General features: G+C 31.9%; 4 protein-coding genes and 1 long non-coding RNA gene across 5 annotated transcripts; 1 reads left to right on the top strand and 4 right to left on the bottom strand.

Annotated features, from left to right (window-relative positions):
* Window positions 1-12,362: 12,362 nt before the first annotated feature.
* On the bottom strand, window positions 12,363-21,094 carry LOC132737788 (protein crumbs-like). Its single transcript, XM_060725134.1, has 8 exons — window positions 20,926-21,094; window positions 16,819-16,906; window positions 16,269-16,337; window positions 15,243-15,318; window positions 14,632-14,739; window positions 14,116-14,229; window positions 12,895-13,578; window positions 12,363-12,569 (listed from the first exon to the last, which is right to left on the bottom strand). Exons 2-8 carry the CDS (start codon window positions 16,843-16,845, stop codon window positions 12,562-12,564), a joined length of 1,086 nt encoding a protein of 361 aa, XP_060581117.1. The 5' UTR covers window positions 16,846-16,906; window positions 20,926-21,094; the 3' UTR covers window positions 12,363-12,561.
* Window positions 21,095-43,410: 22,316 nt separating this feature from the next.
* On the top strand, window positions 43,411-88,658 carry LOC132737790 (uncharacterized). The gene is made up of 33 exons (XM_060725137.1): window positions 43,411-43,660; window positions 56,091-56,157; window positions 57,292-57,321; window positions 58,492-58,614; window positions 59,182-59,384; window positions 60,230-60,397; window positions 61,348-62,000; window positions 63,229-63,410; window positions 64,007-64,183; window positions 65,374-65,529; window positions 66,046-66,167; window positions 66,976-67,152; window positions 68,166-68,324; window positions 69,325-69,474; window positions 70,126-70,225; window positions 70,646-70,743; window positions 71,017-71,151; window positions 71,815-72,054; window positions 72,464-72,908; window positions 73,795-73,886; window positions 75,102-75,335; window positions 75,560-75,730; window positions 76,106-76,263; window positions 76,727-77,048; window positions 77,837-78,063; window positions 78,760-78,922; window positions 79,281-79,398; window positions 81,840-81,902; window positions 83,244-83,494; window positions 84,138-84,312; window positions 84,736-84,897; window positions 85,320-86,408; window positions 87,148-88,658. The coding sequence occupies exons 2-33, from the start codon at window positions 56,097-56,099 to the stop codon at window positions 87,324-87,326; spliced, it is 6,783 nt and encodes a 2,260-aa protein (XP_060581120.1). The 5' UTR covers window positions 43,411-43,660; window positions 56,091-56,096; the 3' UTR covers window positions 87,327-88,658.
* A 1,451-nt stretch (window positions 88,659-90,109) lies between these two features.
* On the bottom strand, window positions 90,110-93,897 carry LOC132737784 (polycystin-2-like). The gene is made up of 4 exons (XM_060725132.1): window positions 93,706-93,897; window positions 93,125-93,299; window positions 92,696-92,857; window positions 90,110-92,216 (listed from the first exon to the last, which is right to left on the bottom strand). Exons 1-4 carry the CDS (start codon window positions 93,859-93,861, stop codon window positions 91,120-91,122), a joined length of 1,590 nt encoding a protein of 529 aa, XP_060581115.1. The 5' UTR covers window positions 93,862-93,897; the 3' UTR covers window positions 90,110-91,119.
* Window positions 93,898-94,864: 967 nt separating this feature from the next.
* LOC132737789 (uncharacterized) lies at window positions 94,865-121,105 on the bottom strand. The gene is made up of 22 exons (XM_060725135.1): window positions 120,944-121,105; window positions 119,240-119,389; window positions 118,131-118,758; window positions 114,451-114,618; window positions 113,490-113,654; window positions 112,369-112,490; window positions 111,165-111,314; window positions 110,470-110,628; window positions 109,496-109,648; window positions 107,194-107,293; window positions 106,622-106,719; window positions 106,322-106,456; window positions 105,368-105,604; window positions 104,403-104,847; window positions 103,872-103,963; window positions 102,905-103,138; window positions 100,604-100,774; window positions 99,674-99,834; window positions 99,089-99,410; window positions 97,998-98,275; window positions 97,462-97,624; window positions 94,865-95,053 (listed from the first exon to the last, which is right to left on the bottom strand). Exons 1-22 carry the CDS (start codon window positions 121,103-121,105, stop codon window positions 94,865-94,867), a joined length of 4,482 nt encoding a protein of 1,493 aa, XP_060581118.1.
* Window positions 121,106-122,443: 1,338 nt separating this feature from the next.
* On the bottom strand, window positions 122,444-142,571 carry LOC132737783 (uncharacterized). Its single transcript, XR_009626779.1, has 3 exons — window positions 142,398-142,571; window positions 141,862-141,924; window positions 122,444-122,475 (listed from the first exon to the last, which is right to left on the bottom strand). It is a non-coding gene; the product is annotated as an uncharacterized LOC132737783 (long non-coding RNA).
* Between the last annotated feature and the right edge of the window lie 1,608 nt (window positions 142,572-144,179).

Below are 144,179 nucleotides of genomic sequence, written 5' to 3'. Positions count from 1 at the left end.
GTAATTTTAATATTGATTATGAAGAACAAGGTGGTGGTGTTCGTGTGGTAGAAATAATTTTAGCTGTTTCAGCAGATTGTAAAAAATGAGGAAAAGATAATCTTATAACGCAACTGACTGTAACTTTATCATAGATTGAGGGATTTTGAAATTACTCAGCACAAATGTCTACTACATCAAGACAATGTGTCGCGTCCAAGAACCACGTCCTTACATCAAAGATCAAGGTTACACTAACATTTTGAAGTTTCACATTATCACATTAAGAATTAATAGGTACACTCAATCGTGCCCGGGCTGTACCTTTGTCATGCATCGACGGATTTTAAAATTACTTGGCAGAAATGTCTTCAACATCAACACAATGTATCACGCCTAGTAATAACGTTTCTACCTCAAAAGTCAAGGTCACATTACCATTTGAAGTTCACTTTATCACACTTAAAGTTTGGGGGTACACACAATCATGTCTGGGCTGTTATTTTGTCATGCACCGAAGGATTTTAAAATAACTAGGCATTAATGTCTACCACATTAAAACGATATGTTGCGACAAAGACCCATGTCCCTACCTTCAAGGTCAAGGTCACAGTAGTTGAAATAGTTTGTAGGTACTCATTCTCTAGAGAAGAGTTTGAAGATACACATTTACTAGTATGTCCGGACTGTAACTGTGTGATGCATGAAAGGCTTTTAAAATAACTTGGCACAAATGTCTACCACATCAAGACAAATGTGTTGCAGCTAAGGTTTCTGTTCGTCTGCTCGTGCGTCCCCACAACAATCATGTCAAGACTGTAACTTTGTCATGCATTGAGGGATTTTGAAATAATTTAGCGCAAATGTCTATCTTGTAACAACATCTTGTCGCGTACAGGAACCACGTCCCTTCAATGTCACACATTATATTCTGAAGGTTCATGCTATCACAAATAGAGATTACAGGTACAATCATACAATAAACAAAAATCAGCGATTAGTTACTTTCATTCTTTTTTTCTTTTTATAATACCTGCATGCTTATGAAACCTTTTCGAGGGCATTCATCACTTGGGTGACAGCTCTTGTTTTAATTACACTTTGTTGATGTAAAAAAGGCTCTGCAGTGATAAAACCTTTGTCTAAGCGTAATATTTAATCTTGGAAAATATTTGATTGATCGTTTTTACTATGTAAATCTTTAGTTGTGATTGTAAATAGCCATTTTAATTAGGTTCTTTTTCCATTTAAGTTTGTAATTATGCCTCTATCGTTACTATCGTTACTATTATGATAGAACTGTATGCTTTTTTTGTACTTATCAAAAATTTTGTAAGCAAAAACAGGAGGTTGGTGGTTATATTATTTTTAAAAATTTTTAAAAAAAAATTTTTTTAAAAATTTTTAAAAATTCTTTAAAAAGAAAAAAAATTTTCTTTTTTCTTTTAAAAGTACGCTTAACACTTTTGAAATATCTAATACGCTTTGATTTAATTTTTTTAAAAAAGTTATTGTTTAACTAAAATTTCAAGGTATTGTTTTTGTAAAAATTTTGGGGAACGTCAATAATTGCGCTTCGTGTTTACATATAGAATTTTCAAGATAGTGAACTATTCGCAGTCAGAGATGAAGGTGATTTTTATTTCGAAAATACTATCAAGTTGTTTGGTTTCTAAAAGCTATTGTTGTGTTTGTAATGAAATGAAATTGGTAAAAAGTCAGGTATTTCCTCAGACACTGCACCACTGATTGTGAATAGTACTACATCTTGAAAATTCTACACTGTCACCACATTTCCTACAGTGGATCTTAAAAATTAGGATGATGTACGGTATATCTTCTTGTATAAAGAATACAGTCATTAACAAAGTAAAATTGGGAAAAGACAAATGTGACAATGAACCGGCAAAATATTATTTTTCATGAACATGATACTTAAGAACATTATGATCCCCCCAGTTCTCCGTTGGTAATCTATACAGAAAAAAAACCACCGGTTAAACACGCCATTTTCCTTTGGATTAGCAGTTGGCCTGATGTTACTTTAGAGAAGAACGTCCCATCATATGAATGCAATTGTTAATCTTTAACGGAATCAGACAAGTGTTGTCATAAGCATAAGTTCAAACCAATGGTGCGTTTTTTTTCGAGAATTTTATGACATTATATATGGAAATAAGCAATTGCGGATTCAGTATGCGACCATGCCATGAGGGCCTCCCTCGGCCAATTATTTTGGGTAAGACCTTTGTGCATTATAATGCGGCAACGAAGACCTTCAAAGTAATGCAAATGGAACTGAATAAGTGTGTCCTTGGAAATTTGAAAACAGTAAATAAATGATTTTCGCGGATGCAAAATGAGACAGAAGTCTAATTTTCCCTAGGATAGAGCTGGATAACAAACAAATTAGTTCATTTACTAATTCGCAACGGAATCAGACGAATTGTCGTAATTGTTGATTTGCACAATAGGGAACAAAGTCAAAATTATGTGATATATTTGGCGCATTTACTGTATCACAAGTCGATATTGTATTATAAAGATCATATTTTATATTGTCATTTTTTTAAAAATGCATTATTTTATGATGTTTATCTCTTATAATATTTGCATGATATATATAAAAAAAATCTCAAACCATTGATTAAGGTTGTAAGGCAAAGTAACAACGTTCAATATGGTGTTTCCTTCTATCGGAGAACAACGGGCAAAACGTAAGGGCATATAATAGTAAACGTATTCATTTTCTATCTGATTAAATTGACATTTTTAACAAATAAAAGCATTCGTGAATGATGGATCTAGATAATGATTTCATATAATTGGGCGCTTTATATTTATTTAATTTGCTAAATAATAAGCATGCTTGAATTATCCAATACCAGGAGAATAATAGATCACCGTATGTGATTTTCCCATATTATAAACTAAGAAATTCTCAATTATGTGTTTTACTGATAAAAAGTCTATTTGTGTGTCAAATTAGTTTTCCTATACTAGAATTATTCAATTTACAGCTAATAATTGTTCAAGAGTATAGGCCCGTCCTTTTCTTAAACATTTATTTTAACACAGACCTTTGTACGCATCGATTCGAAGAATATCATTTTGTTACAGATGTTTATCTTTATGAAGCGATAGCTTTTAAATTAAATCATTATCATTTTCCGTTGTGCCTTATTAATTCAACAACATTTAAAAAGACGATGCTTTGTTAGTTTCATATACGTGTTTATTGGCTGCATACTTTGAGCGTTGATAATACAAAAGAATCAAATATTTACATTTGCTCTAATATTGGTAAATCTACTTTATTGTTCCGAATTCTTAAAGACACAAGCCTGTATTATGGTCAATCTTTGAAACGATGTAAGCGTAAAGGCCTTTAAAGTTTTTTTGTTTGTTGTTTGTTTGTTTGTTTCTTGTTTTTTTTGTTTTTTTTTAATCTTGATTCTTGTGTTACATTCGTAAAACTTGTATTTTTATTTCACAAAGCCAGTAGACCAGACTGGTCCATGAGGCAACATATTTACAATATATACAATTACAGAGGACACATGACATAAATTTCTAACTATTTCATACATAATAAACGTACTCATATACAAATAAGCATTGAATCAGACTATACTTTTAAAAGATATACTTATTTGCATAGTTACCATTGAAAAGGACTATACATTTTTAAAACTATACTGTTTACAAAAGAGGATAAACACACAGGGACTTGAAAACTACTGCAAAATGTATGTCTGTATATATCGTTATATATTGGGAGAAGACATACGATTACTTTTGATAAAAAGCTTCATTTCTGATTTTGAATGCTTTATATAGTCCTAAATTAAATATAACACGTTAATTTTGACATTTCAACAATTCTATGAATTTCAACATACTGGGTTTAATTACATAATATTGTGGTATTAATCTTTTTCTCACAACATTATATTTAGAGCAACATATTACAAAATGATATTCATCTTCAAGCTTATTACAGTGTCTACACAATCTATTACCTATATCAACTCTATGTCTTGACCATCTACCAGTTTCTATTTCAAGTCTACGAAAAGACAAACGTAATCTAGTAAGTGTATGTCGCACATGTTTAGTTTTTATAAAGTTAAGATAAGGATGGAAACTAAAATGCGAGCTTTTTGTGCCCCCACGTTAGTGGCGGGCATTTAGATTTACCCTTGTCCGTCTGTCCGTCCGTCCTTCCGTCCGTCCGTCCGTCCGTTCACTTTTGTGTCGCACGTAACTCAAAATGTATTTGACCTAGAGTCATGAAAGTTTACAGGAATGTTGATCAGCATGTGTAGTTGTGCACCTGGGTATTTTTGTGTGGATATTTTTAGTATTTTCAGAGTTATTGCCCTTGAATTAGTAAAATTTTGCAATTTTCAACTTGTGTCGCATGTAACTCAAAAAGTATTTGACCTAGAGTCATGAAACTTTACAGGAATGTTGATCAGCATGTGTAGTTGTGCACCTGGGTATTTTCGTCTGGATATTTTTAGTATTTTCAGAGTTATTGCCCTTGACTTAGTAAAATTTTGCAATTTTTAACTTGTGTCGCATGTAACTCAAAAAGTATTTGACCTTGAGTCATGAAACTTTACAGGAATGTTAATCAGCATGTGTAGTTGTGCACCTGGGTATTTTCGTGTGGGGTTTTTTCATAGTATTTTCAGAGTTATTGCCCTTGACTTAGTAAAATTTTGCAATTTTCAACTTGTGTCGCACGTAACTCAAAAAGTATTTGACCTAGAGTCATGAAACTTTACAGGAATGTTGATCAGCATGTGTAGTTGTGCACCTGGGTATTTTCGTGTGGATATTTTTAGTATTTTCAGAGTTATTGCCCTTGACTTAGAAAATTTTTGCAATTTTCAACTTGTGTCGCAAGTTTCTCAAAAAGGATTTGACATAGTCATTAAACCTTATGGGCAGGTTGCTCAGCATATTTTAGATTTGCACCTGGGGTTTCGCTTGTGGATTTATCCAGTATTTGTAGAGTTATTTCCCTTGACTTAGTAAAAAGATTGACAGAACAGTGGCGCGGTGGGGGCACCCGTGTCCTATGGACACATTTCTAGTTCTGTACAATAATGCTCTAGATGACTCTTCTAATCTTGAATTCCATTCTTCTACATTAACATCAGACAGGCGTTGTTTAAACAATTCTAAGAACACACATTGACATTTGCAACTCCTTGAAATAACCATACATGATAAAAACCATACTGACTTAATGAACGTTTCACCTGGTTTGCCCAATTAAAAGTATTTGGGTGTCTTTCTATTGTATTTAACATATCTTTATAAACTATTTTAACATATTTCCTATCGTTTAAATGTAGAATTGTAAACCAATTTTAACAATTGAAAGTAAACATCTTGTTCTGCATGATAGTCTACCTATTTCACCATAAACAAAATCATTTTGACAGTTCTTTTTTATTCCAAGGACCTTTTTACAAAATTGTGTGTGTACACGTTCAATACAGTTTGCAGATGCAAAACCCAAAATTTCACTGGTATATGATAAAATTGGATAAATTAACTTGTCAAATAGATCTAAAAAACATGCTTTGGCGATATATCAACAAATTTATACAAATACTTTTCTAGCCTATACGTTACTGTAAGGGCCTGACCAGCTAATAATGTTTGCGTTTCTGTAAATGCACTACAGTTGTAAAAACAACAACAAGTATGTGAAACGATTAACTATTTCCAATATTTTACCAGTATAGTTAAACTCTAAATGACCAGGCAAACGATCGTTTTTTCTAAAAACCATAACTTTTGTCTTTTCTGCGTTAACTACAAGTTTCCACCTTTGACAATATGCATATAAAACATCAGGCCCTTTCTGTAAATCACTTGGGCTGCTAGAAAAAATAACATTGTCATTTGCATAAAGCATAAGAAATAACTTTATATAACCAAAAATCAATACTGTTTATACATGTACCATTTATAATAAATTCATTTTCAATGTCATTAAAAAACATATAAAATAAAAAGGGGATAAGCATTCACCCAGTCGTACACCTAAGATACATGTAAATTCATTACTTATCTGATTATTAAGCTTTACATGAGATTTTATATCATTATACATAGATATGATTATATTAAGCAAACGTCCTCGTATTCCGTATTGTATTAATTTATACAACAAGTAATCACGTACTACATAGTCATACGCCTTCCTGTTATCTATAAAAGCACAATACAAATTGTAACCTGACTCTGATGTTTTATTTATTAATATGTGTAAAACAAAAATGTTGTCTACTGTAGACATATCTTTTCTAAAACTTGTAATTTGTGCGAAGTTAATAATCTACACAATCATTACAATAGATTATATAAAGTTTAACGTGGTTCCGACATGATTTACATTTGACGAGAACGTTTTTAAAAATACGGAAAGTGTTATTTTGCGAGATTCCGGCGAGCTTAATAACAATTTCTCCTTGACAATTTCCACGACATCTTTTGTACATCATATACAATGATTGTCAGATTATTTTATCACATGATTAAATTGTACCAAAAACAACCCGTTTACACCATTATTATTAAGAATGAAATAGCCATTTAACACCGAATGAAAATTCCAATATATTTATCCGCGTGTAGGCATAGATTTTGTGTTTATATATTTTACCGTAAACATAATACATTGTCACTTTTTGCATACATGTTTATCACGTGCACCTAGAAAAACAGAGAACATTACAATTTAAATCTTCCTTTGATTAAATGTCCGATATTATTGATAACTACAAAATGAACTCAAAACATTAGACTTTTGACACTCGTATTGATTGTTTGTCAATTATTCAGATCACATTCAAATTCTTTTTTTTTCTCTCAGATCATCATACATGATACAAACATAAACAATGAACTTTTGTAAAAAAGCAGTACGTACATGGCAAGTCATTTACAGAGAACAATCACAATATATAAAAAATACCATCTATTGTTTGTTTTTATTTTCTTCTTTCGTTCAGTATGAAAGTAGTTTATTTAGTGAAATGATTCTGCAGCATAATTAATATATTTATAATATTTTTTTCAATAAACAGCTGATATTTAAATTGTATTTGACCAGTGTTATTTATAGTCTGAAATTAATATAAAATCATGTCTATTTCATATAGCCATCTTTTTGACACCTGTCATACATTATATCGGGCAAACGACAGTCTTTGTTTTTATAAGATAAGCAGATTTAAACTGACTGTGAATTTTAATGATCGAAATTTGTGTCGATTTCCATTTGATTATGGTCATACACCGGATAAATTACCGAAATTGTCAGTTCTTCACATGTGCTTTAACGGGACATTGGTACTCAATTTGGCGTTCCAACACACAACACAGCTAAGTTCATATTATGAGATAGCATATCGTGTTGTCACCCCCCCCCCCCAAAAAAAGAAAAGAACTAGCCCCCTCCAAAAAAAGCAAAATCAACAACAAACAAACTGATAGTAATTGAAATTTTTCACCATTCCCTTTATTCATATTCCCAATAGATTTCAATTCTGTAATGAATTTTTAAGCTGTCAAGGAGGTATTATTTAATTACTGTTTTCAGGACTTTTACATTTATTATTCACGTTATGTACTCGCACTATATTATTACAGTGTCAATGCATGTTACTAGGAATCTAACAATCTAACAATATTTGTTATAAAAACCATTTAACGGGACTCAATATAATGTGAACATATACTGAATACAGTGTCAATTACTGTAATTACATGAAAAAGGAAGGCATTTTATGACAATGACCTTGAAAGTGTTTTATGTTTACAATGCAATTATTCCGATATCGATGCAATTTTTAAAAAGGCGTATTCATTTACAGCCCATTAAATTATTTATTACCAAAGAAAATTTGAAAGTTCTAAATATAACTTTCCTTTTATGAGAAAAAAATTGCCAAGACACGCTAAAGAACACTAAAAACAGTGCTGACATTTCAATATTTTGATGACTTGTATGTGCTGGAAATGAACGACTGACAAATAGTCAACGCGGTAAGGTAGGTATAGTCCTACGTTATCAGCGAAAATTGCGCGGAAATTATCTACCACGTCATAGAAAACAATACTTTTGACTTTTAAATCACATTTTTTTTATACAATGACCCACTTTTTATCGTGTTTATTGTTATCTACGTATCAAAGTCTATTGAAAGCCTATTGATGGCGGGAAACTTTTATTTTGATGAACAATCATTCGTTTTTTCTACAGATAAAGTATCAACATATTAATATTTATAAGTTAATTGGAGAACGTTGGGAAAATTGTATAAAAGTGTACTCGGTTTTTTTTTTTATTAAATTGACAATATCCACAAAAGCGTTTCCGAATTAGCTTAATTATTGATCTGTGATCTGGGTGCCTAATGACACTTTGTTTGAAAACGAGGAGAATTATTACTTCATGTAATACAAAAAAAATATATGTTTTGCACCGATGAAGGCATACAGCCGAAGCGTATGCAGTAATAATTACTGAATGTTTGTGTGGCATATCTGTTTATTTTACTTCATAACATAGCATTTTTGATACAATGAAATACAAATTCTGTATTCTGTATATTATTTGTATGTTAAATTGATTGTCCGATACAAGTACTTTGTATTTATCAATACTCGCCTATAAATCATATTTAACATTAATATTAAATATGTATCATTTGTCCGTATCGATCAAAACCGTATGCATAGGAAAACATTATTACTACAACATGTACTATTGAAACAATAGTATTTCCATCATTTTCACTTTATTATTGTCCGTTGATTATATACATGCACATTCGAGTCCGAAAGAAGTATCGAAACAAGGCATTGCGGCTCGTGGATAAGTTCGTTCTCATTTTCTGCCTAATTTTGAATAGTATCTTTGACAATATGTATTTCTTATAGTTACGTTTATTTTCGCCGCATAATCAAAAGCTAAAGATACAAAGAATTTTGAAAAAAAAAACAATATTTATTTACTTAAAAGCTGGTAATTCATTTTAGTATTCTAATCAAATGTGCGTGTTTATACTATATTGCACACCACACTGCTTAACAACAGGATTAAACAATTTCCATCTCGAAAATAGTAATTTGCGTAATGTAAAAGAGTGTAATCTATGTAATAATTACAGTATTTATATATATTTTCATATAGTTCAATTTTTGATACTATACAGTACACACGTATTGTGATTTTTTGCTCGATTGTGTGCACATTATACATGTAATAACCCCTGATGAAGGCATAATACGCCGAAAATACTTGGGTATTTATACTTTAGCACTGTATGAACGTTTATTTTCACCAAAATTATTGTTATTTTTTTTCCACGTTCTTGTATCCTTCTTGGGATCCAGTGTTTTTGAAAGGTACTTTGTAGCTGCAAATATTTTTCACAAACCTATATATATATATAGGATCTGATAGGAATTGACATTTGATATGAACGATTATGAACGCGTTCAGGAAATTATTCTTATGCGTTCTTCTGACGAGCTTGCCTAGTTTAATCACAATTCTTTTTGCTGGACGATGTTGTATTTTGTATCAAACGAGATAAAGCCGCATTATTTATCACATGACTGGATTTTGCAAATTATATCCGGTTAGAGATTTGTACCGGTTAGAGATTTGTAGAATACTTTACCTGTATATATGGATTTCAACCAACAATCACCGGAAATTTACGAACTGGCAAGGCCGCTTATACGTTTTTCCATAGTATTACATTATCAACTTTATCAACAGTTTTTCACACACACATGCATATGCACGCACTCGCAAAAGTACACGCAGAAGCACACTCACACGCGCACACACACCAACACACACACCAACACACACACACACACACACACACACACGCAGAGTAAAATATGATAATAATTCGTGTTGAATGTTACTTTGTAAATAAATTTAAAGGCATTTAAGACACTAAATTTCATACCACTGACATGTTACTTGACTCACGTATGGCGATTACATGCTAATATTTATTTTATCTTTCAAAGTCATAATATAGATGTATAATTAATATCAGTATGGTTCCATACATACAATTTATTTACGACCAAGTGGTTCACTCTATCTTTATTTATGTTTTATTGTATTTTGGTCTGCAGTTTAGACTCCACTTATTCTCCCAGACTCTAATAAAAGTGTGGACCAATTACATTTCCTATTTAATTTTTACAAGTATGCTGGTTGCTTCCTCCAAACAAGTTTTTTTCCAGTTATGTTACCTCCCTTAGCAGACGCCATTTTTATGAATAAGGTTATCGTGAAATATAGACTTACATGCAAAATTTGACTGGTTTACTGTATACATCTGTATTATGAATTTCCTTGTGAGTTCGAGTATGCTATACATTTTTTTAGTGATTTCCCTTTCACTTTGCTACATAAATTTTTATGTCGCGATGTTATATATTTCAAGTATTCAATTCTACAGCTTAGTATTGCACTGTTACCTAATTATTTAACTAATTATGTTTGTTTTTAATCAACTGTTCTAAGGCCTTTCGGAATAAGAAATGCAAATGTATGTGGTCCAGCCGATGTTAGGCGACATATACCTGGAAGAGGATGGCAAATATCCTACTAATTTACTGGACTACTTTTCTTACGGCCGAAAAATTGTATTTAAGTGCTTATCATACGGCCGATATAACTCCCGGTATACAGAGTGTCTGTTTATACTTTTCCGAATAAGATTATAGAACAAAATGTAAAAAACGGCTGATAAAGTTTTGGAAGCCAGAACTAAGACTGATTATGTCGATTTCGACAATTGTGGGAGAACTGATTATAACATATCGTTTATTTTATCATCGAGATATTTGGCAAATATGATGACATTATGTCTGTTGCGTCTTTTAGACATTTGATAAAATTAATCTTTTATCCAATAGAAATTATCATTTTTAATGATGCGAGTGAAACTGATAAGTTGTCCATTCTGCGCAAATACATAAATAAAGTGTTTTTGCATACAAACACAACACACACAAAGGGAGAGAAGAAGATGCTTTAATCAAGTAAATTAAATAATATACAAGTACAGTATTTAAAACAAAACCCAAAAATACAAGAAAACAAAGAAAACCCATAAATACATTCATAAGGTAACCTGACAAAAACATCAATTTTCATTTTTACGAATAATGAAAGTAAGAAACAGGAAAATAATATAATAAAATTGAATCAGACGAGGATTTGTTGTAAACAAAATTGAAATTCATCAAAGTTTAAATTGTTACTCATTATTTTTGTTCAATTTCTTGCATCAATTTCTTGAATTACCCCGGTACTACTTATATGAGAAAGAAATAACAATAAGGTTCTTAACAAACAAATAGTAAAGAACAAGATGTTAAAACTAAATGGCTGTACTCAAATTTATAGGAAAAACAATAAAAAGTGATAGTATGCGAGTTTTACATTTCGGGCGGTGTGTCATCAGATAAGAGTTTCCGACTCTTTTGAATATTTAGATGATTTCCAACAATTTCCAGATTTTGATTTCTAAAAACAACTACTACTGAAACATATATTTTTCTGTCTAAACAATTTATTTATATGGGTGTATATGGGTGTACAACACATTTACAGCACATTATAAGTATTCATTAAACAAATGTAAAGTTCTACCCAACCTGCTTTGGCTTTAATGTTATAAATGTATCAGCAAAATAGAGGCAAAAGCAAATGTGAAGGCATAAAAGTATTTCCCAGCTAAGTGCATTATGTTATTTGTGCCAAAGAAGTGGACAGCATAGTAAATGTATAGACATACAAGTTTTCCCAACTTAACGCGTTTTGTCATATGTACCAACAAAATGTTAAACATGTTTAGGTATGATAAATTGTTTCCCAAGTTCGTGCATTTTATTTTTGTGTCAGAAAAAAATGAGGGCAGAAATTTATAGTCGTAGTTGTACCATTATTTTATTTGAGCCGTGGGAAGGAATGGAATTTTCAATGAGAGTTTTTTTCATAGATGTATTTTGCTACTTTTTTGCAAAGCAAATGCATTGTAAATGCATATTTTTTTTTTAAAAAACTTTGTACATTAAATCATTTATGCCATCAAACTGTAGTGCATAATCAGCATTACCTTCAAAAAGAAAGTAATCAGTAATGTATAGGTATATTTTCAGTTACAAACTAAACATTATGTAAGTTATGTTAGTTAAGGAAGGTCTTAGAAAATTTATGTTTTAAAATCTAAACATTTTTTTAAATCATGTTATTTGTGGTGTCGACCAAGTGATGGTATAATCAGAAAAAAAGGATACCGTATATTTTTAGACACGAATGTACCCAACTTTGTACAACATGTTATCTATCTTACTAATTAGGGCATAACCCTCAAAAGGAAGGATATACGTATATGGACAAAATAAATATATATGAACATTGATAAGATTTGATAATCGGATGCAATTGTTCAAAGATTTTCTTCCGGTTGCCATCTTATATGTTTTCTTTTCATTATCAATAATTGAGCCCTTCTATATATCTGAAAAATAGAGGAGAAAATTTTAATGCCGATATGTTATATCCTAAAACGGCCTGGGTGACGTGTTCCTCATTCAAAAATGAAAATATTTTGAATATGATTGGCAGTAATGTAAAAAGTTATACATTTTTGTTTAATCATTATTTGTCACATTTTGTTATATCATTATTTGTCAAATTTTGTTATATCATTATTTGTCAAATTTTGTAATATCATTATTTTTCAGTCATTAAACATTATTAAAAAATCTACTTTACATACAGACTACAGAATTTTCATTTGAAAACTTTTACGTAAAGTAGTGTTAGTACATGAAACTACATACCAAAGCGAAAACCTAATGCAGCACCGAATATGTCATCCAAAGTGTTGTAGCCATTGATAGCATATCCACCACAGCCTCCCATGTGCATCTCAAACTGGTAGAAGTACTTACACGGAATATAATTCGGAGCTTGGTTAGCAGCATCTCCAATCCAGTATCTCATCAATTGTGTATAGCAGCAGCTCATGTAATAGCCTGTTGGATCGTTATTGTTAGGGTTAACAAAGAATGCCAGATAGCTATTAGGATTTCCATCACAATTTGAGAACGTGAAGTCGTGTCCGTTTGCTCGGTATCCCTGTGTAGTTTGGCTTGATGCGATAGACGTTGGTAAGAAGCCGAGATACAAATAAGGACCCATTGTTGCGCTGTTTAATGGTGTTGCATAATCAACATTTGTATTGTACTGGATACTAAGATTCAATGAAGAATAAGTATTGATCTGTTCCATTGTAGTATCATACTGATGTCCATTTGAACGCAAGTGTCTTACCAACACTTCAGTATAATACGACCGAAGGCGGTTCAGGTCAGCCTTCCCAGCATCTTCTTTTAATATAAATGTGAAGCCATAACTTGCGTGGAATTCGCAGTACACTTTGTATGGCTCGTCTTGGCTATTGTAGATTACATATTCCCCATTTACTCTGTCCTCGGGTTGCAAATCGTCACAACCGCTGAACGCTATAAAACAGAAAATGAATCACATGATTATTTTTCTTTTATACTAAATTCTGATTGAAATTTGTATTTAATTTCTTTAAAAAATTACTGAATAGATTTTTAAGGTTAAATTTAGACAAAAAAGCAAGGTTTTTGCCAAATGACATTTACAAAGATACATTAAAACTAGTTTTCCAGAAACCGACCAGAAAGCCTCTTATAATCTTCATGAAATTTTTTTTTAAACGACTTTGGCTGAAATTTGTAAGTTACGTAAAAATGAAAAAGGTAGTACGGTAAAGGAGTATTTCACTGAATGTTTAAAACTTCTGCCTGACATTTTTTATTAATTATTTAAAGATAAGTAAAAAAAAGATCCGATAGATAGGTGCTCAAAATCCATGTAAGGTTTCAACCGTAGATAAGTTATGGCCAACACATAAGATTAAATACATGATTTATGCATGGGTTGTTAATCCTCTGCAATTTGAATTGCATTTTAAAGTTAAGCTCAAAATGACAGAAAGTTTGGATTAAAGATTTGGATTAACGACGTACCTATTTCACAGTTCCCTCCACTAAACCCAGGCAAACATGTGCAATTGTAGTAATTGATCCCGTCATTACATGTACCTCCATACAAACATGGTGAACTAGCACAATCATCAATATCTTAATTAAAAATATACTGTGCTCAAATTTGATATTAGAAAATAAAAACAATTGCTAAAAAGTCTCTTTGCAAATGTAAAATAAAATAGTCATGCTTTGACACCAACTCTCTCAAAACTATACTTATTCCTAAAGTGTTACCATCTTCACTTATTTGACTCAATTGTATCATACTTCTAAGATGTTGGAAGCAATCATATATCAATATATCTATCCAGCTAGCTTACGCAACATCGGGTGTTCTACTCCTCTACAAAAATGCATGGAAGTGCACGAGAGGTCTTCCTCAACCAGTAAAGCTCAAATGTCACCATATGACATATACTTTGTCGATGTGTGGTAAAACCCAATGGATAATATCAATATATAAAGTACAAAGATTTTGGTAAAACGGATGTTTACTTGTTTCACAGTTGCAGCCAGTAAAACCCGATTCGGAACAGTTACATTGCGTCACCATGCCGTGAAGGCCCCCTTGAATGTAACATTGATTCAAGTCAGCACATGAACCTAAAACATGTAAAAAGATCCCATTTATAAAATTGTTGTAATAAAATTATTCATTGGTAGTAATGAAACTACCACCTAGAATGCAATCAATTTCAATATCAAGTTTATTTTTAAGACTGGTTGTGTATTTCTGAAATTCTTAATAGCTGTTTTAAAAGGGAGTCATAGAAAAATTGAGAACCGAACTATGTCATCTTTTCGATATAAATCACTTATGGAAAGTGACGGAAGTTTGCCGACGCTTATAGGTATACAATGATTGATTGTTTTCTAATGGCCATGATTTTCTAGAAAATAAAATGAATAAATAAAATAAACGAATAAATTACAAATAATGAATCAAAATAAAAAAGGAGAAACAGGCAAAACATTCGATAATTTACAATAATATTTTAAGAAACGCTAAATATACATGAAGATAAAAAGATACAAAGTAAATATCATTTTTGGAAAATTTTGAAGATATTACTGATTGTTTAAAATGTTCGACGTATTTAACTTACAAGGGTAACACTTTTTTTGGGCAGGTTGTTTTGCTTTTCCGAATCCCGGAGGCAAACATGCACTTCCGGCAGGACACTGCAATAAAAATTCTGAACTGCTATTACACATATTCCATTTTGTTGAATTGTTGAATCATATCCTATAATTTACATCTATAATATCTGTGCTATATCATTTGATTATCTGATTTTTCACAGTGATCTTTGAATGTTATAAGAACTACTAACAAAAAGATTTTCTACTCAATCGACCGAACATCCTTTGAACGTTTTAGGTTCCATAATATCGGCCGTATGAGCACATCTGCGGATGTTTCCACAACTAAAATTTCACCATTTTCAGTTTAAATGTTGAATTTTGCCTAAGCCGGTGCTATTTGGCGTAAACGTTAATCTGCACTTTCCAGTACCGTCCACGGGCTCAAATCAAGCCTGCAACATTTTCAATTGTGTCATTTTCGGCGTTCTTGAGGGATTCTGTTTTTCTCCATTTAAATAGTTGTCTGGATATCTATCACGAACAGTTTTCATCTTTAATGTAACCTTGACCCTTGAAATCTTATATTTAAGACATTTTTAAGCTATGCTTTGAATAGTTTTCTGGTTTCTAGGCGGATGATGTTTCTAGCCAGAAAAGTCAATGTTAACTGCATTTGAATTTAAACTTAGCTCACTTGAGTACAATGTAATCAATAGGGGCTTTTGCTAGTTGTACTGATAAAATGGTTAATTTCAAATATTTGGTCTTAAACTAGATCATTTGGTCAAATGAAGGAAAAACTTTGTTCATTCTCTTCATATCACATTTTATATTCTATGTATGGATGATATACTGGTAAAGTTTAAATATGGCTGTCGAAGAATTAGGTCACTGGGCAAATCAAAGACATTTTCCTTATCAAGCTAAAGGTCAGTGTTTGATCATAACTAGGCCTATGCAAAACAATGCAATCGGTATTATAATTGCTTTGTTTGAGTTATATATATTACTTTGCCTTTGCTATGAAAGAATAAAGGAACACTTACATCCAAATGTTCATCACAGTTCAGCGTGCCTTCTGTTGTTTTGATAAAGGTTGAAAGCAACACATACACCTGGCATGAACAAACAACATTGTTAATTAAAAATTCATTAAATATATGCTATACTCATTTTTGTGTAAAATATTTTTATCGTACATGTTGACTAAAATCTATGAAATTCTTACTTAATATGTCTTAATTGAATAAAAAATATACAATCTATTTTTGGGAAGCTACATTCCCTTTTACGGGTCAAGTAATAACCCTTCAAAATTATATTAAATATTGTTTTTAATTCAGATCAAATGATATAACCTAAAGTGAACTTTGTCTTCCTTTTTTGGTAGATAATACAAGTATGAGTGAAGTATATGCAATGAAATTTTTTCTTATGTATGGATGCTTGAGGAAAATTAAGACATTCAAGGTGATTAACTATTATTTTATTAAGTTGAATTAGGATAATGCAGAGGGGGTGAATTTAAAGGGGGATACTTAAAGAATATAAAATTGTTATCATCAGTGTAAAGTATTTATGTAACTAGCATCTTACCACAACATTGTATTTTAACATCGACATCCTCGACAGATTAAAATATCTAAAGAAAGCAGAATGGTGAATATACAATTGAATATTTCGTCTGAAAAGTAAAGAATGAACACAAAAAACATTAACAACAAACAAATGATGATTGTAGTCCAAAGTTTAGGTGTCTGCCTCTCAACCAAATTTCATTGGTGCAAGCCCTACTTGAGTCACGATCATATTATTGTGACACCTTTTTTCAGGATTTGGACTCGGTAAATGATGATTGTAAGTTGAAAGATCTTTTTTCGGAGACGAGTTTAAAAAAATTTCTTCACATCTTAATATTGAATATATCGCTTAATTTTATTTTTAACTCATATTTTTTTTTCAATATTGAGAAAGTGTTATCAAAGATATTATTTCCATTCTCGACAAAAGAGACTTGCGTGACCAAGTGGTTAAGGTCATTATCTTCGAGTCGCTCGTCTCTCTTATCGCTGTGAGATTCAACTCACCTAAAGTTTGTGAACTCTTGTTGAGAAAGCTATCCAACTTGTTTACTGAACATCACTTGTTTTATACAGGTGCTTAACTAAGTGCAGTCCTCAAGTTTTTTTTTATCATTTATTTCCAGTCCTATAAGATTTATCAATCAATCTGTGGGTAATAACCATTAGGTTTGAACACCATTTATCCTTGAACCGAGTGCGTTGTATGTTTGCGACAATCCGTTTGCAAGAAACCGATTATCAGACACAATTTCTGATATCGTTATTTTAATGCATCATTTAAATTTTAAATGTGATGTATTCCGTGCATTCGACTATATTGTTCGTAAAATAAAGCGTGTAAAAGAACGGAGTTTGTTGTCGGATCATCAAGATTGAATATTATTGATGAAATGTAACTTTATGTGATGATAAAAATTGCCAAGAAATTATTTAAGTACTCTCTATGATAATATTATATATCTTGCGAAGAAATTATTTAAGTGATCAGAATCAATCTTTTAGGAATTATTCTTCCTAGAACATTATAAAGATGTATATATAATCACCAAATGATAGAATGTGATGAAGTAGCTTCGGTTTAAATGATTCTGTCCGTCCAAATTAATTTTAAGTATTTAACAGCGTCGAAGCTTCGCTGAGGGACACTAAGACAGATAATGAAGATAATAATTAAACATTTGCGGATTAAATAGATAAAAAATTTAAAAAAGATACTTTATTGTTACATGTTAATAATGTTATATTTCCAGAAGGATAACTTCCTATTAAGACAGTAAAACAGACTTAAAGGGACCAGAAGGCTCAGTCCTACATCACTTAACAGGTTCGTGTAAATATGGGTTCAGACAATCCTGCGGAAAGCAATGCTGTCACAAAAAGTTGCTTATTTATATAATCATGTCGATGTGGTAAAATAATGGTGAAATATGATTTATAACTGACAAGCATGCTCAGATTTATTCAAATGAAACATTATTATTACACGGAAGTTCCATAATCACCGTTGAGTGAATACACAGATTGAACGGAGTTCTAAATCATCAATTTCATAAGCCTGAGCTAGTAACATGAACTGCATTGGTTAATACATGCTACCATCCATGACCAAAATCAAAACGGACCGGCATGGTTTTGTATGTCACTGAATGACATGAAAGGATCTGCTTTTATTTACTTCATTTTGTATTTGTTTATTAAAATTTAAAGTTTAAGAAGACATCGTTCTCGGAAAAATTTGTAAGATAACAACTTTTGAATCTCTTTTTTGAATCTTAGAATACGAAGAATAAACAAAAATTAGTGATAGCTTCTTGTTGTCATTTTTATTTCAAATTTTAGCACCGAATTTTTAAATTTTAATTGTGAAACAATTATATAGATACGAGGGGTGATCCAAAAATTCGTGGACACCGTGCATAAAACAAAAAGTAATGAAGCAAATTACAAAAAATTCTAGTATCTTATTAAGTGAGTATATGTCGGCAAATTCTCAAAATATTGTAAAGATTGTACAAGAATTAACGATTCTGCACCAGTTTATATACATAGACATGACAAAACGCAGCGCAGCTCATGACGTCACAAACGACATTATGCTATCATAGGAAGTAATCTACGTTACCGTTTTGCCTTATAACTTTTCAAAGTATTCCCCTTTAACCCGCACACATTTTCATGACCAAGTCTCTAAATGTATTCGCATACCATTCCTGGCTGAATGATGACAGTATGAATTGGGTCAGGCCCCTCTCAACTCGTCCAGATTGTCAAAACGTCTCCCTATCAACTCTTTCTTTAACCTGGGAAACAAGGCGAAGTCACACGGGGAAAGATCAGGCAAATATGGTAGATGACTGAGTACTTCTGCTCCAAGCTGGATTTGAATGGTCAGCTGTGTGTCCCGGGCACGGTGAGCAGGTGCATTGTCTCGCCAGGCGTCTTCCCAAGATTTACACAGAACTGTATAACTGTCCGAAGTTTTGCTGGATCCGTGACGTTCATTTTTGGTTAAGCTGTTTTTAGCACCTGTTCTTTAAAGCATGAGTGTAAAATAACCGCAACTTCGAAATGTCTTCTGATACTGACAGAATGACATCATACACATCAAAACAACGTTATTATAACGTTTCCCGCAATTTTCTTTGTTTGCACAGGTTTTACATGTGTTTAAACGAGATGAAAACGTTTACATCACAGAGAAAAAGTAAGCTGCGCCGCGATTTTGATACTTAATGTTTTGATGTTGTCATATATAGATAAAAAAATGCAATTGGTGTTTTAAAATTTGGTCAATTTATTAAAAAGGCATTGATTAATAATATCGAAAGAGTTCACCTCGGTAGGACGTCACTTTATGGAGATACACACATTGTCCACGAATTTATAGATCACCCCTCGTATAACACATCAGATGAACATCCTTAAATTATGAGATTCAAACGTAATACTTTGTATCTCATTTGAGTATGATATTTTAAAAAATAATGTTGTTTTAAAATGATATTGATTTGGTACTCTCTTATTTGGTTAAATCCGTAACAAGTAAAAGACATTCCTTCCAGAAAATATGTCAATACAAAGCAGTGACTTTATAATTAACAGAAGAAATGTCTGTTGTAGTATGCTCTATGGTCATTCTTAAAAGCTGTCTCGGAGTAAATTTATTGACTAGGGCACTGCAATGTTTTGGTTTTTAAAAAATGAGAAAATAGATTCCACCCGCCATTAAAAACCGTGACTAGTGACAAAAGGTATGTCAAATCTATTTAATTTTAAAAGGCCGTATTTAGTTTATACAAATTTATCTTTAGTTTGATTGTGTTTGAAGCTATATTGAATCACTCTCGAATCCGTTCATGGGAACAATCAGTACTAAGCAATGAATGTAAAGTTTTTTGCTCAAGGAAACAACGGCTTGGCCCTGACAGGGTTTGAACCAAAGCAGTCAGCAAACCTTAGATTATTAGTCCGACGCGTTAACCACTCGGCCACGCCGCCACTATTTTACACATTAAATTGATTTTTAATATCGATGGCCTCTCATACCAACGTTTATCACGGACGGTTATATGAATATTAGACCCAATGACTGAGGCCACGGAGAAAATTGGCCTTGACCGTCTGACAATGGAACCATCGACACCTAAAGTTCCAATCCGATTGTTTTCTTGTTGAATTAAGCGAGCTGGCAAACCTATCTGTGTACTTTTTTTTTTAATTATTTACATCGCATATGTAAATGTATATAAAATTTTAAAATTCCGTCTTCTGTTTTTTTTTATTCTTTATTTTCTTTTTTCGAATTAGAATGTAAAATGATATTACGGGTAAAATAGAAATCAGACGGGATTGTTATCCTTAAAATATACAAAGAAAGTTTTATCTGTGTGAAATTATCATTTGCTCGGTAAAGGCCTTAAAGCAGTTATTCGTTTGACACAGTTGTTTAAAATCTAAAGCTACTGTTACATATTGAAAACATTCTAAAAAAAAATAAAAAAAACGTTTCAGCACATTCAAAATACTTTTGAAATAAGAAAGTTTAGAAATTTTGTTGAGTCGGCGTCTAAGATGTGAAAACGTAAACGTTGATAAATAAATACATGAATAAGGTACTTACATTCTACAGGTTTCAGGTAAAATATCTTCTAGCTCCCTACCGTTTTATATATTTATTTCTTAATTCCAAGTAGTACGTCCTCCTCAATTCTTCTGTTTAACAATGTGTGGTGATATTAACTCACATTATTTATAGTTATACGACAAAGGCACACTATGTGTTTGACAAAGATTGGTCGAACTAACTGTCCGATAATAAAAATTTCAATGCATACTGAGACAATTATTTGTCAGACAACTGTAACAATAGTTTACAATATGTTCAAATATATTTTATCAGACGACATATGTTCTTGTTTTTCATTTATATAATTTCAAATTTACATCAAAACAACAACTGTTGCTACCAAGCACGTGGGTAACTTTGAGCACTAGCTCAAATGTTGATCTAGAATTATACCAGGTATTTTATGAAAAAGTATAGTATACTGCATGTGTCTGCAGCCGATGATTCATCATAATAAAGGTGATTTAATGACTGATAAGTGTTTTTATGAATTTTTTTACATCATGCTCACAGCTTCCTTCAAACATTTTTTGAAAAGAAAAGAAAACTTAATTCAATAAATGCTTCTTGTCTGTGCAGCAAAAATAAATGTTTTGCTTAAGAGCTCAAAATTGTTGTATATTTTCTTCCCGGAATGGCGCCTCGTAGTGGTGTCTCCTCTATGCTCTCAAATTTAAGGGAGTAACAATTGTATGCAGTTTTTGTGATCGTTTGTATTCATTTGATGTAGAACGATTTACATAAGACTTACGTTCTTTTATTTGCTTTTATCTGAGAAAATTTTGAATTGTAGTCAAACAAATTCTTTATACAATATATCACAATTTGTTATGGTATATTGTTATGGTAAAATGTTATGATAAATTTGTGGTATGAAATAAGCATTATTCTCAACATGTTTGTTCCTGATTTAAGACGACTGGATACACAAGGTTCAATCATTTCAAATAGTTTGTACTTGATTTAAGACCGCCGCTTTACAAATATTTAATCGGTGAATAAACAACAACAAATGGTATGTTTGTAAAATGACACAGAAAATGTACAAGGTAATATAAACATATATTTTATTAACATGATAACGAGTTTTCGTTCACCAAAGCATCTGTTACCAATCACGAGACTGGCATGTGAAAATAAATGTACTGATCAGTTATATGTCAATACATCATACGATTTTTGAAATATCCTTGAACTAAACAAACTTTCCTTATTGTTGATCTAGTATTGTACCAAAGTATTTTATAACTATAAGTACTACATTGCATTATTCTATAATTGTTTTATTTTTCAATTTAATTACTGTCGGTTTTTAATGGTTGACACGGGAATGCAGTTATACCTTTATGTGGTGTATTTTCTTCCAGCAACCGTTTTAAGTCCTGCTCAATTGACGCTTGGCTTGTTGAAACTGTTTATTGTTTATGAAAGTAATTTAACACCAAGTATATTGAGTACTTTAATGTTCACACAGGTTTGCAAGGACTTATATAGGTAGCAAAGACATGTCTTTTTAATGTGTCTATAGCTCAAATAAAGCACATCTTCTCATTTCTAAAGAATAAGTATCCCCCTTTAATGTTAAGTAAACTACCATTTATAGCCCTTACAACACATTGTTTATGTATTGATAAAGATAAAAATTTGATGTATTTAACAAGGATCTTTACTGTTTGTGTAAGTGCGTTTATCAGTCTTAGTAATATCCCTAACTTGTTATCTGGAATTTTGGGGTTGTAACGGATTTTTACATCTAATAGCCAGCTGTGTTTCGCCATCTTGATTTCGTGATTAACGCGCTCATTGTTATTCTGTATAGGTATTCACCTGACAATAAATCCGTTTGCAATTTCTAAAAGAATGCTTGACCAATGAAAATTGTACACTCTGACAGAAATATACTTTCAATAAGAGCACTTAAAATGATGTAAAAAGTGCATACTGAACGCCAAATAAAGGTGTGACTCAACATTAAGTCAAACCCATCTCTAAAACGTATCATGACTGTCGACTTCAATATACCAGATAGTGATCTGAACAATGAACAGGCCATCGCACATTGAAAACATATGGACCTATAAAGACTTATAGTTTATTGAAAACATGTTAAATAAATGTCTTGGCGTAGTGTATCATGCAGTTGAAATTAAAAGGAGGGCCGATTTAACGTAAAACATCATGCAATAGAAGCGGGCTAATTTTGCAAAAGATAGAAATCGGGAACTTTTTTCAACCAATGGAATGCCTCTAAAACTATGCTCAACTAGTGGACTCATCAAAACAACAAACCGGAAGCTTCTTTTGACGATTAAATAGAGTGACATTGCATATTTTAGCTTTGTTTAACATAACAAAACCGTAAAGTTTATTTGCTCTTGTTTACGAACACCCTTCTGATTAATCAAATGCACTAAAAACCAGTTCCAGCAGTTATGTCACGCCCTTACTCCCTTTCCTAAATCAGAATTCTTTAAGTTTGGTAAGCCCCCCCCCCCCCCTCAAATAACCTCCTCAACTTAACATAACTATTTACTGAAAAGTCGCTCTAAGAAAGAACTGTACCTTCAGATACCTCGATTCTCTGACACAGATATCTCTTAATATTGAAAAATCAACTACAATTTCCCGAGAAAGTCCCTAAGTTTAACGAAAAGAACGATCGACAAAGGCAAACCAAGTTATAAACCCAGCAAAAACAGGCCAATATTACTTTCTTGTATTGTGTCAAAAATTACTAAAATAAATCATAGCCTCAATCATGGTGTGCTATTTTCATTAATGATATACGATGATGTATTTAGCGTATTCAGATCTAAAAGAGAATGTTTTCAATGAAACTAGGTTTCACATCTAAACAATGGTCAACAAACTGATGTAAAAGTAATGGGCTTCAGGTCAACAATCATAAACTTATCTTTACAATCCTAACATACTGTTTTAACTGGGTTAGGTTATTTAAAATTGTTCAATTTTTCTTCAAATGTTTAATTCTTTCAAACGAGAAACACTAAAACTGGTTTTTCTTTTATACTATTACTGTTTATCTGAACAAAACAAGAAATTTAATAAAAATTTACTTTAGCAGACATTTTTCTAAGGTAATCCCTATATCCAATATATAATAAAATGTAGTAAAATAGAAAAGTGATCTATTTAATGAAACAAACACCTAAAACTGCACGGAACATGTCATCAAAGGTTTTGTAGCCTTTAAAAGTAAACCCATCACTTCAAAGCCTTGTGCATCTCTAACTGGTAGAAGTACTTACGTGGAAGATATTTTAAGCTTTTATACCCGCTCTTTGATTTAGCATAGCGACTTCGCTTCTGTCGTTATCGTAAGGATTGAAAAAGAAACCCAAGTATCTATTTGGATTTGCATCACAATTTGTGAAAGTGTAGCCGACCTCGTTATATCCCTGTTTAAATTTACGTCTAGCAATAGACACTGGTAAGAATCCAAGATATATGTAAGGACCAACTGATGCATCATAACCAATATTTGGTACTCATCGTTACATCGTATAGATTAGTACCTTTGTACTAGCGTTTTGTAATACAAAACCGGTTTTATGTACATTCATTGTTCGCTCGAATGATTCGAGCTGTATTTAATCGGGTTTTTTCATATTCGAAAATCAGTTTCTAGCGAGCAACTCTTAGGGACACACACATTCAAATTCAATGCCAAAACTATTTTGTGATAAGTACAATTTTAAAGGTGTACAAGTTTTGCCTTAAAAATGTATTGTTTAAATTTTAACGCAACCATAGTAAAGACATTTTACATCGCTTTGTATAAATGTTTAATGCTTTGCAACAATGAGGCCCAACATTCAGTGGTATTTGACAGTCACTTTCCTGTAATGGCAAATGGGCACAGGTTTCCAAAAATATTTTCCCTTAAATAACACTGAAATCAATTCAAAAACTTTAAAAGGATTTTTTTTCCTGGACAAGTCGACCACGATTTGCAAAACATTTATATGACAGAGATAAAATTTATTAACAAATTACGATATTTATTGCTTTATGCTATATTTGCACGTGTATTATGTCATCTTGTATAGTGTCCCTAAATACAAGCGTTCTCGCTTATTGCATTTGAGTGTTTAAGTAGCTATTTGTAGAAGTTTTGTAAGAAATAAGGTGGTACCATTTGAGTTGAACTGCACATTAAGTAGTACGAAAAAATGTGAAGAGATCTGCTTCATAACAGTATAATACTGATGACCATTTGATCACAAATGCCTTACTTATACTCAGGAATGAGTTTCCCTTAAAGCGTGCGAAATCGGGCTTTGCAGCATCTTCTTTGGATATGAATGAGTATGCATAGTTATAATGAAATTCGCAATACACTTTGTACATTGCTCTCCTGGGCTATTATAGTTCGAATATTCCCCACTTTTTCTTTCATCAAGTTTAAAATCTTTACATGAACAGGAAGCTTTCACAAGACATTAAAAATCACAATGAAATCACCATTTAAAACATCAATTTTTATATTATAAAGTTAATCATGCTATTCCAAACTCATTTTTAATGACTATTTCATCAAATATAAAGTCTTTCCAAACACCGATTATTTCAAAACTTAATTTTAAGGCTCCGCTTGATTTTTTCACACACGCGCGCATGCACGCGCACACACTCAAGAAAAACACGTTAAACGGACCTTTCTTACATAATAAAGATAAGAATTCTTGTACTAGTGAATACAATACTTGAAAACAATTTATTCTATTGACACCCGTATCAAATGTTCATGAATTGCTCCGAGCATTTGATATCATTTTGTTCAATCATCGTACAAATAACTGCAATAAAGTTGTTTTTTTTTGTTCATTAACGGGGAACGGGGGTCAGGGGTGTTGTTAGTTCTGTTGTCATGGTGGTGCTCCAACACAGCTAGGCTCATATTGTTCGGTAAATTATTATATTGTTATAAAAGACAATAAAGTGATAATGATTGATAATATTTTACCATACTCTTTACTCATATTACTAATTGATTTTTCAAAGCTATCAATGGAGATCTTATTTAATTACAAAAAGGGACCTTTATTGACTTTTACATTAATAATTAATGTAATTTCCTATTTGGTTATACACTCTCAAAGCATGTTCATCGGATTCAACAAAAGGATTTATTAAAAAAAAAAACAAAAACAAAAACAAAAAAAAAACAAAAAAAAAAACATAAAATTAAACTGACTGAAATGTATATAGAATGCATTGGGCGATTATCGGGTAACGATTCAAGAATTTAAACAAGGGTGCCAATTTGTCTTAAATGTCGACCGTCACAAATTTATAATCATGAAATAATAAACATATTACAATTCATGAACGATATCCGCATTTTTGGATTTTCTTAAACCCCCGCTCTATTCCAGAAAAAGCAGATTGTTCTGACATCTTAGTTTGACCTTTGACCTACAGACATGAATGGTGCGCATGACACTTAAATGACACAATTATTATTATTTTAAGTGCAGCGAACATTTGCAACAAGTATAATTAACACGAAGACGTGCATATACAGTGTTTAACATATGTAAAAGTACTGTCACATATTGACCTAGATATTTCAAGCGTTTTTCGAAAATTTACCAAATCTTCCTGTCATGTTTTCATATTTCTTACATGACCTTAAAGATTAGCCGCACGAATCAAAATTGTCGTGTTTAAGTCGTGTATTTTTTTTTTTTTTTTTTTTTGGGGGGGGGGGGGGTGACATTTAACTTTCACAATCGATGGAGAAGTGTTGTTCCAAACAAAATTTTCCATTCATCACTTAATTTCACATTGGTATTTGACACAGATAAAAAAAAATCTGTTTGAGAGTTTCTTTTATTTACAGATTAAAATAAGAATACAATGCATGCCATTTTTAGCCTGAAAACATTTAATGATTGACATTGCGTTTGTCAAAAAAGAACGTAAAAGAACAAAGATAAAAAAAACCATGAAATTTTGTACCAAAGTTTCAAAACTCACATTAACAAAAAAAAAAGGATATATTTACAAGCTTTCACAAAATTATAGGCTACCTATCAAGTTTCATCAGCCGATTTGTTTGCTGAATCATTGGCCTAATAAAGTTAGAATACAACTGATGTTTTTTAATTCAAAATATAAGTATCTTATATCCGTTCATTTGACGTACATGTACATATCTACAGAAATCACTATCGACTTCCCGATTTTAACAAAAACATAAATCCAAGCAGAGAACAAATCATACATGTACTAATACAAATGCATGCATGAACTTTGATAGAAATTAGTCATTATTGGTCTTCGAGTAAATGAGAACATCAAGTTATAAATTTCATAACCTCCAACCATTTTATCGATTGTTCAGGTCATTCATTATATTTCGCACTATTTTTCGTTTTTTTTTAATATAATCTTTATAATGAATTGATAGATTAATATAATTTTAATTTCTATAAAAAGCATTCATGACTTTGCTAAATTATGGATCTTATTACTACCCTTTCATGTTTTGGTCCTTAATTACTCATACTTATTTATCTAAATCATTACTATGTTTGAATAACCTGTATGTATTAATACGAATAGAATTATTAATCAATTTTTACGTACTTTTAGTTACATAAACTTAGTCTGTGTTTGTTTGATTTAAATGTATATTTGTGTGTTCATTTGGTTTTCTGATACAAGTACATTGTAATTATCCAGACGCGTTAAATAATTTTAAATTAGTATGAATATGAATACAATTTCACGATTGTATAAGTCAATTTCTTAATAAGAATTTGCTTTTATTATGAGGCGATAGTACTTATATTTAAATCCAATATCTTATGTTTTTTTTTCAATTGATTATACATGTATAATGATGATACAAAAGAAATGAGTATTTTATTTTTTTTCAAGTTCGATTGTGTAGGAAGCTATAAGCTTATGAACACACTTTCGAACCCGTTCCTTGAACCAACCAGTACCGAGAAATGAGTGCAAAGATTCTTGCTCAAGCTCGAAACAACAACTTTCCCCAGATGGGGTTTGAACCTGATCATTAAATTACCAGTCACATTAGATTACTAGTCCGATGCGTTAGCCACTCGACTATGCCGCCACATATTCATTTATAATGATTTTCATATTTATGCGGCTTCTGGCGAGCGTTATGCCATATTTCACAAAATGTCATATCAAATAATAATAGATGTAAGTTTGAATTATCGTATGATTGAATTAATTAAAAAATACTGTTTAATTTTTATTTATAAACTGACGTTTAACATAAGGAAAAAGTCACATTTTATAACACGTGTGTAAGGTTTAAGTTTTGTGTACCAATTTTCTCTGTATTCATGAATTCTCACACGCAGTCATCGAAAATACACGGACTTATAAGGACACTCACCAGTTTTTGCAAAAGGTATTACGAAACATCTGACCGAGCAAAGAACATTTGTTTTTCATTTGTATAAAAGGTTTTTGGTTTTTGTAAATAAACCGCCATAGGAGGTCTAATTTAATAGATTTTTCTTCAGGATCCTACTTTCATTTTACATTAATTATTCACGTAATTTACTCGAACTATTTGTTTTTACATTGTCAAATAGTGGTAATCGAAACTAAACAATATATTTTTTCAAACCTTATACAATACGTCTGAATGTAATGTGAATGAACAAACAAGTTTTAAACAGAATACAGTTGGTGATCATCGGTTACGTTTCTGGTATCACCAGAAGTTTGTTTAAAAGTTTATTTTAGAACAAAATCCATGTAACTATACAAATGCCAATTTGAGTTATAGCATAATTACAATGTAAATACTTACAGTACATACAGAGCCATGGCATTAAAATGGAAAAATACCATTCATCTTCACAAAATAAACACGCATTTTCAAGGGACGTGAGTAACAAGTATGTAGAAATAATATGTGTGAATATAGAAATGTCAGTATTCATTACAATGAGTTATGAGATTTAAAATTAAATACATTTGGGTGTTATACGTAACTGAGATCTAACATTCTATTTCTCTGTTCAGATAGTTCATTGCATTGAATAGACAGTGGTATTCATCTCCAATACTGCAAATGACAAAAGTAAAAAAAACTTGAAACTGTCAATACTATAAAAAATATTAATATTAAAATATTACAAAACATGATGACTAAATTGCCAATGCTCATATTTACAATTTTTTTAATGGCCATGGACCTCTGTGTAGTGTATATGACCTTGACTGTAGCCAAACGGACCTGAACTTTGTGCACATCCCTATGCTAAACAATACTTAAAAGTAATGAAAAATTATGTAATGCTGCATCTTTATTGAAATTTCACTATGGACAGTCATTTTCCTGTGATCTTTAAGTGTCCCATTGACTTTTGATTAACATTCCTGGCTTATTTGCATATAATTTTGTCTTCTATTGGTAACACATGCGTCAAGTAATACCTTTATCTATACACGCGTGTAGAAGACAAAACACACAACTTCAATAATTACTTTCTGTTGACCTCGGCCTGCTCACCTTGACCTTGCATATATATAACTGATAAGACTTATGATTTTCATATATGTGATATAACTCATTCATTTCAGAACAATAAAATTGTCTATATAGTAATGTTTTAATATTGGCCCTTGATCCTGGCCTGGAACTTTATACGCAACTCTCATGACTCTGGCTCATGATGGTGAACTCTTATACAATGTTACATAAAAATACCTTTATTTTTGTAGAGGTTTTGCTCCGGACAAACAGTTCTTTCTAATTTCAAAGTTTGACCAAGAGATTTACATCATATACGTGCCACTACGTTTCAGATTAGTTAACATTTGTTATAAGATCACTTATATACAACCATGTTTGTATAAGATAAGTCCCGAGTACCTGGGCATTTAATTAAATCTGATGGCCTTGACCTTTAGCTAAATAATACTGGCAAGACATGTAGCAAATTACGATTTTGAACTTTTGTACAAAATGAAATAAATTAAGATTCCACAGTGCATACTAGTATTCAAAATTTGATCTGAACAATCGTTGTATTATGATTTCTTACTGGAACCTTAACATTTAACCTACACACCTTGCTCGTCCTCGCGAAAAAACGGCTTACCATGGTTAACATTCATGTCAAATATAGTTGTTGAATCATAAAAAGGTGATATTACCTCCTTATTTACTGATATTTGTCTTGACTTGTCGTTATAACGAATTTCTGTACCTTTTGTTTCGCGCTATGACCCCTATTTTTGCGACTAACGCCTCTTATCGCGTAGCTTAATCATTTTACGCGATGTTACGCCTCTTTCAGCATCCTTATGCCTCATTAAGCGTTACCTTGCCCTATTTCAAGTTATTACGCTATCGCATTATGTTTGCTTTTATATTAATATTACAAAAACAGGTAACATTTAAATTCCGAACATTAAGAGAAAAAATCATCGCACTCTAAAAACTTAGGAAGCACTCTAGTATTTTCAGAGGCATTTATTAGATATATCAATTAAATAACAGGATCTCACATTGCAATCACAGCACTAAATAATTATTTTCCATCTTCCATAAAGAATTGTTTGAGCTTTGATATTTTAACTTCAAAATATTTTTTAAAATTTCCATGCGTTTCCCCTTTCAGTATTTTAATGCCTAATCAATATACATTGACAAAGTCTATGGACATCAAGCATTTATCACTTATATTTGCTGTAGACGATCTTTTTTTTTTTTTTTTTTTTTTTTTTTTTTTTTTTTGAAGCCCAAGAGGTAACTCCGTTTATTGTCCCCGTAATAGGTAAAATAGGGTCGGGGATCTATCCACTATTTTACCTTACAATTTATTATAATGTTACAAAAAACATATTACGGGCATATATATCATACATTATTTTATAATACATACAATACACAGAAGATAAATGTTCTCTTGGGATTCAGAGTATTTCATTTCCACCAAAAACGGATATAATATACACAGACTGTAATATATAAGTAGTTAATTCAAAAAAGGTTCTATCTATTTGCTATCATATCAACTAATGAGTACATAGATTTTTTAACTTTTGTATAACTAACTATTGAAGATGCTAGCTTTAAACTGCAGACAAGGCCTTGTAAAGATGGTATTATCTCCCTCCTCTTGCACAAGAATATATATCTTTTTAATTCTAGACAAAAAATATTAAATTGACATTGATCACCTTTTTGATACCCTAAAATAAATGTTTTACAATCAACCTTCCAATCAACATTATGACATTTTAGCAATTGTTGCACATCTGAGATAAAAGTTTTTATAACCGAACAATTCCAGAATAAATGAGATAATGTCTCTTTTTCTTCTTTGCAGAAAGTGCATTTATCAGATTGTGTCAATTTCATTTTAGACATTAAATAGTTTGTTCCTAGAATTCTATGGGTGATTCTAGTTTGAAGCCATTGAACGTAACTATCATTAGTTTCAGTGTGAACCCATTCAAACAGGTATTTCCACTCAGTATCATCAATGTTAAAATAAGCATTCCATTTTGATATACATGTAGGTATTTGACAATTATCAATGAATACATTATATATGGTAGAGGTTCCACTTCAACATAAAAATATATGTTTTATATAAAAGGGAATAGATGACAATAATACATTGGTATTAGAATATTCTTTTTTTAGAGACTTTGTGTACTTTCTAATAGCACTTTTCAAACCTTCATAAACTAAAAAATTCATATTTGTACCAATTTTTGTTTCTAAATTTTCTTTACTCACAAAATTTCCATTTTTTTTGCATAATATCTTTGATAAAAAACACTCCATTTTCATACATTGATTTAACATACACAGGCTTTATATCTATCAAAATATTATTATTGTAAAACAATGGACAGTTAACAAACTGGTCTATATCTGTTATTTTCACAATATCTATATAGTCAATAAACGCTAACAAAACATCTTTCCAAAAGTAATTGTACATTGATTTAGATTCAATTTCTACATAACACTTTCCACAGTTAAAAACTTTGTCATAATTAAAAATGTTACTAATCAATGTGAAACATTTTTTACCACTTCCAGTGAGAAGTCTTCTAAACCATGTTAATTTCAAACTTTTCATATATGCAAATACATCAATCATTTTTAAACCACCTTCCCTGTAGTTTTTTATTAAAACACTAGATTTAATTTTTGATGGGCCACCCCAAACAAATTCATTAAACATTTTGTTAATATCTTTGAGTATTTGTGTACTTGGGTTTGGAAGAGACATAAACAACTGTGTTAGAAGTGGTAATATAATTGACTTAACAACTGTAATTCTACCAATAGGAGTTAACTCCCTCCTATTCCAATACTTTATGCAATTTTCTATTTTCTTAAATTTTTCTGTGAAATTAATATCTACCATTTTTTCTAAATCTACATGAAAATTTATACCGAGCAATTTAAAAGCTCTGCCACCCCAGTTTAGTTTCCACTTTGTTTTAATAGATCTAGTACTATATTTGTTTAAGCCTATCCATATAACATGTGTTTTTTCAAAATTTACCTTAAGTCCAGAATATTTAGAAAATGTATAGAGGGTATCTAAGGTGTTATTCAAAGAAGCTTCTGAACCATCTAATAAAAGAGAAGTGTCATCAGCGAACTGAGATACTTTATATTCCACATCATTTATATTGATTCCTTTAATATCTTTAGAATTTCTTATCTTAATTGCTAGTATTTCAGCACACAAAATAAAGATATACGGACTTATGGGGTCTCCTTGACGACAGCCTCTCCCTATTTTGAAGAAGTCAGAGAGAAATCCATTTAACTGTACAGCTGTTTTTACATTTTTCATAAAAAGAGATATCCATTGTTTAAACATTGGACCAAAATTGAAGAAAGAGAGTGTGTTTTTTATGAAATTAAAAGACAAGGTATCAAAAGCTTTTTCAAAATCTATCATCAATAGCATTCCAGGAATCTTATGTTTTTCTGTGTAGTTCATGACATCATATAATAAACGTATGTTCTCACCAATAAATCTACCTTTTATAAAACCAGTTTGATCAGAAGAAATTAATGAGTCTAAAACTGTTTTTAATCTATTGGCTATTGATCCTGACGCTAATTTATAAACAACATTTAAAAGGGTAATTGGTCGCCAGTTTTTTAAAAATTGTCTAGGCTTGTTATCTTTTGGAATGCAAGTAATAATTCCTTGCTTCTGAGTCACTGACAATTCTTCATTTCTAAATCCATAATTTATTGCTCTCAAAACAAAATGACCAATTTTTGACCAGAAAACTTTATAAAAATCAGCTGTAAAACCGTCTGAGCCTGGACTTTTGTCATTTTTCATATTTTTTAAAGTGTTTGACAGTTCAGAGAAAGATAGGAGTCCTTCTAGACTATTTGATTGTTCTCTTGATAATTTGTATATATCATTTGTATTGTCAAGAATATCATTAATATTTTTCCTCCAATAACATCAGCATTACTATATAAATTTCTGTAAAAGTTTTCAGTCTCATTTAATATTGATTTTTGGTCATAGATAAAAGACCCATCTATATTTTGTAGGTATGGAATTATTTTACTAGCATAATTATATTTTTCTAAATTACAAAAAAATTTACTTGGTTTTTCCCCCTCATCTATCCATTGTGCTCTTGATCTTATCATATGACCCCTTATTTTCTCAGTTCTTATACTTTCCAGTTTTGAATGTAAATCAGATAAAGTTTTCTTATTTTCTTCATTTATATTTGTCTCTATGTCTTGAATTTTGGAGAGGAGACTGTTTTCCTTAGAATTTCTTTTTTTGGTTTTGTAACTAGAAAAAGAGATGGTTTTCCCTCTAATTTCCATTAACAGGGTTTCTTAAAAAAGTTGATCATCAATACTAAATTGTAAATCTTCATAATTGAGATTTTTCAAACAGTCAATATTATATACTGGCAACAAATATTGCAATATTACATCATCTATCTTATCATTAATACAATTTAAATATTCTAGGTCACATAATAAAGAATTATTAAATTTCCATAAACCTTTCCCATGTACAATATTTTGTAAATAAATTTTAAGAATTATAATAGAATGGTCAGATCTATAGCTTACATCTATATCACAACCTCTAACATGTGGTAATAAATCTTCAGTAATAAGGAAAAAATCCAATCTGGCTTGCTGAATTGGATTTGTGCGTCTCCATGTAAACTTATGGCAATTACCATTTAATTCTCGAAATGGATCAAAGAGACGTTTTTGATCAATGTAATTCAACAATACAGATCTAGAATTTTTGTTATTATTTATCGATTTATAGTTATCATAATCTAATTCTATCTTGTACTAGATTAAAATCACCACACCAAATAAATATATTATTATTTATATCATCTATTAAGCGAAAAATATTTTCATAAAACTTTGGCTGGTCTGTATTTGGACCGTAGACATTAATTAATGTAAATTGTTTTGAGTTTACTGATAAATCTAAAACAATATAATTTCCATTTCCATCAACAAAGGATTGATGAACTTTGAGGTCTAAATTTCGTTTAAATAAAATACCAACTCCTCGAGCATTTGATTTATAAAAGCTAAAAAAACATTCAGCATTCCACTGATTGTATAAATGTTTCTTCATATTTTCTGTAAAATGCAAATCTTGTAAACAAAATATATCTGCTTTGCGATCTTTTAAAAAGTTAAACACATCTGACCTCTTTTTCGTATCATTAAGGCCTCTACAGTTATAAGAAAATATCTTTATTTCACCCATTGTCAAAAACAACAATCACAGTTTTCCTTAAAAAATCATGTACATTAAAAAAAAGTTCATATATGAGATATTTTTCCATAACTACGTTATAACATTTAGAATATCCAGATATCAAAAACAGTTTAAGTGTGGTAATGAAATAAGTATGCGTAAACAGTGTGTTGCCAAGAATAAACAACACAGTGAAATTTATAATAAATAAACTAAAAAATACCATCAAATATAATTAAACAAAAATTAAAATAAATACAATATGGATTGAAATCATTACTTCTAAGTACAAATTAATTTGGTATATTGATAATATACTTAAAAATAACTGCATGCTTAATATACCAATATGTAGCAATGTATTATAACATTGTCACAGAATCAATGTATTTATTTTCTTTTTTCCAAGAACATGGTGTCCTCAAGCATTTATCTTAATTACATCAAGAAATGCTTTAATTTTTTACAAACAATTGATATTAACATATGTACTTGCAGGGTAAGACATATGGTACCCAAAAATTAAATACAAGTTCATTAAACCCACATATAGATAAAATTGAAACAAAAAGTCAACATATAAAAATGTCATGATATACACACACATATCATAAGATGTTAATGTGTCAGGTACAATAAAATACATTTTAATTCATAGTGGATGATAAATCAGTTTAAACTATATAATATTTGGACTATAATCTTAAAATAACGAAACAGCATCAGAAATCCTACTGACGTGCTTTATTAATGTTTTTATCTGATTTAATAAGTTCATTAGAACAGTCTCTTCTGCATAGGTAAATAAACATATTATAGGTATCTAAACGAGTATGCAATCACGAAATATTTAAAATTTAATAATTTCATTTTAAACGCATAAAAAAAGATATTTTGTCAATTCAACAGAGGCCTTTCTAATTTTGTAAATGAAATCATATTTTGTTTGCTGAATCAATTTGGATCCGACTAATTAATCGATTTCGTTTTCGTTATCTTTAATTGATGATATCTATTTTTACCACAGCCGTTCAAACAAATTATAACATTTCACAAAATTCAATTATCGAATTGAATAAAAAAGAACAGCAATCTGTTTGTATACAGTGAATGCAACCTCAGCCTATTATTAACTTCCGACACCGAGCTTCATTTTAAAGCACACGCATTCAGATTCATGCTAATTTCAATGAACATTTTGAAAATGTATTTGAATGTGTAATATTGCGAAGTAACCAAAAGGAAGCAATTAACACATTATCAATGGCACTAACAAACCACGTAAATTACAAAACAATGGTCAAAATATGCATATATAGCCTTAACTGCGTAAGTAACGCAGTAGAAACATAGTTGTAATTTCTAAATAATCAGTCATTAATCGCACATAATATTTACAATAGTACTTTGAATTTTAAAACTTTTTACTTTTCCTTACATCTTAGTACTTTTTCTCAAGTCTGATTTTATTGAAGTATTTTGATTCATCTGGGGGCATGTAGCTTGAAAGTGTTAAACTTAATTGTAACCAAAGATCTATGATGTAAAATGCCAGGTACGCTTACGCTAATATGCACATGCTTATAAATATGCATAGATTGCTATTTTTATTTATATTTATATTGCGATGTGTATAAACATTACAGAGCAGAAGGTATAAAAGTCCATGCATCTCAATTGATTGGAAAATAAAACAAAATGTCAAGTCGATTTTATATATAATTATAAATTTTCAATCTGCGTTTCATTTTCAGGCTTTTAAACAGGAGCACAGATTATTTAGATTTTATTCCGCCGTCATAAGACTACTTCCATTCGGTATGCGGCTGTCACCCATATTCAAGGATTTCAAAGTCGTGTTGTCTTTTAGGCATGACAGTTAAACCCTTTGTAGGCTAAGAAAAAAATCGTCGTCTGCTAAAAAAAAATTTTTTTTGTAATTCTATCCAATTTCCCCGAAAAATGTTGACTGTCATAAATAGTTCAAACAATTTTCGGCATCTGGTCGGGAACCGAGTTATTTACCATGGCTCTTTTGCGGTTACATGCAACAAACAAAATATTATTTTTCACATTAAAACACCCTTATTGATTTTACATAAAATCTAAAATACTACCGATATTTAAATATAACTTGGCATTGATCATCATTACCATGTCAGTACCAGTGACAAGGAATATTGAAATATTTTTATTGGCAGAAGCTATTGAATGGTAACAAAATATATCCAGTTGTTGTGTACCCACAGATAACCGTTCAAATTATCTGTTTCAGAGCCATAGCATTGCTAGTGACCTAGATCATAGCCCTGGATTCATAAATGTCAATGCGAATATCAATTCGCATGCGTAAACGTCCTTAAAATAACAGCGTTGAATTAACTATTCCACTTTTATCGAGACTTTAATTAACTTTTGTAAAAAAGAACTCAGGAAAATATCAAGACGACTGGGAAGTTTTAAAAAAGCAGTGACAACTTCCAAAGGTATTTATTTTACTTGTGTTTTGTTGTTTTCTTTCTTTATTATCAGAATTGATTTTACTTATATAATATTATGAATGTTATTTCTAAGTAACTGTTGATTTTTGATCTGTACACATAATTATGTACATTTATGGTTAATGTTATCATATATTTTTAAAATTATATAAAACGTTTTTCATTTGCTTTGAGGTCAAACATATTGGAGCTACATTGAAGGGATTAAACCAAGATTTAATAATAAATTAAAGTTTTGCTGAGTATTTTGGTTGCTCACGCTCACGGACACACAAAATAAACTTCTATGTAAGGACAAAGGTTTCTTCAAAAATAACAAATATTTATTTTACAAACTTACTTAAACGAAATTTTCGCTACAACGCTGTGAAACTGCTTGGAAATAATATAATCTGGTAATGTATTATTGAGAAATGCCAAAGTTTATAATAAAATCTTTAATATGCTGATTACTTGCATAAATTATTACATCTGAACAAATACGATTTTATAGCATTGTAACACCGCACTTTGGGGTTCGACCCAAAAGTGCATTACGCACTTTGGGGCCCAGTTTCAACACCAAAGTGTATTAAACAGGTACATATGCATTTTTTAACATCAGACAAACGTCCGCACTTTGGGGTCATAAAAATTAATTTTCATTATGTTTTTAAAAAAATATATTGTAGTCAAATCCAATGGTAAACCAAATTTAAGGTATTAAATAGACGCAAAACATGTGCCCTGAATTATAATAGAATCAAAAGAGATTTAAATGGTCTTGATCAGTAAGTGAAAAGTTTTCATCAAATAAACAATTTGTATCAATTATTAAGCTCAAAATATATTTTTCTCAATTTTTCCATTTATTTTAAAATAATATACACCTTTCATTAACTCCATTGTTTTTAGCTAATTGTATCATTTTCCCGTTTTTTTATTATTTTGATATTTTATTGAAATATGATAGACTTAGCATAAACAAAGGTATAAATTCTGGGAAAACTAAGTAAAACATTTCAGTAAAAAATGTGCCTGATAATATGTTGAAAGAGCCATTTATTTAGCTAAATGTGACATATAAGAAACTTGACTAGGTGAAGATGCGGCTTAAAGTAGAAGTCCGTACACACAGTACTAAAAAATATCATAGACTATTTAAGAAAATAGATAAAAACAGAATCCCTAAAGAAAGCCCAACACGGCAAAATTGAAAAGTTGCAGGCTCGGTTTGATTGAGCCTGTTCATGGACGGTACTGGAAAGTGCAAGTTACCGTCCACGCCCCCAAGCACCGGCTTAAGCAGACGCACATTAAGAGCGGAACTTTAGAATAATGTAAAATTCTCCCTGGGGGTATAGAGGGGATTGTGGGGTATCGATCCCCACGAGGGTTTAAACTAACGTTTTAAAGGCTCATTATGCTTTATTTGTTTTTCTTAAAAGTTTTTTATTGATGATGTTCTTCTATAACATCCAAACAATATACATTGGCCAATTACCTGAACCATCTTTTTCATCTGTTGCTTTTTGGCAAGGACGAGTACAGTTATAGTGAATTCGTATTTTATATGGAAGTCAAATACTACATTGTTTTGACTACTTTTATGACAAATTATTTCACATTTATCGCTACTTTATTCAGGTAACAAGCATCTTACATTTCTCTGATACCATTATTTTAACATTATGAAATTCATGTTAAAACTTTGCTCTTTCTAAAGAAGTATGTAAGATTTCCCATAAAACTGCCTGTGGTAAACGGTTGTCACGGAGCTTACAAAAAACTTTGTTGATAAGCTTAATTATGTATTAGTAAAAGTCACTATTTATAGTCCGATCGAAAAACTTGATATTTTACCAGAACATTGCAATAGAGTATACTAAGTATTACAGTATTTATAGTTCTTTGGAAAACAATATTATCTGCATTTCATCATCATCATATGTAATATGGGGCTCAATATGGCCCCAAAAGTTATCAAGTAAATGACTGACAGAACGGGATATTTTCGCAGCATCTTTTAATTTTAGGAATACATCTACAATTTATGTACCAGAGTACTTTGAGTAAACACAAGGTTTAAATATTTCAAGTGATAAAATTAATGAAACGTGCGTTGAACCCAAAAGTGCGGTGTTATATAGCATATTACGAAAAAAGGAAGAAACATGTGCCTAAATTTATAACAGTAATTTACTCGAACTATTTGTTTTTACATTGTCAAATAATGGTAATCGAATCTAAACAATATATTTTTTCAAACCTTATACAATACGTCTGAATGTAATGTGAATGAACAAACAAGTTTTAAACGGAATACAGTTGGTGATCATCGGTTACGTTTCTGGTATCACCTGAAGTTTGCTTAAAAGTTTATTTTAGAACAAAATCCATGTATACAAATTATAGCATAATTACAAAGTAAATACTTACAGTACATACAGAGGCATGGTATTAAAATGGAAAAATACCAATCATCTTCACAAAATAACACGCATTTTCAAGGGACGTGAGAAACAAGTATGTAGAAATAATATGTAATGTCAAATTTTGTGAATATAAAAATGTCAGTATTCATTACAATGAGTTATGAGATTTAAAATTAAATACATTTGGGTGTCTTACGTAACTGAGATCTAACATTCTATTTCTCAGTTCAAATAGTTCATTGCATTGAATAGACAGTGGTATTCATCTCCAATACTTGCGGAGATGTTACAAAGTGTTCACTTACGTAATTTCAAATGTATACCATTCCAAATTCCGGTTCCTACAGGTAATACGCTGTTTCTTGTTAGGAAAACACTTTGTCACAAATAACGCAAATGACAAAGGTAAAAAAACTTGAAACTGTCAATACTATAAAAAAATATTAATATTAAAATATTACAAAACATGATGACTAAATTGCCAATGCTCATATTTACAAAGTTTTAATGGCCATGGACCTCTGTGTAGTGTATATGACCTTGACTGTAGCCAAACGGACCTGAACTTTGTGCACATCCCTATGCTTAACAATACTTAAAAGTAATGAACAATTATGTAATGCTGCATCTTTATTGAATTTCACTATCCTGTGATCTTTAGTTTAAACATATTTTATTCATCAATTTTTACAAGCATGTAACATTTTTACATCACAATATATATGGATTGGAAATCAAGCATAACACTTATATTAATTCCTTTCCATGATGGAGTTACGTCTTTATTATTTCACTTTATATGATCAGTGCATGTTTTTAAGTTCAAAATTGATCTAAACTAATAATTTTTCGAAAGTTTTTACTTGGTTTTTTGTATATTCATTTTCCCTTTTAATAAAAAAAGAGAAGAAAATGAAAATAATAATAACAATAAAAAAAGTTGTGTCACACAGTTTGTCATAGAAATGTGATCTTTAAGTGTCCCATTGACTTTTGATTAACATTCCTGGCTTATTTGCACATAATTTTGTCTTCTGTTGGTAACACATGCGTCAAGTAATACCTTTATCTATACACGCGTGTAGAAGACAAAACACACAACTTCAATAATTACTTTCTGCTGACCTCGGCCTGCTCACCTTGACCTTGCATATATACAACTGATAAGACTAATGATTTTCATATATGTGATATAACTCATTCATTTCAGAACAATAAAATTGTCCATATAGTAATGTTTTAATATTGGCCCTTGATCCTGGCCTTGAACTTTATACGCAACTCTCATGACTCTGGCTCATGATGGTGCACATTTATACCATGTTACTTAAAAGTACCTTTATTTATGTAGAGGTTTTGCTCCGGACAAGCAGTTCTTTCTAATTTCAAAGTTTGACCAAGAGATTTACATCATGCACGTGCCACTACGTTTCAGATTAGTTAACATTTGTTATAAGATCACTTATATACAACCATGTTTGTATAAGATAAGTCCCGAGTACCTGGGCATTTAATTAAATCTGATGGCCTTGACCTTTAGCTAGATAATACTGGCAAGACATGTAGCAAATTACGATTGTGAACTTTTGTACAAAATGAAATAAATTAAGATTCCACAGTGCATACTAGTATTCAAAATTTGATCTGAACAATCGTTGTATTATGATTTCTTACTGAAACCTTAACATTTAACCTACACACCTTGCTCGTCCTCGCGATAAAACGGCTTACCATGGTTAACATTTATGTCAAATATAGTAGTTGAATCATAAAAAGGTGATATTACCTCCTTATTTACTGATATTTGTCTTGACTTGTCGTTATAACGAATTTCTGTGCCTTTTGTTTCGCGCTATGACCCCTATTTTTGCGACTAACGCCTCTGATCGAGTAGCTTAATCATTTTATGCGATGTTACGCCTCTTTCAGCATCCTTATGCCTCATTAAGCGTTACCTTGTCTATTTCAAGTTATTACGCTATCGCATTATGTTTGCTTTTATATTAATATTACAAAAACAGGTAACATTTAAAGTCCGAACATTAAGAGAAAAAATCATCGCACTCTAAAAAGTTAGGAAGCACTCTATTATTTTCAGAGGCATTATTTATAATTTAGATGTATCAATTAAATAACAGGATATCACATTGCAATCGCAGTACTAAATAATTATTTTCCATCTTCCATAAAGAATTGTTTGACCTTTGTTTATTTTAACTTCAAAATATTTTTCTTACAATTTCCATGCGTTTCCGCTTTCAGTATTTTAATGCCTAATCAATATACATTGACAAAGTCCATGGACATTAGCATTTATCACTTATATTTACTGTAGACGTGCTTTATTAATGTATTTATCTGATTAAATAAGTTCATTACACAGTCTTCTGCATAGAAAAACAATCATTTTATTGGTATCTCAACGAGTATGCAATCACGAAATATTTAAAATTTAATAATTTCATTTTAAGCGCACAAAAAAAGATATTTTGTCAATTCAACAGAGGCCTTACTAATTTTGTAAATGAAATCATATTTTGTTTGCTGAATCAATTTGGACTCGACTAATCAATCGATTTTTGTGTTCATTATCTTTAATTGATGATATCTATTTTTAACACAGTCGTTCAAACAAATTATAACATTTCACAAAATTCAATTATCGAATTGAATGAAAAAGAACAGCAATCTGTTTGAATACAGTGAATGCAACCTAAGCCTGTTATTGAATTCCGACGCCGAGCTTAATTTTAAAGCACACGCCTCCAGATTCATGCTAATTTTAATGAACATTTTTAAAATGTATTTGAATGTGCAATATTGTGAATTAACCAAAAGGAAGCAATTTACACATTATCAATGGCACTAACAAACCACGTAAATAACAAAAAATGTGGTCAAAATATGCATATATAGCCTTAACTGCGTAAGTTACGCAGTAGAAACATAGTTGTAAATACTAAATAATCAGTCATTAATAACACATTATATTTAAAATAGAACTTTGAATCTTAAAACTTTTTACTTTTCCTTACATCTTAGTACTTTTTCTCAAGTTTTATTTTATTGAAGTACTTTGACTTATCATGTAGCTTTAATGTGTTAAACTTAATTGTAACCAAAGATCTATGATGTAAAATGCCAGGTACGCTCACGCTAATTAATATGCATAGATTGCTATTTTTATTTGTATCTATATTCCGATGTGTATAAAATATTACAGAGCAGAAGGTATAACGGGCCATGCATCTCTATTTATTGGAAAACAAAACAAAATGTTAAGTCGATATTATATATAATTATAAATTTTCAGTCTGCGTTTCGTTTTCAGGCTTTTAAACAGGAGCACAGATTATTTAGATTTTATTCCGTAGTCATGAGACTAATTCCATTCGGTATGCGGCTGTCACCCATATCCAAGGATTTCAAAGTCGTGTTGTCTTTTAGTTAAACCCTCTGTTTGCTAAGGAAAAAAATCGTCATCTGCTAAAGAAAATTGTTTATGTTGTATTTTATCAAATTTCCCCGAAAAAAATTGAATGCCACAAATAGTTCAAACAGACAGTACTCGGCATCTGGTTGGGAACCAAGTTATTTACTAGGACTCTTTTGTGGTCAACTGCAACAAACAAAGGATTTTTTATTCACATTAAAACACCCTTATTGATTTTACATAAAATCTAAAATACTACCGATATTTAGATATACTTGTCATTGATCAACATTTCCATGTCAGTACCAGTGAAAAGGAATATTGAAATATTTTTATTGGCAGAAGCTATTTAATGGTAACAAAATATATCCAGTTGTTGTGTACTCACAGATAACCGTTTAAGTTACCTGTTTCAGAGCCATTACATTGCTAGTGACCTAGATCAAAGACCTGGATTCATAAACGCGCATGCGTAGACGTCCTTAAAACAACAGCATTGAATTAACTATTTCATTTTTATCGAGACTTTTATAACTTTTGTAAATAATCCTCGGAAAAAATCAAGACGACTGGGAAGTTTTAAAAAAGCAGTGACGACTTCCAAAGGTATTTATTTTTCTTGTGTGTTGTGTTTTTTCTATCTTTTTGTAATTTTAGAATAAATTTTACTGATATGTAATTTCTAAATAACTGTTGATGCATAAGGTTTTCACATATGTACATTGTTGGTCAATATGGCTTTATTTTTATGTATATTTATTTTTATTTTGGAAATTATATAAATCCGATGTAAATCTATGGTTTTTCATTTGCTGGTCCAATATTTTATAAGTTTTACTGAGTATGTTTGGTTGTTCACACTGAGTCTCACGGTAACACGATAATGTAAGAACAAGCATTTATTTAAAAAATAGAATCTATTTATTTTAAGAACTTGCATTTACGAAATTTGCGTGAAAAAAAATAAGATAGTGCTGGAAAATATGTAAATTCCTTTCCACACATAATGTACTTGCAATAAAAAATATGCACGTATTTGGTTAGAATAATACAGAGAAGGGAAATCAGATAAATAATTAAAATGAATAAATTTGTTAGAACATTATTATCTAGAGTAGTAGAATAAGAAAACTTCTGTTTCAAGATTGTTTCATAACTCCAAACAATTTCTATTACAAAGTAAAATATTGTTTTTAACTAGTATTCGATTTAAGTAAGTTTTTTTTTTCCAAATGATTTTGTTTAAAATGTTACGAAGAACAAAAATATTTAAATAAAGTTTTGAATTTAAATAAAGAATAGAGAATATATTCTGGGGAATATGGCGAAATGCTGAAGTATTAAATCAAATATTTGATATGCTGATTACTTGCATAAATTTTACATCTGAACAAATAAGATTTTATACATGTAGCATATTATGGAAAAAAATGTAGGAACTTTTGACTAAATTTTACAACATGTTAGATAGAGCTGGGTTCAAATATATCAGTTCATTGATAAACAAATGGATATCTTAATGGATTTGCGTCAGCCGTGCATATATTATGCAAAAACAATGTTCGTTTTATATGCACAATGAAACATCCATTTGCTAAACTTCAACGCAAACACAAACGTTAGAAAGTCGCTTCCGTGAATAAACGGGGTAAATTAAAGTAAACAGTTTTGTTTAATCATTATTTGATTTCTTAATGCTCAAATAAAAACAATATTAGTATAAATTTCAACACAGTTTAGTAGAACGTTAAAACTGATTCTGATTATGAACATCACTTCTGGGAATCATTACAAAATTGTATTGAAGCAACAACATGCATAATAACTTATATAATACGTGACAGTTAATCATAGCGCCACCTTATATTCGCAAACATTGTAAAGAGGAACTGACTATGTTCAATGTCAACGTCTTATCTATACTTATTATATCAATTTTAAGATTAATGCCACGACAAGAAACAGTTAAACTTAACAAGGTACTTTCCGAAAACGAATAGCATTTGCCACCAGTATAGTGCCAAGCATGCCTGCAGTTTCATGAGGTCGACCGGGTTCTATAATGTTGGTAGCACAGTACCATTTATTTTTGTACTCAAAAATCTTAGCTCCGAGTTCAAAGCTAAGACAATTCGTTACACAAACCCGTTTGCTGATAAACGCATTGTTTAGTGATAACACTTAACTAATTCTAGAGGAAATAGTATGAATCTTTATCTAAATATACGCATTATGGTCATTTTGGGTAAATATGTGCTTGTTATCAAAGCAGGTTTTTTTTCCATTCAATAACACACATGTTACAATAGCGAAATGATATCGTCTTCACACATTACCATGATAATTTCTTTCTTCCATCTTTAAAAAAAAATATTTCATTGCATGATGTAATACATTTTGACAAAACAGCTACAAAATTAAGAAATAAAAATAGATTAAAACAGAATAATTCCAACTTGTACACATACAGTACCTCCGTATTACATTCAATAATCCCTGCATTTTACAAAAACATGTGTCAAAGCGTGGTAAAAAAATGTGCACCTTGATGGGGAGACTCCAACCCTGGACCCTCGGAATACTGTTCCGCGGCTGTACCGAATGAGCTATTCGACCGCTTAACATCTCCCCCCAATGTAGTGAACGGTTCAGTGACATATGTATATACATGTATAGAAGCTTATACATGATATGAAAGTTAAGTAAATATAATCTAGTATCATTGAGAAAAAACAAACAATAAAAAAATCATCACGGAGCCACTAAGATGACATTTTCCAACTTTTTTTCCCCGGAACTTAATTCGTAATTACGAAATATTATTTCGTTTTTACGAAATATTGATTCGTTTTTACGAAATATTGATTCATTTTTACGAAATATTGATTAGTTTTTACGAAATATAAATTCGTAATTATAAATACGAAATAATATTATGTAAAAACGAGTTATGTAAAAACGAATTATATTTTTCTAGAATGTCAAAGAGTTTTGGTAATATTTTTAAAGAAGGTCTTGAAACTAAGTTCCTGACTAAATATAAGGCATGTCAATGCAATATAAATAGTGATTTTTTCTCCACTTAACACTATTGTATATAAATTTAAAAAATCGCCTGTTAATAGCGTTGCCGCCAAAATAATTGCCGTGATAATACACGCGCTAGGAAAATTTTGTTAAAATGGGGGTCCTGTGCTTCAAATCCAAACACGGACAGTTTTTTGTTTCTGTTTCGTTTTGTCGATATTGAGTTTTGAAATTAATATTTCGTAAAAACGAATTAATATTTCGTAAAAAAGAATAATTATTTCTCAAAAAACAAATTATTGTTTCGTAAAAACGAATTAATATTTCGTAATTACGAATTAATTTTTCGTAAAAACGAATTAAATGCAGGGGAAAAAGTGTCGAAAATGTCACCTTAGGGGCTCCGTATGTCCAAAGATAGTCTGTCTGAATACTTATATTTACTGATAAAACTTCACTTAATATATTTGTTAATAATATTAAATCACGTTTAAAATTCATTTAATAAAAGCAATTATTTATCTGCGTCTTAGTGTTTGGAGAATACAAACACAATAATACATTACATATGGTGGCAGGTAGCGTCCATTTTAAAGCCGCAAGAAATTTTACCGTAAGTTTATAAAATGTGGCGGGCAACTTTTAAGTCCGCGAGATTTTTTTATGCGAAATTGTTTAATATGTCGCAATTTATGGAATCTCTAAAGATTTTTTGTGACACTTCTGTCGAAAAAAAGTAACGAAGGAAACCGCGACATTTTATGTCTACATGGTATACTAAGCCACGCAAACATCTGCCTACTTTAGGTAGCCATTTTAATTTGCGTTATTTTGTTTTGATGCATACCTTGTTAAAAGTCGACTTTGATCTTTAAACCTCGACTTTTTATGCAATGTCTAACAAAAGTCGCTGCTGAAAATTACTAATACTCGCCGCAAAATTTTTTGAGACCGTTACATGTATTAAGGAACACACAATACGCAGACTATAACTTTCCCCTCGACTTTTGTAGAGTTCCTACAACAATTGTAAATAATGTAGTGGATTTCTTTCAGCTTTTTGACTTTTTATAGACATACGAGAATAAAATGCAGAGCCAAACCATGGACGCTACTGGCCAATGGAGTCCAAATGTTCATTGCTGTTTCCAACAAGTGTTATAAAATATCGAGGTTTATATGTTCTCCGCGATATTTGGTACGATTTCGACAAAAGATCTCGCGGGATTGTAAGTTGCCCGCGACATTTTATGATAAAACGATATAATTTCTTGCGGGTTTGAAATGGCTGCAACCGGTCACCATACGATACCATATTCCAAATATTATTATCCGGTAATAGTTGACGCACATTATAGTCTTTAACACCGTTGTTTGAATCCCGAATTAGTAAAAGTCTTGTTTCATTGGTCCAGTAATTTTTGTTACCATTAATTTTGTCTTCCAACATTCCTTTAAACGTATCGAATCTTTTATTATTTTCCGTTTTATAATATGTAGCCAACACGTTAAAATACTTATAACTTTTTTAACTATATAACGGATTCCATGATTATTTCATTAAATTACAATTACCGTTTATACTGTGTTACTAATGTAGATAACGTCTAAATATTCACAAGCAAAATAATGAATGGATAAATACATAAACAAATGATTAAATAAACACATTCAAAATAGTACTAAATAAAAATGAATATAACTACGCTATTGATGAAACATATGTTTAGTATCAACGCGCTTAAAAATCACCCGTATCAAACTTGTCTATTTCCTATTTTCGCAAGAAAGGTTCTAGGCTAAAAGAAGCAGGTTCTTGTACAATCTACAGACACGGTTCACATTGAATTGTTTAGGCTTACAAGACCTGGTACAGTGAATTCGTATAATTATCCACTGTGTTTCATCAAAGTATAAGATAGATGTTCTTCATCGATCAAAAACACCATTTGCTTTAGCGACAATAATCACTGAAATGAACAATATCATCGTCCCCCAGTAGTTTTATTACTTTATATGAATTATATTTTCAAGAAGTAGAGATAATTACATAGTGTTATACTTAGTGTCGTTTGAATACGCGTATTATTTGTTACCTATTTGCCGAAATCCTCTTCGCCAACTGCTTATTACTTTTTTATTATACTACGGAATTCTTTCATCCAGTTTTTTTTCAGTATTACTCTTAGTGACCATTTCAATTTAATGACACAGAAGCTTCTATTACTGGCCTACAAACTCCCTACCGCATTGAGCACTGTTATATTTACAAAGAGCAACATTTTTATAAAAAAAGCTACATACAACCGATAAAAGAATTTAAGTGAAAGAAGTGGTAAAAATTAATTTTCATTTTGATTGATTCGTGGTAATAAACAAAAGCTAAACCAACTATTATTTTATATTTATGGAAGCGAGCATGTTTTGTCTGAAATATATTTGATTAACCGTTTCAATTAATTTGATTGCTGGATGAAGTTTGAAGCTATGAGATCAAAAGAATTTCTACAATTGTAGCTAAATGGTCGCCTGTAATCATGTCAGATTTGACTAGATATCTTGTGTCGTCGTGTTTCTTTAAAACAGATAGAGTACCACGTTTTGGTATTGAATTTCTCTTTCGAAGAATTTCAGCTACGGTCAGTGGCACTGGATAAACCTCAGCTCTAAGAAAGAAACATTGCAAAATTACATCGTTAAAAATAAAAAGGACTACGCAAGAGATTTAGTCAAATCTCACATTCTATTTTCAATTGGCGGCACTATGCCTGGCCCTAACAGTGAACTTATATACATCTTCGTGGAAAGTAACAGTTATTTTAAAATGTCTTCTTTCAGACGTATGGAGCCATTTTTTAATTAAAAAAAAAAGCTCTGCATGGGATATAGTCGTTTAATATATAATATGGCCTATTTTCCGCCCTACATACCTATCGTCGCTAAATTGGTACACATCGACACACTAAAATATATTTTTAATTGTGTAACAACAATATACGTTATGAAGTTGTATTATTAACACTGTCAAAAAAGTTGAAAGACGCAGTTTGAATTGTTTGCAGAGAAAAACAGAATATACAAAAGTCAAACAAAGAACACGAACAAGAACTATTTTTTTTTTAAAAAAAAGAAAAAGAAAGAAAAAAAGTTAATTCAGTTAAATGGTTTTTATATTCAGAATAATAACAGAGTCAATAATGAAATGAATAATTAATTAATGGTAATGATTGATGATCTTAATGTTTTATAAGGCTACTTAAATACATTTTTTTCATTTTTCTAGCTGAATTATGGTTTGTCAATCTCGAAGTGAATATTTGGGAGTATGTCAGCTAGTTACAAGAGCCTCAATTAATAAGATTTGTCTACTGCTTTGATCAAACTATAATTTAATTGACTTCAAAGTGTCAATATAAAACAGTAATTTATACAACATCCTCAATTTATAAGTTTTGTAAATCTGGTGACAGGATGCACACTTTTTACATCGTGTACCGCTGAATTTCTTCAATGTTGCAATGTTCTGAAAATTATCAGAGTCCGACGGGAATGATTTTTGTTAATATTAAACATAGCCTTTCTCTATATTATTTTGTCGCTGAGAGTTTGAAAACACTTCCATGTTCAATGTACTGACATAACACCCATGTCTCTTAACAATGTGAAAAGTGAAAAGATTAGTCACGGTGACACTTTACTTTTAAAATCTCGCTCCTCGCACCCGCGGGGCGAGGTTTTATTTATTAAACTTCGCCCCGCGCCCTCGCTAATTAGCGTGTTTTCGCTGCGCGCCCCGCCATTTTAACTTGTAAATTTTCGAATTTTCGCTTGGCGGGGTCGCGGGGCGAAACACGAATGGCACAAATCAGCCACCATACTTTACCCTTCATGTGCCTTACCGTGTACATTAATTGATAAATGTTTAAATGAAATCATCGTCCATTTGTGATTTATATATATTAGTTCAAAAGGACCAATATGTTTCGGTTTGTCTATATTTTTCCAGGCAATTAGATATTGCCATTTAAGGCGGTAATTGATTGATTGTTTGAAAGACCTATATGATTGACCTAGTTCTCGCTTAGAATTTTACCAATGTCACGTCGTCCTAACAAGGCAGGACTACTAAATTCAGTTACAAATGTAGCACGTGCACATTTTGTTCCAAACTCGACTGGATAAATAAGTGACACAATGTGCCTGTCTATACGATTCAAAGGGATTTTCTTTTTTGGAAAATTAAGTGATTTCATTTGTCGGCAAATGATATTAAACACTAATAAATTGTAAATTTTTATAAGCTATTCGTAGATGTATTATAAAATGTTCATCATCTGCAGAAAGTAGCGCTGGGTGTGAATTTTTTTTATAGCAACATCAGCAACATATAATTTTGACTTCCATATAAATACTAAATCAATATAATCTAACTAATTAATTAATCGCAACTGAAGCAAAATATGACTGAGGTAATTATAATTTGCCAATAACAAATTACTGTACCTCTTTCCAAAACTTCAGAACTTTCTTCAACACATGTTGCGACCATAGAAACGTTTCTTTTTTGAAAAAGTGAAAACGATCTAAGAAAATTACGCATCGTATTGAGGTTCCTGGAATTCCCCTGTTATGAATATAGGTACGAGATGAGGAATTGGTCTGAATAGAATTTTTATACAAGGGTGCATATTTAAAGCAATTGTAGCTTTAAATATATTGCCTTTAATCCTGCTTTGAGTCATAAAATTGATTGAAACATATTTTTTAACATTACATTATCATAATATTAACAAGGTCGAACCACGAGTTCTTACAACATCAGCGTACGGTCCCTCCCTGAAAGGAAGTCAGAAAATTAAAAGTTGTGTTAAATAAAAGGTTTTTATGAGACCTTTTAGACGTTTAAACAAAAAAATCAAATCGTGCCCTGTTCTTTTAACCATATGATAAACATCCTGAGTAGAAGGTTTGCGTAATAACAAAATTAAAAAAATATTCAACAATAGCATGTGCGCATTCTTTTGTACACACTAACAATCAGAGTTTAGCTGCAGTCCGTTCGAAATAAAAGTAAAGAAATAGCCATACACACTGAATTGCGTTACATTTTTTTGAAGATATATTCTTAAATGGAAACAAAGATCATTATTAAAAATTTCATATTTCATTATAACATTTCTTTCGTGTTTTGAACAAGCTTATTATATTATTATGAATATGAAGTTATGCCTAGATCACAAATAAAATGTCTGCCGCCCGATTTAACCATTTTTAAAACATCGTCGACTTTGACGATTTCGCGATATTCTTTTAAAAATCAGTCAGTGGTCAATATGCCAGCAAAGAAGGCAGCTGATAGAGACAAGATGAAGACCAAGCAAATAATGCAAAGATTGAAGGTTGCCTTTTCCTTAATACTAATCCGCGTAGATGTTCTTGTTCGAATTGAATGGAAAAAAATTCAATGATACATTTTAGGCAACTACAAAAATCTCAAGCCGCAATTACAAAAAACTCGAGCCGCGCGAACGTCGTAAGAGAAAACGATGACCACCCGGTGCCTGTGCATGAATCGTCCAGGTATCCGGCGTTACTCGTTCGCCAACTCTGACGGTGTTTTGTATATAAAACAAGCATCGATCCGTAAAACATCGCCCGGATGCCGCCCGGCGACCGGGCGATCGCCGCCAGATGAATTTTTCAACTCAATGACCCCAAAAATTATCGTCCAGACGCTGTTAGCTTTTAAGTAGTACTTAAAACCCGACGGCGCTCACCGGATGAGCAAAATTTTCTGCTGCTGCCGTTCAATTGTCAAAAACACCCTCCCCCCCCCCTCCCCCAAAGAGGATATTGAATGAATGTAGATTTAATACGAAAGTTATTAATCAAGTTGGAAAAAAACATATTTTGCGAGCCTCTGGCAATACTCAATGAATTAAGTATTGAATCTACCCACTTCAATATTCTTTTTATTACATAACTATAATATGAATGGTGTGCAGTTAAAAAAAATATTGTATTTTATTAAATGGGTTTATTGCACTACTTCGCCGTGGTTTATGCGTATTATTAAATATAATTGAGACTACATGGGGATGCACGCGTCCATTTGTTTCCAGCTGCTCTTTCAGATCTGTTTGCCTAGACATAAAAGAGCGAAGCTGTCTGAATACATACGTGTGTTACTTGTCGCTCCATTTGGAATAACATAAATTGATTTTCAATGGTAGGTATAAACAAACGTCATCTAAATGATAGCTTTTCAAATAATAACCGGGGTGGCTTTCCGGTAGATACTCTTCAACATTACTTAGATCACAATGACAAGAGTAGACAAACCTATTAGGCGCACCTTGTCTCTTTCAATAAACTCACTTATTTACATATTCTTTATTTGATCACTGTGACCTAAAGTCATAAATATAATATTAAAGCGCTTAGACGCTACTTTGTTATGCGCAATGTAAATATCGTTACGTCCCTATTCATGGAGTTTGGAAAGCTTCTTATTCATGTGCTTTAACAAACACATGTTTTATAAATGAGCAAATTGATACTATAGTTAATGACAAACGACCAAATGACAATGGTTCTACGATTGATTAAAAAAGACCTTTTTGATTGAATAAGGTATTAATAATGTTGTATTCAAAAGTGAAAACAATAGACTAATCAATGCTATTAGCATTTTGCTAGGTTTATCAATATTTTTAAAAAGAATCAGAATGTTCAGCCTATTTACTTTTAAATTAGCAACCGACAATATTAACAGCAACTTTATTAAGGAAAACGACTCTTTATGGCATACTTACTTTCAGAGAGGTCAAAATCGCTACAACAACAACAACTAAAATAATAAATGAAACGATCTCTGTACGGAAAATCGCTAAACGATATTGCAAATAAAATTTTCTCATTTGCTTATGTATTATTATAGCGAACTGATTATTTAATCGAAGATTCATTGGAATCATTTTGTTTCAGTATAAACATGCTTTGGGTGAAGTAAAATTCTCAAAAGCTTTTAGTTGATTACAACTGTCCCTATCGAATGATATCTTTGATTTAACTATAGAATGTTAAATTACAAACAACGCTTTATTCATCACAATTATTCAATTCCATATGATGTAATTTTAACTAATATTTACAATCAAACCTTTTACAAACATTAAATGATTTGCTTTCTAAGTTAATATAGAAAGTCGAAACACTTTATTGACAACAGACTATTCAACTATTATAAAAGTATACCAATTATTTGCATACAATTGGGGCCTTCTAATTTTCGTTGTTGTCGTCCAGTGTTTTCCTCTATTGGACATTGTATGATCTAATATTATTTTTCTTTTACAGACAGTTGAATGCGTATGACATTCCTCTTTTACCGTCAAGGATAAATAATCGACAAAAATATTTGGAAATTATTTGAAAGCGATTTGTAAACGAAATTGACTGCATCCTTTTCAGAATATATTATATAATCACATTTCGCGTTTTCTTTGAAATAATTTGCATAAAAAAATAAAAAAGTTTACATTATGATGAACAATATTTACACAATACATTTGAGATTGGGCAGGAAAGCTATGAATCCTGTCCCAGTTTAAACAATTTACATATTATACAGTTCATGGCATTATCATGCACATAATTCATTTATTAGTTGAAAATATATAAGACATTTTCAAAAAGAGGTATTTTGCAATGAAACAAAATGGAGGTAAAAAAACATTGTTCTGTACAATGCACGATATATTCGGACTCGTGCACATATTGAGATATCATATTTCCCTCGTCTTGTGACTCGTAAAAACTTTGTAATAGTTATACATGTATAAAACAAGTAAGTTACGAGGATGAAACGAGAGACCAAGTCAGTGTTATGGCCCCATAAACAAACAACTTATTGTAACTGTTTTATCGCAAATTCACCACTTTTGTAACTGAAATCGGCTAACAAAATACTATGATTAATACTTTTCCCTCTCTCTCTTGTGCCATTTCCCTTTTGTTTCAAATGTAAAGCATAGAAAACATGAACCAATATCAGCTTATTAATTTATGTTTCTTTGCTACTTGGAATGTGTGTTTAGACACACTAGGATCTATATGATAGAATTTGTTCACGTATTGTTTTATTACACTTATTTCTTCGTTCACGTTGTCAATGTATTTTGCCTCACATTTCTTCTTGCCCATGTAGATATGTTTGTATTCTCTGCCTAATGAGGGTCTATTCCTCCATTAAAATTCAATACTAAATGCAGCTTTCCTCGACGAGTAGGCCCCACTTCTTGCCCGTGTCTGTATTTACCGGTTAGATATGACGGTGCCAATACCACTGGAATGTTTTGTGATTTGCATGGAGCAGCAAAAATAATGTTGGGGGCTAAAGTAGTTTTTCACATACCTATGATAACTTTTTATTATTTATTTTTAACGAGATAAAGTGTAGGTCGCTCTCATTCTACCATAAACTGTTTATGAAAGAATCAGTATGTATAGAAAAAAGAAACCACGAACACGAACAATTAAAAATCCGCGTTGTTCCACTCAGGGAAACAAATACTGATTTTTTCCTAAGCAACATTCCAAGTATGGGACTTACTAGAACAATCGGTTTCATTAACTTTCCTTCCCGTATTTTGTTGTCATGCATGGTGATCACAACGTATGTTTTTAAATTCTTAAAATTTGTGCTGTTCTATGTATCTGTCTGGTACAGTATTATTTAGAAAACGAGCTGTAAATATTTTCTATCTCTTGGCTTTTCTATGCCACCGTAGTTTTGTCATAAAAGCATACCTTACCGGAAATTATAGAAAAAAAGTTTTAAATACTTTAAATAGAATCCGATAATTGTTCAACGCAGTAGAGTATCTTTTATTTATTATTTAAATCGTTAAAGTGGTAGTTAAACTATTCAACGTATATTGATTTATTATATTGTTTTTTATGAATTATTGTTGAATAGTTAGTGTTTATTAAGTTAAGAACTTCAAAGGAAGCGACCAGTAGTGAGATACCTAGGGTTCTTTATTGTTGAAATTTCTGTTAAAAATCTAGCTTACATACTTAGTTTTAAACCTCATTTGACACCGCTGGAACACCTCTAGTCTATAGAAAGTTGTTTCCAATACAACACGTGGAGTAAAAGGAGATCATTTTATTTACGTCAATTACGTCAATCAATATATAATTAGCAACAGTAGGTTTGGCAACAGAGTGCGCATTATTCTGAATTTCTTCTATGTTGCAAACTTCTAAGAATGTCGTATGTGAATATTTTTATATATCAACCAAAGCACTTCTCTGTGAATTTCTCGCGGAAGATTTAAGGGGATTTCCATGTGAAAAAAGAGGATTGAACCTTTACCATTGCATGTGCCTAACTGTGTGTATTGATTGACATATGTTTAATAATGATAATATTGTAATGACAACCATAATCCATTTGTGATTAATATATTTTAGCTCAAAATGAACAAAATGTTTTGGTTGCTTATATCATCTGTTTGAGATTGTAAGAAAATGAACCCGCCACAAATTGTACGAAGAAACTGTTGACCCAGTTCTCACTTAGAATTTTACCAGTGTGACGTCGTCATGAGAAGGCGGAGCTTATGTATTCAATTCGTGCATGCGCACTTCATTCAAATCTCTCTTTATTATTAAGTGTTCGACATAATATATAAGTAGCAAAATTTGCGTGTCAGTGCGATTAAGAAGGGTATTTTTGTTTTTGAAAATTCGAAAGATTCCATTGGTCGAAAATGTTTTTTACCACTAATTGCCTTCTGTAAATTATTCATTTGAAAGGACTTGACTACAAATGGAAAACGTGCTGTTAATCAAGAAAACAATCAATTCATCCATGTGAACAACGTTCAATTGATAATGAATTACATTAACGTTGTCGTGGAATAAAAATTTTATATCTGCGTATATACAGATTTCAGCTCATCACAAAGTCATTTGTGTTTTCTTTCTTTCTAATTTCAAGGCTGCGATGTGGTGTAAGACGGAATCAACATTGTTTATTGCAGTTCTGGTCACTGTTGTCTACACATGTACGTAATTATAGTTATTAATAGTAAAATACTGTCTAGATATTGCTATTTTATAATTGTATTGTTATATTAGTCAAAATGATTCACAAAGACCAGTTTTATTGCACTTGCTGTAAACTTCTTTCAGCCTAAAAATGATCAGTAGATTTGTTTTGTTGTATCTTGATTAAAATTATACAAAGTACCTTATTCAAAAGAATGATTATAGTTACTGTCAATATCCCGTAAAACGGATGGCGCATGCGCGAAATCGTTGCTTGTGTATCTTAAATTATTATAATTGAATATTTCAAAGTGGAAATTTCTTGCTTTCGTCACGTATTATTGAAACATTTCTTCTGGTTTTCTTTATTTTCTTTTATCCCAAGTTATGCCGTTAATATATGGTATTATTTATAACAACGCAAATTCTAGCACAATAACTAAATATAATAATAAAAAACTAAATGTACTACATGTTCATTAAACAAATTAACTGTGTGCAATCGTATCTTACAGGTTATATATCAAAAATGTTTAAGAATACCTAAATCCTGAATATTATATGTAAGAATGATACTAAGGTATTCCTTATTTAATCAAAAAAGTATATCAGAACTATCTTGAGTGGGTTCAGCTATTAATTCGCGCATGCGCCACTCGATTTTATGCATTTTTTGTTAAATCTTTATTCTTATAAGTATTTATTTGATTCTTTGACTAGTTGCCGTACTAGAATAGCTAGCTCGAGAAAAACTGTCAACGGCGATGTGTTTCCGCTAAACGGTTACTCATACATGTATGCTAAATATTCCTGTCTGTGACAAGATGCTATGTACACTTTAAGTCAATAAAAAATTTTTTTGTCTTTTTCGATATCTTGTTAAAATTGATGCTACAGTCAATACACTATTTAAGATATACGTGTTAAAAAAAACCAATAACGACTAAATGTCGTTATTTTATATTATTATGAAAAGGTCGTTTAAAGGAATTAAGTGTCTTATGTATATTTTGGCATGATGATACGTTACATGAAACATTCTACTCATTTATCAAGTTTATAAAAAAATGCCGTTTTATTCATAGTCTTCATAATTATGTGTCTCATTCTCTACAAACTTTGTTTTATTTAGATTTATATTTAACTTCCAGCCAAGGGAATCCCCTTTGAGGTCCTAAATGGTAAGTTTCCTTTTGTCTTTATCATTGATCTGTAGACCTTGTTTAGCGTTGTTATCAAATTTCTAATAAAACCAAATATAGACTTTTTAAAGCTGCATCTCTCCAGATTCATAGTAATTTTCATAAAGAAAAATGAAAATATATTTAAAAGTAAAAGAAAGTTATCGACACATCGCATATGGCATTTAAAGTCAATATAAATTACAAAGAGAGGCAACACTAAGTAATCAAAGCGCAGAAGGCGCTGAATTTGTTTGGGTCTCAGAATGTCAGAAAGGTGAAGGTGTAAACCCCTCGACCACGGGGAGTTATAAGATAACACTCTGAAGAATACCATATTATTCTAAATTAGAGTTTGTAACCCTTATTAATTTTCATATATTTTGCTCACGGTAAATCTGTTGTTTAACACTGAAGTAAATAATCATGGACCTGAATATAAGCATGTATATCTATGAGAATAACGCAATATTAGAAATCTTCGACCAATCGGGAACTATTTTTTCGTTACGAAAATTAATGCGCCTGTCATTTGACAATCTTTACGCAGTGATCTCCCCTTAAATTTTCGGCGTTAATGTACATATGAAAGGAAGTAACCGCTTCGATGAGTTTGGATTACTTTCGGCATTTGCAAATAAGAACATCAGGGTCTCAAATTTCGCTACCATCATCTGTTTGGTCTGACGACCCAAACAAATAAAAATGGTCGTACTGCGTTAGTCTAGTAAATATAATGATAAATACTGCATCGCACATTACATGTAAAATGGAAATCAGATCTGCTACTTGAATCTTAAATCTGTTTACTTTTCCTAGAATATAAGTACATTTTATTAAGCTGTTTTTACATGTAATAGAAGGTAGAACATGGGAACACAATCTTAATAATTGTAAGATTTTCATGAGTAAGTTGAAAACAGAAAATTTAAGGTAACTATATAAAAAAATAAAATATAAAGCGAAATTGTTTTTTTTTTAATGTTTATGTTAAAATATAAACATGTAAAACATGCATATAATGTATTTAACATGCTGAAATAAAGCATGATTATGCTTATGACTTGTTTTATTTTAAAGATACAATATATCGTATATGAAGTATTTAACAAGTATCTAAATGTATCTAAATATATTGATTATGCTTATGCTGTCCATTATTTTGTTAAGGAGTTGGAACTTTCAACATTAAGCATTCGGTCAGTCAGACACAGGGTGGAGGATCTTTAGAATTCCTGTACGTACCTGGACAGTCGCTCTCCGTGGGTCCTGAAACTTCAATTATAACCGACAGTAAGGCTGGAGTTTTTATACCTTTTTATGAACTTTTATCTTTCTTGTACAATGCAAACAATGATATAATATTAAATAATATTAATAAATGTATAGACAATATTAGAAACAAAATGTCAGATGAGATGTTTACATTATACACAAAGTAGTATACACGGCAATACCCACTTTTTAATTTGTGGTTAAAAACGGAAGTATCTTTTTTCACAAGCGTTAAGACTACTTAGAAATTAGAGTCAGTGTATACAACGTTATCTAGGTAACTGGGCACTTTCATTTATATTAAATAACTTTAAATAATCTTTACAAATGCGTTGGAAGGTCTCAAACGGTAGCAACTTTTTGGCAATAATTGATTATGTTATTACTAAAAATTATAATTGATTTTTAAGCACTTCTATGAAATAACTTTTAAACCCGAATAATAACCTTCCAGTCAGCCGCAAACATTGATCGGAGTTAAGCTTGTTAAATGTTAATTGGCAGAGTGATCAGTAACTATGATTAATATATGATGGTTGGTACTACATGCCTTTGTCAAATTTATGTACTTCAATTTCATATCAGGATACCAATGTGGAGATTATGCTATGGATTTGTATGTAGCAGACCCGAGCAATCCTGCAAGACTCCATCTGAACATATCTCTACCTGGTGAAGTAACCACAGATGACGATCCAGAGTGTAGAATATATTGGGGAGATGGAGCTTTTGATAGTAAATTTAGAATCAAAGATAACCAGTCAGAAATCAGTCATCAATATAGCGCCGTAAGTAATGTCGTTACAATTTTGTCATTTGATATAATTATCAAAAATACATACTTCAACATTTTTAATGCGTAGTTTAAACTGTTCACATTAAGAGATACTTTTACATTCAGTTTTAGGAAAGGTAACGCGCAAAGGTACCACCTCAATCTATCCAACGTATTTGGATAATTATCACCAGACATGACTTGCCAATGTAACAGTTTCGTAGTGTATTTTTTTCATACAGTTTTCAAGTACTATTATCTCATATACACAGTCAAGTTATGCTCGGAACAATATCGAATAGATGAATTCCTTAAACATGATCAACAATTTAGAATCAATTTTCTAGATCTAGCTGAACACATAGTGGGAAAAAAACGTTTTACGTTTTTATAATTTTATCAGTACATCGGAACTCACGTCAAACATCATAGAAGTAACGCGCACTGTTAATCGCTTCTCTTTATCAAGAGCGTCCCCAATTGAGTTCTACTTTGGTTGGCGCACTAGACCCACACGCTTTAGAATGGGATCTCATATTCCCTCAAATCTTCAAATCTGGTGTATCACATTTAAACAAGTGTACGATTAAGTTTAGTGTCTATTTTTATCTTTGACTCTTTACAGGTTAGAGTTTTCCCTAGGTCGTAGCAGAACTTAATTAGTGCTCAATTTTTTCTACCATGACGTAATGTAATGACATTGTATCAGTGAACTTGAAAGGATGTTAACTTTTGCAACAGTCAAGTGCTTTTATTTCTTAAGGAAACGATGTAAATACGTCAGACTTTACTTGTGGTTTATTAAAAGCAAACTCTTTGCTCAGCTAGTCTAATTTTGTGTTTTATTTTCCATTTTAGTACGGAATATACAGTGTGTCGATGCGGTGTAAGGACGATATCAACAAGAAGGATAGAATAGACTGCCCAATTCAATATACCCAATGTTTCAAAGATGACAATTTCTTTGACGACGACAACAAAATGTTTGACAAGCCCCTATTCTTTCTTTCAACAGATCCAATTCTGGTAGCACTAGTCTAGTTACAGTTTTTTCAAAATCAGTCAGGGTTTTTCTTAAATTGTTTTTTACTCTACCTTGTAATATTTAATATCATTTATGGTTATTGTCGACATTGCTCTTAAAGAATCCCCACTCTGATGAATAATGTAGGCAAAACTTATCCAGTATGCCAGTTATCATAAGTTTCTTCCTCTTTTGGAGATTTGAATCAAGTACTTTAATTTCTAAAGATTAAGAACTGTTTAATTAGGCGAGAGTAGGGGTGATCGAAAAAGCACAATCAGTTAAATTGCATTATCCAACTTGGTTGAAGTTTAATATGTTACTTTGTACTTGCGGCGTTTTTGTATAACAATATATTAAACGTTTAAATTACTGGTAGCTTAATTAAAACTGACTTAAAGGTGGTAAGATCTCTGTATTGGGTCATAATTCTTTTGTACCATTAAGTTACACTTGCATTCATTAAGGTGACATGAATATGTTAAGGATAACGGAATTCAAAAGTAACGAATCGCTAACATCGAATAATACCAGGCAATTTCGTTACACTCCGACAGTTACGTATAGCATTTATTGTGAATTGTGAACCTGTTATTGATTCAATGCTTTTTGATTGGTTTTATATTTCATGAAGAAAAAAGAAGATGCAAACGTGTTAATTTCACTAAATGTAAAAAAACATTTACATATACATATATTTGAATTTTTTCATTTTATAATATAAAACAGATGTTTAGCATCTTACCTCGAACGCACTAAGAGTCCCAGTTTGGTGATTCTGGCATTTCCAATAAGTCGGGTCGCATACATGTTCATCAGTATCCTGAGCTCACTGTTATCCTTAACTCATCGTTATTTGTCTCCAGTTTTGTGATTACCTTTTCTGAATATGTGTCAATATTATTTTTTTCTTTAATAAAGTTGTTAATATAAGTATTATTTTTCTCTTCAGGTCGATAGTTACATGGAATTCGCGAATTCTACATGTACTGCACCAATCATAAACTGGCGGATCACCAATGTTAATGCAACCCTGCACTTTATTCCTTTTGTAAATTTTACTCAGACAAATTCGTCTATTTTAAGTTTGCCAAGGGGAACTCTGGCAAATGGAGATTATATCGTGACCTTGGAAGTTCAGTTCCCACTACTTAGCAAGTATGAGTGGACAGAAGATTTGTTTATCTTAAAAGTGGTTGATCCAGAACTTGTTGCGCATATTTCAGCCGGTGACTATCTAGAGTTTCCACATGGAAATGAGCTTCAAATATTTGCTGACAAATCATATGATCCTATGAATGAATCAAATGTGCTGCAACCTTTGGAGGCCTCCTGGTCGTTTGTTGTTTTCACTGTACTTCCTTTGGAAAATTTGAACTCGCTCATTATGTTTTTTCCTTCTATAACATTGCCGCCGCAAGCCATAGCACCTCATAAAATTCATGCGGTCCAGAATGGAACGGATTATATTTTGAAGGTCAACACGGCATTATTACCTGTCAATTCTTACTGTATGGCGGTATTTTCTCTATCACGCAGTACTAGAATGGCGTCAGCAATGCAAATTGTAAAGTTGGTTAGCAACGCATTACCCATGTCAATAGAGTATGTATAAATTATACGTTATAAGTATTATTATTATAAATATTATTATTTTGTTTTGTTAATCTCGAGTCTGAATACTATTGACAAGCAAATAGGGGCTGGCAGCCTTTTGGTTAAGACGTCTGATCTTAAGTTAATATTAATATATGTTTATCTTTTTTACAGCATATCAAACCCTCCAATTTCTTTCGACCAATTTAATTTCAAATGTATCTGTATTTTCTGACACAATTGTATTCTTAAAAGTATTATAAAGTATTAAATATCTTATCTGTGGCTAATGATTTATTTGTAGCTGAAAACTAGAACTTAATCAGCTAAACGCGTACGTACAATTGATAGTCTTGCATTTCTGTAAATGAAAACTTTAGTTCATAAAATATATAGGAAAGAATTGTGTGGGTGTGCGTGCGTGCATGCATGCACGCGTGCGTGCGCGCGTGTGTGTGTGCCTGTGCGCAAGCGGGATGTCTCGACCGGGTTTTTGCCAATTAAAAAGTTATCAGTTTACAATTAAACAACACTAACATTACTAGAACACAATGGCTGCAATTTAGAATATTACATAGAATATTTCTACTAAACGGTTACCTTTACAAACAAAAATGGAATGACTTTCCACATTGCTCATATTGTAATGTAGAAAATTAAAGCATTGAACATCTTTTTGGTCATGTGTTCATACATCCAGGCTTCTAAATGAATTCAAAATAGTATGTGAAAGAAAACAAGTACAGTCTGAAGTAAATGAAACAAAAACTATCATACTAGGTTAAAACAATATACCACTTTATCCAGTTACATTGCTATTAATTCAAAGTAGTTTTTTGAAATGGAACTTTAACATTACCAAGACTCAAATTATTTCTTTATCTTCTGTACAATTAAACACAAATATAGCATTTAAAAGAAACACATTATAGGATTTTGAAAAAGAATGGAAACTAATAAAACTATTTTCAGAACGCTTCAGAAGCTTATATATAAATATTGTCCTATTAACAATTAAAATTCCATCAATTGACATTGTTATAAAGTTCACCAAGTTTTTTTTCCCACATTAATACATGTATCTTATATTATTATACCATATATTATTATACATGAAATGAAATTGTAAGGTGTTGTTTGGGATGCCCGCGACCCTTCAGCATCATATGACGAGGACAATAAATAAGTCATCCTCAGAACCTATGTTAAGACATTTTATTCTTTAATTTATCTTCAGTTGTATATACAACTGTCATGTTGGACGAGAAAGACTATTCTACTACGATAAACTACAGCTAGATCTGAGCATTCAACCTGGAATCGATACAACGGGTTTTATATATTCCTGGTCCGTACTGGAATTGAACGCAACCAAGACGGGATTTGATATTCCTACTCGGGCTATTGCAACTACCACAGGTATTGGCCACTTCAAATATACATACATATACTAAATTACATATTCTTCCTCGGGCTTTGGATTCTTTCATGTGAGGAAGCTATCCAGCTCGCTTACGGAACGTCGGTTGATCTACTCAGGTGGCCGTTTGTGACTGAAATAATGCACGGGAGGTCACCTTAGGTCCCTCCACACCAGTAAAGCTGGAACGTCGACATATGACCTATACTGTGTCGGTGTGACGTACAACCCAATGAAACAAACAAACAAACATATTCTTCCTTATTCAACGTCAGAATGAGAAACAAAATAATAACAAATCAATGTCCTACGATGCATTCGAAAGTGGCATTTTAATTTTAATCGCACTTACATCATCTCCATATACAGGTGATATTTTAGTCAATAACTCCCTTAATAAAGGAAGAAAGGAGATCAATGAAGTAAATAATGGTATGTACCTTACAAAGAGTACTTTTGAAAAAGTATATATATATTTAAAATAAAAAAAAGTTTAAACAGATAGTGATTTAAACCAGGATTTAAGAGCATGCATAACATGTATAAAAAGAATATAAAATCCTGTTTCTATGGTTATATAATTAAAATATTTCAGGTTATGCCACACCATCGTTAGGTATTACGAAAGGTTCGCTGGTCCAAGGAAAGACGTACCAAATCTCCGTGACTGTTATCAGCCCGAGGCACACTGCATCTACAGCGCAGTTGGTGAAAACTGTGAACTACATTCCTTTCAATGGAACATGCGAACTTGCTTATGGCAGAACAAATTGTTTGTGACAATCTTTTAATGATATCTATTATTGTTATCATCCTCTTTAAGATATATCATGTACTAGTATCAACATATCAGATAAAATCCGCCTATATTCGTTGTTTTAATTTCGCGTACGTATTTATTATTTTAATTTTAATACGCATTTTATTAATAAGCATTTCAATAACTTTTGGTCATTTTCGCGCGAATTAGATTTATTAATATATCTTGACGCATGAAAATGCTGCGTTTCTGTTTGTTTTGTTTCTTTTCGCTAAAAGTATAGATATAAAGTGTTTACATATAATTATTACTTCAAAAGGTCCCAAGCCAATTTTTCTTTTTACAAATGTCTTCCTTTTATGGAACAGTGTAAAACTTGTGTAGTTAACTATTTTTCAATTTTGTTTAAGTATAAGGCACAAAAATAAAGATTGTTTTGAAATTCCAATCGTTTGACCACAGTTACTATAGACCGGTAATGCGAGAGACCTGTAGGTATTTTTCACAACTTCATGAATTCACGATTTCAACTTCAATCATAACCGCACAATTTTAGTTTTATGAATATACCATTTTAACTTCACGAATTCGTGTATTAAATATCCCCATTTCCACTTGATGATTCACAATTGTAGTTTTGTAACTTAACTTCATATTTGAACAAATACGAATTGGTTTTGGACTTCGGCAACGTGGAAACTAATTTTGAAGGAATGAATTGGAAACCAGTACTTGATATTTTTGTAAATTCAACATAAACAAACTTTAACTCACAATTTCAACTTCACGAATTTCATGATTTCATGGGTTGGTTCTTGTTGCTGGGTCATGTGGGGGTTGCTATCATTGTGCGCCGCCTTTCCTTGTTGATCTTGTTTTATCATATTTTAAACTTCACGTAATTGATTGCAAAATCGCGAAGTTGAAATCGTTAATTGATCAATTTGAAATAATGAATATTAAGTTTAAATTTTAATAATTAAATTTGATAAAATCGTAAAATAAAGAACTTAGAATGATTGCGAAAACATGAAAACGTTAATTCACGAGGAAGAAATATAAATTCATGAAGCTGCAATCGAGAAAATATTATGATAAAAAATGAATTCGTGAATTTAAAACGATGAATTTATGAAATTTTAAACACGCTATAAAAGTATTCCTCATTTTAGCATGACTTTAATTTATTCTCTTGTTTTCAGTTACCTCTGCTCGTGAGTGGGTAACATTTTCCTGTGAGTCATGGGTGAAAATTGATGCAATAACAGGAGTTACAGACTATAGCCCAATTTTATCGTTCACTGTGAAACAGATTACTGCCGGAGCCAAAGTAGTAGACGAGCCAATTCTACAAACACGTAAGAGCAAAATTTTATATTTGTGAAAATATTGAGATTTTTAAAAAGTGTTATGAAATCACTTCAATATTCGATAAGATTATATTAAGTATAGTAATCCGTAAAGATATAGACAATCGAACAAGCAAATATGAAAATCATTAAATGTGCGAAAATGTAAATATACGTTAAATAATAGGCGAACATACCTCATATTTTATGTCTCATATTTATGGATAATATTGTCGTCCTTTTTACCTGCAAAAACACAAAGATGCGACAACGGTGTTTTTCATCGTATTTTTAAGTTCGCATTCATGTTTGCATGTGTGTGCCGAAAAAAAGGCGCACATACAACATGGCGTTTATCCGCCGCGATAATAACATATCGAGAGACATTCAATGGATTCTGGTAGAGGGAGTCCTCGAGTTCGAGCTTCATGCATTGTTTCATATAAAGAAAATAATATTGCAAATATCCTGTCAAACACATTTTATATTTTTATATTTTACTTTATATTTTTCGTTTTTCACAAGGCTCCAAAAAGTCATTCATTATATTAAAAGTTGGAGATCCGAACAATAATTACCTGACAAAGATAATATTTCGTGTGACAGATGTATACAAAAACTACTACCAAGAAGTTCTTCTTGTAAACGTGAGTTATGTTATATTTCTGTTTTTATAATACTGCACATTTGTAACGTTGTATTTCATCGGATATTCATTTTTAATATTAACAATAAAAACACTGCTTGTGGAAACATAATTCTTTTTTAATCAAAAGATGCAGTATTATAAATTCATTGTAAAGACTTTTCACTGGATATAAAGGTATAAATGCCCATATTTATTATTAAGGTTTTGGTTTGGTTATAAAGGCCATTAGCCGTTTTTATTATTTTAAAGCCTAATTGCTCCGGTTAGATATGTAAATTACCGTTTCGCTTGTATCAAGGACAGATAACCTGTCAAATATGTTATTAACGAATCTATAATGCAACAAACATCCTAAGTCAGAAAAAGAAATTACTTCTCAAATTCACAGCAGGCGTGTATATAGTTTATATAAATGTCAAAATTATCCATTGAAAATCTACATTACACACGTGCACTTATTTAAATACTTTTAGATGTAATATTGTATTCTCTGAATTTACGTTAAAACTGTTACCTGTTGAATTTCATGTACATAATAGTAGTAGTATTGTCAAACGTCCACCTTTTATTACAATGTTTTCCATGTTTTAGCGTTGATCTGCTGGGTATCTTCACCGCCGCAAGCAGCCCTCATTACGTCTTGGAAGAAGCGATAGTTTTCGTTAAGTCTTGCTTAATATAATGTCACTTGCGTTCTTTTCAGTAGAGCTACAAAACATGAAAACGTTGCCTATTTACGTGAGATAAATAAGATATTGAAGATTACAAATATTTTGAAATTTTAATCTCGTATGATGAATATTTAGTCTTGGCCAGCGTTTGCAGTGAAATTTGTGGAACCAACTGAAGAAGGTGCTACACTTATAAGGAGTTACACAGAGACTGATTATCCATTCGACGAACAACAACTGTATGACATGGGTCAAAGTGACATGATGATTACACTTGTATCATCCGTTTGTAGTAACATTCACCTTATTGATGTAAGTAAAGTAACACTTTAGCTCCACTGTAATACAATCTGTTTATAATTGTATTTTTAAAACACAAAAATGAGCTTCAGCACCAAAATAAGTGATACAAACCATCTCCGAGTGTTCCATCCCCCTCCCGCTTATGCAAGTAAAATTACTATGAGATTCAAATTGGATAAGACTTTATTGATGAACCAAGGTCCCTGGTGATAATGCTTTCCACTTGGCATGTGAAATCACCTGCAGGTCAGTCATTCTGTTTGAGTGAAACTATTTCTGTACCCGTTACATTTTGACTAAAACTACTTGAAAGAGAAAAACGATACATGTCCTCCGGATTGGGTTATTTGGTGCTTATAAAACGTATATTAAATGCTTTTTAATTGACTTGGGTACAAAAGATTCAGTGGGGTGTCCTTTACAAAAGTTTCTAGTAGTTGGACCTTTATTTTTTTTCTTTTGTATGTGGAAAAAGTGCCACTTCATACAGTTTCGTTGATTGTTTTACTTGCATTAATTTGAATGGATATAGCTATAAATTTGTATGTATGACATTACTTTAGTGCAGACGTAGTAGAGAAATGTTATCTGATTAAGTTATATGTAAAAAAAATAGAAAGCATGTGTATCTTCAATAGCAAAAGCTATCAAAATGTATCATCATTTGTTATACAATACATACCTTCAAAGGCAAATGCAAAGCTTTAAACCGTCGTGCCACATTTCCGTATTGTGATTAAGACTGCTATGGTATCAATGTTGATATTAATCCAAAAGAAAAATGCTCTTGTCTGTGTAGGTTCGACATTACGTTTGTTTCACTTTCTATTGTGAATTGTCTACATCGCTGTTGAACTTTACACCACTACGATTTGACCATTGCTTATTGCGATAATTCGATCTCAGTCTTTTGACATATCAGAAGTAATACCAACAAATTAATACGACATGGTCAGAAAGGTTAAGCTAAGTTAAGGCTGTCTATCATATTGTCAATTACTTAAACCACATTACATTTGCAGTTAGGAGAATGGACACCCCCTGTTCCAAGAGTATTGAATTCCGATGGATTTGTGATGGATCTGAACGCAAACGGAAATAAAGATGTTGGAAATTTAGATGAAGTCATGGAAGACGCTGAAAACAATTTAAATGATCCAGCTACAGTTGCTATACAAGATGTAGGTTAACATTTCATAAGTATGATAGAAAGATTTAGATCTAGCATCCGTCTTAAATCGTTTGCATATATTAACTATCAGGTCTGTTGTGATTTTTAACAAATGCGTTATTGAAATTGAGCAACTTATGTAACAAAATGGTCATAGGGTATCCTTGCGTAAAATATGTGAACGAAGCTTCATATAATCACACTAGCAGGCGCCGTTGTTGCAGGTTTTGAATATGCGTGACTCATGTGTGACTAGTAATTTCATAATGATTATCAAAATATTTCTGTCAAATGACATTACACTCATACTTACAAAGCATAGCGAAAACGATTTTTTTTCAAAAACAAATAACTTAACGATTTTAGCAAACAGTTCCGCCATTTTCCAGTAATTGATAAGTCAAATGCTCATAAACAGTATCACAAACATAAACATTTTTCTTTTGTGTCAGTCGGGTCAATCATATACCAGTGTAACAACCGAATAGCCTGCAAGCCAATTAGACCGTTATCATTGAAAAGGTCTATTACAGATAAGCCCTGCCGGCTCGAGAGCTTTGTAAATACATCCTCTTGCGTCTTCAAATGTAAATGCATCAGTCCTCCGTTGTCTTTAAGTGAAATAAAAAGGATCTAAACAACACGTTAACAGTTTTTTTTCCTTAGTGCAACCATTTCACAATTATACCTGGTGAAGAAATAAAATAATTACAGCAGTTTCCTCCTATTAATCTAAGCAAAACATGTTACTATATAATGACGTCATAAACCACGTGAACCACAATATGAGCGGCAATGCACGAAAATGTTGTATATAAACATTTATTTTTATGAATAAGGGAATACACTTGTTCCAGATCATTTTATTGAATAAAAGACTGATGCGAATAAGTGATACCAGAAGAGCGGGGAACTTTTGGAGAACGTATGTTCATGATATTTACAGAATTAATGCATATAGAGTTTCAGAAAAGCGAAATAATAGAAATGTATGTCGTACGTATCCGCAGGTCATGTTGAGAATGGTTCAGTTCACGCGTAATATAGTTGAGACTGATTTGAGTGGGAGTCGAAGCGGCGATAAATGGCTAGCGTCGTTGGTGACAAATGCATTTACTAACCTTGTTGCACAGCCTCGGTATCTGAACTATAACAGTATGGTAAGAGGCTTTTCATACTTATTATCTTTTGAGTTAACCTTTATGCACTTCTAATTATTATTTTGTTCAACCTGTTCATATTTTGGTGGCTGTAATTATTGAAATAACTAAATGTTTGAATTTGTATACGTATTTTTAAAAGTGCCCTCCATGCAGTCATACGCAGTCATTATTTATGATGCCCCTCCATGTAATATTTAATCCTCAGTCATACGCAGTTATCATAGAACGTGCCTCTCCTTGCAATATTTAATCCTCAGTCATACGCAGTAATCATTGAACGTGCCTCTCCTTGCAATATTTTATCCTCAGTCATACACAGTTATCATTGAACGTGCCACTCCTTGAAATATTTTATCCTCAGTCATATGCGGTCACTCTTGAAGATGCCCGTCCATGCTGTATCGAGTTCTCAGTCATATGTGGTCATTTTTTCAAGTTAAAGAAAACAGCTGCCGCTCCATGAATTTTTATAAATGAACAATCATTAAGAGCCACTTGAAGTAAGCTAGACAGCTCCATTGCATTGTATAATTCAAAGTCAATGGCGAGATTCAAACAGTAAACAAGTGATTATAATGCAACGACCGTAATCCTCTGATTTCGGAAGCCGCAGAATTTACTCAAAGTGATACAAATGATCTATTTCAGATTAATATCATATACTTAGCAAAACTTGTTGGCTTTGATGCGCTTATACCTAAAGGTCCAGCAGGTGATAATCCAGCGCAGACAGAAACAACATCAGGAGGTAAACACTATAGATTTACCTCATTATCTTGATGTTATTTTAAATGGATTTGAATTATCTTGCTGATATAAATTATTACGAATGATTCCATATTTCCTAGGTAAAGTATTTTATCACAATTGAATTAGTGATTTAATTGAATAATGTAGGCAGGCAGTCAGTTGATAAGATTTATGTTGTTCCTTATCATATTGACGCTAATTAGATATTGAGATATTACTTAAAATGACGATGTATCACATTAAGTGACGAAATATCAAGTAAAGTGACAAAATATCACGTAGAGTGGTGTTATATTACGAGAAGTGACATTATATTACGGAAAGTAATAAAATATCAAGGAAAAGAGTCACAGAAAAACTCCGAATTTTCATGAGCTTAAGATGAAGGGAGGTAACCATTTTTTCCTATTTTTTTTAGAAATATACTACATGTTTCAAGAAATAGTGCAATCATCTGTACCTGATGATTTTGTAGAAATACGACCGGTTGGTAACCTTGCTTCCGGAATGAATAATGTGAGTTTTGAACTTTATTAATAAAACAATTTATACTATTTGATATGCAAATTGCTGACTGGATCATCAGGAGAAATAGCCTGAATGTAATAGATAAGATCCGAAGTGATAGCCGATATTCTCGCCTGTATCCCGTCAGTACGTGTAAACGAATTTATTATTTTCATAGGGTAGAAAACTTTAAGAAGTGCTTTTACTTTACATACAAAATGATAAAGACCATAATTATTTATTTATCTTTGAGTAATTGAAAACATTTCTTTTTATTCATAGATTGATGAGATGTTGTCAGCATTAGCCGAGAATATTAGTTTGTACGACTCTCAGTTATCACCAGTAGAACGGGGGTATTTGTACGTACGGATGCAAAAACATCTTAAATACAACACTAAGGATAAAAAGAAAACGGTAATAGCTTTCCATAGCATACGCATGAAAAGTGAATCACACCATGTATATCAAATGTAAATGCAAAAAAAAGTATCGTCAGGTGGTATCTTTACATAGCATACTGGGCATAATGAATACGGTGTTAGATCTTGACGCTATAATACCGAATCACATGATGTTGTTGTATTTCTTCTAAATATTTTTAGAAGACTTATAATAGTTAAAATGTATGTAATTAATAAAAGAACACAAATTACTACTCACGTAAGGACTTATATATACTTAGAATATGTACCATGAAATGACTGACTTTCATAAGTTTGCCGGATTTTCACAGCGAGTATAAAATTTCTTTTTTATTCACTCTGCTGATAAATAAGAGGCTTTTTTGAAAAGTTTTATGATTAATTCAAATGCCACATTCGTGTTTAACTTCTTATATTGCCAAGATTTGACAAGGCGAAGCAAGGTGAGGACCATGGATTCATCATCAAGTTTCTATGTCATTTCTATGCTATTTTGGTTAACAAATTCATTGATTTTAATACCGTTTCAGCAACTTGATATCTTGGATCGTCAAAATGTGTGCACGTATGTTCATATAATTCTAGATACTATACGTATTTTTGAAATGTTGCTTTACAATTTGTGCTTATAATGTATTAATGTGGATTTTTCTAGGCAAAGGAGGCTGCATGGATGACGTTACAACTGGCACAAGAAGTACAAAACCAGTGGAGGCTATGTAGACGTTGCAGTAACGCCGGTAACAAAAACACTAAACAGTTGCTGGCGAATGAAAAGTCAGACCACTTTGTTACCCAAATGACGACCACGGCCACGTCTCAATTCCGTATTGACGGTCTGAACGACTCGCTAACTAATGTAACACGTGACAACTTCGATACGATTTCTGTTTCAGTAAGTGACATTATTGTTTTTGTAAATATAATGTTTCACTACAATTTCTTGACCACAGAGATACATTATTCTGCAAACGTAAAGGGCTCGAATCTTAAAACAGACGTTGATTTTAAATACCATAGAGCCATTCAGCAAGTCTGTTATAACATTAATATCTGGAAATTCGACATTTGGTTTAGAACATATTGTTATGACTTGTATTCCGGTAACGAATGTAAATACACACTGCTTTTATAGACAGAATGTCAAAAATAAACTGCAGAATTTCTTTTTCTTTTTTTTCTTCAGGAAAAATTTAAATAAAAGATTTTAAAATTAATTTTGGTATTTGTATATATGTATCCAGCGATTAAGTAATACACTAAATAGAGTCAATACCAAAAGTTCCGTTACTTTTACATTTCAGGCATTTGAATTTCAAGAGAATGTTTATATGTATGACGAAGACGGAACGTCTAGCTATGTGACGTCAAAAGTCCTCCGACTCGACGTTAAATCGGTAGATACGCGTGTAACCCCTGGATACATGACGTTTCAACAAACGGTGATGACACCAATTCCAGAGTACGTTATTCCAGAGGTCCACGAAGAGGATGTGTCAGAGTTTATGTATCATAGATTGATTTATCAGAAGGCAACGGACGAATTGTGTATGATTGTTGAACCACAAGGAGTATACAGTTTTACCGAATACAGTGTGTATATAAAATATAGCTCAGTGCCATCAATAATTGAATATGATTTCATTGTTTCCGTAAGACAAGAATTCCATTGGCAGCTATGTATTCCACCAGATAAGATGAATAATCATACCGGACTAACATATATGGCCGTCCAGTTACCAGGAATTAGTAAGTTATTCAATAATATTTTATTTTATAGATGCTATTATAGATGGTATTTAGTTTGTTGCAGTGAATGTTAACGCATTTACGCCTTCTCTGGTAAGAGGAATTTTTATCCAAAATTCACGGACGTAGGATATTTTTTTCTATATATATATTTTTCAAATCTGATGGAAGTATCATATAATGCCATTTCAGTACACATTAACCTAAATTGACGGAATAACCGTGCCATGCTATTAACATAACCTTAAGGCCAATTATGCCTCAAGAATGCTATAATTTCTATTTTTCAAAGACTGTTTATTTTCGGTATCTTGTAAAAGTGTCCAAATATTACTCATGTGCCATATAGTTAAATTATATTATTGTGCTTCATTTGCTCTGTTTGCAAATGGTTTAGTTAAAGTGCGTAAGTATTTTGTATACAAGTCAAAATACTACTATGTTTACATTTTGCTGCCTTCATGAAACTTTACGTCATGTTCAGCGCTACTTTCGCCGGTTGTTAAACATTTAACATGCTCGAAATCAATGTTTAAATAATTAATTAACATGGTTGACGGTTCTAACGATTAAAAAGGATTTCTGAGGCATAATGTGCCTATAATTATTTGAAGTAGCATTAGTTGCGATTTTTCTAAACATTAACCTGAATTGACGTGTTGTAATTTCAGATGGTTCAGTAATTGGTACTTAGAGAAGAATTGCAATACATGTTGTTATGTAAACAATCATTTTTAAAACTTGCAATTATTTGAAAAGTATCGCAGGTTTTGTTTATCTTAAGTTGGCATCCGGTTCTGATGCTATTATAAGTCTAAGATATAAATAAAAAACAAGTAAAAAGGGGAAAACCGTAGAGATATATGAAAAATTAATGTAATTTCAGTGAAAACTATATCATACAACTTGACAGTTGTGACTGTGGGATGCCTAACTTGGGAAGAGAAAATATCAAAATGGCATACTGACAAGTGCCAGGTATGTATTTGACTTTTTTAGCTCTAGAATTGTACTAATAATGCGTATTAATATGTATCCTCAAATTTCCATTTGTTTCCACGCCAAAATAAAATGTTTATACTTTTCTTATTACAGGCATTTATTTAACATGATTAAGTATTTTGAAAGACCTATTGATCCTTTGTGTACAGGAACTCATAATTATGATATTATTTTCTATAGATTAATTTCTACAGGAGCACAAATTGATTTATACAGTATTTAAAGCATTGATTTATACATTACCTTGATTTATACAGTGATTTATGCTTTTTTTTAACCAGTCTAAGTAAAAAAAAACCAAAAAAAACATACAAACAAAAACACAAAAAAAGAGAAAAAAAAGAATCATTTTATACATCAAGTCGGTTTATTTGATCCTTTCTCATCGATTGTTTCCTGTCAGTTTATTATTTCTATTGTTTTGTCGTTTATACTTATCTTTTAAATAGTTTTACACTTACGTTGTTCAGTCATGATTGTTTGGGGTTAATATAGTATCAAATGTGGAGATCATGTGACCGATTCAAAATATGAGCCGCGTCACGACAAAACCAACATAGTGCGTTTGCGACCAGCATGGATCCAGACCAGCCTGCGCATCCGCGCAGTCTGATCAGGATCCATGCTGTTCGCTATCAGTTTCTCTACTTGTAATAGAGTTGGTAAGCGAACAGCATGGATCCTGATCAGACTGGGCGGTTGCGCAGGCTGGTCTGGAACCATGCTGGTCGCAAACGCACTATGTTGGTTTTGTCGTGACGCGGCTCATATTATGAATTTGTGTTATAAAATGCAATAATTTTTCTAAAAGTAAGATGTCTAGAATTATGATTTTTTGCTATAAAAAGGCATTAATCCTAGACGTAAGATATCTTATATTATGGTTATTTGCTATAAAAGGCATTAACTCTGGACGTAAGATGTCTAATAGCATGATTATTTGCTATAAAAGGCTTTATTCTTAGACATCAAAAATCTAATAGTAATGCTTTTTGCTATAAAAGCTTTAATCCTAGACGTAAGATATCTAATACTATAAATATTTGCTTGAAAAGGCATTTATTCTTGATATAAAATATTTGAAATTATGATAATTTGCTCTAAATGTCATTGAATTCTAGACGTATGATACCTTATTATGATGAATTATGATATATATAATTATGTTTCTTATCTATTTTTATTTTCAAGCTTGTATGGAAACCAGATGAAAGTGTTGTTTCGTGTTTCTGTCAAGAAATCACTGACCTGGTGTTCTCCAACTCATTTTTTGTGGCACCTAACTCTATCGACTTTAATACCGTGTTTTTGCGGTTTTCTCCCCTGAACCAAGCGGCCGTCTTAGGAACGTTTGGTTGTTTGTTTGTTTGCTATATTGTTGCTGTTATTTTCCTCTCCCGTTTGGACAGGCAGGATGCTTTAAAGGTACACCTTTCTTATCGAGCGTATTACAAGATAAGTTTTTGAAATTCCGGGTCATCGATACTCCTATACTAAAATGAAAATTGTGATGAAATCAGATTAAAACAATCACGCGTAATACAACTTTCAAATTGATTTTAAAAAAACCTTTTGGTTTAGAATTGGAGTAATTAAAAATCTTTTGTTTTGAAATAAGAAAACAATACAAAGGTTTATTTTACTTGTAGTGGGGACTTACACCATTAAGAGACAACATGATAGATGAAAGTTATTATTACATCATTAAAGTTTTTACCGGAATGAGGCGCGGAGCAGGAACTAAATCACGTATAGCATTTATCCTAACTGGGTCAGACGGAAGCACGAGACCACGTGAACTGTATGATGGCATCAGAGAGGTTTATACTTTTCTACGATGATCTTTTGTTGTAATTGTATTTGTTTATAATTAATATCAAGGAGGGCGTTCTCGTGTTACACGATTTTTTGCGTTGTTATTTATCCAGGTAAAGGGCTTCACAATTAAAGAATTACTAGTGCACATGAATCTGTTTTTGGAGTAAAAACCGAATCCGCTTACGCCACAATTCGACAGCTTCCGAAGTGTTGTCTTATCACTTGAGCTAAGATTTTTCACTGTTATGTCATTATTTTATTATATACCATTATGACGTCATATATCCGCAATCCGTAGATCATTGTTTTTTGTACTTTAGATATATTTAGAACGGCTTACAAGGCAAAGATATCATATTTTCTATGCAATTCTTCAGGAATTCAGTACTGGTAGTGTTATGTCCTTCTTCATGGCAACAAAACAGCCACTTGGTGATTTGTTACATCTTTATATTTGGCATGACAATAGTGGCGGATCACAGGCAGAATGGTACCTCAACCAAGTAGTTGTCTATGACATAGAGACATTAAAAGCGTAAGTTTTCTTTCTATTACTTAAATACATTGTATATGCTTGATTTTCTGTGAGAAAATACAAAATCATAATAAATATGTATTCCATCTATAATTATCCTAATAAATTCGTATTACATATTTTGGGTCTGCTATGTATTATGTAATATGTGTAAAACCCTATCTAATTTGATACGGCCTGGCGGGAAACCAAGGTTTGTTTAAGTTTTATTCACAGGCCCTAGTCTTTGTTTAAAATAAAATGATAACTTTTTTTTAAAGTGGACAGTTGCATGAATTTACAAGTGACTACAACAATGTTTTAGCGACATTTTAGTTATTTGCGTTCCATTAACGTTGAGATATTTATATATCAATTAAAATCACATTAATTTATTTCAAATTTCCCATTTTTGTCGCTTCAAACTTTTACAACTTTATGCATGCGTAGTGTTAATTAATTAATCTATTTACACATTTCACAGATATACCTTCGTAGCTGAAAGGTGGCTTTCAGTAGACACCCACATAGATGCATGTTTGCCATCAAGCCCTGTCGATCGTCCGATAAAATTTGAAACACGATTCTTCTTCCAACTCAGAGACAAATTTTCAGAGAACCACACTTGGATTTCAATAATTTATCGCCCACAGACAAGTACCTTTACTCGAGTACAGCGTGTGTCATGTGCATTAGCTTTCATATTTCTTACAATGCTTGCGAACGCCATGTACTTTAATCCGGCACCGAACTACATATCACCAGCCATTCTTGAAGTTGGACCATTTCGCTTCACAAAACAGCAGGTATGTAAGATCTTTAATCTGTTTCCTTTTCACTTTCGTTTTAGCGACATTCAGGTTTTTAAAAAATATAAAAAGACTTCCTCAGAGTCGTACATTGGTTCACTAGCTTCGTCACATGATAGAAGTTCTATGTGAGAGTCTGATCTGACAAGCGATTCAGGATCAGCAACATAAACGACTGTATCTTTTTGTTTCATGGAACTGTTAGAACTTTCAGGTAAGACCTAATAAATAATGATTGCGGTCAAACATATTACACTTAAAAATGCTTTATAAAAACACAACATGACGAAGGTAAACAGTACTTGTACTTTTTTTTACTTTTTGTCAGGGGGCGTCCGTGGCCGAGTGGTTAAGGTCGTTGACTTCAAACCACTTGCCCCTCACCGCTGTGGGTTCGAATCCCGACAGGGACTTTGGATTCTTTAATGTGAGGAAGCTATCCAGCTAGCTTACGGAGCGTCGGTGGTACTTCTCACGTACCTGTTCGTGTCTGAAATAATGCACGGAAGGGCACCTGAGGTCTTCCTCCACCAGTAAAGCTGGAACGTCGCGATATGACCTATACTGTGTCGATGTGACGTAAAACCCAAAACAAACAAAAAACTTTTTGTCAGTCTAATAAGCATTTTCTTTAAAATGCCAATTTGCTTTTAAATCATTAAAATACACATTAAACATGTTAAGTGCTGTATTTTTCAATTATATTAGTTTTTTCATGCACATATTGAATTTTATGTCTCGTGTATTGGCGCTGAGAAAAAATCAATTGATGTGTCTATTTGCAGATATTCATATCTATAATTTGTGCGCTTATAACCACGCCCCCAATTATGTTAATCGTATACATCTTCCAACACACGAAGAGAAGAAAGTGTAAAGAAAACGGCCTTAAAAATAAGAGTGGCAAATGTTGCCAGAAACAACGATCTGATACTTACGAAGACAAGCTTAGAGAAATACAGCTTACATCTGAGACACCGGAACTAAAGGGAGGAATGGTTTTCCCGTTTTGGTAGGGACACTTTACAAATTCCCTTTGTCTAACGATTATTTATTGCTGCTCTTTAAATTAACTATCACGAGTTTCTGATAGGGAAGAAGTTGGACTTTGCAAATAATATTCGATTCAAGTCCTAGGTAATTTACAGAATTGGCCTTGTAGCGGTTAAATTTTATTGACTTAATACACACTTATTGAACCTTTGTTAGGCCAAAAAAGGGTAAACAGTTAGTGGGACACAAATATTCTGGCAAAATAGTTTACGTTAAGAGGCCCTTCATGGTTTTTTGATGTATATGCAGTGTAACTACACTGGCCAAATTTCTACCTACAATTTATATCGTAAACGATGTAATATTATTAACAAGATCTGGAAACAAAGTGACCCCTCGGAAGCATTAATCACATCAAAATTACATGAAAATGGCAGACTCTGTTTAATTGAGTCAGTGCATGAGGGATAATGAAAAAGTGCAACACCCCTTTTGCCCCTAACACTGGCTTGAGCGGTACTCAATTCTCAACATTTAATAGTGCTGGCATCGATGATCCCGAAGGACCATAAAAATATAACAACACTGAAGTGAAATACGCGGGGCAACTTTTACAGCTGCCACACAGCACTTGACACCCGCCGTGTTAAAGTACAAAGATCTGGAAACGAAGTGATCCCTCGAAAATATTTATCAAGTCTTGCGTATTTTATAGGTTTGTTTTCATTGGATGGCTGTTAGTATTGGGTGCTGTCGCCGTGTCTGCGTTCTTCATTGTCTTGTACAGTATTGAATGGGGAAAACAAAAGTCGGAGGAGTGGCTAACGACATTTTTCATGTCTATCTTCGAATCAGTTTTGTTTGTCGACCCTATCCTGGTAAATATGATACATTAAGACAAAACTCCAAGTTTTGTTAATATCATAAGCTTGTGCAATCTTTTTTGTATCTACTAATATAAAATAAGTGTTGTTAGCATCAAGATCAGCATAGATCATTTGTCTTAAACGTGTCAGTTTTGTCGCCACGTTCACAATTTATCATAAGAAACGGATTTTAAAAGGATATTAACAGCGAGCCTACTGGTTTGATGTAACGCATGCTTCCGATGTTTCTTTGTTATAATGATAGATAAATATCTAATACTGTTAGAATAATGTTTTGGTGCATGCCTTTTATACACGTTTTGAACTAGTAATATATTTAACTACTAAAAGTGTGTCTATTCATTTGAAGGTTATTTGTATAGTGCTTGTACTAAGTTTGTTGCTACGAACAAATGACGTGGACAAGAATATTGATATGCAGCACATTGTTGAACGTTACAAGCAAATGAAAGGATTGTATGAGAATGGTATGTTTGTACCTAAATACGTTAAATTAAATATGTCTTTTTATGCCACCGCAGCATCTGCGATGCGGTGGCATATAGCGATTCACCTGTGTGTGTGTTTGTTTGTTTGTGTGTTATATAGATTATATAGTGAACTTAAAAAATCTTCTTGTGAAAAACCACTTGTCCAATTTCAACCAAACTTGGCAGGATTGATCCTTGGGTGAAGGACTTCCAAAGTTGTTCAAAGAATTTCATTCCATGCAGAAATCTGGTTGCCATGGCAACCAAAAGAAATTGTAAGAATAAATTTAAAAAATCTTCTTGTAAAGACCCAAAAAGCCTAGAGCTTAGATATTTTGCATAAGGCATTGTCTGGTAGACCTCTACTAAGATTGTTCAAATTATAGCTTTGGGGTCAAAATTGGCCCCGCCCTGGGGTCATTGTTTTTCACTATATGTACATATAGTAAAAACTTAAAATACCTTCTTGTAAAGACCCAAAAGGCCTAGAGCTTAGATATTTTGCATAAGGCATTGTCTGGTAGACCCTTACCAAGATTGTTCAAATTATAGCCTTGGGGTCAAAATTGGCCCCGCCCCGGGGGTCATTGATTTTCACTATACGTACATATAGTAAAAACTTTTAAAATACCTTCTTGTAAAGACTCAAAAGGCCTAGAGCTTAGATATTTTGCATAAGGCATTGTCTGGTAGACCTGTACCCAGATTGTTCAAATTATAGCCCTGGGGACAAAAACGGCCCCGCCCCGGGGGTCATTGGTTTTCCTTATATGTATAGAGTAAAAACTTATAGTAAAAACTTAAAAAAAAACTTTTTCTAGCAATTGACAAATGCTAGAGGTTAGATATTTTGCATGAACATTGTGAAGTGAATCTCTAGCAAGATTGTTCAAATTATAGCCCTGGGGTCAAAATTGGCCCCGCCCGGGGGTCATTGATTTTCACTATATGTACATATAGTAAAAACTTAAAATATCTTCTTGTAAAGACCCAAAAGGCCTAGAGCTTAGATATTTTGCATAAGGCATTGTCTGGTAGACCTCTACCCAGATTGTTCAAATTATAGCCCTGGGGTCAAAAACGGCCCCGCCCCGGGGGTCATTGGTTTTCCTTATATGTATAGAGTAAAAACTTATAGTAAAAACTTTAAAAAAAATTCTTCTAGCAATTGACAAATGCTAGAGGTTAGATATTTTGCATGAACATTGTGAAGAGAATCTCTAGCAAGATTGTTCAAATTATAGCCCTGGGGTCAAAATTGCCCCTGCCCTGGGGGTCATTGATTTTCAATATATACATATAGTAAAAAATAAAAAAATCTTATTGTCTGAAGGTACAAGGCTTAGAGCTTTAATATTAAATTTTGTTAAATGATATCATCTAAAGGTACTCTACCAAAGTTGTTCAAATTTTGCCTCTAGTGTCAAAATTGCCCTGCCCTGGGGGCCATAGGTTTTCCTTAAATGTATATAGTAAAAATGGGAAGAAAGCTACAGCTTAGATATTTGACTTAAAATGTTGTTTGGTGGACCTGTATCAAGATTGTTTTGAATGAAACCCTTGGCCTTGCCCCAAGGGGACAGTGACCTACTTTCTTGTCCTTTGATGTACAGCTATGAAATTTTGACCATGTGCACAGTTTTAGTTGTAAAATTGAACTTTGATATCAGGTGACCTAGATTTTGATGATGTGACCTACTTTCTTGTCCTTTGATGTACAGCTATGAAACCATGTGCACAGATTAAGATGTAAAGTGAACTTTGATATCAGCTGACCTAGATTTTGACAAAGTGTCTTTCTGTGTTGTCCTTTGATGTAGTCGTGAAATTTAAGCTGTGTGAAATATGACCTTCACCACCGAATTCACTAGACTCAAGTGCATTGGTATATTCCTACTCTGATCTTTTATTGGAATAACAATATATTTAACCACTAATCTGATAATAAGAATTAGATAGGTCAGGGATCTATGCATTATGACAATCTTCAATTGTAAAGAAACAAAAAAAATCTATTCCTACACCACTATTTAGTGTTGTATTAATGCGGTGGCATAGCATTTTTCTCAAATGCAATCTTGTTTCATGTTTAAATGAAGAATTCCATCAGATTTGCTTTGTTATATCAGCCACAATCTATTATATCTGAAAAAGTCTACAATATCAGATATCAACTTTCTAAATATGTATTTATGTGTGAACTGTTTTAACTATAAGAAATAATCTATTCATTTCTGATATGAATTGTTCTACGAGCATGGACTATACTACATAGTATCTGATATCAAGTGTTCTATGTGGCATGCACAGTTTTATCGGATGTAAACTATTTAGCCTTATCAGGAATAAACTTTGTTATCTGACACTGACAAAAAACAGTCACTTTACTTTCAATTTGTGTCAGGATTGAAGATATACTTACGTTTTTTTTTCTTTAGATGAGTTACGATTAACCATACAAGTCCTACAATCAGTGAAAACTGACTTTGAGCTACTAGAAAGTGAGTATCACTTAGAAGATTATTTAGCAGAGCTTAATACGGCTTTAGCATTTCATTTTTGTATACCGGTGTGACGTAATGTTTGTGCAACCTGTGATGGGAGACACCATATTTTTGTACTGCACATGTCAAGACATGTGGCTATTAAGGCCATGAATAATAAAGACTTTTAGACCGAAAAGAGTAAGCAAGCTGTGCCAAGAACATCACTAGATTGAAAAGAGTATAGGTATAACTAATGTACATGTAGAGAAGGCAACAAACAAAAAATAAATAAAAAATAAAAAATTTTTAGTACAATTTGTCAAAATCAGCTTAACAGTTCTTGTTTGAAACTGGTTTGAATCAATTTAAGAGGTTTTTAAAACGAAGTGTGCAGATTTGAAACATTTTTACAGCTGAAGGTAAAGTGCTCTTCTTTGACACATTATAACAGTCACCAGTAAGGGTCTAGATGCGAATATGACCTGTTTAAAACTTTTGACATTTCAGCCATACCAAAACTGTTGTAAATGTTAAAGATTGGTCAATCCTTTTTAAGAATCGACGCATCGTTTTTAACGTTTGCAAACATTTTTCTTGGTTTTCTATTATTATTATTTTACATCTTGAAGTTCGTCATTAAAGCAGCCAGTGTTGGTCCGTCAGTATTGGAATTTGCAGTTGTTTTAATAACACTAAAAATATTTTGTATTTAATTTTATGAAGCTTGCCAAATAGCATACATGTCACACTGCCTAATGTCTATATATAAAGTCATCAAACAACATGATTTAAATTGTATCTGTCTGAAAAAATGAAATTGTGGTTTTAACAGCTTTGTGCTTCTTGTTATATGCTTCATTGCGTTGAAAACATGTGCAAGAATGACCAAAAGTATTTCATTAAACATGTCCGTACGAGACATTGTATATACATGTATGTATTTTGTCTCAGACCATCTCATTTCATGTTATCATATTAATATATAAATGAGATGTTGGTGTAAATTGAAGCGCAAGAGTCAAATTTGACTATATTCATCTTGGCTAGCGAACGATCGAGTAACAAAACTTGGTGAAAAAGAACATAGTAAATGGACAGTTTTTATTTAATCTAAAACAAAGACAATACTTTATTATTAAACAAGCATTTTATCTTAGTTTAAAAAGATGTTAAACCTCACTTCTTTTTGGGCCAACCCTGTCATATACCTTTCATTACTTACTTAGTTGAAAATAATATAAATTTTGTCAGTGTTCAAGATCAGGTCTGTTCCATACATATAAGTATTCACTAACCTTTAATTATATTCATGCCTTAAAATTGAAAAAGAAAAGCAACCACTTCTTCAATTTCAAGGAGGATCATCAGCTGCTCGTTTTTACATCACCACTCTTCAGGGACGCCGTACACATTGCCTTGCTGCTGCGGAAAGTCGTCGGCGTAAAATTGTGATGACCTCATTTGCAAAGGACATTGTTCTGAATATGTTGCTGATCATTATCCTCTTTAGTATTGCCTACGCAAACAGAGACGGCAATTCGTACTTTCATCACAAGGAGATAGTCAATGCAATTGTAGAGCCTTGGAAATTGCCACAGTTCAACGACGTAAGTTGAAAACATATTTTTTGGTATAGTTACAAACACTTATTCTAATGACTGTCGTAGGTAACCATAATGCAATTGTAATAGTATTACGGCTTCCATACTGTTAAATCTAAGAAATGGAAGGGAAATCAGTGGACATTATTGTTTAGTTTGCTAAAACAAGAGAATAAATATGCAAGTGTATTATTTTGTATGATCGCATACTCTTGTTAATACATCTATTATTTTCGACAGTTTAATTGTTACTATTCTTGTTTCTTTCATTTTTAACAGTGGCAGATTTACAAGATTTTTTCAGCAGTTTTATTACTTTATTACTTTTGTGAAAGAAATCTTTTTCGAATCATAAGGACATGACACACCGAATTCGTTTGTGTTTGTTTGTAACTTTTATAATCCTACTTCACACTGTTTTATCTAGCTTTTTATCGCGTTTTTTCGTTGCACATTTCCCTCAAATATATGCAGCTTTTGCGTTATGACGACTTTTATTATATTTTTTTATTTAACCATATAGTTGATAAAGTGTATTTTATTGTCGGTCTTCAATTATTTCTCAAAGCCTTTTTCGTTCAAGACTTGATTATTATTGAAACAATTTTGCTAAGATATTTCCTAATTTAATTGCTAATATCATTTGCAGATCAAGAAAGCTGGCGATTTGTATAATTGGTTGAATATTTCTGTGATACCGAGTATATTCCCAGAATACGACATGAATGGTGCACCATTACATTGGACAGTTCGTCAATTTACAACTGGATATAACAATCTTAGACTAGGACCGCCGAGGCTTCGACAGTTAAGAACGAAGAAAAGTACGTTACTATCGTTAAATAGAAGATGGAAACGTTTTAAGATTTATTTGAAATATCAACCTCTTCGTTCGTTTTGTTGATATTATTAACATCATTTGTGCAGTGATTCTGTTAACTTTAGCTAACTATCCAGTAATTGCTCATTTCTATTAATATGCTAGTAAAGTAAACAGATAACTAAATAGGGAAATACAGGTCGCAGTTAATGTATCTTTGCTCTTTGCATTATTTTACTCGTTTATCGTTTCAGACGAAAAATAATTATTATTAATAACTTAGATACCTTAACCCCGTGCGATTTATAATACTTACAAAACAAAACAATCTCATGTGTTGTGCTTCATATATGCCATTTGATTTATTCTAAATTAAAATGCATTATTGCAATATTTGCTATGTCTAAGTTAAATTGTGTTTGTACAGAAACGTGTGTGATACCTTATATTGGACGAGCAAGTTGTTATGGGAAGTATAAGGTACTAGATGATGAGGAACGAGACTTTTGTATAGGTTGGTCAAATCCACCCTGCCCTGAGTTTCAGGCTGTTTTCAATTCATCTGCTGACGCTTGGAAGTACACATCAGGTAGATAAACACGGAGCACATTAGTTTTCAATGAAATTTACAAAATAACGATGTGTTTGAAACGTGCTTTTGCATTTCACATCTGAAAATTTCTGGTGATTTTAGGTATCATATGAAAACATTTTTATTTAATACAATGAATAATTATGTATTGATGACGATCTTACCAGTTTATATATCACCGTAAACACACATCCATACCCTCACCCTTGCCATAATAGGTTTCATATTACAAGTTTATAAATAACAATATAAGCTAGTCTGAAACATCATTTACAGGGAAAATCAACATTTTATAAAAATATTCGTTTGATATTTCATAATTCTTTGTTTAATTTCCGAAACTTGATTTATTTTCCAAATAGTGTTCGATCTGTTAACCTTTTTTCCAAAAGACACATTTTTATTACCATATTTTTCAGGCTTAGATATATGGGGTCTGCCTACACCTGGAATGCATTCAACTTACAGTGGAGGTGGCTACATTGCTACATTTGACGTTAGTCGAAACATTTCTATTGAAATGTTAAACGAATTATTCAGAAGCGTATGGATGGACAGGAAAACAAGGGCCGTTATATTTGAATTCACCCTGTATAATGCAGTAACAAATATGTTTATCTACAACATATTCCTAACTGAGTTTTTAGAAACTGGTGGAGTCATAACTACATACTCTATCTACCCAGTTCGCGTTTACACTCACCATGGTGCCATTGGTACATATACGTTATTGTGTGAGATCATTTTTGTCATATATCTTATTGCCATATTCGTTAAAATATCTGTGAGGGTATATCAGAAACGTTTGAAATTTTTCAAAGATTTTTGGCATGTTTATGAACTGGTCATGTTGCTGATTGGAATAGTGATTGTTGTATTTTTTGCCCTAAGATTAAGCTTTGCTTTCAGTACGATTAACAAATTTAACGAGGACAAAAAGTCGTTTGTTAATTTCGGCCATATCATTATGTGGGACCAGATGTTAGTAACAGCGCTGGCAATTCTTGTATTTATGTCGACACTGAGAATGTTGGAAGTGTTTGCAAGCTCAAAAAAGATCAATGCTGTGATACAAGTGTTTCATGATTGCGGTAAAGACCTATTTTGGTACAGTTTGGCCTTTATACACTTTTTTATTGCCTTTTGTATGTTAGGTCTAGTATTGTTTGGATCCAAACTCACTTCCTACAAGGATTTTTACAACACAATGGGAACTTTATTTGTTGCATTGATTGGAAAAAGCAAGTTTACAGAAATCGATGACACAGAGCCCATTTTGGCAAAGCTGTTTTTCTCGTTTTATATCATAACAGTGGGGTTCTTTGTTTTGTCAATCTTCCTGTCTATACTTGGCGCGAGTATAGATATTGCCATACATGATTCTCGAAAGGATCCCAGAGAAGATTTAGTGGAACATCTTATGACAACTTTTAAGTCACTATTCATCAGACCAACACGACAAACAACATTGCAGGAAGACCATCCGACACCCGCTCCGCCAGAACAAGGTAATTCATCATTGATGATAGAGTTTAAACTAAATATTTAGACGTAATGATTGATATGATATATCGTTAAGTACTAAAAGGCCAATAGTTTTCAATTTTCACTTCCGATAATCTATCAATAACTTCCTTTAAACATGTATTTGTTGTCCAACTTAATTATCAAGTTGTTTTTGTTTTTAATTTATTGTTTAATTACATAGAGAGAGCTATTGTACTCAACCAGGTATCTGCAAGTTGGTTTCCCCGAAACTACTAAAGGGAATGGATTGTAATCTCAAACATATTATTAAGAATATAATAGGAGAGCACTGTCCCTTGAATGGATTTTGTGAAAATTATAGCCTTTTTTGAAGGTTTAGTTTTACATTTTCAAGGCTCTTGATTTGCTTTCAAGCAGCTCACCTTTTTCAGATATACACACAGTATTTAACAAAATGATGCTTACAGATCTTCCATTTGGAATTGATAATAAATATTTATTTTCTAAAATTCAGCAAAATAGATTTGAATTATATTGTAATGTTGTGAACACGGATTCTTCATGATTGTTAAACGTTTTTCGTAGTTTTACGCAGTAATGTTTATTGTAACTGCACTTTCCTAGGTTTTCTGTAAATTTATATATCCAGACTGACATTACCGATTGTCATTATTGATAGACCTCTAGAAAGAAAAATACTTTTGGGACATTTGTTTATCAAAACTTGAAATTAATGAACAATTTCTTTTCCTGTTAAAGATGAGGAAAATATTGAAGACATTGCATCTCTACACACGGTAACACCAACCCTGGAAGATGATGACGTTATAAGTCAGATGTCAGAAGAGGATATAATATTACCACCTGTTATAAAGCGAAGTAAAACACAGTTCAAGCCTCGGTTCCAACCGAAAGTGAAACCTCCCTGGAGGCCGTGATGATCTTTGTACCTGGGTTGTTTTGACACTCTTTGATGATAGAGCTAGTTATTGCATCATATATTTCAAAGGAAGAAGTTACAAAATATATATTTATATGAGTGATAATGTTAAAAAATGTAATTTGTTATTATATTAATATTGATATTGATAATATATGAAGATTTTACTATTGAAGAAGTTAGTCAAGGTATATCTTCGCATAAAAGATAAAAGTGAAAGAGTTTATGCCAGAAACTTTTTAACTGAATTTGTATCAGCTTTGTTAACCGGTGAATATCCAAATTTGGCGAAAAACGTAATGGTAATTTTGCCATTTCTAAGCGTCTTAACATTTTCGAAAATGATTTTTGGCGAAGGGGTTTCAGGGTCCGATTGCATCATTTGCTTCTAAGTGAAACGAGACTTTAATAGCCATTCTTAAGTTGGAATGTGTACTGCTTACAAAACATGACTAACTTACATAAGTTTATCTCTCATTGTGTAAAATATCGCATGCGTAATGTGATGAATAACCTAAAGACTACTTTTTTTCTTGTTATGCTTAACTACACGTTAATGTTTTACTTAAACTACACTAGGATGTATGCCATTACAGTTTTATGTATTTACCTCAGATTAAAGCTTAGTTTGGGACAGGCTTCACTTCTTTAATGAGTGTGACATCTGTTAAACTTCAGTTTAAAATCAGATTTGAATTTAAACTAGAATCAATTTATAATTGGACAGTATGGTTAAAGCCAATTATCTTTTTGACATTGACGTTTTTCTCTTTCTATTTTGCAGTGTTTACTCTTGCATTGTTTTGTTTGTAATACTAACATTTTGAACTTTAACCATAATATCATTAATTTTATTTTTTTTGATAATTGCACTAATTAAGTTCACTATTTAACACCTTTGACTAAATTGATACTTTCAATTGCTAATTCATTGTAATACATTGTATTACCCATTTAAGTATAACTTTTATTTATTTCAAAAACAAATTCACATCTTAATTAAAGTGACATTATGCTCAATATATCGTTGTCAAACTGAGCTACATCCACTTATCATAATAAGTCGAAAAAGGTTTACTATTGCAATTGTCATGAAATGGAAATGTTTAAGATATAATATAACAACCGACTAAAATATCACTGTCCCATACTGTAAATCAATTGAACGTTTACAATACATCCCGGTGAATTGTTAAAGGACTTGCTGTAACCGAACTATAAAATAAAATGGAATTACAGCAAATACTAAAGTCATGGCGACATTGACCTGTACATTTATCATTTAAGGTCTCTTTTGATTTAACAATCAATATTTAAATGGAACTCATCGTATTCTTGTTTGCATTTTTGCTTTGATAACTCTATGTTTGGTGTACATAATGTACATTTATCATTTAAGGTCTCTTTTGATTTAACAATCAATATTTAAATTGAACTCATCTGTTGCTAAGTCGTATTCTTGTTTGCATTTTTTGCTTTGATAACTCTATGTTTGGTGTACATAATGCTTGACACATTAAGTAGGAACAAAATGAATCACGTCACTTTAGCGTTGTTCGATTTTCACGTAACTTTCAAATAATACGTGTTCTTACAATCGGCTGTTTATTTTATATGTTTTTCCTTTTCTTTTTCACTTTTTAGTATTAAGAATACAATTATTACATCGAATGTCGATTTACCTTAACTACATGTGTACGTGCATGAGCACGAAGTACAAATGTTAATTGGTTTGTTTATAGCTCATTTCACTTGCAAATAAACTAATACACTAATTTTGTACTATGTTGTTGTATTTTCCCTGACAACGTTAATAGCAAACAAAACTTGCATAACAGCTTCTGTGAAAATTACAAGCTTATCAAGGAAACTGATTTCGGTAGACACATTGATGATAACTTGGTTTATACAGAATTTCTTTTAAATTGGTTGCGTTGGAAGCTAAAAGCTTATAGACACACCCTTGAATGTGTTCCTGGGACTAAACTTACCATTACTTATTAATGAGTGTAATGTTTCTTGCTCAAGCAAAGAACTACTCGCCCTTAACGGGATTTGAACATACGCGGAAAGTGATCGTGAGGTTTAACCACTCGATTAATCGCCACTTAACGAGGTTACTTAACAAGTTGAGTAAACCAGTAAGACCATAGCGTTAAGATAAATACACATTTTATAAACTTGATACTTCTAACTATGCTTCAAACAAAAAATTTAAATGCAATTACCCAAAATGTATTATCGTAAATAGTCACTGTAGTCGTAAGGGCTTGAAAACATTGATCCATTTTGGCAGTATTTAAGTTAAAATGTTTAAAATTACCGACAAGGAATATTAGCAATACATAGAGCGATAAATGAAAAACGACCTTCATTTCTGTACATTTCAGGTTTAAAGTCGTAAAATGATGTTATGGTCATTCCAGTTTTACTGATTGAGCAATACCTCGGATTCATTTTCGCCCATTACTTAGGCATAAACGGGCTTCTGAGAAGAACACCGATCTTCCGTAAGATAGCTGGATTGCACATCTCATTGTAGGAACAGTATAACACATACAGAATTCGCATCCCTGCTTTCTGTTGTCATTTTAAATCGGTTTTTTTTCTCAATAATAAAAATACGTCTGGCATAATAATGTGCAATATCCGTATCTGTGTCGCAAAGTATAGAATGCAATACCATTTCCAAAAACTGGGTATAAAAACAAATATTATTAAGTGAAAAGTTGATGTAAACATTTATTTTAACAGCAATAACAGATCACTTTTAAATTATTCAACTTCAATTTAAACGTAAAAGTAATGAGAACACTCTCACAGCAAAATTATCAATGTAGTAGTTGTACAATAAAAAGAACAGAACAGAAATTTATCTAAGATTTAAGAATACGTACGGCTCATCATCATATCAAAATATTTATGAAACAAAATTAATTATAAAATCAAAATTAAAAAGTATATAAATTGGAACACAAGATTTAACATCGGCAAACATATTTTTACAATAAGACAAAGCAAAATGAAACCAACATTTATTTAAATTATCAGTTCTCAATCTATATTACTTTATAATTATACAATATATTTAAAAGATAATTTCCTGTACTCTAAGAGAATCAGTTCTAATAATTTAAATCTAATATAAGAAAAATGATAAAATCTTAGAATAAATTTTCTTCCGGTTTTGTGCAAATAGACATTCACCCTCTTTATCCTTTAAAATTTAAAAATTAAGCAAAACAGACGATTTGCTTAGTATTACATCGGCGACCAGATTCAATATTTAAATTGTGTGAATATAGTCTATATCCTGAAATAACATTTCTGTCTGTAGGATTTTCTTGATGTAAGTTATTCAAAAACATATTACGTACGTTTAATATGTCTATTTACGATGTAAGACTCAGAATGAAAATAATACATATTCTAAACCTTTAAATTTAATAATACCGTTTCTGAAGCAGAGTCTTTAAAATATGTGTACGGTCTGTATTACAAACGCATACCATGCAAGACAGCTTATATAAACGATAATAGACTTTCCATATAATAATGAGACGCGAACATTTTTTCAAAGGGACATTACGCTCGCAAAGCACATTTGATGGTATGGGCTATTTAAATGCTGATTTCAAAACTACGAAGGTACCTGAGTAAGTAAAATGTCTTGATATAAACTCGCTTCAAAGTCTTCATTGATTGCTTTAGAGTTTATTATGATTGTACATTTCATGTGCGAGCTTTGCTATGAAGAAGGCTTGGACAGTTAATCTTTGCTGCCCCATTCTTTATTCACTGCTTACCACTTTGTTATGTTTTTTAACTTTCGTGTGCGTTTTTTGCTTAGATGAGGGCTTGGCAATAAGTAACTTAAATCTCTTCATCATTATCTCAATGATATCTTCATTTTTGTCCCCGCGATCACCTTGCACAACAGTGTCAATGCTTGCCCCAAGAATAGCCAAGAATATAGTCAAAATGAAAAAGACAATGGTAAGAATGTAGAAAATGAAGAAAACTTTCGCCAAAATTGGCTGCGTTTCATTAATCTCAGTAAACTTACTCTTCCCGATCATGGCAATAAACAATGTGCCCATACACTGATACATGCTCTTGTACGACTCCAGCTGAGACCCAAATAATAGCATTCCAAGAAAACAAAATGCCATGAAAATGTACAAGAATGTCATCCCATACCAGAACAGATCTTTGCCGCAGTCTTTAAATACATACACAACAGCACTGACTTTCTTTGATGTTGCAAATACCTCTAACAACCTCAATGTTGCCATAAAAACTAAAATTGCCAGCAGTGATACAAGTATTTGATCCCACAGCACTATGTGACTAAAATCTACGAAAAGTCTTTTGTCCGCCTTAAACTTGTCGATTGTACTGTGTGTCATCAAAAGTCGGAATACATATATTACAATACTTGCTGTTCCAGTTATAAACATGGTTATCTCAAAGTTTTGCCAGAACAGATTGAAGTAGCCGCATCTTTGTTGATAAATCCTTACGCATATCTTGACCAGTAAAACGATCAAATAAATCACAAAAATTATTTCACATATGATGGTGAGTGTTCCAATGGCTCCTAAGTGGGTGTATACTCGTAATGGATATACAGAAAACGATGTGAACGCACCTCCTGTCTCAGGAAATTCTATTAGAAACACATGGTAAATAAATATATTTGTAGCACCGTTATACAAGGTGAATTCAAACATTACTGCTCTTGTCTGACGGTCAATCCATAAGTTTCTAAATAGTTCATCCACTATAGCTAATGAATTGCTACGACCAACATCTAGTGTTGCGATAAATCCTCCACCACCATAGGTTGTGTACAGTCCAGGTATAGGCAGTCCCCAAATATCAAATGCTGTAAAAGACACAAACATTACCACATAAGTTACCATATAGACAATGTACTATCGTTGATGTGACCTATATACACTCAATATTAGTCTAATCATTAGTGCTAAGCAGTCATTGCTCTATTCTATTTAATAATTGCAATAAAGTAAACTCAGCACAACTGGAAACTATTGTAGGCTCGGCTTAATTATCCATATGACGCCAGTTGTAAATAAAAACCATCATATACGCCCTCTGAAAGTATCCTTTTAGTTTATAGCTAAAGGCAAATGTATTGTTTGGAGTCATGAATGCATGTACTTTATTATTTATTTCAAAATAATTCGTATAATTTTTCGCTTCCTTTAAGATTTTAACAAAGTATACAGTAATTATGCATAGTTTTTTATGCCCCCACAAAGTGGGAGAATATAGCGTTGCACTTGTTTTTTTTAAAATAATTTGTCTTTGATAGCTAATATTTTGCCCATTACACCTGAATACCTGACTGAAAATTCCACGCATCTGTTGAAACGTTGTAAACATAATCCGCTTTCGGACAAGGCTGAGACTGCCATCCCAAACAATAGTTATCCTCATCCTCGCCTGTAATTGAGTACTTTCCATAGCACACAACCTTGCCGATGTATGGCAAATCGCAGGACCCTGGTGGACATACAATTTGATATGTGTGAATTATTGCACTATTGTTACATGTAACTATGTAATGAGATGATTATCTAACAACTTGTAAAAGTTTGAATAAAAGAAAACATACATATGATTGTATTCTGATGAACACAAAGTTAGCATTGTTTTAATTAAATCTTAAGGTTTTCTTGATGGTCGGTTACTTCAAAATACAATACTTACAATACTGAATCTACACTTTAAATTCAATCAAATTATTTACTTGAGAAACATTTTGCTTACCGTTTGTAGTTCGAACCTGGCGCAATCTAGGTGGTCCTAGACGAAGATCATTGAGTCCTGTAGTAAACTGTTTCTCCGTCCAGTGAAGCGGTTCGCCAATTATGTTGTATTCGGGAAAGAGGGAAGGAATTGCAGAAGACTTTAACCAGGTAAATACATCTCCTGGTCTTATTATCTTTCAAATGAATATTGAAAGTGTGAGTTATGTACATGGCACGTTTAACATATCTAAGTTTTTGCTTAGGTATGACTTTATATTGAATATTACAAAATATAAATGATAAAACAAGAGTCAATAAACTAAACGATGCATGACTACAGATGGTCTACAACATAATCTAATTAACACAAATGCAAAAGGACAAAAAGCTAAGATTTTGTCACAATTAATGAAAATATATAATAAAAAAATCATCATTAAATAAATATCTGCTACAAGTATGTGCCACTTAGGACAACATGATTTAAATATCAAATCAACGAATTTGAGACAAACATTACATCTTCCAAATCCATACTAAAAGAAAAACGAAAATTAATTTATCAATTAAAAGAAAAAATCAATAATAAAAATATCTTACTGATTTGAAATAAGGAAGTTTAAAAGGCTCCACTATTGTGTTAACAGTCCGTGTATAATGTTGAAATGACCGATTGTCTCTGTTGGCGAAACATATAATGGAAATAATCAACATGAAAAACAGGTTTGCAAGTGTGTCCTTTATTGTTCGCACCATCGCTTCGTGTTGCTTGTGCTGTTTTGCTGCCTCTTTAAGGTGAATCCTTGGGGGGCGGGGGGTTAACAGTTGGGGTTTGAAATCAAAGAGAAAAAAAACTTATTAAATTCGGGAGTTTGCTTGTGAAAATTTTTTGTACTTTGCTTTTATGTTAAAACAAAAAACTTTCGATATATGCGCTAAATGCTGATTGTCCTATGTTATGACATGTTGCAACAATATATTTTAAAGTTTGATTCTCAGTCTCAGACCAAAGACTTTTGACCTTCAATTACGCATTACTTTCATGCAATGGAAACGATTTACACGATATTCAACATACAATCATGCGGGAACATACTATTAAACACGGGTGTTTTAGTCATTACACAAATCTGCAAACTAACTTATAAACATTATAACAACTTTTTTGAGTAATCACAAAGCTGAAATCAACACATGGACACAAAAATAGCTAATAAGAAATAAAAATGCTGAAAAATAATATGTAATGTTATTTAAGAAAACTTACTCATATAGGAGTGTTGCTCATCTCGTAATGATTTCAAAACTTTGATACTAGAGGAGAAGGGATCTACAATTATATATTAAATTAATATATTAATCAAATTTCTTCGAGAAATGTAAGAGTCATCCTTTTAAAAGCAACACAAATAGTTAAATACCAGTATCACTGAACTATGGATATTTATTGAAAATTTCAGAAATAAATATGCACACAAAACCTGCCATTGGTTCTATGAATCAGTTTAAAAATATTACAATATCTCGGTACAGATTATTTGCTTTGGAAAACAATATGAAACAATTAATCAAAACGACAAAAATATGACAGTGTACGCTGCTGTGGTAGCAAAAAAATGCATATCTAAATTAAAATGTATATAATAAAGGGATAGCAATTGAATTCGTTTTAAACAAAAGCAAAAACTATCGATATGTATATTTAATCCAGTGACGTGAACTTTTTTTATATTTTTATTTATTAATCATGTTTAAGCCTTTAAATTGATAAAAATATCTTTGTGTTCTCAAACGACGTTAACATAGTTAGGATATATGTAAACTTGCCGTCTTCGTCCTTTTGTCCCATCCTGTCTTGATATATTTTGATCACTGTGTCAATATCAACATTTGAGTCAGGTTTGTTCTTGCGAATCAATAAAGCCAGTATAAAAGCTAAACAGATCACCTGTATAAATAAAACAGTACAGTTTGTGAAACATATATCTACATCAAATCTTTTCAGTGCACTCACAGAAACTGCATCATACTTTTATATGTCATGTTATAATTATTTTCTGGAACATTTGATTAAACGTTATTACTAAGCAACATTTTGTTGCTAATTCATACAGACAGAGATCATAGTAAGTGTTTTTGTTGTTTTTTTACAGTTTTTTTTTTTTGGGGGGGGGGCGGATTTTTTTATTTGTGTTTCAAATGTCTTCGTTGATACTCGCACACGATCGCAAAAGGAATCAACATGTATTTGCCCTCATTTGAAAATATTCATGACAAATCCGGAGAAGCACTACGTGTTTGTAAGATTTGGAAAATTGAAGGTTGAGTTTTAAAAAAGCCAAAATATTATAAATTTTTTAAAGTTTTGGTACAAAAATACATTTTATTTTCTAGTTTTTTTATCAAAATTTAAAGTTTTATATTTTATTTTAGGGTTAAGATGGGTGCAATTTTTAAATTTTTTTGGGTTTTTTAAAAAAAAAAAATTTTTAACGGGTTTTAAAAGAAAACTGACTGTTAAAATATGTTTTTGGGGAATATGCGTCACAGGTTTAGCTGTTACTTATTGACACACAGCTCGCTATATGCTATAATGTACTCTAAAACTTTAACTAGTGTAACATTTTCTTTGATACATTACTGACATAGTCTTTTGATAAAAAATTAAATCCGAATAAAGCTCATCACATAGAAAACAAGCATTTGATAGTATTGCGGGCAATACAGTAGTCCCCTACCGGTCCCTCAAAAAGTTCTTTAATTGTCATACACTCCTGTGTATTGCCATTTATAATGAATTTGAGGATGAAGTCTGTATTTGAAAATATCAACCACAAAACATAATAAAATAAGTTTGTCTATATCACAGTAATGTGTTAATTTCCATGCTTAGTAAGGAAATTATGTTTATACAACCTTGTCATATTATTACGATGTGGGATTTTAAAGTAAATCCTATAAGGAATGAAGAAGTTGGAGTGAAAATACCAGTTTCTCGAAAAAAATCTAAGTTAAAGGGGGACATAATTCTGGAAATAGTCTTGCTAGAGTATTTAACCTTCTCAAAAATGTCGAGTGATAATAAGAAACATATATATGAAGTTTGAAGTAGATACATTAGGAAATAAAGAAGTTATTTAAAAAAGACAACATTTTTTCCCCTAAAAAATCTAAGTTCAAGGGAGGTAATACTGATATTTTTTGTGCTAGAGTTATAAACCTTGTCACATATGATGTGGTTGATGACCAGAAACTTATATTTAAAGTTTGAAGTAAACACCTTAAGAAATAAAGAACATATAGTGAAAAAGCTGAAAAATTTAAATCAGAAATCTTGAAATTCAGGCTATTTGTTGCCATAGCAACCAGAATTTTCAACATAGGAAGAAAAGAAAAAGATGTGCATAATCTCCAGACTGCCATCTACCCATATTTCAAGTTTCATAAAAATATTTTCAGTACTTTTTGAGTTATCACTGGATCCAGTTTATGTGTTAAATTTGCCATATTTTCAGACTATTTGTTAATATTTAAAAAAAATCTAAGTTAAAGGGGGACATAATTCTGGAAATAGTCTTGCTAGAGTATTTAACCTTCTCAAAAATGTCGAGTGATAATAAGAAACATATATATGAAGTTTGAAGTAGATACATTAGGAAATAAAGAAGTTATTTAAAAAAGACAACATTTTTTCCCCTAAAAAATCTAAGTTCAAGGGAGGTAATACTGATATTTTTTGTGCTAGAGTTATAAACCTTGTCACATATGATGTGGTTGATGACCAGAAACTTATATTTAAAGTTTGAAGTAAACACCTTAAGAAATAAAGAACATATAGTGAAAAAGCTGAAAAATTTAAATCAGAAATCTTGAAATTCAGGCTATTTGTTGCCATAGCAACCAGAATTTTCAACATAGGAAGAAAAGAAAAAGATGTGCATAATCTCCAGACTGCCATCTACCCATATTTCAAGTTTCATAAAAATATTTTCAGTACTTTTTGAGTTATCACTGGATCCAGTTTATGTGTTAAATTTGCCATATTTTCAGACTATTTGTTGCCATAGCAACCAGAATTTTCAACATAGGAAGAAAAAAAAAGACGTGCATAATCTCCATACTGCCATCTATCCATATATCAAGTTTCATAAAAATATTTTCAGTACTTTTTGCTTTATCGCGGGATCCAGTTTTGTGGACGGACGGACTGACGGACTGACAGACTGACAGACAGACAGACAGACGGACAGACAGACGGACAGACAGACAGACGGACAGACGGACGGAGGGTAAACCTAAAGTCCCCTCCGGTTAAACCGGTAGGGGACTAACAAAACAAATCAAAGACATAGTTACCATTATTGGATCAACAAAAAGCATCGATTCTAAAAGAGACATGAAAAACGTTGTCAACCATTCCTCTGACTTCTGTTTTCCCCACTCCATGCTGTATAGTATAATGAAAAAGGCCGGCACCGCTGTTCCAGCTAACACCAAAAACCAGGCTACATATATGAACCTGTTGATTGTATAAGATTATATTAATTAAAGCTAATCATGATCGGATATGGGACGTATTCAAAGAGGTTCCATTACTGATGTATGTGGTATCCAATCCATAGAACATATAATACGTAAATCTCGAATACACAAACATGTTCGTATATTTGGCAAAACAATCGTGATTTTTGATTTCTAACCTGATAAAGAAACCACATGTTTAACTGATGGTATAAGATAAGCGACAGTCAAACACAATTCGCAAAGGAGATGGTCATTGCAAGTGTAGGTATTTGAGAAATAACCAGATTGTCTTTTAGACAGATTTTGATTGCCCCTTATTTAGTAAGCTGCACTAGTAACTCTAAAGATATTAAGGGAAAAATACTTACCACCACGGGAGATAAATTCCACCTCTGAAATCTGGAACATCAGAGGACAGCATCCTGAACTTTAGCATTTCCTCGTACTGTTTTTGTTCCTGGTATTTTTTGCTTCGGCAGCAAGCAGTCGAACAGCAACATCCGCATTTACAGCAACATGCGAATTTACAGCAACAACTACACGGTTTACTTGGAGTTGTCGGTCGGCATTTTGTTCGTTTGAATATGAATATCAGTAACATAATCACGGGTGTTGTCATTAGTGCACAAACAATAGAAATGAATATCTGAAATAAAAAATATTTTGATTAACTTTAACAATTTTATACTGACTTTTACATAACCGATTCCTTCCGAAATAATTGTGTAGGAGACAACTTTCGTATTGTAAATATTCTTAATTTTGAGAGACTCACGTGTCTGAATGACTCAATATCAAAATACTAACACTCATCATATTGAATGGATGTGCAACTGCTTGCATTTATTAATGATTGTCATCGCAAACATTTAAGGATTTAAGCAACAAAAATATTTAATATTCAAATTCATTTAAAGGTGTTTTCTTACAAAGAAAGTAACAAAATAAGCACAAAACCGATAGGAATTTCAATACAAACAACTATTTCAGAACATTCTTAAATGATAAAAATAGGTTTTTAAACTTCGAATAGATATCGAATAAGTGATAAATTAAATGTTGAACAAATAATATAACTTAAGTACACAATTTATACTTTTAATTTAGTGGGTGCTGTTTTTAGCGGGTTTTACAACTGTACATGATATAATTATCAAACAGTAAATGCATTTATTTCAGTGGTCAAATTCAAACTTTGTTGACATAGACTATGAATGTCATTCTATTTAACGAAAGGATAAATACTGTATTACCCGGAATGACAGGAACTTAAAGTACCCAACCCCCCCCCCCCCAAAAAAAAAAATGAACAAGTAATCAGACTGAAATAATATTGCCTGACGTATTTTGTAGTTATGATAATTTTGTTTATGTATAACATATAAAAAGCGTATTACTAAAATAACGATTTAATTATTCTCATTGTACGTCTGTGAATGGAATAAAAACTTCTCCAAACCTGTTGTGAAGTAAAACGCAGTGGTCCGACTTGAACCAAGGGCGGTGACTCATACTCTGGATTAGGGTTAAAATACATGGCATTCGCAATCATAGTCAGAAATATATAAACCAATGCACAAGATGCTCGTTGTACCCTGGTAAATGAACTGATCTGTGGACGGTAGAAAATAGACACCCACATATGGCTCTCGGAAAGACGGTCCCTTGTCTGAAAGAAAAACCTGGATTCAAACTGAACCGGACGCTCAGAGGGTATAGCAGTGACATGTGCGTCAACGGTGGTCTCAAGGGATAACCACCGTTCTATGACAAATGTGTACCTGAAATAAAACATAATTTACTCGTTAATAAACAATATGAATACAATAAAGCCTTTATCTATCATAAACAAGAAAAACCCTCTTTAAAGACCACCAATGGGACATTACCACAGTGATCTTTATTGCAAGGTGGTCTCTCACCTGCATACTATTGGAATAATTAAATTTATACAATGATGAGTAACCTTTTCTCTCACACTAACTTAACTTTACCATAAGATAATAAATAAACATAGACAGGTAAAAGGTAATTTTTTACATACGTTTTACGGGTGGCTACGTCATATACAACGACCTGATTTGGATACCAAGAACTATCATCCCCCTCACCGCTATTATCGTGCCAAATGGTAAGATGTAAGAGTTCGCCAAGACCTTTCTTGGTTGCCATCAGATACGACATGACGCTACCGGTGCCAAATTCCTATAAATATTGATGAATGGAATATCCTTATAATTAAAAAATCTTGACCACATGAATCTTGAATCTGACTTCAAAGGATTATGTCAGGCTAAAACCTAGCGAGGTTAGGAAGCTCCAAGTTTAAATCTTTCAAGAACAATTTTCGTGATCCAAATATAAGTCACCTTAATACAATATTCTTTTTAATAAACACCATCTCGTATTCACACTTAGTTTATGTACCCTACGTAACGCAAGAAACGTCATTTCGGATCAACAAGCTATAGGTACATAATGGCGTGTTTTTTTCTGTTTTGTTTAGCCAAATAGGGAAACATTCAGATAAGTAATCAGTGGACCGCTGACTCGATCCTCGGGAAAGATGAAACTGCTGATTAACAATGCTGATTTCGCCTTTTGGGTCTCGTGATCATTTGTCTCTCGCCGCTTATTCAGAAGAATAGGTCACTTGCGGAGAAATTGGTAATAAGTGGTCAGATATCCAAAATCAAGAGTGGGTTAGTTGGATCGACTGCCAAAATATTGCTTATATGTGTTAAATTCGGCGTGAAAACCAGAAAAGCAAAAGAGTACATACAGTTAATACAGCTTAATTATGAAAATTATCAATAAAAACATACAGAACTATATGATTTAATCGGGTCAATACTCAATAGTTATGATATAATATCTGAGTATAATAATCTTTAATTGACCACATAGTAAATTAAATTAAACTATTTGAAAGGACTTTAAGTTTATAGCGTTTTAGTTTTTCTTTAGTACATACCTTTCTAAAACCATCAAACAATTCCCTAGGCCCTGTGTCCGAATTTTCTCCGGTCAGGACAAATGCAATACGCGACGTTGTTCCCGCCCCTCGTCGCATTCCCGTGTACACCTTGATGATATAGTAGTCCCTATCGCTGATCATATTGTCTCTCAATGGTGTTATACCCCACTGACGAAATATTAGAGAAAATGTTTTAGTTTAGTTTAAACTTTTAACATATCTGTTTTAGCTTTAATAAGATAAAATATAAGGCTGACTTGAATCATACACTTACGTACTCCTGGGTACTAGCATTTTCTTGTCATATAAGGAAACATAGATGATACCGGGAGAAGGCTCCAAACAAGGAACGTGTTGGCTAATTTTGTAACAGGAACCAAACTGATTAACATAGTCAAAGTTTTTTTTAATTAATAAATTAGTTGATAAAGCAAACTGAATATGTGAAATATGTTGTTGTTTTAAATTTGATTTTTTTTATTTTAATTTTACACGTAAGCTGTGAGTGTATATTACAAGATTAAACAAGAGGGCCATGATGGCCCTGAGGTCGCTCACCTGTATAAAGGCACCCGGAGCGGGGCCAGTTTAAACCCCAGGGCTTTTATTTGAACAAACTTGGAAGACATCCATTAGAATATGTTTCACGATGTTAAGTATTTACTTCACACATATAATGAAAAACAAAAATCTACCCCCTCCTTCGGCCCCTCCTGGCAGGGCCAATTTTAACCAAAGGGCTTTTATTTGAACAAACTTGGTAGACACCCATAACAACATGTTTCATGCTAAACATCTAAGCTGTAGCTTATTGGGTTTTTTTAAAAGAAGATTTTTTTAAGTTTTAACTATACACATATAGTTAAAACCAATGACATCCCTTGGGCGGGGCCAATTTTGACCCCATGGCTTTTATTTGAACAAACTTTGTAGACAATTACTAGAAGATGTTTCATGCTTAATATCTAAACACTAGCTATTTGGTTTTTTTCAAAGAAGATTTTTGAGTTTTTGCTATACAAATATAAGGAAAATCAATAACACCCGGGGCGTGGCCAATTTTGACTCCAGGGCTTTTATTTGAACAAACTTTGTAGACACTCACTAGAAGATGTTTCATGCTTAATATCTTATCTCCAGCTATTTGGGTTTTTTCAAAGAAGATTTTTGAAGTTTTGGCTATTTACATATAAGGAAAATCAATGACCACCGGGGCGGGGCCAATTTTGACCCCAGGGCTTTTATTTTAACAAACTTTGTAGACACTCATTAGAAGATGTTTCATGCTTAATATCTAAACTCTAGCTATTTGGGTTTTTTCAAAGAAGATTTTTTAAGTTTTTACTATATGCATATAGCGAAAATCAATGACCCCCTTGGGCGGGGCCAATTTTGACCCCAAGGCTTTTATTTGAACAAACTTGGTAGACACTCATTAGAAGATGTTTCATGCCAAATATCTAAGCTCTAGCTCTTTGGGTTTTTTAAAAGAAGATATTTAAAGTTTTTTTCTTTCGGTTGCCATGGCAACCAGAGTTCTGCATGGAATTAAATTCTTTGAACAATTTTTAAAGGTGACCACCAAAGGAACATCCCTGTGAAGTTTGGATGAAATTGGCTTAGTGGTTTATGAGGAGATGTCATTTAAAGTAAAAGTTTACGGACGGACGCCGGACGAAAAGCGATCACAAAAGCTCACCCTGTCACTTTGTGACATGTGAGCTAAAAAGGGTTTGACAAAATGCACATTTGGAGTGATGACTTGATGACCGTTTACAATTACCATTTTTATAAGTTTTATAACAAAGACAGGTGTGGCTAGTTTAACAAAACCTTGTCGATTGCATTTACTTGGTTTGCCTTAAATACAAAAATATTTCATAATTTTATAATGTCTAAGACGGTCCACTTTCTAGACAAACGTTAAGGATATAGAACATTCAACATTAGCGTTTCACAAATGGCAAAATCTGGCAAATATGATTACAATATGATTAAAATTTTCTGACTTACAATGTATATTTGCATGCAATTACAACTTCAATCAATATCTAACTCTTGCAAGATGTTATATCAATAACAATATTAATGTCGTCATTTGATTACGTTTTTGTTACTTTGAACTAAAGAAAATATTTAAAATCATTAAAAACATATCACGTCGTTTATCGACATATGTAATACATTTTCATATATTAAATGTTTTATTCGCCAAAGTCGGTACAAAGCAAGCTGTGATTATTTGGCCAATGTATCACATATGGTTTCGTTTTCTTAAGTTAAATAGCCATTTCTTACCTTTAAACCGTCCCGTCGGTCTAACCTTATCAAGAACAGTATTACAATGATGTAAATAACGAATATTCCTCCCAGCGCACCTATCACTGCCGCCTGATTCAGTGGGGAAAACTTCAGGAAAACTGACGAAAAGTCAATAGAATTTGGCGCAACGAAGAAAGAATTTGCAAAAACCATGTCAGTGACGCCTCTGCATTTACATGATATTTTGTTATCCTGCGGTTGCCAGTCAAGCTATAAAAAGATAATGAAAATATACCTTATCGATAATTCTTGCGTAGAGACTGCGCATGCATGTATTCATTAATGGGAGAAAATAAGTCATGCAAAACGGAATAATTCTAGTGACCATGTGCTGTTTCTACACTTTGTTTTATATATGCGTGACTCGGGCGCAATGTAAAAACAGCTTAATACAATGACGGCCCGGTAGTTTTATTATCGAAATAAATCTTATAAATTATCACCGACGATTTTTTTTCAAAATGAAATTATCATCATGCAAATGCACAAATTCAAATTCAGCATTATTTTCGTACGAAAATTTTCCTTTTGACAGAACATTAAATTAAACTCAACGTAATGTAATAAAATAAATATAAATAAATGATAAAGGAAATATTATAAAGTACATCTACTGTTTTAATGGACGCAGTGGCGATAATTTTCACAGCAATTATGTTGGATATAATTTTTTGAAAAATATCTCGTTAGTGACTCTTACTGATCCAAAAGTAGATAATATCTGATGCTTTTGCAATCTGACTGAATCCAGATCTTATGTTTACATGTAGTATTATCTATGAGCTGATTTCTAATCAGATTGCTGAAATCGCTTCACGACGATATTCATAAATCAATAAGTTATAATTACAACTTAGCAAGCTATAATAAAATTACAACTTAGCAAGCTATATTAAAATTACAACTTAGCAAGCTACAATGTATAGTAATAAATGACACTTACTAAGCACCTGTCGGAATGCCATTTAGACGCTTTCTCTTCCCATGTAAGGCAGCCTACCGTGATTAGTGTAAAATTATATACGATTGATTTCTCTGAAAATAAAATCATAATTTTATAAATGGTTAAGCAGTTTAAAACATTTGATTTACAAGAAAAAAGTGAGAGATTATTACTGATGTTGAAAAGGGATTAACTTACTGAATTATACTAGAATATTAGAAATCGAATCTGAATATATGGAATTTTTAAAGAAAAAATATAGGGTGTTATAATATTTTACGAATACAGTTAATCTTACTTTATAGTCTGAAATATTAAATCAACTAGAACAAATAGATAATTTACGGAATTTTGCAAAACTTGCAATGTGACATTGAATTTTAAATGAAATACACTCTTGTTTTTGTTGTTGTTTTTTCTCTTTAAAAATCGCCCTCCTCCGGCAACGGCCATGTGTTATAATACAAATCGATGATGCAAACGCGTAGTATTTAACTCATTGACATTGATACAACCAAGAACAATACTTACTGCTATCTGGCAGGTGCACGGCAAGATATGTCATGCCAGAGTGCCCTTTCATATCTCCGGGAAGTATACAGCTCTGCCAGTTGTCAGTCTCGTAAATCAACCATTTCAAGTCATAGTTTATTATTGATGGCGATGCGTCGTATTTCAAATACATCAAATAACTAGTGAAGTTATATTCACCAAGAGGCATTACAATCATGCAGACATAGTCCGTAGCCTTTTGGTAGATAAACTGATGATACATGAATTCAGATGCATCTTCATCGTCAACTTCCGGTGTTATTGTTTTAACTTCCGGTGTAATCACGCTTTGTTCGAATGTCATGTTACTTGGAGTAATGCGTTTATTTGGTGTTTTAGCGTCTATACGTAAAATATTTGACGTCACGTAGCTCGATGTTCTGTCGTCATCGTACATGTAAACATTCTCAGGAAACTCGAACGCCTTTAAAAAGATCATCAATACATATATAAATCAGAAAACAAAGAGTGAAACTAAAGATACTTTCGGCGAATAATAAATACGTCAATAATTCTTCAGTATGTTGTCAATTTAAAGTGAAAAAGAGGTGAATTGAATTTTGAAAAGCTTAATCTGATGAAGTTTAATATCGCCATGTTTATATTTCCTCTTAACCACTGCAAATGAGGGGAATTGGTCCCTTTTATGAGAAAGCTATCTAACTAGATTGAAATGAAAAAATATTCCATCCAGGTTGTAAGGTTATTCCCCCGGAATTAATGCACACAGTTTTGCAGCAGCTTTCCTCTATTAATTAACTTTAAGCTTGTAGCTGGCCTTCGGAAAAAAAACACACTAAGTTCTTGTTTTCAATATGATTCCAAACATAAACAGAATGATCTTTTTTAAACTTGAAATATGCAAACATACCGTACATTCCCAAAACATTTTGTCTTTGTTTTATGAAAGATTTTAAAAAAAGGGGAAATAGTCATAAGCATACCGAAACCGAAACTGGTTCGTCAGGCGAGCTATCAGTGCCAATTGCGCTTTGCAAACCATCTAACCGGAAGTTAGAAGTTTCAGTTGAAATCGTCTCATTTTCAATAGATTTCGCATTGTCCTTTTTAACCAGTTGTTTTGTTTTGTTACTGTTTTCGTTACTGCACGTTTTACAAAGTTTCAGTTTTTCTTGTATGTTCTTTGCTAATGATACTGCCATTTTAGCCGCTTCTTTGGCCTGTTTAATAAATATTCATACGATAAAGAAATAAAAATGATAAAACTTTCTTAAATGTTAAATATCGATTTAATGTCAACTACAATTTTATATCACTTAATAGGATAAAATAATATATAAAAGGAATGATTTCGTGATCGTCTGTCTTAGATTTCCTATAAAGTTTTCAAAGACATTAATCCGACGATGGAGTAATCAAACTGATATCCCTTTAACCTCTGCCCCGCTTTATCAACAAAAAAAGAAGAAGATCTAATAAGCCTTTGTCAGCAGAAACAGGCCAGTCTGTACATCCTCGTGGTCTGACCAGGCTCGAAATGGTTTGTACCTCATTGTTTTCTTGTCTCTGTTTCAATTTCCAAACTAGACAAATCCGTTATACAAACAAATTTAGTATGTTAAATCGCACTCTTCAACGTTTTTGAAGGTTAAATATGTTATTTTAAGATAAACCGTTTCTACAATTGCCAAATCAAAAGAATAAAATTTAAGGTTGAAATGGAATTTGTCGTTGGTAAAATACATAAATAATATACCTCTCATCTTTCGGTCCGCTCTCTATATTTAAATAAGTGACGCATGTAAAGCGGACAATTCGTTTCCCCCGATCTTCTTTTTTTAGAAATAAACGTCACGTATTGCGTTATAAATAGCCCCTGAAAGCTTAATGCAACTTTGAGAGTTGAAACTGTTCTAAGATCTAGTGATTACACTTACTGCATTTTTCTTTTCGTCCGTTTGAAGCTGAAGTTTCCTTTGCATTCTCATGTACAGATATGCCCTATCAACGGGAGATAACTCGGTGTCCTCGAGGCTTATGTTTTGACCAATCACAGAAAGCATTTCTCCTATCTGTAAAAAACACACACAAAGATACTAGTAGAACAGTATAATGAAATTAGAGAAATTTATATATAAAAAATGAGTAATAAATTGAAACAGAGTGTTTACAAAACGCTTATATAACTAAATATTGTATGATACAAAATAACACAGAAAATTAAAGATGTATAATACCTGAACTCTACCGGATTTGAGGTCTCCTACATTTCGTATTTGGTTTAAATTATCAGGAACTGCAGACTGAACGACTGCTTGAAACATGTAATAAATCTCTGAAAACAAAACATAATGAAACTGCTTAAAGTTATAACGAAAAGTATATCAACAACACCATTAATGCATTTTTTAATCCTTTAATTTAATTTCTTATTTGTTTTGATAGTTATAAAAGTGCTATTCAATTCGTCGATACAGATATATATGTGTACATTAAGATATTATTCTGATGACAATGATGTTAGTGAACATGACCATAAAGATGTTGGTGACGTTGAAACGTTATTGTTGAACAACATTGCTGGTTATGATGCTGATGTTGTTGTTAATACTGATTAAGATTATGATGACGATCGATGATAATTATGATGTTAAAAACATTGATGATTATGATGATATTGAGGATAATGGTGATGATGTTGGTCATAGTGTTGTTGATGATGATGGTGATGATGATGATAAAGCAACATTTAATAAGGCCTGGTATGAATTACGTGTACATAAAGAAACTTTAAAAAAAACACGCTTACCACCAGACGTCGCTTCGATTTGTGCTGACTGGTCTTCTGTTGAGTTTTCAGGTTCAAGTGCGTCAACTCCTACCAAATCAGCTAAGAAGATGTGGTCCACCTGAAACAATTCTAGGTTTTGATATTGATTTAACTACTACTTCTTTATTTTGGTTGATTAATTGTTGATGATTGATTGATTAATTGCATGAACAAATGATTGATTGATCTATTTGTTAATTTATTTTCATTCGTTTACTTATTTCCATCATTCATTCATTCATTCATTCGTTCATTCATTTAAACATATATTTTTTCCGTGCTGTTTATAAGATAACCCGCCAGGTTTGAAACCAGTGACTGAAAAAAAATTTCAGAGCTTTAGTATTGCTGCAACATGCAAACCATGGAGAGCAGAGCAATGCCTTTACATACTTTAAAAATGACTTTACTGATAGATAATTCTTAATTAGCCCGACCCTTTGGAATTGAAAATACTTATCTTTGTTCAAACAGATATTTAAGGTGTTTCGACTTTTGAAGTTTGATCTTCAAGGTGACTGTTCATTTTTTTTTATTTCGTAAACAGATTAATCGGATATGCTTCCATTTTTCAAATCTTAATAATGTCAATTTAAAAGAATATATATCAAATGTTATACCTCTACGAAATGTACAGTAGCCATGTTTTAATATTCCTAAACGGTTATTGTTACTCTCAGAATATTTATCAATGTACGGATCAATATGAAAGCAAGAGCTACGCTAGGCGGAGCATTATATGCCCGAAAAAACTTTTTCTTTTAGTAAGGATGAAGCATTTGTAAGACATGGGAATTAAATACAGTATTACCTCCTTCAATAAGCAATCCTCCTTTATAGCTGAAAAACAGTCATGTATATATACAGTTGCTGATTTCAAATCACCACCGTCAAGTTGTTATCTTGTAAGTAAAAATGCTACAACGGATGGACGAAAAGACGTCAGGGGTATAAGCTGTTAATTCTTTAAGATTTTACAGCTGTAGGTTGATAAATGCTTGAGTTATTTTACTGTTTCCAGTTTAAAGGTGATAGTAACCTTGATCTTTGACCTTGTGACCCCAAAATCAATAGGGGTCTTATACCCAATATTAAGCTAATAGTGACTTTGACCTTTGACCTTGTGAACCCAAAATCAATAGAAGTCTCCTACTTAATATGAACAATTATCCCATGAAGTTTGAATACAGTGGGCCAGATGGAACTTAAATTATGCTCCTTAAACCATTTACAGTATTTAGCTAATAGTGACCTTGACCTTTGACCTTGTGACCCCAAAATCAATGGGGTCTTCCATCCAATATGAACAATCATCCTATGAAGTTTGAATACTGCGGGCAAAATGGAACTTAAGTTATGCTCCGGAAACCATTTTCAGTATTAAGCTTGGAGTTACCTTGACCTTTGACCTTGTGACCCCAAAATCAATAGGGTCTTTTAACTTATATGGGCAATCAGCCTATGAAGTTTGAATACTGTGGGCCAAATGGAATTTAAGTTATGCTCCGGAAACCATTTTCAGTTTTAGGGTAAAAGTGACCTTGACCTTTGACCTTGTGACCCCAAAATCAACAGGAGTCTTCTACTTAATATGAACAATCATCCTATGAAGTTTGAATACTGCGGGCCAAATGAAACTTTAGTTATGCTTCGGAAACCATTTTCAGTATTTAGCCAATAGTGACCTTGACATTTGACTTTATGACCCCAAAATCAATAATGGTCTTCTACCCAATACGCGCAATCATCCTATGAAGTTGAATACTGTGGGTCAAATGGAACTTAAGCTATGTTCCCGAAACCATTTTCAGTTTAACGGTAAAAGTGAACTTGACCTTTGACCTTGTGACCCCAAATCAACAGGTGTCTCCTTACCAATATGGACAATCATCCTATGAAGTTTGAATACTGTTGGCCAAATGGAACTTAAGTTATGCTCCGGAAACCAAATTGCTACCGGACGGACGGACGGACGTTCTTACCAGAGCTACATTATGGGTTTTTTGTGTGTTATTTCTTTTGTTCTTTCTAACCCCACAATGCAGAAAATAACCCTACAAGAGAAACGGAATGAATGACATCAAAGACATCTATTGTTATGAGAACAATAGACCAAACCCCATAATGTAGCTCTGGTTTGTACGGACAGAAGGACGCCAGGGGTATAACATAATATGCGCATATAAAAATATTGAACGATATTTTTCTGTGTTCTTGAAATCAAAAAAGAAGTATTTGTTGAGTTTTCTGAATATTCGTGAATTTGAATCAACAATCGCACCTTTGTTTCAAAGTTCACAAACTGTGGTTTAGCGGCAAGGTTTGTGAACGCATTGGTTATAAGTGAACTCAGCAGTTTGTCTCCCTTTCGTGTACCGTTGATCAGGTCATTCTGAACCACCCTTTTGATCAGCGAAGTCATGTTTTGTATGACCTAGAATATAAACCAGAAATGCACGTATAAAGCAGATACATGAAGTCTGATATCAAGTTCATGCATATAAACGTATATAAAGGTCAATGATGAATAAGATTCAACAGAATGAACTTCATGAAAAATAGTTTGACCAACTGAGCGCAAACAGCGATATTGACTGGTACTGTTTATTTCCTTAAGTAAATAGCTAAGTTATTCTGGAAAAGTATGAAGTCTGACCAAACCTCTTGTGCCGTTTTGTCCACAAAATAGCAACAATAAAAATGCATTATAGTGGTGCTCATTTTGTAAGCATTGTTAATTTAATAGTGTTATTGTTATTAACAGATGATGATGTAACTTACAGAACGAGTTTGGCAACTCTATTAGTGCTTTAAAAGGTTTAGTTGTCTTCTGTTATGGTCATGCAAAATTTCAAAGAAACCATGATTTTTAATATGTGTATATGTCTTTTTGGAAACAGGAGCAAACGTTCTCAAGAAATAAAATTATTGATAGTAAACTGTTCTTTTGCTTTATATATAATTTATAGCCTTGTGCCCACAGGAACATTCTCCCCTCTCTTAAACTGGACGAAATAGCGACAAATCGAACCACAAATACACGAAAAACTGTGAAAGTGCGTGTTAAATAAGTTTTTCGTGTACGAATTCGTGTTGCAATTTTCATGTAATTTGCTGATTTTAATGCTTCCGAGGGATCATTTTCCTTCCACAGATTTACGCCTTTTCAATACACGACATTTTTAAAAAAAAAAAACAGATGAAAAAAGTCCTTTGAATAACATACTCACACATGTCCATGATAAAAAAGCTTACTTCTTGGATGGCTAAAGTAGCAGGATCTGTGGTTTCATTGTTGGCTGCTGCTGAGACATCATCAAGTAGCCCAACATCTTTATTACCACTTGGACTTAGATCAAGAATTGCACCATCGGTGTTCAGCTTTCGAGGGACAGGAGGTTTCCACACCGGTAACTATTACATATAGGAATATTATTATATAAGAATATGTTTTATTTATGTATAGTGATTTTCCTTTTGCAAAACAATATTTTCTCAAATATGTTATTCTTAAAGTGATGAAGATCAGCTTTTCAAGGAGAAATATTTTATAAGAATTAGTCTTACGGTCTGATCCTTTGCGTGAATATACAAATGTTTTATTTGTATTGTATTTTTGACTGACAGTCTGTAATTGGTAAAATTCAACGATTTACACTCTTATAACTTAGCACAACACCATAATGACAATTAGTGATACGACACTTCACATAACGTCACGTCATCCTAATTCATGTTCCCTTGTATCTTTTATAAACGGTGAGAAGTAATTATTATGCTGAACTTGTTAATTTCAGAATATTACACCAAAGTAAAATTTAAAGATAAGAAATCATGTAAATTGCATTGCACTAGATATCATTGTATGAAAATATGTGAGTATTTAACAGACAGTAGTAATAAAGACATGTTTATGTTATTACCGTAATAAGGTGGAGATTACTACAAACAGCAGACACAAGGGCGACAATCATGTCACTCTTTCCCATATCTCGAAGTTGTTGCTCATCAAACGGATAATCTACGTGTGTATAGCTGCGAACAACGTTAGCGCCAGCTAACGTCGGTGTGACGTCATTAACATTGAACGCAGGATTCGACTGAAATATTTGCATATAAATGATTTGATACAACACTTTCACTTATTTCTGCGCTGTCAATGATCATTGAAAGCAAGTTTGAACACGTGTTTTGAAGGCAACAGCCAATTTTTAAGAGACATTTAGAGTGTGCTCTTCTTGGAAACAACTGAACTATTGATATTACCAGTAATCACAGTATATAAACGATCTGTACCCCAACCGGATCTTGTGAGAAGATCTCAACATCAGTTCCTTATAAACAGGCGGGATAACCCATAAAACTTTTAAAGACGGCTTGCATTTAATCAAACATTTGAATCATATTAAGAAATAGTTTATCTTTGCTTATATATGCATCCATATCCTGCTTCGTTAAATATATGCGCATAAAACGCTGTGCTCCTCGCTTCTTGTTTTGTTTTTGTCAACACACGCCGATTACACAAGCAAATTTATGCCTAATTTTTTTTCTTCACTATAAATCATATCTTAATTTTAACTTTATTGTTTTTACCTTATGTTACCTGACAGACTGGTATAGATATCTTTCAATATTGATAAAATTTAGTAAATAATAGAGGCGAACTTTCTGATAACCATACCAGTCTTGCTAAAACAATTTTTATGATCTGTACCCTACTTGTGTTTTCACTGAACCATAACTTGCGAGTCACTGTTGATGATTTTTATTGTTTTGTCCTATGTTCCAAATTTTATCGTGCAGAATATAAAGCTATTGTGCCACAAGAGCATGACATATCTCCAAGATCTTTACAAGCAACCAATACTGCACATGAATGGAGCTTCATCATGTTTTCACTGTCTATATGAAGTAGTTGGTGATACGAATTAGAAAGATAACAAATCTAACATGAAACTTTATGTTAGTTTCGAAATGACGACTGAACGCAAAAAAGTTGTTTTAAACAAGCTGTTTGACATATTTTAACATACATTCTAAGGTTTGACTTTTTCAGGGTTGCAGCATATGTGCCATTTAAGCTTTAGCAAAAAGTTATTGGACGCAAAAACAGCTCAATGCCAATCTGCCACCATACAATCTTAGACTTACTGTTACAGAGAGGAAAACTTCGTTGTAGTTATTGTACATGTCTGTCACATGGATGTATAACGAAGATATATATGACATATCGGCAGCTCCTACTTTTAGTATCACGTGAGATTTCTGAGACCCTGTAAATAAAAGTAGGTATGTTATTGTAATACTTCACGTTTTGTAACGTCGCTTTTCATTGGATAATCGGTGGTGAAGCTTGTTGGTAATTTACCCTCTGAATTACGGCAGTAAGTCAGAGCACAGTTAAGCCACCGCATCTTCCTGGGCTGGCTGTCAAGCACTTTACCAGTACTAGTTAATTATCGAGACGTTTATGAAATCAATAAACGCGGCTGCTGTCAATTTATAGAGTAATTTCTCCCCCCCCCCCTCAAAAATCTTTATAACTATTGATATATATGTATACACATAATAAAAATATATTCTTTCAAAAGATATTTATAAAACGGGTTGTCTGTAATAGATTGTCTGTAGTCGATGGTATATTTTCGTTTACTATTTGAGAAGACAAAAACATATCAAAATGAAAAACAAAACGCTTTTTATGTTCCATGCGCAAATTTGTCGCTAAACTTGTCACTGAATAGTATGTAAGGTTGCTTAAATTAGTATCAGATATGACCACAAGAATATGAAAACCACAACGCTGCAAATGTTTTAAATAATTTATATTACTGTGCCATTTTCATTATGCTTATTAAATGTTATTAAAATTGTGGCATACTTTCGGGTATTTTGGAATCGCTACTTGTATCTGTCAACCCTAAACCTGATGATTCTTTTAAGAAACTGCTCTGCTGTCAAAAGCGTTAAAAACCCCCAAAAAATCGAATTTCTAGCATTCAACAACTGGGGCACTTGGAACAGAAAGATGGGCACAAAATAATTGAGAAGTATACTCAAAAATGAAAATTGAAAATAGCATTTTGTGTGTAAATTTGAGTACCAATTTTGTGTCATTTCTGTTAAATTATATTTGAAATTTGAAATTTTGCTTACAAGTTAACTAAAACATAGAAAAGAATGTTTCTTTTACTCACATAAAGCTGATCAATTACAATAGGTTTGATGCTCTACAATAACATGTAAAATAAATGTATGATAATTTTATTTACTTGTTTGCAATATCGGTTCCTCCTCAACTAAAGCACCGATTGTTTGTTGTCGTACAGTATACGTCAAAATAGGATTGACGTCAGCCAATAGGTTTTTAACTTTTCTGTCGTCATTTCCTTTCCAGGAACTGCACGTAAACGTCAACCAATCTCGTGCTGACGTCACTAAAATATTGAAGGCAAACAATTAAACTATTTGCATATATTATAGGTTCAGTTTAGTTGATAATAGTATTCATTAATATACAACTGAATAACTATTGAATTGAAAGTCTTTGATCAGGTATGAAATCGCTGATGAAACGTTATGCAACGGCAAAATATATTGCGCATATAAAGTATGAGGAGATCTGTAATAAATAAGAAATCATAAGAGTATTTTATTCTATTTATACACTTAGCTTTCATGTATATCACTTCAATGGTTTAAAGAATACAATACGAAAAAGTTTCCTTCATGTATATCAATACGAAAGAGTTTCCATTAGAATAATGTAAATTGCCAAAATATTAAGGACGTCCATGGGCAAGTGGTTAAGTTCGATGACTTTTTGCTACTAGTCTCACAATGGTAAAGGTTAGAGCCTGCCAGGACTTGGATCCGTTCTTGTGAGGAAGCTATCCAGCTTGGTACTACTCGGGTGCCCGTCCATGAAATAATGAATAGGGGGCACCCATCAGTAAAGCTGGAAGGTCGCTATACGACATGTTCAGTGTTTGTGCGTCTAAATAAACAAATAAATAAATCAACTGGACCAGAATCGCAGGAGATGCAGAAGTACCTATTATCCGCTTACACCAAGTCATACTGAATATAACTCGATTTACTGGTCAATAACTTGCTTCTACTGTTTTCCTTGTTTATGGACGCATTAAAATATTTTGTTTATAGAATGTAATTTTAATAAATTAAATTATTAAGGGTATTGACCAACAATTTATTGATAAATTAAAAGCTTACCTAAGAGACTGCTCAGTACACATGTGCCTCCGTAAGGAATATGGTTGACTCTACGAACAAATGACGCTTTTGTCGCCACATACCCAGGGGCTGTAACTGTTACCGTTATCATATATACATTACCTTGAGCAAGAAAGTTACTTATACCCAGAGAGGATGACTTAAAACCTGTAAAAAATACATCAACGAAAGTAGAATACAACATCAAGTTAATTTGTGGTCCGGTGGTTAAGCCGATACAACAACCCTATCGCTCTGAACCAGAAATAAATGTGTGGCCTTTTCATTTATATGCTTCTGTGAGCCAGGAAGTTGCGTAGTGAGAGTGAAAACGACAAATTATGTAAGATCAAATTAAGTGAACTAACTAATTCATGTATATTCTTCTATGAATGTTGTCCATGATGCATTCCCATTAACCATTTAAATGATTTATTCATTGATCGATGTGACGTAAAAACCAAAACAAACAAAAACAGTGATATTCCCGGCTAAATTTGACTGCGTGTCGCACAGAAAATTGCATTCAATTTATCACAAAGTCAAATGTTACGGTGATTTTAATTGAAAATTGTGACGCACAAAATATCATATACAATTTATTAATTTGTAAAAAGAAAAAAAACTTTTTGCAAGTTATATATTACCCTTATATAACCATCGAAAACTGATTAAAACTGATTATACATCTACACATTACTTGTAACAATGTTTAAAACTACTAACAATATAAATAATTTTGAATACCTGTTTGACTTGTAACGATGACTGGCCAGTTGAATACATTGAACAATATATTCCAAGTCTTTATTTGCCATTGATAAGTCAAACCCGAACGATCGACATCATCGGGAAGCTTGGCGTCAAGCTCTATCTTATCATAGTAAAAAAGCCTTTCCCTTCCAACATGGCAATTATAAACACACCTGGTATGATGGAAATTAAAAGCACAATAAATACATGTGGTCAAAGTTGACGACAAACAAAAAATCTCACGATAAATGAAATATATATTTGTAAGTATAGAGCGAGTCACCCTCGAGCACAACATGCCGGAACCGGGCCAATAATATATCATAGTTGATCGCGCATTAAGCTCGTTCCCCTCCCCCGACTCCCCCCCCCCCCCCCCCCCCCCCCCCCCCCCCCCCCGACTACGTGAATACGAAACGTATTTTTACGCCGTTATATTTTCATAGACTTGAGGTAATGTTGATTCAATTAAATATTTTCGAAACAATTGTTTTTTATATTAAGTTAAATATAACTTGATTCTTGATTTTAGTTGCAAAACAAACAAGTTTAAATGTATTTCAAGCTATTTCAATTTTAGAGCTTCGTGTTGCGTAACGTCGTGATTTTATCCCAGTATCACACCATTTTTCAAAGAATTTCCCGCTTTGTGATACATGCTTAATCGGGTTATAATATCGAAACTAACAATTACTTTATTAATTTCGCATACTTGTATTGAAATTCATCACCGCAAGTTATGAAATCAGTACTATTTTGCAACTAATCAAAATAGTTCCGCGACAAATTATTATATTGTAAAACTAGGGTCCATGTTGAAAATGAAGATATGCTTATACTGCATTTAAGTAATTCATAATTCAAAATTAATAAACACATTTTTTGGCAAAAAAGTGTTTGTAGAATGGAAGGTAATGCCGACTCATATGCGTTTTCAGAATGAAATCACTACGCACCAGTTCCTAGTAAAAACAAAAGCATAATTATGGTTTCGAGTATAATCAAAAGGATTGTACTTACTTACTATGTTTACGACAACGACAAAAACGATGATTTTGACGATTTCACTTACGACTACGACTACTTCGACGACTACGACTATCATTATTATTTATATTCCACAACTTGTTTAAATTGCCTTCGTCTCCCTTAACATGCTATATTACTTATATGAAATCGTGCCACATTTGTCTTTTTGGATTGTTTGTTATCTGTTGATCTCAACAATAACGTAAAGTAGGTCAACCAACAGTTTATAACCTTGTCAGACTGCACGGATGTGCAAGCTTGCTTTGATCTTTACTAGTTACAAATGATCAGACTTTGAGATAACAATACAGTACGGCTTTAATTTGCATCTGCGGGTCAATACTAAATATTACAGTGCCGCTTATAAAATCATTACTTGACATAATGAATCATTTTTCGTATATCATTTAAATGAAAATGACCCATATAAGTCACAGGCAAAAGTATCGGACCTGGGAAGAAAATATATGACCAGATTGATAAAAAAACAACCTGTGTTCATCTTAAAAGTGTCAAAAAAAACAAAAAAAAAATGTATATAATGACCCCCTTTAAAAATATACTATAAGTTAAGAGAAGGCCGGAAACTCTAGATTCGAGCCTACGAGCAAGGGATTCATTTCCCGGGCCGTTGTGAAAACAATTGGCCAGACAATTAAAAAAAAACTTTTATCACTATTTCACGTTTATACAAAGCTTCAAAATGAGACCAACCCCAAGTCTCTAGCCCTTCCCGTTCATGAAATATCTATAAGGAAACGAGCAACTTCGTGCTAAAAATCCTTGGTAGACATAATTGCGGCACAACAATTCGGTACGTAAACATAGACTAATACATGTATGTCAGCTGACTACGGGTCAAAATTACTTGAATTTACTAAATAATATTACTAAATACATTAAGTTGGACCACTCACAACCGTCAGTAGCATCTGATACACGCAAAATTCGAATTTCAGACCTTTCCACGGTCTTTAGATTTCTTTCTACGCCATTGTCAATCAGCTGTTCGATATTTTGTAACGAGTCTTCTGATTGGCCAATAACAACGAAAACCGCAACGTTTCACACAAGATGCCTAATGGCGTAGAAAGCGATTGAAAGACCGTGTAAATGTTTGAAACTCGAATCTCGTGTGTATTAGATGCTACTGACGGTTGTGAGTGGTCCAACTTAATGTATTTAGTAATGTTATTTAGTAAATTCAAGTAATTTTGACCCGTAGTCAGCTGACATACATGTATTAGTCTATGTTTACGTACCGAATTGTTGTGCTGCAATTATGTCTACCAAGGATTTTTAGCACGAAGTCGCTCGTTTCCTGATAGATATTTCATGAACGGGAAGGGCTAGAGACTTGGTGTTGGTCTCATTTTGAAGCTTTATATAAACGTGAAATAGTGATAAAAGTTTTTTTTTATTGTCTGGCCAATTGTTTTCACAACGGCCCGGGAAATGAATCCCTTGCTCGTAGGCTCGAATCTGGAGTTTCCGGTCTTCTCTTAACTTATAGTATATCTTTAAAGGGGGTCATTCTATACATTTTTTTGTGTTTTTTTTGACACTTTTAAGATGAACACAGGTTTTTGTTATCAATCTGGTCATATTTTTTTCTTCCCAGGTACGATACTTTTGCCTGTGATATAAGTAAGATCGTATTATATGCAAGTACCATTTCTATATTAGAGTATTACTTTAGAATGAGATATTATAGGACTTTGGGTTGTAACAATTACCTTCTGCCCACAAGACGGACTTTCTAGATCACCGCAGGGAAAGATAAATATACCAAATCTTTGCGTATAAATCTTGTTTTTTCTTATTTTAAACTTAAATTGTATCATCATTAACCACATATGCTTTTTGTACTTACTCAATACTCAAAGGAAGCACATTACTTCTAAAGTGTATAACTTGCAAAGCAGACGAGCTTCTGTCCCCACGTGACAATGTGAACATAACGGCTGCGTACGTATTCACAGTAAACACTGATGTATCAACTTTCAAAATATTATCTGTTCCTGCAATTATTTGATATTTCGTAGTTGCGGCTGGAGGAGTTGTATCAGGAAAGTTCTTTAGCAACAGATGTATCACCGACAAAGCTGGTGTTACTGAAAAATGCGCAAATGACCAAGTGGCAACAAGCGGCGTAAGAGCTAAAGACGGAAGAGAAAAGACCGGGTCAGTAGATATTGTTGCATCGATGAAAATATCTCCTCCGTGTGGAACCTGCAGTAATTCACCACCAGAAATATGCGCAACCAATTCCGGAAGTACAACTTTTATGATTAAAGCGTCTTCTGTCCAGTGGTTTGCAGATTTCGACGGAAAGGACACTTCTAGGTTGAGAATGTACTCGCCAGGATCTAGAACTTCTGGCTCTATCCTTAATACGGATGTATTTGGTTGGATAAAGTTAGTGAATGGCGTCAATATTTCACCATCGACTTCAGTAATTCTCCAGTTTATCATTGGTTGACCACATGTACCGCCAGATGGCGCAAACTCCATATAGCTTTTGACCTGAAATTTTGTTAAAGATCATTTAAAAAAGGAAAGCATTGCAATTTAATACAATGTATTTTCTTTTTGTTTTATGATTACTCGGAGACAAAAGTATGAATATTAAAAAAAAGAACGATTACATACAAACATCTTATTCTTGCAATTCCTGTTCTTAGGTTAATGTTGTTACTACTTTGCTACTAATAAATGTAACAATAAAAGAAGCATTCTTCTGAAATTATCTTGTTAAAGTGTTACAATATCTCTTATTCGCTTTTTTCTCCAATAAATCTACCGGAGTTAATGTTTCAATTTCTTAGCGACAGTTTTACTCTTTCCCAGGGAGGAGTAAGATAATGCACACCAAGGCATGTAGGCCCTCCAAATCATGACTTATTTTTTGCATATGTTTGATGAAAAAAACAAACAACAAAAACAAAAAATATTGGATTAACTGTACAAATGGGACTCCATGTTCTAACAATTTTTTGACATTTACCAATATTGGCTTAGAAACGAAGTAGGTCAAGGGGTTGTCAAATGTTTTGTACGCATTGTCCATGAAGTCAGTTGTAGTTAAACAGTCGGAATAAGAACTTGGACAGACCACATTGTCGTCACATGACATGCTGACTCTGTAAATTCCATGCTGAAATGGAAATAGTGCAAAGTTTTTTTTTTTGGTGATGACACTGAAGATACGTTATATAAAGTATTTTACATTATTGTAATTCTTTTAAGAAAAGAACCTTTACCAGAACTCTTAAACAACAACAGTTATCCCTAGGACATCGTGCTCGAAGATTCCCTGTGCCTGATAGTTAAACGAGAGCCTGTATAGTGTAGACTTTTTTAAATGTTCAGAAAGGGCATTTATTCAGTCATAATCAAAGAAAAAGATATGGGTCTTTGACAGTGGCCACCTGTTATGCTCTCAATTAAGTGTGTGAACTTCCAACCCATTGTCTTGAGTAGCATTGCAGATATCAATTTCCATGCAAAATATAAACTGAAATGTAACGACGACGACGACGCGGACGTCTGGGTGAGTGCAATAGCTCTCCATATTTCTCGAATAGTTGAAAAAAAAGAGAATATGATAAAGCACCACACCTCCAGATTCATGTTTATTTTCTTGAAAATTTGAAAATGTATTTAACAGCATATTATTGTCAAGCTACCAAAAGGAAACAATTTACACATTATCAATGGCACTTACAACCTAGGTAAATTACTATAAAGAGGTCAAAATATGCAAAAAATAGCCCCTGCTGCGTTATTAACGCAGTAGGAAATATAGTTATACATACTGAAAAATCTAGTCATTTATAGCACATAACATGTAAGTTTTTACTAGAATTTTGAATCTTTATACTTTTCCTAAAATCTTACATTTTTCCCTAGTTGGATTATATCAAGATATTTTTGCTCATCTGGAGGCGTGCAGCTTTTAAATGACATGTATTTGTACTTATAACAAGTATTACTGTTCTCGTACACATGTCGGTATTATGATAGAATGTGTCTTCGTATCTGTCATGTTTTATTCATGTATGTGCTACAAGAAATGTTACATCCAGGCCTAGAATATCAAGAATATCATAATGTTTTAAATAAACAGGGGTGGTAATGGGTGTTATTCGGTCACTCGAGATATTTCAAATCTGAATAGGACTCCCCTGAGAGTTTTTTATAGGAATGGACTGGAAATATTTTTTCGAGACCTGTGCACCATTTGATGTAGGTCTTGAATTAAAACTTCATAATTTTTATTTCATTTTCTCATTCGGTTTTCCTCAAAATAATTATTTTATTGTGTAAAATGACCATAAATAAAACAGTGTACAACGCTTTTAACTCAAACTGGAGTGAAACTCATACGAGAAAATGGATTTATAAATAAACTCAGAGCTTATGTTTTGATTATCTTTTGCAAGTTTTTCCAGTGCGTCACTAAGTCCATGCTAAAATTTCAAATTTTATGATTTTAGGATTTTTGACCCATATGTAGCTCTTTTGAACGTTTTCGAAATAATATTACCGTTTAAGATACAAGCTGAAAATGATATGATATTCTTGATTTTCTAGGCCTGGATGTATCATTTCTTGAAGCATGATGAAATGATGAGAAACTGTTTCTTAAAGATCAACTTTTATTGAAATTTTTTCTGCTACTGAAGTGACATAAGAGAAACAATTTTACCTTAATATAGGTATGTTCTAGCTCCAATAAGACTTCTATTTCTTCTTCATCAGTTAGACCATCATCCCAGTATATTGTGCAATCCGCTGTGTCCGTGTCAGCTCTTGTTACAGTTAGAAGTAACGTCAACGGGTCAGTTGGATCGACCAAAGCAAAGACCATGGAATATGTTGAGCATGTGTACCCTGTATGGCAACATGAATTTTAAAATTATTTCAGTTAAAGATACACTTGATTCATCTTGCGGTAAAATACTTTAAATGGAAGAAAAATATCAAAATCTGGTAAATTCTCCCTGAATGTGTCTAATTTGAGAATAAAGTGATTGTATACAATTTTTTGGGAAGTTGCATTTCCTATTATTATTACTTGTCAATTTTATTTGGTTTATTCTTATCAAAACCGGAGGTTTAATGGCACTATATAATCATTCTGTGATTAATTGTTGTTTTAAGAGTTTTAATCCTGACAGATTTTTTCTATGCGTATCCAGTAAGATGTTTAGTTTACGTTTTGAAAATAGATTGTAAAGTAATAATCAGTGTTTTTTTTTCTTCAAATATCAAATTTAAGCATGATATATCTTTAAAAAACAATTAAACTCGGATCAGGATACTCACATTTTTGCTCATGTATTTGTTGTTACGATAGTGTTTTCCTATTTTTTCTATTCAGTTTTTGATTTGTTTATTGAAAAATATTTGTGACGCGTCATATCTTAACACTTTAAATTTATCAGTATTTTTACAATGTTAAACTATGCTGGTAAACGAAATATATATTAGATATTAAAACAACAGCAATTAACGTTGAAAAATCGTTCTGTTTATAAGTGTTGTAAATCAATCAGTGCTTCAGATATTTAGTACTTTACGTACTAGATGTTACTGAAGACGTTGCCGGAGAATCGAAGACAGAATCTCCAGGGATAACAATGGTAGTTGCTAAACTTGGCGTTGAAATCTGGCTAGCCGTGTTCTGTATAACAAATGTCCCACCTATAATATTCAAATTCAAAGCGTGTAGTTAAATCAAAGGAACATTAAAATTTTGTATTGATGATAATGATGATTATATAAATGATATTGATAATGCTGATGATAATCATGATGATGATGATGATGATGGTGACGGTGATGATGATTATGACAATGATGATGATGATGATGATGATGATCGTGATGACGATGATGATGACAATGATGATACGGATGATGATGATGTTGATGATGATGATGATGATGATGATGATGATGATGATGATGATGATGATGATGATGATGATGATGATGATGACATTAACAGTGATGATAAAAGTGATGGTGATTATTGAATAATTGTCAAGATAACTTTTATGAAATTAACAAAAGGACAATGGTATTAAAATTGTATAAAAAACTGAATTGTGATAGCATAAAATAAAAAAGTATTTGAACTAGAATAAAGTCAAAAGAACTTTTTTGAAATATATTATTTTGTTTCAAAAAAATGAAACACCTTACCTGTACCACCTACAATGTATGGGTTCGTACCTGAAGCAGAAAAAAATATAATCTTTTTTTTAGATATTAAGCATATAGAAAGAATTACCATTTCATTACAAAAAGATAACATTTTTTTATAATTAAATTTCTGGATTTATTGAAAGTATCTATGCAATTTTTTCAGAGTGACGTCAGCATATGTCTAATTTTAACGGAACTCCATTGAGTTAGTTATGATTTTGTTCTTTGACGAGATTATCATTTTTTTTCAAGATTTGTGTTCCTAGACCATCAAGTTGCGTGCAAATTTAAAGATAATTTCCTCATACAGTTCCCCTTTTCACCATTTCTACTGTCTAATGACGCAAAAACCGTTTTAACATTGTTGTGCTTTTTAACCGAGATGAGACTAAGGATTCCACAAAAGAGGACGGTTTTTTATATGTAAACTGAGTATATTTCTCTTTATTATCCTTTTTGTTTCAATTTTAAGTGAATCAACTGATCAAAGTAAAAGTTTCAATTTTATATTTGAAGGCTGTTTAACCTCTTAATACTTTCAACATCAGAGTCAAGTCATGTAAATTAATGAGTTCTGTGCCAACTACATATAACCACATGATTGTTTTTACGTCTACAAATAGATAATCAAACATTATTAAGGAACGGAGAAAACAGTTCGGGTGATAAATTGCCACCCTGTCTGACCCCAGACTCGGGCGCAAATGAAGCTGAGGGTTAAACAACGCCTACCTGTAAGTCGTAGGTTATACATCTAATCTTTCAATCACATATTAAATTTCGTGCTAATGCCTTATAAATATTTAATTAAACCTATATAATACTGTGGCCCTTGAGCCAAAGTTTTTGTTTGATCGTAAATAGGCGATAGTAATTAGTTCCACAGATGATTATTGTGTATAAATATTAATTGCCCTTTTAAAGGGGTCATCATATCCAAAGGCTACAACAAAAATGTTGACTTAAAAAAAAAACAAATCGGTTTTTGTCAAATTCAAATTTACACAAAATTGATGAGCAATGTCAGTAACAAAGATATTTATTTTAATCTGTACTTAATAATCCTCGACAAACGTAAACATAAATTTTTCATCGCGAATTCAGTCTTCCAGTTCAACACATTCTTTGATTTGGTAATGAATAATTTTAATTTATCTTATTTTGACCTATAGATATAGATACCTATAGATCACTCATACGCAAAACGTGTATAGTAAACATAATTAGATTATGAATAGTACAATTATTTTATTCCTCCGCGGAGCATAATTTAGAACGCAAAAATAATTGTGTAGCTTGAACAAAAAATGAAATATCACAACTTAATTGAAACAAAAAAGAGTAGTTAACCGACATACTGATGTGACGTCTTTCATATTTCTTTGATTTATCACAATCTATGAATAGAACGTTCGCTTGCAAAACTACTTTATGTTATTGAAATTGTAATGATCTCTATTTCCATTAAAATACGGCTGTTGTTGAAGATAATCTACCGCTTTTATTTGACTTATTATTGTCAATACTAGATTAAAATAAATTAGATATTAGTGATGGAACATAAAGTTACAAGGTCAGCTTGACATTACAATTCTCGACTTTCTTCCTCAGTGCAATCAAATATAATATTTATATAGAATTACGTTGTTAGTAAGAATAAATGTAAATGAATAAGACACTTTTACGATGGAACCGATTGAACCGATCATCCGCGTGTTTGGATTGACCTATATTCCATATATCCCAATGATTGATTCTATTATGCTAACATGATATTAATGTCATCTGATGAGCAAAGTTTTCAACTTGAGATCAAATTTTAATGATGACTTTTTGTGTCCTTTAAGAGAGGAGTTTGTTTTCAATCAACCAGTAACTCTCGTCAGAAGGTTATCTTATACAATTCAATATCAACTGCCGCCATTTAAGTTTCTTATTTAATTGCGTTATCATATCCAGAAGATACGGTCAAATGGAAAATAGTATAAACAACCCAGCTACTTATTTAAAGAGAATAGTTTGTTAAAAGCTGACATATCATGAAAGAGATAATAGAATACTATTAATTATTTTAAACCTTCTTAACTGCGCTAATTAAGCTCAACTTGACAGCATAACAAATGAACATTGTGCCATATCTATGTGGTGTTCTATAGTTACATATCCATTCAGCTTCCTAGACTTACTAAAACACTTTCGGAAAAGTGGCACATTTTGCTTCTGTAGTTTCTTATTCCATTTGAAAATTCAGATGAGGCCCGATATAGTAAATAATATTATATGCATGTCATTATATAGGATGTTACCTTTCAAACTCGAACCACAAAACCCACTAAAATAAGTTTCTGTGTGAATTAGATAAATCTAATAGTTTAGGTTGTTGGATAGAGCAGGTGCGGCTGCTCTAACGTTTTCTACCTTTTTCTACAAAAGGGACAAATATCTATATCTAAAAATTCTTTAACAAAGTCATAACTACCATTTTTAGTTGTTCGCGCATACCATAGCTGTAAGATGGTAAGTACTATTATATATTTTATTTATTTATTTATCATATTACCAGATCCTTAGAATATCCAGCGAAAATCTTCATACAATAATTACTGATTTATTTTCTGTTTTTTGTAAATGTACTTATTTACAAAATTAATGAATGTACTCGTATATACCATGTTAAATTATAAACCGTCGTGATGAACAGGTAAATGTTTATGCCAATAAAAAAAAATATTTTGGCTTTTGACTTGTGTGATTTATTTATTTTATTTATGTTTATTTATTCATTTTTTTAAATACTTTTTAAAGCTTTCGGTTTTTTCTTTAACACGCAAACAAGCACTAAATAAGCGAACGGACAGCGCAGAATTTGTATTTCTCGTATTCACGGAATTCGACTCAGATTTAAAGCGGATAAATGTTCATTAGATAGCGCAGCAAAACGCCTTAATTGTTTTTGAAGCTAACGAAGTAACATAAAATTTCATCTTACACAAAAATCAATCAAAGTTCAACTGAATGACGTAGCATGTTTTTTTTATCAATATACAGAGGTCATTATCACTGTTTTCCGCCGATCGCAACACGGTGACATTGGTAGGCATAACATTAATTTACAATTGTTTTGTGATGAATGCTTCATTAAATATCACATAAGCATAGCTGATAGACTTGGATATTAACCGGAATCATCATACAATTACTGTTTATATAACCCACTTAAAATTCCACATTTGTATTTTTTTTTCCCAAAAGTTCCCAAATTCTCTTTATACATCCCAAATAAGCCCAAGATAAGCGGATGGAAAGCGCAGTTGTTAAAGTATTTTCGGGATTAGATTATATTTTCAAGAGGGTAAATTGTCATTAAAAAGCGCAACAAAAGGCCTTTTAATTTTCTCATTGCTGTTAATAAACGCTCTCGGAATATATAATTTATGCATGATCTATGATTTACGTAAGGTTTTTTTATCGGTCGACTAATATTCTGTATACTGTAAAGCCATCAACAAGTTTCGGGTTTCAACTTGAAAAGTCATTAACGTTTGGTTTTCTAATAGTGCATGGACAGTTAAACTTAGCTCCACTTTTATGACGTAGTTCTTTCTGAACAATATCGCCGGGTAAATATTGGTAAATATACATAATAATAAAGGTAACTATTATAGCCTACGCCTTTTATTAATGTTATAATAATTTTGTCTTACTTCCTAAACGAAAAAATATTTTATATCGTAAGAAAAATTCGTCCAAATCGATACATACTTTAATTATTAATCTATATTCATTTTGAACAAATCTTTGATCAAAGAGGACAATAGCAGTATCTCAGTTAGCGATCATTTCTCGCTAAGAAAAAAAATAGATAACATATTTTATCTATCCGCGGAGCGTTATAAAACGTGTAATAAGCTATTGCAAACTGAAATAGAGCAAATAGTTTACAAACTTTCTTCTATGAATGCCCGTTGCACTTCACTGACTTATACGTCAAGGCAATTTGATCCTGATGTGCCACATTTATTTTTCGATATATGTGAGTCAGTACGCAATATTTAAATAGTTGACTGCAATGACAGCCCAATGACAAAATAGTTTGTTTATACGAGAAACATATTAAGAATTGTGAAATTACTGTATAAGACGTATACTTTTATTCAAGAATAAAGCTTATAATTATATTTACGTCCTCGGACTTAATAAAATTACTTAATAAAATCACTCGCTCGGCGGCGCAATATAATGACGTTAAATGTGCAATATTTTCCCTTAAGTTTAATGTCACAACAGTACCGTTAAATGTTGCAATATATTGATTCATGTTTCACAACTGGTATAATGTCAATATTAACGACATGTAGGTGATCTGGGAACTAGTTATTTTTCAAAAAGGAAAGGATTTGATGTTATGCACAAAATAATTAGTTGAAATTGAAGTCATCTTAGTTGACGGTCACAATGTATGCCAGAATAGGCCCTTGGTGGTGATAAAACACATTTGCATTTTTTTTCATTAAGTAACCCAGGTGTAGCTACGAATCAGATTGAGATGGGTGAAACCCATTGAGAAGTTTATTCTAGAAAGACTTATTAAAGTTTAATCTCAGATCACATTTTTTTATCTTTATTTTGTGTCGACCTGTTAATTACAAGCTTGTTTACCTGCGGTTTTATCGGTATATAGGTAATACTAAATGTATTATTATTTTCACACAATGAGATTACTGCTTTACAGATGTCAATGATTCAATCATTCTATAACAAAAGGTAACTTATGCAAAATATCAACCCAGGATGTCTTTTCTTGAGAATGTTACAGGCGTCCGATGTGAAAGTGCTGCCGTTGTATGCACAAATGTATTTACGAGGCTGCCTATGATGACAAAAAAATGCTCCGAAGCTTGCTGACATTCTGACAGATAATCAAGCTCACTATTTTGTTCTTTTTAATTAGAAGTGTACCTTTATTATCAACTGAGGATTTTAACTATCATCACTATTTAATCATCAAAAATTGAAACTTTATACTTAGTAATACTAATTCATCCTGAGAAAATTGGACCTTTTGATTACTTGTTGTATTAACATAATTTTCTTATTACGCATTACTATGGTACATACTTGATATTCATTCATTAAATGACATAAAATAAAAGGTTAATGGCCCTTCAGAATGTTGCTGGGGTTCTAACAGGTAGGGGACTGATGGATTGCTTGCAATACTATGATAATTGCTTGTTGTTATTTAATACGACCGGCTAACTTAATTTTATCATGGATATACATGTTGCGACATTAAACGGTAGTGTTGCAACATTTAACGACAATGGCAATTCGGCGACATTCAACGTTACCATTGCGACATTAAACTGCAGAAGATTTTGCGATATTTAGCGGCGTTTATGGAATTAAGCGGCAATGGTGCGACATCTAGCGGCAAGTGTACATTTCTGTAGGAGGAAATACATGCGGAGCATTGAAAAAGAAAAATATTTGCTATTTTGTTTGATTTATTGACCATATTGCATTACACCCTAAAAATGTTGTTCTTCAAATAAGTCAATCAGACGTAAAAACACCACAAATGCTCAATCCTTTTACTTTGTGCATGTCTTTGTATACTGTGTTTTTTTTTCGAATATTACCTCATTTCACTTAAACAGAATAACCTTTTGATTTAGAACGTTTGCATTGTCAGAAATGTTGGTCTTAAATAATATTCGCATGTTCATAATACCTTTATGGTATTGGAACGGAAAAGAATATTTCGAACACACTTTGTTTTGTTTTTATATGTTACATAGATTCTACAAAAAGAATATTTTTATATATTTTTTATATCTTTTTAAACATGAAAACAAAGCAATTATGAATACAAACTGGTTTGTCAATAAATTAAAATGTTATAAGGCCAATTCACTGCTCGGTTTGTATAAATATTTGACCAGACAATGTTTCGTGAAATATAATAATTTTCAATCGAATTGTATATTTTTTTCAAAATGCAGTGAATAGAATAGACTTTATTTAAATAATCAATGAACGATTGAATTTTACCGACTTTTCCTTTCTATTTTATCGCTCAATTCAAAACATGACATCATGAGGCATTTTTGGTTGAAAATTATGTACGAAAATAAATTACCTATCAATGTATAATTATTCATGTCATAGGGTAAGACAAATATGCAGCCTGCTTTTATAAAATCCGTCCCCGAATTTCAGAGTTACAGAACAATGTAACTCTGAGCTATATCCACTCACTGTCCCCCGTAGGGCGCCAAATACCACTGGGTGAGAAAACGTGCAGCCTGACCGGGACTCGAACCCGGAACTTTCGGAATACCGTTCCGCGGCTCTGCCGACTGAGCTATCCGGCCGCTTACACATCTTCTCCCCTAAAGAGTGAACATTTTTGAACCGTGACATTTATGAAACATTGTCACTACTTCTTGATGAGCTAGCAGAATGAATTTTATCATTATAATAAATACATCATTCAGGCATTTCAAAAATAATGCTGCCTTTTAATCCTATGTTTTAAAAAGTAAAATCTGTTATATTGAATGATAAGCTATGAAAACAATTGTTAGGCTTAGGATTATGTACATATATGAGGATAAAATAATATTGAAAAAAATAATAGCTTGTGCAAACTACATGTTTGCTACCTTATGCTGTAGAGTCAAAATGTCATTTTGTTCTTTGTTGCTCACAATTACAGTGATATAAGATTAGAGTATTAAGGCTGTTGTCCATGGCCAACTATACAAATTAAAGTTAAATACACTGATGTCAATAAGAGGAAAAAATATAATTTTATATATTTAATTTAACAAAGTATATAAATAAATAATTTTTACTTCAAAATAACCTTGAAAGCTCACCTGCCCTCTGATCGTCTATTGTACTACATTATTTGTCTATGTTGAATATGTGGATGTTAGTTTTTGCCATTAGTTTGTATGTATTTGTAAATGACCAAAGGAAAATGTATTGCTGATAGTCAATAGATTGAAACTTGAAACTACCTTGATAAATTGTACAAAAAATGCAACATAAAATATAGGTTTTTTCCTTATAATTTTACTGTCCAATACTAATCATTTTTTAGATTTTTGAAAGAAAATAAAAGTCGCAAAGAAAGCGGACCAGATATTATTTATTTATAATTACGCCAAGGTTCGTTCCCGATTAAATCGCTCATCCTCGCGTTAGGATTTTCCTATAATTCATATAACACAATAATAGGTTCTATTATTCTAACATGATATAAATGGCATTTGATAGGCAAACCTTTCAAATATCAATGTCTGTGTCCCTTAAGTCAGGTCTTTGTCTTCCATAAACGTCACGGTCAGATGATTATCTTACATTAATTCAATATCAACTGTCGCCATTTTAAATATTTATTTGCGTCATTATATGCGGAAGATACTGGCGAACGGAAAATCGTATAAACAATCCAGTTAAAAGGTGAAATATCATGAAATAGATAATTAAATGTCATTTATTCCGATGAATTTATCCTACTTAACTACGCTTATTTAGTTTAACATGACAGGGAAACAAATGAGCATTACGTCACTTCAAAGGCTTGTACAAATGTACTAAAGTTACAAATCCTTTGTAGCACACTTTGGCTTCCGTAGATTTTTATTCAAATGTGTTATATATATATGACATTGTATAGGGTAGGCCACGAGTAGATAAGATTGAAAATTTGAGCTCTACAGCGAACATGTTGGATAGCATGTTCTAACTTTTTCTGGCAAATGTTATACTTTTCGAATAATTAAATATTCAGAAAAACGAAAAAAGGGACTAACATTTATATGAAAGAGATTCCTTTACCTAGTCACAACTGACATTTTTAAGTTGGTCGCGCATATATTATGTGAAGTAACTTCCTTTAATAATGACAACCATCTGCATGAATAGATTCCTTTATTTAGTCATACATTGTAACTAGGTCGCGTATACGAGCATTATATGACGTACATTATATGACGTACATTCCTATAATCGCCTGCGAACGAGCGCGTTCACGTCAAAGGTCAGTTAAATTTACAACGTGTAAGATCCCTGTTCTGTGCGATTCAGATGCTACACTTGAATGTGCGAGCCTCTATGAAAATGTTTGCAGACGTTGCAATGATATTAACAAAGGTAGTATGTAAACCGTACAATATTATACAAGAATTGTATTATGATAAGCTGAATATCATATCACTTGCATACCCGCCGAAATTTTCGTACAATAATTACTGACTTATTATAATTATGTTTAGAATAATTTTGTACTTACAAAATTAATGAATGTACTCGTATATACAATGTTTATGTTGAATTGCCAATAAATTATAAAACTTGGCGAGGAACATGTAAAATGATTATGCCAATAAACTATTTTGACTTTCGACACTTATATGACCAAGTTATTTATTTATTTATTTATTTATTTATTTTCCTTTCGAATGTTGAATTTCTATTAGATAAACCATTAAATCTCTGTCATGAGAATTCCACAAAAGAACGTTTCTTTATATTTTACCTAGATGAAAAGTGCAGTTCTTAACATACATGTATTTTCGGCATTCGATTATATTTTCAGGCGGGTAAAACGCCTTTTAAGTTAATGAACGCTCTCTGAATATGTAAACTATACAATACTCTATAATGGTTAACATAACGTTCTTTTTCATCTGTCGACTAGTATACTGTAAAGCCATCAACAAATTCAAGTTTCAACTTGTAAAGCCATTAACGATTGGTTTTCTGATATTGGGCGGGAAAAAACTTAGCGCCAATCTTTATGACTTTATGACGTAGTTCATTTTGAACACAATCACCAGGTAAAGATTGGTAAGTTTGTAATAAAGGTAACTATAGCATACGACTTTAACTAATGTTATTTTATATAGTCTTACTTCCTAAACGAAAAAGATATTTTATATCGTAAAAAAAGTTCTTCAAAATCCATACCAACTTTAATTTTTAATCGTATATTCATTTTGAAAATATCTTTGAACTGACAGTCTCATAGATAGCGACTATTTCTTGTTTTAAAAAAAATAAAAATAAAATTAAAACGATAACATATTTTATCTCTCCGCGGACGTTATAAAACTGGTAATAAGCCATTGCTAGCCTTTCCATGTGATGATTAAAGGTAAACAGTAGTAGAGCAAATGATTAATTGAATGCCCGTTGCACTTCCCTGACTTTTACGTCAAGGCTATTAATTAAGGTGATTCTTCTCATCACATGACGCTCCACTTTTTTAATATAATTATGTGAATTCGGGCATTATATTATTAAAATATATAACTGCCATGACGGCCCCAGTAGTTTTATGTCAAGGGACATTGAACTAGCAAGGTACAAATGAAAAAAAAAAAAAAAAAAAAAAAAAACACAACAAACCACAACTACAAAATAAAACAACAAAAACAATAAGACGAAATAGATTGTTTATACGTGAAAAAAGAATTTACCATATTAGACTAATACTATAATAATGTACTTTGTTGACGTCTGCGGTCTTATTTAATTACTCGCCCTGCGGGATTGGGCTTAAAAATATGTCCTTGAACTTCTGTAGATCTTAATGCACGGAAAAATGGCTGCATTAAATCTCAATTCAAATATCAGTTATATCACATTTTGATATTATATTTTCTAAATAAGCCTTCATGACGTCATTGGTTAGTAAACGCTAACATTAAACGGATTACGTCTAATTCCTATACTTTATGTTTCTAAATGTCAACGATTTGACATTTAGTGTAAATGAATAAACTTATATATAAGAAGTATTGCTCGATTTTATTACTACGGTATAATAAAACTTAATATCAGACCCATCAAAGGATGATAGTACAAGGATCTAACACCGTCTTGCGGTACACACAGGAATACTTAGCTCATGGGCAACTGTTTTCGGTGGTAATTAGGCACTGTCTGCTTAAAAGGTTCCATCGAGTTAAAAGCTAACAATTTCTGTGGTTGATTGATGCGTTTTCTTGGGTATTACAAATTAATGATATTTCGAACAGAAATTAGCAAGACTATTTTTTTCATTTAGCACTTTTTTCTTAGTGTATGAATTTTCAACTTCATTTATAACGGCACAATGACGTCATCCTTCATTGTAATGACGTCATTTAAAACATGCGACTTGTCTTACGTTGAGGTGTTTCGCTAGCACCGGTGCAAACAGTAGACATATTGTCTGATATGCAAGAATGCATTATGTGTATCCGGTAAAACAAGACACTTTCTAAAACAGCCCATTTCAGTGGGAATAGCTATTTGCATAGTACTTATTAATGCAATTAGATGTAACAAACTATGTTGACTATGTAAGTGAAATTTAACCGTCTGTTAATTTTTGCATTTATTTGTTGTTGTTTACAATGGTCTTGTTGACGGGGAGTTTGTGGCTGTTATTGTTTTTGTTGTTGAAATAAATGAAGAAATGATGCTTAAAATACGAGTTAGGGTGAATATGTAATGCAATATGAAGTAGAATCTATATTTTCTTATGTAGCTCGTGATTTTCGTCTTTGTGTAAATTATGCTATGCTTCATCAAATGAAACCAAAATTATGTGTTTAGTTAACCGACTAAGTATTTTAAAATGCCTTACTTCATGTTAAGGATTAACGCTGTAATATGGGCTTACAAATAAAAGCTTTTAAACCTAGAAAAATCAGCTATTTAAACGTTCAAAATGCTTTTTGTGATATAGTGGGGCAGGAAATAAGTCAAAATAGTGCAAATTGTGATACAAGCATGAAACTTTCAGGAAATTATCTATAGACCATGTAGATTTCAAAAGTGAAGTGGGCCCAAAAATATCTCTGCTCATTCAAGATGGCTGCCATTTTCAAGATGGCCGCCATATAAATTTGATGTATATAATAGATCATTCATTCCAATTTTTTGTACAGACCTGAAACTTACACCAAAGCATGCATATAGTTTCCCCTTTTCAAAAATTTAAATCTTTAAGCAATTTCTCTTTCATATTTCTTCAGAATCCAAGATGGCGTCCAATATGGCTGCCAATTTTAATGAAAACTGATATATCTCTTTTGTAGTATAATTTTTTGCACACGGTATGCGTATTTCCATATAAAATTGTGAAATATATTAGAAAAAAAAATCAAATTTTAGGTTAACCACATTGTTAGTCATGTTTTTTAGTTTTTTGTACAAAAAAATCTTTAAAAAAAAATCAAAGAAAAAGTGCCATTTTTTTCATTTTTCTCTAATATGTTTTTCTAGACTATGTACAAAATTCCAAAAGTTACATAGTTTCTTAAAGTGCATTTGATATTCAATCAACACTATGTTTTATTGTATAATTGTAACAAAAACAAACAAAAATGTGAAGGTTTTATACTTATTAACAGTGGGTGGGGTAAATTTATCAGACAATTGTAGTACAAAATAAGTTTTTTAAGAATTCTTATGCAAATATTCACTGTAAAAGTATTTTATTGTATTAAGGTATTTTTGTTTTCCTTCAGGTCTAGAGGGTGTACTAAAATATCAATAAATGCAGATATAATCATATGTATACATTCAGTTATTAAAGTGTTTGCATGATATAAGTTGTTTCAATAGTCATAATATAACTTGATAATTATACAGAAAGAAGACTGAATATTCATCAACGAACCATATGTAACTTAAAGATAAAATCATGCCTGGACCTTAGTGAAATGTTGTCTATTATGAATACAATTATTTCTAGCACAATTTAGTCTTTCTAAAAGCTTGTAACAGAATGATTCAAAGTTATATTTACTTGCACATCATTGTAACCAAGTATAATTGAATAAGTACCGTCCATTTCTAATAACTTATGTAGACATGATATTTTCAAAAGAAACAAAAATGTAGGCGACTGATACATCATATTATCTAATGACTAGGTGTGCTAAAATAGGTATCAATAAAACCGCTTGACCCACATAACAAACATAGCTTATACTTATATATAATCTTAATGTCTCCCTACTTTTTTTCCCATAAAAAAGAGAGCATTGTTGATCCTAGATCACGCGCCTAAGACCCACTGCTGGAAAAGGTCTATAATTCCTTTATACTGAAGAATGCTAAAATCATATAAGGAGTATCTTTTTTTTCACCAGTCATGATTTAAAGAATCATGTCCAATAACTAGGCTCTCAGAAATACATGAAGACTCATATAACTATATTCCAATAAAAGTCCATGTAAACTAAGTGATTTTGACCATAATCCAGTAGTTTATAATCTTTATATAGCATCACAATATTATGATATACGATATTTTCTCTTCTCTGTGCACATAGTTTCAGAGAAGAATTTTAATATATAAGTCAATGTAAACTAAGTGACAGGGAAAGCCATTTTAGACTGCAGGAACATGATTTAAAGGCCCTCACGAGGAACACAGTTTTTAAAGACTTGTGTAGGGAATTGCATTGAAGTTGTTTTGTTGTTGATGTTATTAAAAAAAATCAACAAACAACTAAACTGTAATGCCTAGAGCTTAGATAGTCAAACTATAACCTTGCCAAGTAAAGAAGACCTCTTTCAAAGTTACATAAAACACTTTTGTATCATTAAGTGTGCATGCAATAAAAATCTTCTCAATAATCAAAATGCTTAGAGCACTGGTACTAAGCTTGCATGTTGCACCACCTTGGGTCTTTATTAACACATTTAATGAATCATGCTCATAGAGCCACCTGGGTTCACATACTTGTATAGGAAAACACATTAAAAACATCTAGTGTTAAACTTCATTGACTTGAAATAAGATATTTGGGATGTATACAGATATAACATGCATAAATTTGTATGATGCTACTGCAGTCTAAAATGGTTTGCAATGGTATCACCTAATTTACAAAGACTACTGTAATAAATCTGTTTTCTCTTAACCTACACTATCCGACGCATATATATTAATCACGTATCATCACAATTATGTTATAATAATGATATATCATGGACAACATGGTCCAAATTTACCAAACACAAAAGGTCACTAAGTTTATATGGACTCGTATATAGATATGGTTATTAAAGTTCTCTTGTGTGAAATAAAAAAATTGAAAGCAGATATTGAACATGTTTCTTTAAAAGCAATGGGATTCAATTATGACACAAATCATGTGTGTTATGACATAATTGACACTCCAAAAATGATCTTGTTACCTTTTTTCCAACAATGATCTTAGGTGAGTGATCCAGGGTCATCATTACCCTCTTATTGAAAGAAAAAAATAAGATATGATTACTTTTAGAAATACTAGTACACTTAGTTTGTATCTTAACTTTTCAAAAAGTTGCATGCAGGCCAGGCCATATCATTGATATTTATGTTTCAAATCACATACATTGTGTTGGCTTTTAAGCCATGCTTATATTATAAATATAAAATTGTGGAGGAGTCAAAAATATGCGTTTAGAGACTACCTTTTCACCTTACATTCAAGTACATGTTTGCTTTTTTAAGCATGTTAAGTTGATTTATTATTCTTATATGTCTTTACGATAAACAATTAATATATGATACCAAATATATTGAAACAAGAATTATCATGCAACCAAATTTAATAACTGAATGTATACACATGTTTGTACGTGCATTTCTTGCTCACCCACCAAATGGCCCGAAGGAAGACAAAAATACTTTCATCCAATAAAAAGTACTTTTTAAGTTTGAACATTTGCATAAGAATTCATAGAAAAGTAAAATAGCAAAGAAATCAAATGAACTTAGCAATGTAGATTTTCTGTTGTTTTTTCTTTCACAATTATCATATAAAATTACCCTACCCACTTTCACAAAATATAAAACCTACAGATTTAATGCTTTTCTTACATTCTTTACAATAAATACATGATATTAATGGAATGTCAAAAACAGTTTAAGATATAAAGTAACTTTTTTAACTTTGTACATTACTTTAGAAAATCAAATTTGAAAAATATGAACAAAATGGAATTTTTTCTTGATCTTTTTTAAAGATATTTTAGATAAAAACATTTTAAATGTTTACTGTTATTGAGATTAACATATAATTTGATTATCTCTGATATGTTTTAACACTTTTTTATCATAATAAACATAATTTGTGCAACAAATTATGCTATAAAAATGATATAACAGTTTTGCAAAAAATCGACGGCCATATTGGACGCCATCTTGGATTTGGAAGAAGTATGAAAGAGACATTTTGTGATATCTAAATTTTTGAAAAGGAGAAATTATATGCATGCTGTTGGTGTGAGTTAAAGGTCTCTACAAAAGATTGGAATGAATGAGCCAGAATGTACTCAAATTTATATGGCGGCCATCTTGAAAATGGCGGCCATCTTGAATGAGCAGAGATATTTTTGGGCCCTCTTCACTTTTGAAATCTACATGGTCTAAAGATGATTTCCTAAAAGTTTCATGCTTGTATCACAATTTGCACTATTTTCTCAATTTCCCGCCCCACTAATATTTATAGCGACAATGAATTATCTTGCGCAATTGTTTCGGGGTGGACGCTATTTAAAATGTTTAAATCTATTTCACTGCTCGGTTTGTGTAAATATTTGACCAGTTAACGTTTCCTGAAACATATATTTATATATCAAGTATAACATAAAATTGTATACTTTTTCAAAATGCAGTTAATAGAATATAGTTTTGCTTTATTTAAATAATCAATGAACAATTAAACTGTACCGATTTTTCGTTCTTTATTTTCAATCAATTCATGCAAAACATTACATAATCAAGTAAAACATTATAAAAAATACAGGGTGATGTATAGAAAAGTCATGTGAATAAATATCAATGGATAAGTACCAGGCCATTTAATTACCTTAAAGCAGCATGCCTTCAGATTCATGATGATTTTCATGAACATTTTAGAAATGTATTTAAAAGTAAATTGCGTGGTTTCGATTCCCGGGAGATGCTTTGGTAGTTTAGCGCGGAGGAAGGTAATCTAGTATTGGTGTAACTCTCCAGGAACGATGGTTAGGAAACTACCCGCCTATATGACTGAAATACTGTTGGGAAAAGGCGTAAAATGAAACAAACAAACTAACTAACTAACAAATAAAAGTAAATTACTGTGAATTGAACAAAGAAAGTAATTTACACATTGCAAACGGCACTTACAACCAACGTGAATTACCAATATGTGGTCAAAATATACATAAATACCTTTTTACTGCTGCGTTAGTAAGGCAGTATAATTATAGTGATTGAAACTGCAAAATCAGCTAATTATCGCCCATAACATGTAAAAAATTAATTTCATATTAAATCTTTTTACTTTTCTTAAGATCTTAATACATTTTTCTTAAGGTTTTATTTCTTGAAATATTTTGACTCATATTGATGCGTGCAGATTTAAAGTGTATAAAGCTATATATCTGTTGCAGAATAATCATTATTTGAATTAAAAAAATATATATATATTTAAGAAATTTGATAGAAAATTGTATGAAAAGCGAATGGTGCATGCACGATATCATTGGTACACGGACAAAACCCTACTTACAAATACCATTATAATATTTTGTTTTGGAACATTTAATTCTGTTATTTACAATATCCATGCGTGCTTAATTACAATTAATTTCTATATAATACCTTTTTCGAGAATCCACCGTATAATTATGGAACCAATATAATTCTATGGTTCATATATTTAAAAAAAAAACTTCATAAAAATTACCTGTACACCCTTTAAGTACATGATAATAGGAGAAAAAAAAATTTATTAACTGTCAAATGCTTATCATTTATTTGTGTACAGATGTTTTCAGTTTTAGATTTATTAAAAGCATAATGAAGTTCAACAAAGCAATATTTAAATTAGCACTAGACAGAAAAAATGTATGATTGTAAATTTTGAATCTCCATATTTCAGCGTTTACATGTAATGGATTTCAAAATTATCAAAATACTGAACTGTGTTAGTCATATAGTCAAATGAATTATTAGAACACCTTGTTTTTTTGCTATTAATACAAAAAAAACACGGAATAAATGTATTGTATCCCCTAATTGTTTGAAATTGTTGACAAGTTTGTAGCCGGGAAAAGGATGTCCTAATACTGATTTTTTTTTTCCAGAAAAGTAGTTAAGCTTCTTTCTTCACGACTTTCTAGTTAACGTTTATTAGAGCATGAAGTAAAATATATTAAAATGAATAAAAATGATTCAATGTGCTTTTTTTGAAAAAAAAACGAATTAAATTGAGGATATGTGTATGTTTTTTTTTGTGTGTGTAAGATGAATTTTTATACAACATTCTAAAACCAAACAAAAACATTTTCTTTTTATTTTATGCTTAAATACCGTTTAAAAATGAAATTTCCTCAGTATTAACTGGACTATCAAAATCTGTTTTCCCCACTGGTAACCCTCAATTTCAGAGGAATTTCTTATTTTAAATACATGAAGACTTAAGCTAAAAATAATAGGTTTCAAAAATCAACATTAAAAGATAATGTATACATCTTTTTTTATATAAGAATGATCGCTTGTTTTAATGATTTAAACAACCACTTCTAGAAGAAAAAGAAAAAGTTACAATATGACGAGCTTATTTCCGTTATTTCCGGTGCAATTTTATACAGTCAACTATCGTTATCTCGACATCGCTTTTCTCGATATTTCGTTATCTCGATGAAATTTTTAAAGTCCCATTTTTCTTCCTTCTTTATCTATATTGGAAATATTTGTTAATTTCGATATTTTTATTTCGATATTTTCAGTATCTCGATGATAAATTTCGAGATAACGATAGTCGACTGTATATGATCATGCTTGTACTGTAAAGGGCCGCTAACAAGCTGCCAATTCATGTATAACGATCGCATGTTTTGATCTTAGTGAATTTTAATGAATTGTAGTAATATGTCATCTAAAGGGTTTTGTAGCACTGTGGAAGAAAAACTATGAATATATATATACATGTAGCTAGTTGGTAAAATAGTATTTATTTTTTGTGTCTGGCCCAAGTTCAAATGTTCGTACAAATTGAGATCATATAGAGTTTTCAAAGTTATGAAATAGAAATGTATGGCTGTATAAGTAGTATTCCCGCTAAACACAGATTCGCGCTGGCTAAATTCAGAAGCGGTGTTGCGCCAATACCTTTAGAAACGGGGCGGTATGAAAATATGCCTGTTAATGTTACACTCTGTCCTATTTGTAAAAATGCAGTTGAAATGGAAACACATGTCCTATTGGAATGTTCTTCATATCAAACCATAAGAAGTAGTTTATATGAAGAAGCTGTTAAAATTAATCATGAGTTTCATAATTGGAATGATGATCAAAATTTGTATTTGTTCTATCTTACAACGATATTGTTTGAGAAAGTGCCAAAACCTGTTTCTTAATATTAAATATATGATCAAACCTTCTGTACACTTAGTTTTAAATAAAACTGTAGTAGACTGTAACTTGCAATAGTGCAGGTATATTTGCTTGGTTTTATTAACATGTTATTTTAAGTATAAATTTAAATTTTATCATTTTTGTTGTTTTAAATTCATTGACCCAGTTATATCTGATTATACCGATATACCCTAAAGTATTTATGTTCTTCATTAATCATACCCTTTCCATTCCCTTTCCTGCTAAGTCACGATCCTTAAATCATTTTTTTGGTCATGCACTGTACATTCTTGTTCTTACATGGACGTCCATTACAAATATTTACTGGGTCATATCCTGTTCAATAATGTTGTTACATGGTCACGTCCCTTACAAATAGGTACTTGGTCATTTCCTGTTCATTAATGTTCATACATGGGCATCTCCCTTATAAATATGTACTTGGTCATATCTTGTACATTCATGTTCTTACATGGTCACGTCCCTTACAAATATGTATTTGGTCATATCTTGTTCATTCGTGTTCTTATATGTCATCTCCCTTACAAGCATGCACTTGGTCATATCCAGTTCATTCATGTTCTTACATGGGCACGTCCCTTACAAATATGTACTTGGTCATTTCATGTTCATTAATGCTCTTACATGGTCACGTCCCTTACAAATATGTACTTGGTCATTTCATGTTCATTAATGCTCTTACATGGTCACGTCCCTTACAAATATGCACTTGGTCATTTCATGTTCATTCATGTTCTTACATGGCCATGTCCCTTGCTAAGATGAACTTGGCCATGTTTTTTTATCTTGTTCATCTCCCATATAAATATGTAATTAATCATGTCCTGTTTATTCATGTTCTCACTTATCACACTCTGTATTAATCATACACTTAATTACATCCTACATATCAATGTTCTCACTTGACCTTTTCCCAAACGTAACAACGGCAAATTCTGTCCCATACAGATATATAAATTATACTATGCTCAAGATGTAGATTAATAAGAGCATTTTTAATACTCCATTATGCAGTAATGATGTCACTTGTATTATGATATTTAAAAATACAAAATCTCTTATAACTCTGTAGAGAGTGGCAATGTGTTGTTTTTTTTTAAATTTACGTTTATATGTGCTTTTAATTTATGATATGTTGTATATACTTATTACATTGATAAGACTATAATATAGAATTAATAGAATTAAAAAGAAAATCGAAAAAAATCTATAAAATGGTGTATAGTTCAAAACCAAAATACGTTTGTTCCATTCGGTTATTTATGTCAAAAATGTCAAATGTACTAGAAATAAAAAAAAGATATCATCTGACAAAGTCATTTATTTACATGAATAGCAAATAAGCCTCATTATAAAATTTTATCACGAATAAAGTTAAAATAAAATTCAATTAAAAAACAAAAACAAGTTGAACTAAAATATTAAAAAATCTATTTAGTATAATGTTGTTCGTTATATTTACGCATAGACTTATGTAGCTCTGTGATATAGCAATAATAACAGATTTTATTATTATTATTATTTTTTTCTTTTTTTTTGTGGTAAAAAAAAGTTTTAAAAAGTTTCTAAAAAGTGAAAAACACCGGGAAAGAAAAAGATTTACTGAGGCCTCCTAAGTGATGATTTAATAAAAAAAAAACGAAACTAGATGTATATTTGACGAGTGGCGCAGCCAGTGGTGAAATATGAACTTTTTGTGTTTACGATGTAAAATATATTTCGATATTATAATAAACTAAACACATAGACTCTATGTATTGGTTTACAATTGTTTATCCTATATTTGTAAAATCATCATTTTTGACGTAACGTCATAAAGTTGGTTTCGAGTCGTGTACACGCTGGTATTTCACTGAAACAACGTAACGGGCTAAAATTCAAAACAGTGAAAGATACCAGTTTTATATTTCACCGATATATATCTATATCTATATCTATATTTCTATAAAAGCATTTCATAAATGTATTTAAATGCTTACCTTGACCGCCGACCAGATGACGTAATCCTACCAAAATAAGCACAAGTAGTAGTGAATTCATTTCTGAAAATAAATGTATTTTTGTTAAAGTGAGTTTAATGAATTATATTTTATTAACGGGAAAGGAATTGTATAATATATTAAGTTGCTTTCAATTTAAAATACGCAAATTGTATCTTAATATATAACAATATAAAACAATTTGTTCCTGTATTTTTCAGCCGTGTTCGAACATTATTATTATTATTATTATTATTATTATTATTATGAAATAAACAAACCATAACAATCTCAGTAGTCACTATCGTTTTTTCATAAAATGCCATCGTGCACTTTATATTTTATATTTAAACTTCATTTAATCTTTATTAAGTTTGTTTAACCTAAAATCGCTGTCCTCTTTTATTGTTTTAATAATAGAAAACTTTTGTCCAACAAATATCAAACGTTTTTTACGCGTCAATCAACAATATATGTCAGAAATCCATTTTCTATACGGATTTTAAAAACAACTTTTTTGTCTTGTGCAAACTTACCATTAAATGCATTTAACAGATTCCATAATACAGCAATCAAATTATGTAGAAACAAACTTAAAAGCACTCGGCTAAAACTTCAACAGCTACGGAAATGCCAAACTAATTCTACAAACACCGTCCTGAAATGAGTCTTTTTGTTATTCAGATCATAATTAGTACCTTGAATATTATATGTCTTGTTGACAACAAAGTGGCACTTAATTATTATTGACCATTGTTGTAGGTCTTAAAATTAAATTGGAATTTGTGGTTGATTAATCATATAAGCTGTAGGAATCTGCCATTAAATTGTCTACATGAATTCCGAAATGAAATATTCACGAGTTAACGGGCAATTCATTTCCTATAATAGATAATGAATCAATATAGGGTTAATGCATCTTTTGTGTGCAATAACATCTGCAGAAACACAAGGATACATTTAAAACGGGTGCCCACATGTACTAGTACTTTAGCGCTATTCTTGCATACAAATAAACATTCTGCGTTTCGTTCTAAAGCAGGTGTCGACATGCTTTCACGTGCTACCAGTGCTATTTAATTAATTTATTTATTTATTTATTTATTAATTTTATCGTTGATTTCGTCTGGCGCCCCGCGGAGCAAAATGCGAAAGCTCGAAATGACGCCGACAAAATGACCACTTTGTCGAACTTTCGCTCCAAAGGGCGCTAGGCGAAAAGAAGAAAGTAAGACAGAGTTGTTACTTTGTAATTTTTATTACGTATTTTCATGTTTGTTTTTAATGCCCAGCGGAGCAAAAATCCGACATGGCACAAATCAGCCACCATTGAATAGATAGGGGTCTATCGATACAACTGCAAGACTCATAACAATGGCACGGCCTTGCATGTTTATATCCGTTGATGCACGTTTTCTTGCGCAGTTTTTTTAATGCCAGAATACGTATTGGTGTATTTTATTTGGCCATAACATTGATACTTGTAAATATGAAATCTATATTTCCATAAATTAACACACAATAGTAATTTTAAACATTTTTACAATAATTGTAGCGGACACGTAAGTGGTAATAAATTTCAAATGAAAATAAAGACAGTTTGGTAAAAGTAGAATATTATTGACAACATACTGTACGAGCATCTCCTATTTATCTTCCTAAATTTATTCTAAAACCAAATATTTACGAGTTAATTGTCAATTAAAACTCAATTGACCTTGTAGGTTAAACGTGATGAAAAACAGGTTATAAAGCTCTATACGAGCATGTATCTGTGAAATCAATAGTGATTCCACGTGAATTTAATGCAACACTTTGAATATTATTAACATATTAACACTTTGAAAAACAGTATATAGGTTTAAGTATGTTTTTTTTAAAGAGCATGCTTACAATACTAAAAAAAACCAATACTAACAGGTTGTTTTCTATTTCTCCTAAGAAAAAGTGCTTATTTGAAACCGTGAACATATTTTTCTATTTTTATCAATATGAATCAAATTATATTTTTTTTATCCGTACATTACTTTCATACTTTCTTTCACCATTTTCATATATACTTGAGGATTGATCTAGGAGAAATTGATGTAAGTTTGCATTTAAAGCATGCCTCAAAATGAGCCAAAATATTTCAAGAAAAAATATTTTAAGAAATGTAAGATAGAAGATTAAAAAAACAAATGACATGCTATGTGCGATTAATGATGGAAGATTGACTGATTTTGCAGTATTTATCACCAAATTTTTACTGCGTGACTAAGGCAGTTAGAGCTATTTTTGCATGTTTTGACCATTTTTGGTACTTTATGTCGATTAAA

This window comes from Ruditapes philippinarum, unplaced genomic scaffold (genome assembly GCF_026571515.1).
Source record: "Ruditapes philippinarum isolate M1 unplaced genomic scaffold, ASM2657151v2 ctg190_1_1_1_1, whole genome shotgun sequence".
NCBI classification, from domain to species: Eukaryota; Metazoa; Mollusca; class Bivalvia; order Venerida; family Veneridae; genus Ruditapes; species Ruditapes philippinarum.
The sequence above is the reverse complement of the archived record's forward strand: the minus strand, read 5'-3'. Positions and strand labels throughout refer to the sequence as shown.

Bases quoted from the DNA above. Each gene is read 5' to 3' on its own strand.
- LOC132737784 (XM_060725132.1), bottom strand. From the start codon at position 93,861: ATGGTGCGAACAATAAAGGACACACTTGCAAACCTGTTTTTCATGTTG. The intron at 92,858-93,124 runs GTAAGCAAAATG...TATGTCCACCAG, and splicing joins CCAGGTTCGAACTACAAACG to GGTCCTGCGATTTGCCATAC. The intron at 92,217-92,695 runs GTATTCAGGTGT...TGTCTTTTACAG, and splicing joins TGCGTGGAATTTTCAGTCAG to CATTTGATATTTGGGGACTG.
- LOC132737788 (XM_060725134.1), bottom strand. From the start codon at position 16,845: ATGTCGATGTTAAAATACAATGTTGTG. The intron at 14,230-14,631 runs GTAAACATCCGT...TTTTTAATTAAG, and splicing joins TGGCTGCAACTGTGAAACAA to ATATTGATGATTGTGCTAGT. The intron at 13,579-14,115 runs GTACGTCGTTAA...TCTGTTTTATAG, and splicing joins TGGAGGGAACTGTGAAATAG to CGTTCAGCGGTTGTGACGAT.
- LOC132737789 (XM_060725135.1), bottom strand. From the start codon at position 121,105: ATGGTCTTTGCTTTGGTCGATCCAACTGACCCGTTGACGTTACTTCTA. The intron at 106,720-107,193 runs GTAAGCGTGTTT...TTTTGTTTTCAG, and splicing joins AATCGAAGCGACGTCTGGTG to AGATTTATTACATGTTTCAA. The intron at 105,605-106,321 runs GTAAGTGTAATC...TTTATTAAACAG, and splicing joins CGGACGAAAAGAAAAATGCA to GCCAAAGAAGCGGCTAAAAT.
- LOC132737790 (XM_060725137.1), top strand. From the start codon at position 56,097: ATGTGGTGTAAGACGGAATCAACATTGTTTATTGCAGTTCTGGTCACT. The intron at 67,153-68,165 runs GTAAGTAAAGTA...TTACATTTGCAG, and splicing joins GTAACATTCACCTTATTGAT to TTAGGAGAATGGACACCCCC. The intron at 84,898-85,319 runs GTAGATAAACAC...CATATTTTTCAG, and splicing joins CGCTTGGAAGTACACATCAG to GCTTAGATATATGGGGTCTG.